General features: G+C 36.7%; 1 protein-coding gene and 3 long non-coding RNA genes across 5 annotated transcripts in view; 3 read left to right on the top strand and 1 right to left on the bottom strand.

Annotated features, from left to right (window-relative positions):
* The window catches only part of LOC121065462, a 53,621-nt gene extending 942 nt beyond the window's left edge, over positions 1-52,679 (top strand). Inside the window, exons 2-5 of one of the 2 annotated variants that reach the window (XR_005817078.1) lie at positions 28,163-28,222; positions 32,630-32,865; positions 33,073-33,183; positions 51,819-52,679. This is a non-coding gene — a long non-coding RNA (uncharacterized LOC121065462). Of the gene's footprint in view, positions 1-28,162; positions 28,223-32,629; positions 32,866-33,072; positions 33,184-36,041; positions 36,623-51,818 lie in introns of those variants that run through there. The other variant, XR_005817079.1, reaches the window with a different exon arrangement.
* Positions 52,680-55,654: 2,975 nt separating this feature from the next.
* Positions 55,655-86,984, bottom strand: LOC121065465. The gene is made up of 4 exons (XR_005817083.1): positions 86,959-86,984; positions 85,064-85,181; positions 58,604-58,721; positions 55,655-56,489 (listed from the first exon to the last, which is right to left on the bottom strand). It is a non-coding gene; the product is annotated as an uncharacterized LOC121065465 (long non-coding RNA).
* LOC121065464 lies at positions 73,013-79,430 on the top strand. The gene is made up of 2 exons (XR_005817082.1): positions 73,013-73,174; positions 76,886-79,430. It is a non-coding gene; the product is annotated as an uncharacterized LOC121065464 (long non-coding RNA).
* Positions 86,985-88,254: 1,270 nt separating the features above from the next.
* On the top strand, positions 88,255-143,352 carry MEOX2 (mesenchyme homeobox 2). Its single transcript, XM_040548304.1, is given in 4 exon segments — positions 88,255-89,121; positions 129,487-129,528; positions 129,531-129,658; positions 142,041-143,352. Coding segments are annotated over 4 exon segments (906 nt in total). The 5' UTR covers positions 88,255-88,610; the 3' UTR covers positions 142,266-143,352.
* Positions 143,353-144,179: the final 827 nt, after the last annotated feature.

Below are 144,179 nucleotides of genomic sequence, written 5' to 3'. Positions count from 1 at the left end.
CTACTGTAACTCTATCTGATGTTATTGTAGACATTGCTTCTGCAGGAGTGGGGTTCAGCTGCTGTGGCTACTGTTGAGGGAAATGTGTGCGTGGCTCATTCCCACACCTGTTTCCTCCCTGTGTTTCACTTCTAGGGAGGTTCTCAGGGAGTCTGTGTCATGTAGGAACCTGGGTCAAATGATTTTTCTGTAAAACACACCTCTTTATCTTCCTTTTTATACACACAAGAGAAATATAGAGAGAAGATTGTTAGGAAGTCATTACTGGAGTAAAATAGAATTAAGAAAGCTATTTCTCTGCTGGGAAGAGAGCTAGTCCTCAGATATCCCCTTGTCATGACAACTTTTTTGTTCGTTTTTTTGTTTGTTGTTTTCATTGAGATTGGAATATTGTACAATTTCTAGTGTATTGTTAGGTAAAAGTTAAAGCTGCATATGATGCAGAGAATTCCTCTCGAGATCAGGAAATGTTACCTTCTTGGCTACTGCAATGAAACCTGAAACTTTTGTTTTGGAGTTACATTTTGCAGACTCCAATCCTGTTTGATACTTGGAAAATATATCAATTTCTCAACCAAATGCTGGGCTTTTGCAGCATTTTCTCTTAATGGTCTCCTATTAAAACTAATAAGGGGAGAATAAATTCCTGCTCATCATGAATAAGTGTACCACAGTTTGGTTCTTAATGAACATGTAGCTACGCACTTGCAATGCTTCCCAGTTGCTGACAAAGACCTGACTGAGCTGGCTAAGCCAGGCAAAGAAGCAAAGAACTTAAATTCTCAAGAGCCTGAATCATGGAACATAACTTTAAAGGAAAACATTGATTGGGGATTTTGAAGCAGGCAGAGAGGTTTTAACCACTGTTGCTTAAAAAATATGCTGTTGTCTGTTCTCTTTTTGCTCTTATAAAGTTTGACATTCTAAATAAGTTAAAATAAATCCTTAATACAAATCTAGTTTTAGAATTCCCATCAGTGCTGCAGAGTAATGATAATATTCAATCTACCTTCACTCAGATTTCATAACTGTCTTGTTTGTTGTTGTTGGCAGTTAAACATTTGGGACAAAACTAACATGATTAATTAGGTACAGCCTTAAGTTCTCATCCTGAGAACATCTGAAACTGTCTATTCAGTAGAAAGCAGTCTAAAATGGAAGTTGCTCTAAGCTGCACAGAGCAAAGTAGCAAAGCATCTGACAGGGTTGTGATAGCTTCAGAGGGTTTTCTTCTCGAGTTTATCTAGCTGGAAATCTGCATTGTACCTCCTGCAGAACACAACAAAGTAATGAATGCCCCTCACTCCATTTTGCGCCAAATAAGAATCCATCGGTTTGAAGAGATAATATTCATGTAAGGTGTAAATTTTAGAATTTCAGGTCAAAGAATTTGATAACTGAGGAGAGATCTGTTAAGAGATTCAGGAGTTGTACTAAAGGAGAAGAAGGTGTCTCATTAAAAATGATAAGAAACTGCCTTGATTCTATGAGATATAATCTTGGTGGTTTGAACTGGTTCTAAATGATGTTCCTGTTTTCTTATTTGTGGGAAGCAAACAGTTATTTATGTGCTGAGCAGGCTCACACTTTTCAATCTTACAATGAAGAATGGGTATTTTTGAAAATCTAGGGTAAAAGGCTCCAAAGTATCTCAGTGACTTTGCTGGGCCATCAGACAGGCTCCCCAGGTATTTGAGGCATTTTTAAAAAATGAGAATAAATGTCTATGTTACCTAAGCACTCCTGAAAACCTTACATCAAACACACATCTGCCTATCAATAAAGCAAGTGATGTTCTGTTCTCATATACAATAGCATGATGATAAACACACCATATATGGTGCTCATATGAGTTATCAAGACAGTTCTTCAGGGGACCCAGACCATGAATATCCTTGAATAAGCAAAACTGGGTAGCAGTGAGGGACGACCCTGCAACCCAGGTCTGTTGCTATGTTCAAACCAATCCAGTCCGTTTCTATGCTTCAATAGCATACTTCTTCGTAACAACCCTGGGCCAGCTACATATGTCACAGTTAGCATCACAGAGGAGTGTGGGTTACTAAACGGATGTTACTCTCTCTGTCCCTCTTGGGCAGTTAAAAAGAAAATGAAATTTCATGTTGTTAACCCCCAAATTTTAACGTCTGCCCTTAGCAGAGATTTAGAGACAGTAACACTAAAAATATGAAATTGTGAACAGATTATTATAAATGAGCCATCCTAGGATTTCAGCTATGATACCGTTATCCACAGCATATTCTAAGGTATCATCTCCTATGCAAACTGCAGTTAATGTGCAACTTGTTTTTAGGACAAAATTGTAATATCAATGCTCTTGTCACTAAGTATGTTCTCTTTTGGACTAACTGGACAGCTCTGCCCAGTTTTCAGAACTGTATCAGAGATTTATCAGTTTAGAGGCTTTGGGATGCTTTAAATCCTTTTTGACAAGGAAACTTAGTTTTCTGAGATCATATCTCTCCGAGATCATGCAAGCTTTATCTTTTTTTTTTTTTTTTTCCTGATGATCCACTTTGTATTGTATTTATCTAACATCATTTGCAAGGCCATATTTTAAAGAAGAAAATTAAACAGTAATCTTCATTTCTCTCTTTCCTGGCCCTGAATGCCTGATTTCTCAACCTCAGTTCTGTTCCAATCTATTTTGAATCTCTTTGCATACTTTGATGATATATTACTTATGAGATAATATGAAAATGGACAGTTTAATCATATCCACTGTTGTGGATCATAGGGTTTTTCTCTCTCTCTCTCTTTCTTCTTCCTCTTCTTCTCTCTCTTTTCTCTCTCTTTTCTTCTCTCTCTTCTCTTTCTCATCTCTCTTTGCTCTCTTCTCTTTCTCTGCTCTCTCTCTCTCTTTCTCTCTCCATCTTCTCATCTCCTCTCTCATCCCTTTCTCTCTCTCTTACTCTTTCTTTCTCTCTCTTTCTCTCTTTATGTCTCTTTCTCTTAATATCTCTTTCTTTCTCTCTCCTCTTTCCTCTCTCGTCTTCTTTCTTCTCTCTCTTTTCTCATCTTTTTGCTTTTGAGGGGGTTTTGGGTGTGTTTTTGAACAGCAATTACTTGAGTTGCTGTGCTTCTGCCACATATTGGACTTTACATCTCTAGGCAGACACCTGTTATTTTCACAATAGCCACTTTTACGTTCTTTGAAGTTGTGACAGGTGTTGCAATACATAGGGCTTTTTTATATCATGTTGGCTTACTTCTTATTAAAGCCAGAAAATAACTTTTTTCAATTACTTGTTCTGCTTTAAAAGACCTCCTCTTCCCATGGTACAAAGGAAATGGATATTTTTTTTCGGGGTTCATATGTTAAAATTAAGGAGAAACCAGGTCTAATACAAACACAGAAGCAATGACCCCCTACCTTCCCGTGGTTTATTTTTTAACTGAGTTGTTATCCCATTGGAACATGAGAAGGGTGTCATTGCCTCTTGGTTGAGAACACTAGTGGGCAACAGCTTTTGGGTTAGTAAATATTTTCAGTTCCTTTTGCACTGTACAGTTCCTTCAAATGTCACGGCTCTTACAGTCTCCTTGGTTAGTTTGCTGAGCCCAAGAGAAGCTCAGAAAAATTTTGCTGGCTTTTCCCTTAGCTTATTTCACTTTCTATTGGTGTCAAATTGGAAAGCAAAGGGGAGTTGAAGAGGTTTTGACCCTATTCCTGCCTTCTCCTAATCAACACAGTTTATTATTATTCATTATTCATTATTATTATTATTATTAATATTAATATTAATATTAATATTAATACTAATATTAAAATTATGACTACCAATATACAGATATGACTAGACATAACAGAATATTGGTTAATGAAGAGGAGTGATATCTGTGATGGGGAAGAGAATAATGAAAAGTTTCTTTCTGACAAATCTGAAGCAAAGGTGATGTGGAGGTTCACCTCCCTGGTTGTAAACTCATAGGGAGATCCTTGGGGACTGAAAGGTATCTGATTTTCTTTTTTTGATTTCCACTGGGTTCTACTCTTAAACTCAGAAGCATGGCCTAGTGCTCCCTGGGCATATTCCCTGGTGTATTTCTCTTGCTTGTAAGTTTTTGAAAAATCATGCAAGATCATGTTGCTATAACATTTTAAGCCTGCTTCACTTGGGAATCAATATCTTGTTCCAAACACAAGTTGACAGATGTTGGTCTGCCTGTTGACTTTCCAGTATTATGAATTAATTAGATTTCTGTGATAAGCGTTTGGAATAATTTCAGAATAATTTGTAGTGTAATTGCTTGCTTTGCAACTGCAGTTTATGTGGAGTAAAGTTCTAATTTAGCAAAGTAATTCAGCATACGCTTTAATCTAAGCTTTTGCTCTACTTTACACACTCAGAAAATGCTTGAAAACATATTTAGGTACTTTACTGAACTGGGGGTCATTGGTCAGTATTTCAGCTGGTGAATTGCTAGTATTAAAAGTAAAAAAAACAGTGTAGTTTGTTTTGGTACTACAAAAACTGTCAGTAAAGCTATTAGGTGTTCATTGCTCCATTTACCTCTTCCACTTCATTCTATGGCACATATTATACATGAGGAAGGATATCAGGATTTAAAAGAAAAACTGGCCTCTTGACCTTATTTCTTTTACCGTGAAGACTGGGTGTGACTGTGTATCTTTAAAAATAAGCTCACTGGATTTTTTTTTCAAAACTGTAATGTGCTCACTGATACTCAATTTTGAACAATTTTGGTACATTTTTAAGGCTATTTGTATTGCTATATATGTTTTCTTTTTTAAATTTGTATGACAAACTTAGAAAGACATCATTACTTTCTGCAATTTGATTTCTAAGCATCATTCTGTGTACAAAAGATCCATTTCATGAACTAGTTGGTAGATTCTTAGCTAGTATGTTTGAAGTGTGACTGTGCTCAAGCCAATACACCCTACCTCTCATCTAAACGTGTTTGTGTAGCCTCTGCAATGGAGTTGGATTGCAGCAGACTGGGATCAGAGACACAGAGGAACTGAGGGAACTGCCTGCACCTGTCTGCACAGGCATATCTACAGTCTCACTGGATATAACTCACCTCACAGGGTTGGAAAAGAGCCCATGCATTTTTCAAATCCCACTGGAGCCTTACGTCGAGGACTGAGTGATAGAGAGGTCTCTTGATAACTATATATTCAGTGTTGAATTTTACTCATTTTGTGAATGCATATACTGTACCCACATGTTGTTCCGAGGTGCTACTCATAGGTAGACCATTCCTCTGATAGTGAAAGCTATTACAATATTAACCAATTGAAAAAAACTAGATGCTATTCAAACAGATGTATCTTTCATCAGTAATGCCTGCTATGTTTCAATGTATTCAAGCACAAAGTGTTTTCTGCACTAAGTGATACAGAACAATCATAGAAGAAGTTGGTATAAACATACATAAAGAAACAATCCACATTGTGTATTAGTCCAATCCACACTGTGGACATTAAATATCTAGAAATTCTGTGAGAGTGTCTGGCGTTTTTCCAGAAGGGAAACATGTCAGGACTAGCGTCTCTGTGGAAGCTGCTGTGGGGCTTAGAAGTGGGCACAGGTAGGAAAATCATATTGCCTCAGAATAATCACTTTGGCCTCCTGAACTTTTAAACTGTAAAGTTATTAAGGCAAAGTTGTAGTTTTCTTTTTTTTAATTATTTTTTTTTAATTTTTTTTTTCTCCATAAAATGGTACAACAGCTATGTTGCTGAAGCACTTTGATTTCAGCATTGGGATTTACAGCCTCATATGATATGAGGAAAACAATATTTTATGATGTAAAGATAGAAGAAGGTTCTCTTATTCTTCTTAACACTCTACAAACATTGTGGTCTCGGTGGTATTTGAGGCAGATTATTTTATTTATTTATTTATTTACTTTAAAATTTGATTTATGTGGTTTTGGGCCCCAAAGTTTCTTTAGAAAAATTAGCATTTCCTTCATGACCCTAAAATACTATTTGTAGAGGTAACTTTGAGCTTAATCCTGTGAGGCACTGAGCAATTGTAAAATCTGTTAAAATACTAGGCTGGCATTCATTATGTCAGCTTTCCTGTTGCACTAAGCTTTTAACAGGTATCATTTTTAAATGTAGCTTCTTGTGACTCTCTGAATTTCACCCATGTTGCAACATGTCATTTCACAGCCTGGCCAGGATATTCAGCTTGTAGAGCACACGGAGTTTTTTCACCCATGCCTGGAGTCACTCTTATGTACCTAGGAAGTGAACCTTCTCAGAAAATCCCCCAGGTATACCTTTAGCCTTGTTAGCATGGAAAGCCAATCTATTCAAATGCAGGGGTGTGTTACTGACCTGGGGCACGTATTATTTGTACTGGGAACTGAAAGCACAACTATTTTAGGTGTGTAATGACTCCTGCTTTTGCTGTCATAAGAAATGGTCCTGCCATTAGGACCATCTGTTATTAACTACCATTTATCTACTTCTCATTACTGGCAGGAGAAACAGTTTTACTTACCTGTAGTCTTCATATGAGTAAAACTGCAAAAAACAACCATTTGCAACTGCAAACAGAGTCTTCCTTTTGGAGAGTTAAATGGATAAAAAATAAAAAATAAAAAATCTTCAGCAGTATTATGTACTGTTTTCTTTAAAAGAAAATATTAAATGAAAGCAGAAATCTTGTGCATACACCAAAACAGTAGCTAGCAATTATCAGCTGCTGCTATACACATCCTGTAATGTTTGTGAAACAAAGATAGGCCTTCTGGATTACAGAGTATGGTAAGTATAAGTTACCTTTCCATTGAAAAATGTATTTTTTTTTCTCTCTCTCTCTTTAATTGATGCCAAGGTTATGCTTATTAATAGGAGAAAAGGAGAGGGTGTGAAGGAATAGGGAAGTATTTTCATACTGTTTTCATTTTCTAATACAATGCCCTTGGAAAAAAAAAGGCAGAGGATGACATCATAAATTTGGAATTCCAAGGTCACAAACAGGAATTCAGACAACAAATGGGAGGGTTTAGGAATGCACATTGTAAAAATAAATCTATCAAATTTAAAAAGAAAAAAACAGTGGTATTGAATTGTGGTATTTCCAAATAGATATTTGTATAGTAAATACATCTCTTTCCTTAAAATATTTCTTGATATATTTTCTATTTTGTTATATTCAATCATGTGAATACAAATATTAAGAGGTTTTATATTTGTCTCTCTCTCTCTCTTTTTTTTTTTTTCCTTAGAAAACTACCACCGCTGTTTTAATCTTGTTATTTATCACTCCACAGGAATACTTAATTCAGTTTTGAAGTTTCATATGATACAGTAGAATTTTCTGCATCTCTGTAGGTAGCAGCCAGGGACATATATGTTGCAGTGATAAAACTTAATTGAAAACTACATAACAGGAAGCTTTTGGGATGGAATTTTGAAACCCTTTTCTGGAAGGGATATTAGTACCTTTATATACTTATGCATTTTTTTTCCCTGTGTACCTGGGGTTTTGGCATTAGGATGACCTAAACAAGAACTGGAACTGCTGCTTCTTTAATGAGATTTTTCAACCTTATTTTTTGTATTAGATTGCCCAGACTAAAATAATAAAAATCTACAGTGCTGTATAAACTATGCCCTGTTGTTAAAAATTGGACTTTTGCTTTGTAGGCTACCGTACCTATTTGTTCCTGTTTCCTTAATATTGTTTTCTCCAGATGTTGGAAGTTAAAACACCCTTGTTATTTTTTCCAGTGTCACTCTTTGTTACTTTCCATAGGCAATGTTCACCAAAGCCAGGCAGTGGAGGAAATAACAGATGTGTTAGTCTCAAATTATGGGCATAAAAATAGCCTTAATAAAATAGGTATTAAGTGACAGCACTTTACAAAAATCCAGGTCTAATTTACTCTAGCCTAGAAAGCAATAACTTAAGGGGACCTCAGACATGCATCCATGGACTCCAGATAGTTTGCAGCAGAGCGACAGTAGCTTGGATGATGACAATCCCAGCTTGCTGTTGGCGGCGCATTCCAGGAGAGGCTGTCAGGGTGTGTTTGCGCTAGCCACTTTTCTGCCTGCAACGCTATTGTTCACTCATAATTAATATTCCATTATAGTCCCGCTAATTCTGCCAGAGAAGCCCTCCCTCCTCCTTAATAATAATAGTAATAGTAATAATACCACTAATAAAAAAAATCAGCCACATTTTGCCTTTGAATGCAGACAAAATTGTCACCCTGGGTTTACTCTCCTTTTACCAGGCCTTTGGTTCCTGCTGTTCACAGAAAGCTGCAGATGGCTGCCTCAGCAGGAAGCCCTTCCCCCTTCCTTAATGGAACTCGTGGGAATGCGGGGATCCTGGAACTGAAGCCCTCCTTCCCTTCCAAACCTCCTCTCCAAACCCCTACTGAGTAAAAGGAAAAAAAATCCCCACATCCCTGGAAACATTTTTGCCAGCCTGTTTTTCAGTAAAAACTTAAATTAACCACTTCACTCCTGATTATAATAAAGATTTGTTATTGAAGCAGCTTCTCTTTAATGTACTGAATCATTTCCACCCGCTTATTGAAGTCGTCCATTTGGGTTGAATTATAGCGTCCCACTTCCATTATGTAATAATTTCAAATAAACGAAAACAGGTTTGAATTCTCCAACAATTAGCAAAGTTTTAGCACGTTCCCCTTCCCCCCATTACTTCCCAGCTCCCCATTACACCCCTCTGAAAAAATGAGATTAAAAAAACTCAAAACTTTGGCTAGGTCACATCCTAAGTTTTTGTCTCTTGTTAAAATCTTCTCCCAGATTTGCTCAAACACATCATATGGGTTAAGTTATGGCTTCCCTTTATATTTATTTTCAAGTGCAAAATAAAAACAGCTTAAGCATTGTGATTTGATATTAGGAATGAAAGAGTTAAATGCCTGAACAAAGCACTCCATTTATAATTTTTGCTAGGAGTTCCACACTGAGCATTAGAGTGAGGTGTGTCTTATAAAGAGGGTGTTTATATTGGATTTGATATAGTTAAGAGATTCAGCTTACATATAATAGTCTCCTCTAAGAAGAAGCATAAAATAGAATGAGTTCAGTGGGATTTGCCGATGTATAAAATATAGTATAAAAGTTTAATCTTATAGACTAGTATCAAGCACAGAGGCATTCATCTCTTGCAAAATATCCACTGCATAAAAGGAAAGAAGAAAATTGGGCCAAATGTGTAGCCGTTATTTTCAGCAATAACCCTAAGGCCTCCAGCATGTCCTACATTTGCTATTCTGACTAAAGGTTACTCGTCTGAATCAAGGCAGTGGGATAGAGTCCATAGCTCAAATGAATTGGAATATGTTCCTCATCAGAAAAAAAATGCCCACTGTATTTGTGGTGCTTTCACTAATTCAAACAGCATTTGGATCAGGCCTGAAGTAAATTTTGAAATATTACAATGCGGAAAGATTAATAATAGAAATTTCAGATACATCCTTCTGCTATATGGAAGGTGGCTAGTGCCTATCACAAAGCCTTAAGTAATAACCTTGGGTTCAGAATTTAGATGTCTTCAGTAACTATGCTGTATAAATAAACAATAGCTGGATTACAAGAAGGATCTTTGGCTTAGAACTGTGAGCAGCCCAATTTAAAAATGTCCAACAAGTCTGTTATTAAAGGAAGGCTGTCCTGGATGGTCAGCTAATTGAGAGAATTCCAGGCAAGTGGGAAAGGGTGGGGAATGAGCTTTTCTGTGTCTGATATAGACAGATTTCTCTTCAGTTGCACCTTCAGTGTGGTACTGAGGTTTTAGTTTCCCCGATGCCCATAGAAAAAATAAAACCCCTTGAACTGGGACATTATAAATACTGCAGAAATAAGGAAAAAGAAAGCACACTAAAAAGAATTCTGAAGTAGTAAGGACCATATGATGTACCCTGAAGGCCAGTGGGGATTAAAGCAATGGTTTCATTAGCTTTGGAGTAAGAACAGTTCAGGGAGGACTGTAGAGTGGAAAAATAAATATACATCTGCACTTAAACTCTAGTCTAAAAAGAGGAACATATGGTAACCTCTGGGTGCCAGCTTTTCTTAATGAAGGTTGCAAAGCCTGTTACATTTGATATAAAGTCTGAATGAAGACATATAAATATTACACAGCTTCTTAGAACTGATGGTATCACACTCCAGGGTTGTTACTTTGAGTTCATTTGCTGCCAATAGGGCCATGATTCAAAATACCATCAAAGGTTGAAAGTTTCCAAAACTCCATCTGTATATGTAATTGTTAAGGAATCTTTAGAAGTACATATTAGGAATGAAAGGGCTTAATGGGAGGAATAGGCAACTTTTGAAAGCAGTTGACACTGCTGCTGTCAGCTTGAAAAAAAAAAATACAGTCCTGCAAAGCAAATGAGTGCTGTTTAGTGGCAGATATGAGGGCATTACTAGTAGGAAAACAGGAATTAATAGAATATCACTAAAAACAGAAGCACTGAAAGGGCAAACAGTAGTAGTATTTTTTTTTCTTTTTTTTTTTTTTTCCTGAGTATGAAGGCAATAATCTACTCAATAATAAGAAATAAGTGGCAAGTGATGTCGTCATACAGTATTCTTGTCAAATGGTCAGCATTTGGGGTTCGTGGTTTTAGAGACAGATTTATTGCCCAAGATGAGGGGAAAGTTCTGCAAAATACAGTCCATAAAAAAATGTTTTTGTGCATGATCTCACTCATTATGACTTTTACTATACAGCAGAATGAGAAGTGATCATACTAGAGATACTTGAAACATGAAATGTGACCAAATGTTGCTTAAATATAATAGATAAAACATGAATTGCATTTCAGGAAAGAAAAGTAGTTACCCTGGAAATACTTTAAATGTTTGCATGTGTAATGGTTCTCCAAGACCCAGCACACTAATGATGGGCCATTGCGCTGAGCTGAAAAGGAAATCCATTCCCATACACTACCCCTATCCAAGTCCATTAAGAAATAATGGTTGTAAGATGAAAGTCTTGTTAGGGTTTCAGTGAAAATGTTTGGCACACCAGGATGAAAAGTCAACAATCTGCTTTTAACGAGAGACACTGGAAAAACTTTGGTTAACATACCACTGAAAATATTAATTCTCCTTAATGGCAGGATGCAACACAGCTTTTTATAGTTTTTGATCCATGTCATAAATTTGGCCATGACAAAGGGATACTCCAGCTTTAGCTCCCTGGCAGGAACATTAGCTGTTTCCCAACACTAAAAGGTTAGTCCCTTGGATTCTCTGTAATGCACCAAAGGGCCAAATTCTTTGCGTGGAAATAAAATGACATAGGCCAAAAAGTGAGAGAAAAAAAGAAGCATAGTCAGTGTGCAAATGTGTAGACAATGTAATTTAACAAATCAATACAAAAAAAAAAATTTTTCATCTGTCTCATTGCTATGGGGTCTAAATACAACAGCATCAGAAACATTTATTTTAAGATGAAATGTGGAAAGATTATGATGGTATAAATATAGATGTTCCATTTCTATCTCTTTCAGGTGGGAATGTCTAGTTGTGTGTGCTTTTTCTATGTGTAATTGTATATTATCATGTAGTACAGAAGAGAAAGTGATTCTTTTATCACTTCAGTGCAATGAAATTTAGAATCCCTTCTGAATCAGAATCTCTTCTCTGAAACAATGCTTCATTTGTTCAGTGTATGAACACAGTTACCTCTTTAGTAAAGCTGATATAAAAACTTGGTAATTTATTACTTCAATAGCAAAGGCACCTACTAGCTAATACCACCTTTGCGCCTGGTACAATATGATCTATTTCCTTTACAATAAATAGAAGTGAACAATAGAAATTACACACCAGAAAAAGAATTCTTGTTCAGACCAGCTTGCAAATAGAGCCTTTTTCCATATACGGTAAATCTTAAAATCTTACAGGTTTGGCAAACCGTGACTGATTTATGCAGAAAATAAATTTCTCCTCTAATGGCTTTGTCTATAGTAAAAATAACTCACCTTTATGTATAATATTGACTTTGAAATCTCAAAACACTTTATAAAAATATCCTATCCTGAGCCCTATTTTGTAGATAAAGAAACGTAGGCAATCTAAGTTATCTAGCAGCTAAGTGGTTAGAATTAAACTGGAGATTCCATGGATCCCTGTACAGTGCTGTAATAACTTCTCCATAGGTTTAAGTGTGAGCTAAAATGTGCTGCTTAATATATTTTTTTTTTACTCATTTCCATATCCTTCCATATCCTTTTACTCAATTCCATATCCTTCAGTCATTCCTCATCATCAAACGAAATGATCACCTTCATTGATAAAAGTCTTCAATCTGCTGAAAGGCAACACACATATTTCAGAAACTAAAACTTGACAGAAACTTTTTAGTAGTCAGTAGATTCTGTCCACCACAGGTGTTCAAGGCCAGGACGGATGGGGCCCTGAGCAACCTGATCTAGTGGGTGGCATCCCTGGCTATGGTAGGGGGGTTGGAATTAGATGATCTTTAAGGTCCCTTCCAAACCGAGCCATTCTATGATTCTGTGATTCCCGTAACTGTCAGTGGAAACCATAGGAACAATCCATGGAAAAGATTATACAGTCCTGGTATTTTCAAATCTGTGAGTAACTGCCATGAAACCAAAGGGCATGAATATTACTGTCATTGATTTACCCATTCTTTCTTTTTTTTTTTTTTTTCTAATTCTGACCTGGGGCTTGGAGCACCATCTAAGTGAGACATTTGTGAAGAGACTGTCATCTCCATGCATTAAAACTGCAGGGAATAAAACAAGCTATTGTTTTGTACTTGGTCCTGGAGTCTAATCTTTATTCTACCCACTACTTTTTAAAAAAGGCTAATTAATCATACTATGCTGGGAGGCTTCTCTGTGATTCTATCCTTAGGGTCAAAATACTCCCTTAATTCTTAAAGGAGCATTGGCTGTTAAAGAGAAAAACTCTGTAATGTACTTAAGTGAGATTAATTACATCTTAGGTCACAGAACTTGTCTGTCACTGTAGTCTTTCCTCTCCCTATTTGAACTAAGACACAAAATTGTTTGGCATTTTCTGTTCATGTTCATTTTTTTACAATTATTTTACTTACTTTCTTCTCCAGAACTAGTATAATGTTGAAAAGATGAGTGTGGAGAAAAAAAAAATCAAGATTTTTCTATTAAATAAAAGAAAAAAAAAAGAAAGGACTTTGGTACTATTTTAATGACTTGGTTTTATTGGATACTGTATTTTATCTTTTTTTTCTTTCAAATCCTACTTTTTGATTCAAAGATGATTTTTTAAAGCAATAAATTTGGTTTGTATGGCATTCTTTAAACTTTTCTCTGTGCTTTTAAAAAAGGGGTATGGATGGGAGAGAAAGAAAGAGGGAGGAAAAATTTGAAAGACCGAGATGGAAGTGGGATCATTAAGCTACTCAGTAGCTAAGGCTATAATTTATTCATGAAAATGTTACCCTGTCCTTTGAACAGAGTGGGGAACTTAGACTTGGTAGTCTAGTGGACTCCTTCCTGACTTCCAGTTGATATTTTCTGAGAGGTCTATACTGCTGATACTAATAAGAGGAAGGGAAGTGTTCCAAGGATTGGGAACATCATGCAATAATTACTAAAAGAGGTTGAAAAATGAATAGAAACCTAAAGAGATACCTTTTGGCACGTGCTGTTATTTATATGCATCTTTCCAGGTATCAGCACTTCCAATCTTCTGTCTTCCTGTGACTCCCTGTGATTGCTGTCAAAAAGTTATAAATTATGAGTCCCTCTCACTTAAATTGTGACAATTTTTTTCCTTTGGCTTTTTAAACTGTTAAAGAAACAAAGGAAATTAGATGACAAAAAATGAATTAAAATAACTTCAGTATTTCCACTGTGAAATCTGTCTGTTTTTGCCAAGTAATTCACTTCATTTTGAAGAGTATTCGATTCTGCACAGGGATTACAAACCTGTATGATGCCTAACAGTAGCCTGGAAAAAAAAAAAAAGTTCCAGTGGACAGAAAAAGATTTAAAGCTGGTTTATTTTATTAGTTAATCCTTACTTTCTAATAAGTCTCTAGAACAAAGATAGCTAAGGAAGCACAAGTATTTTCAGCACCCGTTTTTGTCTCAGTGTACTGTCAGGCTCATTGGTCGGTATCCTTGGGATAGAAAGAAAGGGATACAACTGAGATTTCAGGTACTCTTTGAAGAATGAAAGCAGGTCCTGGAAAATTACAGCTGTCTAAAGGGATTTGGAAATTAGCCTCACTGGATGGAGCCTGGATGGAATTTACCTTGGCAGCTTCAGCTCCCCAAGTCTGAAGCTAATGCAGAGGTTTCACAAAGTGGCAGCTTTTTATTTTATTTTTATTTTCATTTACTTTTAGCTTAAGCAGCTAAATGGTCTCCAACTGGGGACTGAGATCAGCTTGCATACTTTGGACCTGTCTGGGCGTTGTAAACAAGGACAGAGTTGGTCGAAGAACTGGCAGGCCATCACTGGTTTCACAATCAAAGAATTTAGACCCTACTGTTTCAATTTCCTTTCAATAACTGTTGAAATATTGCCTCCTGTTCGTGGACATAGACTAGCTGATTTGGTTAACCTTTGCCATGTCCAGTTTCTCCAGCTGATAAGAAGAAAAATGGGGTCTGCTCCCTGGCTGACTTGAAGCTGGAGATGAGGTTGCACATCAGTGTGTTCAGAAGCTTTCTGGTTGATTGTACAGGGACTCTGTCAGAGTGTGTTTTAGAGCAAGGATGTTGTATCACCCATCCAATGGAGGGAAGCAACTTCTTTTCCCAGTCAGAATCTGTTCTTTTGGCTACTACAGGAGGGGCTTAGTACTCTGTTTCTTTTCTTGGATCTCCATAAGCATCTGGGAGGGATGCCTACCTTTTCAATCCTTTCAGTAAATTTTTTATTTACATAGGGCACCAAGCTGGGTCCACCCACCCACAGGCTGATGGTCCATCCTGGCCTTGGCTCATCTATGTCTTCAAGGAGATGTCTGATTCCCAGAGATAGGACTGCCGTGCTCCTCCCAGCCTGATTTCACCCAGCCCTAGTCCTGCCACAAACCCTCAGGTGTGCTCTGTCTCTGTCCTAACCACCAGCCCCAGCCCTGATCATCCTTGGGGAGCCCCTGTGGGAGCTCCCAGCCTCTAGAGCCCACAAGTGTGATCTGAAAGAGGATGTTAGTGAGATGAACTGGCCAGGGTCCAGAAAGATCTTTCTCTTCTGTCATAACAACCCATCCCCTGCTGTGGTCTTTTTCTGATGTGTAAGAGTAAGACAACAATAAAAAAAGAAAATGAAAAAAGAAGGAAATTATGCTGTATAAAGCAGAGAAGAAATAATTCTTCCTGACTATTATGTGAGAGACTGAAACCTTGCAGTGTTAAATGTGTAACATAACATGGAGGTGCAATATCTATGGGTGTATCTAAGGTGAGGGGACGTAGGATATATAGATCCATCCGTTCTGACATCTGAAAGAACTGCAGTTCCATTTGGCTCAGCGTCCCCTCACTACTCCTTCATCCTTGTTCCAACATATTTATCTGTGGAAGAAGAGGCCAAGAGAAATTTTCCTTAAGGCTCAATGAAAGTGAAATTTTATTACAGAGATTCAGTTTCACCTTAGAAAGTTTATGTCACAGTCCTTGGCTTTGCATATGTTTAGTCACTTTCCCTGACAAACATGTTCGGGGATTGAATTTCACTAAATTAGTGTCCAGAAAATATCTTGCAAAGTCCTTGTCAACAGGGTTGAAAAGCTTCTTATCAGAATTTCTCTGTGTGTGTGCCTGTAATTTGTGCTCGAGCTTCTGTCTGCTAAACTGCTCTTCTAAAGCCCTAATTGAAAAATCTTGTTTTCCAGGCCCCATAACATTTCTGTGACCCTCCTTTGAACTGCAATATTTGATATCCTCCCTAAAGCACAGACACGAGTAAAGTCGAGTACTTGTCTTATGAATACTGTGCATAACAGCAGCTGGAGATAACTTCCTTGTCATTGCTTAATATTCCCAGTTTTACACATCCAAAGAAACTTTTTTTGTTTGTTTGTCATTGTGTTGACATTAATCTCTTCAGAATCATATACCAGAAAATATGTTTTGTGGTAACAAAAATTCCCAACAATATCAATAAAGTACAAACTTCATCCTTAGTATATAAACATCAGGCAAGTCTGCAGTTTTCCAGGTTTATAGTCCCATGTTCCACCTGGGGAATGTTAGAGCTTCTGTTGCTACAGCCAATCTCATTATCTATACTTTGAAATCTATTCAAAATAGATTGAAGTGAGAAGTTCCAGAAAAGCTATTCCAGACCTTCCAAAGGTGCAGTCTGCTCATAGGAGTACATTGTGTTTCAATCACTGCCCCAGGGCTGGGAGGAAAGTGGGTCCTTCACATGCAGGGCTTCAGCAAAATGATAACACATTGGGTGATGTAAACCAGAAAGGTAACTTGATATGTTTAGAGTTGCCTTGACTTTTTTTTTTTTAATTATTATTATTAATTAGTTGCTTGCTTGCTTTTCTCCCTCTCCAAGGGGAAAGGAGGGATGCAACCCAGTAGATGCAAGAAAAACATAAGACTAAAAGCTAGAAAAATAATCAATATCAAGACCTGATAGTGCAAGTTTGGATGAGATGCCAGGTCAACCACTCTCATGCTTAAGCACAGAGAAAGTAGAAATGGGTATTGGTTCCATTGTTGCCAAAAATCTGTTATGAGCCTGAGGAAATAGGCAATATACTCCTTACATTCTCTGTATGTAAAAGGCAGGTGATACATTGTCTGATAAATACCTGGAGAACCACCAATAGGACATTTAAAGGAACCATTTTACACAATTTGGTTATTATATTCCAAACAGCCAAATTGTAATCCTTTATTTTCAGGACACCTTTCCAATTTATTGCAGAAAAGAATATATTTGTAATCTGGGCCTCAAGCAAGCCTTAAAAGCCCTCCAGCAATTTTATAACCTTTTAGAGCAAGACTCCTTTATGGTATCACAGCACCTGTTTTGCCTTTGTTTTGCTATATTACGTTGTTGTTTTTTTTTATTATTATTATTTTTTTTTATTCTCACCTAATGCATTATATAGTCCATATTGTGAGACTGAAAAGCACATTTTTGAATGGTGTGCTGTAGGACATAAGTGTGGAATTATTCTTCATATTCACGTAGAACTGGGCAGCTCTGCAGCTTCAGGACTCCAAATGTCCAGGGATGAATAACAGCTCTTAGGAAAACTGTGCATTCACTACATTGCTTCATGTTCAGTAATAAGATGATGCAAACATATGTACTGATACATACTGTGCATTTCAAAAAAGTGGTCTGAATCAGTCCTTGCAGTTCTAGAATTTTCTCAAAACTGTTGCATAAATCAGTTCCCTTTACTGAATATCTTGTTACTTTGCAAGACAAACTATGCTGTATAACATACATACATTTTGCACAATTTGCTGAAGTTAGAGTTCCCAGATCTTCCAATATGGGGCAGCAGTTGCCAAATCCTGGCAGAAGAGAGTTACTTATTTCCATCTGTGAAAATGTAGTCGTCTTTTTCTATGTAGGCAGAGAGAAGTTACTAAAACAAGCAAACAAGCCACTGGGAATGTGGAGGAGATGGACTTTGTTTTTTTTTTTTTTTATTTTTTTATTTTTTATTTTCAATTTGCTGACAGAGCAGAAGTAGTGTGGTCTAGGAATGTTTCCATTTCTTACATTCTTTATTATGATGCAACCTACACGTTGATCTTTCATGTGATGTAGTTTCTGGTCAGAACTGTGATTCGTCCCTTAATTACTGGAGGTGTTTTTAACTCCTATGTGTTGTTTTTTTCTATCTAATTCAATGTTCAATACCACTTTTGAATTTCTTCCCAATAGAAATTGATGCTTTGCTCACTAGATGCCAGTACTATGTTTTAAAAGACTTGTGGAATGTATAATTTTTCTTTACTCACTCGTTGTAGAACTATGTTACACCCTTGGATCATATTTTGTCCCACACTTGGAGGTACAACAGATATATGTGAGGCTTCTGTGTCTGAAAATATTTTTATTCTTCAGTATAGAAGTTCAGCAGCATTTGCTCATACTTACTGACAAAGAAAACCTAATAAAATAAACAAAAATGATGATGATTTTGGCTGTTTTTCATGCTTTTGACTAGATTCTCTCACTAAGCAAATAGACTGTTAGCTCCAAATTTCTCCTGCTTCCTCCCATCCTTTGAGAGTTTTTTCACATATGCCCTTGTCTTTTTTGATTTGTTCCTTCTCTGATTTGTTTTCTGTGATCAGTTCTATCCCCCAACACTGAGTTCTGCTCTATTCTGAGATACCTTGCCTCCTTTGATTTCAGGAAAAGGACTCTCTTATGCTTAATATTCATACATTGTCTATCAGAATAAAACATAACCATAATGATAATGATGACTGAATATCTGCTTTTGAACAAATCATTTTAAATTTTGTTGTTGTTGTTGCTTTGTTTCATTTTGTTTAAATCTGCAAAACACATTGCCACTTTTTCCACATACTCATCTTCTGCACCTATCAAGCTGCAGCAGTTATGTAATCACTGTCCATTTGGTCAGCCAACAGTAGAAATGTTTTTATTGAGACCTACACTGAACTCAGCATAATAGCAAACAGGTGGTCAAATTAGAAGAAAAACAATTTTTTTTAAATCATTGAGTGAAACAAAGGCATACATTTTTATAAAGCTAGTCAGGTGCTTAAATGTTGATCGAAGGATGATCAAGAATCAGCTTATATGGGCATGTACTTTAGGAAGAGAACTGTTGAAGTGGTCCAAATCTGGTGGGAAAAGGCTCAGTTGCTGATGAGAGTTGAAGGGAAAACTCAACGGATAATTCAGTAAATATTGTTTGGTCATTTTCTGCTTTCAATATACCAGTGGAAACAATGTGATTTTTTTTTTTTAATGTATGCAAATGCATTTAGCTGATAAAATAAAATCCAAGCTGTGGTGAGCTGTCTGAATTTGAACACTCATATTGCATAATAATATTGCTTATTGTTGACTGGCAGAATAGCATGGTTTTGCTCCTATCTTCTGACTGGATGAGTGTCATTACTAAATCAGAATATGAGCATGAATGATCTCACTTTCACTGGAGAATTTTAAAATAACTTTTTCATCTAGTTGAGCAAGTTTTAAACTTTCTTTTCCCTGAGTGTTCACTGTGAATGAAATAATCATTAGAAAAGAAAACAAATGTGCAAAATAAGCATCATTATCATAAATATTATTTAAATATCACAGATAAGCACATTGAAGAAGCACATTGATGCCCATAGCATATCCAAGATCAAACATAAAGATAAAAAAGCAAAACTGAAAAGAAAATGCCAGCTCACTAATAATTTCTAATGACCATAAATAATCAAAATATATCACTATAAATGTAGAAATAATAATCAGAGATGATCATTTTGGCATACATATAAAATTATTACCATGATGATTTATTTAAATCTACTAAAATGAAAAATACTGCATCATCCTAGGGAGACAAACTGGAAGAACCCACATTTATTTAGGTATGACACAATATAAAGAAGCTGCCATAAAACCAATCCTTCACAAAGTTTCAGTAATGTTTGTTTACACAAGAAACATCATGAAAAGTGCTTAAACCCAGTGCCTTGGCTGCAGCAAATGAACCTACCCTATAGTAAGGCTGCAAAATTGAGTTATTACTAACAGTTATAAATACAGTAACTATTCAAATGTTAACATTAAACATGTTTAACAAAGGCAGAGGAACCAGGAAGCTCAGTTAAAGTTGCAGATCTGTTCTGAAATCTCAGCGTGGTTCCTTTTATTTTTCTCAACAGCATGGGTTCAGGATGGAGTTGTTAGGCTTACGTTAGAATTTCCTGGCTCTTTTTGGTTTGTGTTAAACCTCAGTATATTTAAACATACTTTCACAAGGAATTCCACTGGTCAATTCTTCTCCCTTTTTCCTATTTCCCCAAGGTTTTTTTATGTATATGCAGTGATTTTGCAGATGACATACAACAATTTGAAACAAACTCTTTCCAAGTTATCAATTGAAAACTGAAATAACCCAGTTTAACTAGCACTTTTTATATTGCTGTTCTGTTGCTTAATCCTTAAATCATACCACTTTTTGGGAAAAAATACATATATTTCTTTGTTTATTTGTTTTTTAATGTTCCTAGGGAAATCCAGCTCCAGGCTCACTATCGCAGATAAGAAATGATAGCTGGCTTCCTCTCTTTTTTGCTATCTGCTTATTATTGTACCACAGTATACCTCACCTTCAGCAGCAGCATACAGCTGCTGTTTCTTTTTCCTCTTAGATCCACTATGATGAATGGAACTAGCTGAAAAAATGTAAACAAACCTTACTATCATAGAAATTGCTTTTTAAAATTCAACTAAAATGTCTTCTTAAATATAAGGGTGAATATGAGAAGTCAATATTAAAATGTTAAGGTAGTAATGTTGAACTCAAACCAAAAATTTCACCCTCCTGTTTGCCAGATAAGGCAATATATTTGATTTATTTTTTTCTTTATTTGATTTGATTCTCTTATTTATTTATTTTTGTTTTCCCCACTCAGCAGGATGAGCTGTAATGATGTTCACTGGAAGCTAGAGTTCTACACTCTCTTTGTGCCAGTCCAGACCATCCTCCCATGATGTGCTAGGGTCTTTGCTTAGGGCTGAGCTGCCTTGGAGAATTCTTGGAGTAGTTTATGAAATGAAATGCCAAAGTACAGGAGGTTGACTCTGAAGTGAGAAGTCTCAAACTTCCTATTTCCTGAATAATGTTTCTGTTTTCATTCTGATTCAGAATTAATGTCAAAATACTAGAATTGAGTTTTCCCACATATTCTCACTGAAATGAGAGCACGCTGTCCTTATACGTGTATTTTCCAGGCCCTACTTTAAATTACATGCATGAAATTCTTTGCATGAAGTAGCCAACAGGTGTTGCTCTCTCCATCCTGGTGAAATACTCCTTAGGACTCCCTGTTGCTGTGAGAATAGTTGCCTTTCAAATATTTTATTTCAGGAGACCATATTTCTCTGTCTTTGCATTCTGGTTCCAGCATTTGTGCAGTTTGTTCCTATGTTTTCAGACATCTCTCCTAACTCTAAGAAAGAAAAACTTACTAAAAGAGAGAAGGCAGCTGTAGCTTTCAGGAAGATGATGACTATTTTTGAAACTACTGATAAAGTTGTAAGATTTTAAAGTGATTCCATTCCAAGGCTCTGGGAAGTCATGTTACATCTTTTACAGTGCATTGTAGACTGGAGAGACAAGAAGACTCACATAGGCAGATGACTTAGAATGTCACATGGAGCTGTATTTTGAACACCTATGGAAACATTCAATGAAAAAACAAACAAACAAACAAAAAAAAAACCAGAACAAAACAAAAAAAAAAAAACTCACAGGACTGTCGAACAGGTATACATTGCCTGAACTTCCTCATCCATGTCAGATTGTCATTTGCGTTCTCTTGATGTTCAGAGTTATTGTGGGAAAATGAATTATTTTCAGTGGTGAATTTAGTGACAATCTCTCTGCTTCAGTCAATGGTACAGGCTTGTAGCCACTTCCTATAAGTGGTTTTGAAAAAGGTAATCTTAATTTTCTTTTCATAAACAACAGGAAAAATGAAAATTGACCTATATTTAACTGCTTCTTCACTCTTAGGTTGTTCTATTAATCCTATTTTACTATTATATTAACCATGAAATCTAAATCTATGAATTATTTAATGTGCCAACATTGTTTAACTTGTTCTCAAGAGAAATTTAATAGTATACAATTTTAAAATTAGAAATGAGTTCACTATTTCAAGTTTCAGCACCAATTGCTATTTGAGAAGTGTAATCAAATTTGATGTTTACAGTTACTTGATAAAAGATCATATTTAAAAAAGCATTCCTTTGTGGAGTTCTGTCTTCTGCCATCTGTCATTCTAGTGAGTGTGTACAACATGGGGATATGTGCTTTACAAATAGAAATTGCCCATCAGATAGATGGATAAGATTATGCCCAATTCCTGTTAAAGGGAGCTAAAAATGCAGATCATTTAGATGTTTTCAGATATTTCAGCTGAAGTGGGTATGTGGTCTAACTTTATTGCTGTGGGAAAGCCACAGGCAACATTCTCAGTTGTGTAAACTGATCCAATAACTTCAGCTTTGCTGCTTTATGTTAACTGATGATCTGACCCAATGTTTAAGGGTTATTAAACATATATGACATACAAAAAAAGAAAAAAAGAAAAAAAAAGAAACGTTGATTGACTGTTTCTTACAAAGCTCAAAGAGAGACAGGGCATTTAAGACTTGTTTACTTATTCAATATTTTAAATGATATTTGAATGCAATAGAGCTACTCTAATCTACAGCAGCAAAACATCTGACACTATCATTCTAAATGCTGTTAAGATCATTTGGCTGCTTCTGTTTGCTATAAGCTATTACAAGAGCAGTTGGACAGTTGGAAAATTTAAATGGCAACAAGCTTACTATAGATAAAAATAAATATTTTTCAGGGCACATAATTAACCACTGGGGGCTATCCAGCCCCCCAGTATTTTGAAGTGTGGAGATTAGGGTTACAAAATCACTTTGTCCACCCTAAAAATATAAAGCAGTCCTGAATTCTGTTTCATTTCCTGAGCTGACCACAAGTTGCTGCATGCTAGGTAGATGGTTTCTTTTAGGCATAGTGTTGCTTTGTTTTCATTATGGATGAGCATGAAGGTGGCTGGAGGAAGAAGATTCTGTTTTTCTTTGAAGCATTTGACACTTTTCCCTGTTGGAGGAAATGATCCTGGCTCAAAGGACTCATCAATCTGACCAGAATTAACAATTTCCAAACTATTAAGTCAATGAAGGGATTTGCTAGGTATCAATTCCTCAGCATTTTAGGCAGTTTAAAAAGAACTCTGTTCTGGCTTCTTTCCAAATTTTATATTGTGCCTGGAATTTCAGCCTCCAGCCTTTCACTCCAGTTCACTGGAGTTTACCCAGTGATCATTTGATGTTGATGTTTTGCTTTGACACGGTGCTAACATGATGTGCTGAGGATGGAGAAAATATCAAAGAGCACAAAAAACTCTTTTGCTGTTTAAAAATATTTGAAACCAAATCTAAACTTTGCTGATAGCTGAATCCTTTCTTTTTGTGATTTTTGGATCAGATAGGCTTTTTATCCAAACTATTTATCCTAATCAGCAGTTGGAGGAGAGGAATGTTAAATAAACTATTTTATTCTGATTCTTTCTCTGGATGTTTACCAGGCTGTTGACAAAGGCCAGAGAATGTTTAATGACTTGGTGGGGAGACTTGAAACAGAAGTGGGGATCACACTAGATGCTCCTTATTTGCTTTCTTTCACAGTGCAACAAAAGGGAAATGATGACAGACCACCTCTTGATACCCAGTTTGATTAAGAAAATTTATCATGTTCCTTGTCATGAGTTCAAGTCTCCCACATTGAATAATATAAACATTCTCAAACAAAGCCAGAAATAGGCAGATAAGACTCAGATGTCTCTACCAGAGATTCTTATGCAGTCTAGAAACGTGAACATGACCTCAAAATAACTCTCATGTAGAACTGGAGACAATTTAAAACTACTTGAAACCCTTCTCTCTGTGCCTTCAACTCAGGGCTCCCTGTTTGGTGAAAGGAAAAGTGGTGTCCTCCATTTCTGAACTCCACACATTCCTTGAGCTGACAGTAATCAGACACATAATCAGGAACTCATTATTTCCTGGAACTTTGAATTTATTTTCATTCTGTCAGTTCTCATATAGAAAATTATCCCCCAAATTAGAACAGCATTCTGGCAGTCACATTAGAGAATATTACAAAGGAGATAAAAGTGGCATACAGCAAAAATATATTTCAAGAGTGTGTCATCAGATTTATCTCACCAAAACAAGAAAATTATTTCTTGTCATACAGAACTACATATAAACAAAAAATGTACACATTTGTTATTTAAATAATTTGTTCTGTTTGTTGTTTTGCACACTTCTGAACTGTGCTGCAGTATGGCAGAAAAAAACAACAACATTTCTTTAGAAGCTTACTCCTGGAAATAACGCATTTTAGTAATGTATTCTGAATACGTTATGATGAGCAAGAGAAACCTTTAAGAAACAAAGCTCAGAACTTATACTTTCACACTGAATATTGAATGCCATGTTTGTAAGAATGTTTCAAGGAAGGAGATCTGAGATGATGGATAGTGTTGTTTTTTTGTGCCATCCAAACTTAGATTGCTGTAGGAACACTGTAGAATGAAGATACTTTCTATCTTAAATAATAGCAATCTCTGCAAGTGTGACACATCCACTAAGTGGAATCCTTCCAGCTGAACCTAAAGCTATTTAGAACTTCAGTACTGCCAAAGTGTTCTTTGAATTTTGGACAACCAGGAAGCAGAGAAAGGATTAAATTCAGTAAACAATGTGCCGAGTCAAATAGTTTTCCCAGGCCTAGAATCAGGGCTTAGTGCCCTAGTCCTTCATCTCTGGAGACCTGATTCTCATTCCAGGGTAGGTAATAAATAACATGTTTGTTTGGTCAAGTGGTCATCTTCTGTTTGCCAACTTTTAAGATTCTTATTTTATATTGTAGACTGGCTTTTCACAGGTTGATTATCTTCTGTTTAGAGTAAACTCCCAAGCAGAATTTTCAGCACTCTCTGGTAGCTAAATAGTCTTTATAGGTGGGTGGTAGAAAAATAACCTTTATTTTTATGCAATACATATGGTAGACATGTGGCTGAAAACAGAAAATGACAGGGGATTTAAAACACCATCAGAGAAAATCAAAGGGATAAAATCAAATGAAGCAGATGGGTTTATAATGTTAGTAAGAGTTGATATGAATCTTAAGATATAAATTATATAAAAACTTTACTTACTAGATAGATCTCTTCTAGTCTAGATGTAGGGTTTTTTTTACAATAAATATCTAGTCCCTGAAAATTCCAGATGCATTGAAAAAATAAAAAAAAAGAAAGCAATGCTTGTGTGCATAAATAAACTCTGAAGAATGTAGCATAGCTTAAATCTAGGTGATATGATTTTCCCAGTAAAATGACTGGGAAAAATGTACCTTCATGCAAAAGTATGTAAGAATATTTGCAAGGGTATTTCTCTAAATAATATTGGATAGCTTTGTTTGGAAACTTAAATCTGTAACTATTCAGAACTTTGACCTAGAGGTGAGAGGTCAAACAATAAATATGGTTAAATGGGGAGTATTTCTGGTCTGTAGATATTTCACCTTGAGATACTCTTCTTGTATGGGTACCTTTGTATGTATATACTTTCAGTCCTAGTTCTTTTATTGCCTTCCTTAATTCAGTATCTGAGCACTCTCAGTAAGATGCTGAGCTATATCATGGAGTATTTGTTTTTCAAATGTTATTCCCATAGGGAAAAGTATGTTCAGATTATTTTAGTAGAACTTTTTCTGACTTGTTATTCTCTTTTGGTACATAAAGTTATACAAGGGCAGCTCAAAGAAGTGTGCTTTGATCTTGGAATAAAAGGTGATGAGATTTCTAAAGCTTGTTACTTGGCAAGTGGATCCATTCCATAGTTTTGAAAGGTCTGTGAGAAAATCTTATTGTTTGCTAAGAAAAACACCTTGTCTTTACTGTAGAGAGATTCACTGTTCCAGAGGAAGGCAGTTATTAAGTATATTCTTCTTCCCAGGCTTGAAGCAGTTTTATAGTTGGTCTGAGACAATGGTATTTGAGAAGAGAAGTGCTGCAGTGACCAGTGATTATGAGTTTCATCATGGTGACTTCACTTTCTGTGCCTGAAACTTATCATAAGCTGATGCTCCAAACAAGACAGCATTTTCATTGTGCATTTAAATTGAAGACCTATTGGTAAAAGATTGGGATATAATAGGATGTGGGATGGAATTCAACTGGATAAGTGTCATGAAAATACTAGTGAGGACAGCAAAAAGATTACTTACAGCACTTTTCAATTTTAGCCCTCCCATTTTATATTGTAATCTCCCAATATGACCTGGCTGAAGTCACCAATACCTGTACCAGGGAATTTCTTTAGCAATTCTCAGATAATTGTTAAAGGAGCGTAAAATTCAACTCTCAGATTGAACAGTATTCTCTTCTTTGAAGCGTTGTTAGGATGTTTGAAAATGAATGAATTTTTGCCTTTCTTCTGGGCCTGTCTTAGTCGTCCATATTCCACTTTTTCAATCTAGGTTATCTGGGCTCTTACCACGTTACCAAGCATCAGTAAATAGACTATATTGGAAAATCTCATTCCTGAAGAAGTAGGTTGTTTTCTGGTAATAGATCTTGCATGAGACAGCAGTGGCTTCAGCTTTTATCTCTTTGCCCTGAGTAGGACAGAATATAAATGTTTGGAGTCTGTTTTCTTATTTCTGTGTTTACATCTGTTGACAGCTCTTTGCAGTTTTAACTATATTATATGGGAGAGAGTACATTATCATGATGAATTCAGTGGGAAGAGTATCCATCTTGTTTATTCAACATCATTGGAAGTGAAAACCTATTTGGCATTGCAAAAACGGGTCCAAGGAATGTGTTAAGGCGGAATTTGTATTTTTGCAAGAAGTGGAAATATAATGATACAGCAGAAGTGGAGGTAACTTTATGGTTGTCTCAGCAAATTCTCATCAAATCAAAGATAGATTTGAGGTCCTTATATACTAATAATGTAATGTTAGCTCTTGTTCCAAGAAGAATTTAGGAAGGTTTCCTTTAAATAAATATTACATACAGTTTGGAAAAAAAAAAAAAGATCATTGAAAAGTGTTGATCTTATTGCAATGTCACAGTAATTAGGCCAGAACCTGTGGAAAATCTGCAGTTATGAAAATGAGCTAGGTCTAAACTGATCAGTATGGTTAGATATAAGACATAAATTTGTATATGTTATATGAAAAATTTGGAAACATGGCAAGTGAATTGGGGGTGTGCATTGGAAATACAATACAAGGGGAACAGAAAACCAACAGGAAATTACATTGTAGAAGATTTTTCCAATTAAAAAATCATCAGTCCAGTGTACTGTATAGCAGTAAACAAGTATGCAAGATTTTTCACTAGGTAGCAATGCTGAATAAGAGAGAAATTACTTGTGCTGAGAAAAACATTTAAGGTTATTTCATTTAGTTATTTCACTGGAGGTATGAATTTCTGATAGCATTGATAGCATTACGATGACAGTTTGAATAAGTGTATGCTCCCAGATCCTGTTGACATGCACTGTAAAGACATAAGGCAAACATTTAAATCAGAGATGGAAGTTGTATGGGAACAATTTTCAATTGTATGACTCCTTGCAAATTTGATAGTAATGTTGCTTATTTTCCATCTGTGCATACTGCTAGAAGATCTGATACACAATTGTGGCATCAATGTGGCCTGGCACAACCAATTACTTTTGGAACTTAAGAAATGTGTGTTTATGCTGTCATTTCATCTTAATTTTGGGGGATGTATTAATGAATCTAAGAAGCATAAACATGGAGTGAAGCAAAATGGTTTTGATCAGTAACAAAAAGTCTACCTCCGTCACTGAAAACGTGTGGTAGCAATCATCAGAAAACTTTGGGAACTGGGAAGTCCACTGTGGTTCTCAGTAACTGTCACACTCCTGCCAAAGTTAACAGGATTTGAATATACTTAACTTTGTACCTTGGAAAGTTTTTTGCACTGCTGTTTGCTCATAGGATGCTTTATATATATATTTGTAATTGGGGACATTAGGTTCAAAGGGCATTACAGTGATATTGGCAATCACTATAAATCTCATCAGATGTTCACTGCTTATAAACACAATACACTCTTTCTATCCCTCTCTTTGATCTTATAACTAGCATAAAAAAAAAAGGGGGGGGGGGGAAGGAAATGACACTTAAAAACTTTTGTTTAAGCTTTTTAATTTAGCTTTTTAATGCCCTCAGATTGCATACTGCTGTATCTATTTAGCAGATCAAGAAATTGTGGGACAGAGAGGTTAAATGACTTATCCAAGTTGCAATAAAGACTCAGTGACAGAACTGGAAATAGAAGCCAAATGTCTTATTTCTCATATCTCTGTTCCAAGTCACCAGATTCAAGATTTAAAATTGGACAAAACTCAGGAGGTTGGCTGCTGAGGAAACCGGTAAGTTGAGTTGAGAGATTGTTATGCTTGCAAGTAAATTTGTTTGTAATTCAGGTGCCAAGATAAAAAATGAGATAAAAATTATAATGCAATTCATACTTTTGCGTGATTATTTTCAGTGGAAAGTGCAAAAACGAAATCAAACTTGTCAGGGAAGAATGCAAGTTTCAATGAAATTTTTCTCAGGAGAGGCTTTGCAGGTTAAACATGGAATTTCTAGTAAGGGAAACCTTAGTCAGAGACCCTGGATGTGATGGTGGCCAAATGGCTGGGGTTCTGAGGGTAACCCCAGTGTGGGCAGATGCTCAGGCTGTGATGCATCAGATTCAGGATGGTGATTTGAGCCTAGTTGCTTTGCATAGTCCTGGGACACTGTTATTCTGGTGCCACTCTCTTGCTGTTTGCTTGGAAAATTATTTAAAGATTGTCTTTTCATCTGAACAATGCACAGGGAAAGAATTATTATTATTATTTATTATTATTATTATTATTTTTTCTATGAATGTATCCTTTCTCACCCAACTTCTAATATAGATCCTGTAATAGTCTGTTAGTAAAATGTTTGAAGTTCAAAGCCAGCCGTGATCAAAATCATCATTATATAGCCTATGCAAAATATCTGATCCATCAAGACCAGGTGTTTACAACATAAAAATCATTACAGTAAATACAACATGTTTCTATCAGTTTTTGACAGTTTTTCTAAAGCAGCCAAAGCTTCAATGGACTTTAAGCCAGAATATCCTGCTTGATTGCAGACATTATTTTTTCTGTTGAGGCCAGAAGTACATTGCAGCAGAAGGCAGGGGCTAAGCACAGTTGTGATGTGTAGAGGAGAAAAGGAGTGGAGTTCTGCAAACCATATGACTGTATGTGACCCAGAGTTTGTGGTGTGCTAAATGATGCTAACTGGAGGGGAAAAGGAAAAAGGCACTATAGCCCTCCTGAATTTACACTGCAGTCCACCTCTATGAAGAAGCTTGCTTTGTGAGTTTGACAAGGACTTTTAGCCTTCAATACTCTTTATTATGTTTATTTAAAGAAATGAAATGATGAAAAAATGAAATTGATTGGATACTGCATCCATTAAACCAACTTCGCAGTTAACATATTGGGATGCTTGGACTGGAGCCAACTCTGTATTTTACTTTCTGATTTTTGGAGCATTATGTCATGATGAAACCAGAGAAAGTGTGTAATAGATCCATCCCCCTGTTATCTGTGATCTTACTAGTTCCACAGCTTGCAAATCCTCCAAATTAGGTTCACATATCAGCACTTCGGTAGTCTTCAGCAACATCAGCTTGACACAACATAACAAGTTTCTGATACTGAAATGAACAGTTGCCCTCTTAGCAGCAGTGGTATAAATTGCATTTCACTTTCTTTAATGGCTGAGTAACTTTTGTTCAAGTATTGTAGGAATTTATTTCAAACCCTCCTCCACTCCTTTTTCCTTCTTGTGTGTGAATTAAAGTTTCTCGGTGAATGGTCTCTTTCTCTGCAGAAAGCTTGAGCCAGATGAAGTCTGATATCAAGTGCAGAAGTCCTACTGATCTGTGTATAAATGAACATTGCAAATTTAGCTCTTCAAAAGTTAGAAAACAATCATTTGTTTTTATAGATAACATCAGCTTGGGCTAGTTGTGCATGAGAACTGCAATTAGTATGTTTAATGTCGTAATTGTAGACGCAATTTTAGTAGGCACACTGAGCACAGGATGAACAATCCGCTTCCTGCAGCCCTTTGCCTCATTTACTGGACACCTTCTAAGCTGTGCAGTGAGTGAGGCAAGGGACTGACAGACAATGGGCTCATTCACTGCAGAACACTGATTCATTTCTGCATCACCTTCACTCCATGCACTGAATGAGACAGGGGGGTCTGTGGAAAAAATACTAAACATTTGTGTAATTAAAGATTGTATCTTAATGTACAAGAATAAGAGAACTGTAATACAATTGAAAAGACATACTTGATTTGCAGATTTAACTGTTGCATACTTGATTTTGAAATTGCCAGCATTGTTTTTTTATTGTATTTTTTTGATGTTGTTAGATATGTGTACACGTTTTAAAACATCTGTTATTTACATTTGTATAGAATTGACAGTAATTTTAACTTGTGAGGTGATTAAATTTGGACAGGATTTTCCACATCAGTAAATGTGGATTTATCAAAATACAGAATTTTAACAGGAAAGCTTTTTTTTTTTTTTTTTTTTTTTTTTGGGTGTGTGAAAATTCCATAGAAGATGGAAATATTTCAGGTAAATTGGTGTTTAATTTCTGTCTCAGCCTAAGCTTAACAAAGACATATAGAAATTGTATGGATCTTTCATGCTCTCTTCTTCCCAATAGAAAAGATGCTTTGCATCTGGACTATGTTTTCCATGCAGCCTGGCAGTCAGTCCCTCGGGATCCCTGTTAGCAGAGAGAATAGATCCTTTTATTTCAGTTTGGATTTGACAGATCAGATAAAATACATTGATTCAGGGATATTGAAATAATTCAGCTGAAAAAGATGAAAAAGAATAAAGAGAAATTTTAAACTTCTGCCACAGTTAATTATAAAAGTAAGTATCAGAATTTCCCCTGGGATGGAAAGTTCATATTTGATCAGCTCTGTCACTTCCAGATTAGGCAAAGCAGATGGTTATATTGCAAATTCTGATTAAGACAAACCATCTTATTTTTATCATTTTCAAAAAAATATTATTATTTATTATTTATATTCTATTTCAGGCTCTGTGTGTGGTCTGGACTGGGCCTCAGTAGAGCAGAGACTTAAAGGCTTGTGCCAAGCTGTGCAATGTTATGGTGGTCTGATGATATGAGTTGCTGTTATTTTCTATTTTAATAACAACTGTTCACTTTTAACATTATAAAGCTGGCAGTTTTTGGTGTTTTTAATTGAACGACCCATGAAGTGTGAATGATAGGTGGAGCCAGCACAAAGGATGATCCAGAATTAATTACTAATATTAATAACAGGACTGGCATTTATTTTGCCTCCAGAAAATCTCTTCTCTGTGCTAGCCAATAGACTCAGAATTTGCACATGTATGTCTCCATCACCACCACAAGCCTTAATACTTTGTATAGTCTGTTTCCCTTTAAATGCTGCTTCAGGCTTGATTTCACATGTCTTTCCTTAGCTCATACTATTTTTGTAGCAGAGCCAACAGCCTGACAGCACTTTTGAAAAAGAATGAATGGGGTTAAAGTACCCAAGTACTGATATGCTGTTTTTATGGTTGTTCCCCATAGTTTTGACTGCTGAGCAGTCAACTATTGGCAATTCGTAGAGAACAAATGATTGAAATTTAGATTGTAATTTTCTTGTGAACTGTAACACAATTCTCTTAGTCTAACAGTGAAATGCTTCTTTTAAGAAAGTCCCTCCCTGTCATGGAAGTCCTCTCCATCAGGAAGGTTAGTCCAGTCTTTGCTATAGCATTCATACCTGCCCTTGATGGTGTAATTTACAGAGGTTGCACTTGTTTCAGACATATATATATAGCCCATACTGTTGTGTGCCTACTGGCACAGCAGCTGCAGCTCCTTACGTTAACGTGTGTGAGAAGAGACTTGGGAGCCTTGGCAAGGACAGGCCAGTAGGCTCTCATTATCCAGCCATCTGGAGCCCAGACCATTGCAGAAATAATATGTGCAGTAAAGACTGCCACCCAAATAAGTGTTATGAATTCAGCTCATTTTATTTTGAATTATAGAGCTTTGAATTCACTCTGTTCCTTCATCTACAGTAAACAAACGTGTATGTGTGCACATACATTACTCCCTTTGTATTCTGTACCAACCTGATGACCCACTTGCATCCTGCTGGGTGTCTATGAACTTGCTCCTGTGAATGTCCATCATTCAGCTTCCATGTGCTTCACCTTTGTGAGGTTATAATTTACACTCTAATCTCATACCAGCTCTTCTGTCTCGCTGACTGGCTTCAGTGACATTTACAATGTTCCAGGAAGATGATTTTTCTCTTTATCTCTTTGTTAAATGAGTGCCATGACTGTGTGTGGGAGAAGAAACCTGCCAGCTCAAGTATGGGAAGTAATTATACATCATACACCCTGTAGCTTTTATATTTATATTTTATATTAACAATTGCTGTGAAATGAGAAGCCAAGCCTTTGAACAAAGAAATAAATAACAAGCTGGGACAAGTATGGCGAGGCAAATGTTCATGTGGAACAAATATTTCTATAAACTGATTCAAGAGCACAGGAGAATTTTTAAGGGACTCATTTGCAGGACATAAATGCTGACCTTATGTAGTCTCTATGTATAGGAATCTTCCTCATAGTTATAGTATAAAATAAAGACAAAAGTCTGGGAAATAAAGGTATATAGAAAGTTGACTCCTGAAACCTTGTCCTACCTTAGTCTCTGAACCACTAGGATGAGGGATCATCTGGGAATAGTCATGCTGTCTGACAGTGGACACTCAGCTGAAGCACCCACCCTGGAAGACCTGCCCTTCCAAACTCCTTATATGTACTCAGTGGAGGATGCAGACTCGTCTAGTGATCACTAGTGATTTGCCTGAGGATTGCCTGCCCTTCTCTACTTAATGTGGAAATATCAGGGAGGAAGACAGGATCCTAAGTCAGTAGGCTAAGGTATGTAGTGTGAAACGCCTGTATGCTCCCACGCTGTCTTCTGTCAGTTCTAATTTTTTCTTTCACAAGTTTAAATTATGTGAGAAGACAAAAAACACAAAAGTGTTTTGTGCGTATTTTGTTGTTGTTGTTGTTTTGTTTGTTTTGTTTTCTGTTTGTTTGCCTGTGTTTCTTTTTTTCTTATTTCTTTATTTTTTTTTTTTTCAGCTTGGAAAGCACAGGCATATATGGCATTGCAAGTATTTTGGATGAGTCCTTCTAGTATAATACCTGTCTGAAATTGAAGGAGTGGATGACATGAACCTATACGTTACTCTGGTCAGAATTTGTTACATGTACTTCTATGTGTCTGGGTCACCATATGAAAGCAATCCATTGCTCCAAGAACGTTGAGTTTATATAATTATATTAATTATTTACAAGTTCATACATCATGGGACTCTGCATCTTAAAACAGTAACTGGATTTGTTACTGGATTTCTGTGCCCTGGCTTCTTGCTTTTTCTCTAAAATAAACACCTTCTGGCTTCTTGCAACAACATTTTTTTTCCTTTGCAGGCTTTTTACTCACTTTTAACTCCTGTTCTTTCTTAAACTGGCTCTCATACTTTCTTTTGACTTCAGCATAGTGCTTTCCCAGTTAACCACATTTCCTCAGTAGCTCTTTGGCCCCCTTTTCCACTTAGGTTGAATATAAATAGGTACAGATTTCCATTCCAATCTTTTCTCTCTACAGTCATTGCTTCTGGTGTCACATTATATTAAGGTCAGATGCTCTTTGAACTGGTATTGTCTCCTCACTTGTTAGGTACCTGGCATGTTTTCTGACGCTAGAAAAATAATAAGGTCAGTTTGCAGAAATTCCTTTCAAACATTACTGGGTATCCTGTCTAGTAGGAGAGTTGAACCTCATTCTCTGTGTTTAGATAGCCATCCAAATCCTTTTCAGCTCGGCCCTCTTGTGCATTGCTCTGGGAATTTTCTTCCTGTGGACAGCTCAGCAGATTCACGTGGACCATCTCCAGGTCAGTCCCTAGGTCTTGCTGCTTTACAGCTCCTAGTTAACAAAGATTATGAAAAAAAGGGTCATTGTTGCCTCTGTTCCCTCTTGCTCAATTTGGAGGATGTTCTGGCAGGCAGAAAGCTTCAGTGAATCCCGGTGATCTGGCACTGGGTCTGGGCTCTGCTTACTTCCTCACTAAGGCTTATAGGCCAGGAAAATGTTGTAATGTAGTTTCTTCTCTCCAGTTAGTCCTTGGAGATTCCTCCTCTTCAGATTCAACTGCAGACATTCATATATTATTTTCTCTGCTGTTTTTTAGCTCAGCAGATTTCTTGTAACTTCCTGCCTGACGGGTCCATCTCCTCCTCTTCACTCCTTATATGAGCACGAGGTCATGGTGAGGTTGTTTACTCATAAGTCTGCTTTCAGAAACCCTTGTCCTTTCAACTTGTAACCTTTTAAACCCTTGCAGGACTTTAAACATTTTCAGCTCAGTTGATTCTTTTCTTCTGAGTTTTCAGTTTATGTGATTAATCTTTATTTTTCAATGTGTGTACTTGAGTGCTACAGGATTCTTATGCAAACATGAAAGACAAGAAATAAATATATTGTACAAGAGGCAACTGGATATGAATGGGAAAAGAATAACTTCTGGTTTAGTCTAACAAAGAAAGGAAAGGAAAAAGGAGATGTGGTCAGGACAGGATTGCTTGAAGAACAAGCAGGTATAAACCTGTTCTTCAGGAGTCTAGTTTCACAGCTAGGATTGATCGATATATCCCAAAGGACAGTGTTGTAATGTGTGTAGTGTCACACTAAATTGTGTGACACACTAAACTAATTGTGTGTAGTGTCACACTAAAATTTGACTCTTGATCTTTCTTCTCACATCTGTACATTTGTGGTCACAGTTGACTGTATAAAAAACAAACAAACAAAATAAGCCCTCCTATATTCACAAATTAGATCTTGAGCTTAAAAAATTTGTTTCTCTCTCTTCTGTGTTCAAGAAGGTCTGGATTCTTAGTGTGAAATACAAAAGAAAATTGTTTTGTGACAGTAATTTAGAAAATTAATTCTGGGCATTGTTACATCAGTAGGAAAATATTCTTTTATTTTAATTGGAAAAGAATATTATCTAAAAGCTTTACCAAAGGCTGAAGAGCAGAAAGATAGTACATGCAGTGACTGTCAAAATTATGGCTATTTACCTTTGGGTATTTAAGAAGTAAGTGCATGTGGATGGCTGACCCCTTTGGTACCAGGAGAGGGGAACCAGAACACTGCAATCTAGTCTATCAAGTTATGTTCCCAGATCAAAGGTAGCTAACAGCTGCTGGAAGGAAATAGGATAAGGAAAAATGCAGACCTTTGGAGTGATATAAATCAAAGCAATAAAATTAAAAAAAAAAAATCTTCATAGGAATCCTGAAACAGCTGATATTGGAAAACCTGGTAAGTTTTCAGTTTGTGTGAATTTAAAACCTAATTACCCTAGAAGGCAATACAGATAGGCATCTGGGGGCTTGCATTCAGTGTGAACCGTAGGTGTGTTCAAAAAACATTTGAAAGTTAGGAATCAATTAATAAGGCATCCTGTCCAGGATAGAAGAAAGTTGATTTTATTATTCACACAGGAGGCTCACTGAGAGGGAGTTAGAATGATTTAAGTGAGAGATGTATGTTCTTCCTGAAATTGAGACATTATCTGAGAGTCAAGCTAATACAAATGTGTTTAGAAAAGGAAAATTGGAAGGAAATTGGCTTTGCAAAATTATTCTCAGCTACTTGTGCAAAATTAGGTGGAGAAGTTAATTTTGAGCAATAAAAGAGTAACTATCTCCACCCTTTCAGTCTGCTACAGGCTTGGAGAATAGGATGCTAGGCTGATAATTAAGTTGTTTTCAAAGCTGAAGTCTGTTTGAATGGAAATGTGTATCAAATAGTTTCCTACACACAGAAAATGTCTCTTATTTTTAAAAATATTGAATTTTTTCAGCAAATAGTTTGAGCTTTATAGTTCCACCATCTTACTGACAAACCCATAACTAGAAAAAAAAAAAAAAGTTCCACTAAGCATCAACAATGCTTAGGCACCATTTCAGTAATATCTTGTTAGCATTGCTATATTCCATAAAGCAGATCCTCACTGGAATAGTTCTTTTCTTTTCAGATATATACTGGAGAGTGATACAGAGAAACCTCTTTTTTTCACCTGCACTCTTTTCATGAACAACATAGTAGGATCTGTGCTGTAACCCTTCCCAGCCAGAAAGTCTACTGTGTAGACTGCTCAGAAATGTAACGGTCTGTTTGGAGTGTGTGTGCATAGTCCTCTTCCTTCACTTTACTTGATCTAGTCACACTACTTAATCCCTTTGCACGCTTTGGCTTGTGCAAAACAAAACAAACAAACAAAAAAGCAGAAATTATCTTGTACATTATCGGCACCTGACAGTATAGATAAGACTGAGTTCTGGAAATTTAAGCCAAAGCTCCAGTTTATGGCACTGGGGCTCCAAACCACAGCCAGCACTGAACAACGCCCTCCCATCTGGTGCAATGTAAGGAAGAAAAAAGATTTTGAGTGATAGGGGTGATAATTCTTAAGAGATATAATTCTTAAATGATATGGTGTTGCAGGTAAGATTTTAGTAATGAGAGTTTTGCCAAGAGGGAGCTCCCTGTTTATCATCTGTTGGAGAAGATATCTCACTGTTGGAGATGATAAACTCCCTTCTGAACTTAAAGAGATAGTGACTACGGAGAATTTCTCCACCTTTCCTTTGATGATAGTGGTTGGTGAATGTGATTTCTGAAACTTGAGAAGTCTTTTGGGGACTTATGTGGTGGAGAGGAAAAAATGAATGTTTTGTCACTGGAGGACTTTCTAAAGTTCTAGGGCTTGATCTACCTACTAATAAGAAACTAATAAGAACTTCGTATGAAGCTAACAGTATTAGTTTTTATTCTCATATATAGTCAGTTCATATGTTTTTTTTCCTTCTTTTTATGACTTCATTGGACCACTCTTAGTTCCTGTATCCTTTTTGTTTTGAAAGTTCTGAATCCTTTTAGTTTTCATCATGTATTGCAAGTATGAAATGAATATCAATTAATTACGTTGCACCCACACTCTATGAACCGTCATTTTTTTCTTGAGTTTTCTAAATTATATAGTTTAACACAGAACTACTGTGAAACTGCTTTTCTATTTATAGGTGAAATTAGCAGAGGCCTGTCTACTATAATCACTGCATTTGCATTTATAGATCATGTAGATGTGAACTAGAAAAATCTACTTTACAACAAAACTGTGGCTATTGGTATAAAAGAGATAACTATATACTGCAAGCATACTGACCACACACACAATGGTTAAAGCAGAAGAGGTTCATCTCTTCCAGAGCCTTAAACATAACTCTGCGTAGGAATTCTGACATGATATGAATTCCCTAATGTTTTACTTAACTATTATCAAATTGTGGCCTAGAATAAATGTACAAATTAAAAAATAGGAAAGGACTCTCAATTCCCATGTTTTCAGCTCTTACTTTAATCAACGAGTTTCAGGATATCAGGTCTTTCAGATTTGTTATATAGCATTCATTCTTTCCCACAGGACTCTGAATAAATACTAATTAAAATTAAGCTAAAATGTTCAGCTTTTTAAGTATGTTTTTTTTTTTTTTTTTTTTTTTTTCCAAAGATACTTTTCTTCTGGAAAACAAATGTGAATACAGACTTATTTCCTGCCTAACTTACTTTCCCATGCCTGTGTGTTTTCTTCTTTTTTGTCCATTTTTGTATGAAGGAAAGAAATAGTTTTGTAGAAAGCTGAACCCACAAAATCCACTGGGTATTGTTCTATGCTAGAGATTGCTAAGCACAGTATTCTAACAATGGGCCAAATACTACACTAATTTCTCTGGAATAACTTTTGGAATTTGGGAATGGTGCTCATTGAAGGAGGACATCAGAATGCCCAGCATGCTTTCTTGAGCTGATTTGTCTATCTTGATACACAAGGTTTCTCTATACCACTGGTCTTTCAACAAGCAAGATAACGTGGTAGGATCTGATGTCTTGACACTACACAAACAAGCTAATTCCTTAGCCCCTTGTGCTAGTAACCAAATAGCTGGCCAAAATACAAAATTGTTATCCTGAAAACAAAAAATGATTTTTTTCTGATTATGCTCTATTTTGGCTCACACTTAAATCTTTAAAATGATTGCTAACATATCTCAAACACACACTTCAGACTTTCTGCTTCTTGTGTGATGTGTATTAACAGGAATTAAAGATTACTTGTAGTGAACCAAGTGCCAGAGAGTCAAAGATGGAAATATAATGGGAGGAGAAAATTTGGGGCTAGTATGAGTATTTATATGACAGCAGTGTCTACAGAGCTTGTCAGTTCAGGGACTTCATTAAATGGAAAGAAGACCGAAGGGACTAGTTTCAACTGAAAGACAGAGACAAAACAAATGATATGATACCATATTGTACTGTAGGGGGTAGGTCTAATTTTAAGAATGGGCTTAAACTTCTGGCTGACACTGTAACCACACCTTTGTTAAAATATAGATTCTTCTCTGCATGGCTGTGGACACAGAGGGTAATAGGGACTATGGAAAGCACTTAACAAGTTTCTCACAGAATACTTTTGTGTATCTCAGCATAACTTTTCCTTGAAGCCCATGCCAGAGTTCTCACTTTGCAATTTCTTGGAAAGTACTACATGGAGTCAGTTAGGGGTTATAGCATTTATAACTCTGAATGTATTTATTAGTAACAATTTCCAGTTGCTGACAAAGGCAAAGCACCACACAGTTGCTCCATAAACAAATATTTATGTATAATACATGGAAAGTGTAAACAGCTTTTACAGTGTTTCTTAAATAATTTCTCAATACGATCAAGAAGTTAACCTACAAGTGTTTCTTCCTGAACAGACTAGTACAATCTGTTGTTATTACCATGCACACTCACAGAATTACTTTTTCTTGTAACATTGACTTATAATGTAAAGAATCAGTATCGCATTTGGATTTCAGTGCTTTAACAAATGTATATGAGGACATTCTTTCCTGAGTAACCTCCATCTCAGAAATGATTTCAGTCTGTGTGGCCTGGAATACAGAGGTGCAACTTGGATTTTTTTAAAGCTGGCAAAGAAATTTGCAGGGCGTCTCAGGTCTTTCCAAAACGCTTCTCTTGTCAGCAAACAAAGGTTTGGCAGACCCTTAGAACAAGATGTATTCAGCCCTTTTTCATGGCTTGCTTGCATCAGCTTGTGTGGGGGCAAATTAAAAGTCATGTATTGCCAAACCTGAGCACTCAAAGATTGTGAATTGGGCTCCAGAATTTCGGGGAACTGCCTTAAAATTCATGAACTTTTAAAAAATATACTGAAGAGAAAAGTATTTTCATGTTCTCTCTGATGGTTGAGCATTTTGAGTCAAAATTTAAAACTTTTCTCTGCAGCCAATACAAACCTATTTTAAAGAGGAAAGTTGCATTTAAATTCATGTGTCTCTGCAAGATTCCAGAAGCTGGGCTTTTATGAACACCCTCAAATAGCATTGGACTTGTAGTAAAATTATAATAACTGCTGACATCGAAAGTGTGCAATCTGCCTCAACAGCGTTACTGATTTTGGGATGAGAGCTGACAGCAACATCATTCTTTCTCTATCATTCATTTTATCCTCTAGCCAAGACCTCTGAACTTCCAGTAACATGTGTGTTTATGACCAAAATTGAGCAGAAAGCAGCAATCCCATTTCACAGAGTATTTTGAGATTTCTGAATTTATTTTTATTCACACAAAACTAAATTTAGACATCCCCTTTGAACTAGATGTGCTGGTCTTCAATTTTACTTGAAGTCTATACTCAGAGGAAGCACTCTGAAAAATGGTGCTGGTATCATGGTGTTATTCAAACACTTAGAATAGCTTTGGGCAGAATAGTCAAAAAAGCTTCACTGCACTCAAGTTTCCAAAAAATACAGTGTTTTCTCAAAATGGAAGCCTTCAGAAATGAATAAGATTTGCTTAGTTGTCTTTTGGTAGAACAGAAGAGAGAAAAACATTTGTGGTCTGGGTTGGGAAGGAGAGATGGTTCCAACTCAGGTTGGTTTTCTTTATTTGTTTGTTTGTTTGGTTTTCCATATGGAAGAAGAACTATTTATGTCAGAACAAGAATTGGAACCTCTGATGCCCAAGGCTTTGTAACAACCACCAAGTGAGAGATAGTTGGATTCCCCCAGCATAAATCTGCCACACTCGCACAATTTTTACAAGTATTGTTTTCATTCCAGTATGGAAAAGGCTTTCATGTTTAGTTAAAAATAAAATAAAATAAATAAAATAAAATAAAATTAAATTAAAATAAAATAAAATAAATAAAATAAAACAAAATAAAATGTAATGAAGTTGGTCTGAAATCATTAGGAGTCTGGAAGGTCTGGAAGACTTAGGAAGCCCCATCTCCTAGGTAATTCTGACTGCCCTGAACACTAGGGGAGAGGGAGTGAGGACCTTCCAGCTCTGTTTTTTGGCTCCCTGATTTGGCTGGCGATGCATCTGCTGGGTTGTATGTAAAAACAGTTGAACAGGAGACCAGGGCCTACTCCAGAATCTGCATGGTATCTGGCACGATATTGACAGATGGGGAATTATAACTACATTGATATAGAGCTCTCTGTCTGTATGCATACATACATACATGTGTGTATATATATATATATATATATATATAAACTTTAACTGTTCAATTTTGACAAATCCCAACTAAAGAAAAAAAAAATCCTTCTGAAGTTCTCTCACTTTGTGGCTGACCAGTCTTCTGCCTAACTTAGTTTGAATCACAGAGTGTAAGAAATGCTAAATAGCCTGCTTGCATTGGTAACTTATTCCAGAAAGACTGTAGAATGTGTATGTTTTACTAGTCTACACTCTTCTAGATGAACTATTCACTTCTGCTCTCTGCAAGCATGCAGTCACATGGTTCAAACAAAACAAGTTTTTTCCCTCCTTTTTTAGTAATAACAAAATGTTGACATTTGACACATAAGTTGTACTAGTAACAAGGAAGCTGAATGTGTGTGTTTTTGAAAAGCACCAGTTTTGCTTTTCCCTCTCTTTGGGAACCTCCCTGAAAATTTGACTTAGTTCCAATTTCTTCAACAATTGGCCAACACATAATTCCCAAATTTCCCCTTCTATTTCTCCTCACTGAGCCATATTCTACTCTCCCTGACATGTCTTCTATCTTTTCTGGGAATCTTTATACAGACCATAATAATCTTAGTATTTTCAAGTTGAAGATCAATAGTAGCCTTTCATCTGCCAGTCTGTGATCCTCAGCTCTTTTTTTTCTTTTTTTTTTCTGCTTAACACCAATGTTAGTCAACCTTCTTCTTTCTCAGTCTGCAGCTGAGTTTTTATTTACATGCATCCCACACATCCAGATCCCTGTGTATTGTTTCTCTCTGCTCAGTCTTCAGCCTGCATCCCTTTTCCTTCAGGCCCCACTGCCAAGATTCAGGTTCATACTGTGCTTATCTTATATCCTAACTGTTTACCCCTCCACACTATGCCATGAAATCATTACATATAGTCCTGAGAAATCCTTCCTATACTTTTCCTGACCACTCAAGAGGAGCAGAAATCAGTATGAAGATGTGAAATTCAAGCTCTTCTTTTCCATACTCTGCATTTTTCTCATTCAGCTATCTTTTTACCGTATCCCAAAATCCCTTCTAAGCAATTTTACAGAGGTTGCCCTTTTAGATATTTCATTCACATTTTAAAGTCTTTTCATCACAAAATATCCAATTATACTGCTGTAAAGTATTTAGTGATTTTTCTGCTTATCTTATATCATTGGTCTGTTTAAACAGTGCTGCTAAATTCTTGCAGAGATAAGATTTTTATTATATTTTGGCACAGCCAATAATATGCATAGAGAGCTCTGTTTATATAGAACTCCAGTGTTTAATTCTCAGTTATCAAGCTGTATCCCTCTCTGCATCCAACAGAGACTCCCTGTAGCAAACACTTTTACCAATAGCCAAAAACCTTTCTCTGTTCTTTCTTTTTGAATACCCTGAAAGGAATATGTGAATTAGCTATATCACACACACTTTTAAAAACTGGAATGACATTGTTCTTTAGCAATTACACCATCCGGTAAAATGACATATGAGACCATGTCATTTCAACTCCCCAAAGCAATAATGGTTTACGCCTGCTCAACTGTTATGCTTCGTGGCCTTAATTCCTAGGCAGAACTTCTGGAATCTGCTTTCTGAGATTAGCAGTGCCCTCTCCCCTGATTTAAAAAAAATAAAATAATAATTGCAAAGGCACATGTACCAGCTTCCAGTTTATAAGAGTTCATTATTTGAAATCCCCTGAGCACCTCCAATTAGAAAACAACTTTTTGACTTAATATCCTTCAATTGTTAAAAACTTGCGTCACTCAGAGATCACAGTGAAACGTAAAGGTCCCAGCACATTGGCACTTGATTGTGAGGGGATGTGATTGTTCCACATTTAGACTGGAAAGGGTTAGGAACTCCGCTTCCCAATGTGCTTAATGAATGAAAGGAAAATTGGACCCTTGAGCCAGAGGCAATGACCTAACTGAGTGAAAAATGTTTGCAGGTTAACAAGGGCAACTGTTCCTTGCAATAATTCCCACTGGAGGTGAATGACAAAAAAGGCCAATAAACCTCAGAATTTGGATTATTTATTAACCTGTTTTCTTCCTAGAAGAAAAGACCTTACTGTAGATCTTGGGAGACAGAAGTGAAAAAACTGTCCTTTTACCGAGCACAAATTAATGACCAGTGTGCATGTGCACTGCTTAAAAAGACTAAGATGTCCAATATTTTGAATTGTGCTGTCTGTGATCAGCCAGATCTTAAAAAAGCATCTTCACTGGGACTGAAACAAGTACAGGATAAATAAAATTCTAATTAAATTACTCTAATTTAAGCCATATTAAAACAAAATGTAACTGGAAATGACATATAAGTATTGTTGACACTGAATCAGAGAAACATATTTTATATCTTGGCTTTACAAGTATCGTTGTCTAACATGTTGACACAGTAAATCTATAGCTTTCCTACAAATACGCAGAAAGTAGGTGGGACAGTCAACTGTGCTAGTGCAGACTGTAGCGTTTCTTGTTGGAAGTCACGGAATTCACTTCTCCTCCCAAAGAGCAGACTTGGTTTCCAGTCTAAATCATTTGTCATAAAGTAATGGAAAGAATCCTGTTGTCTTCACTGAGATCAGGTCTGGAGACTAACAAAGAGGCAATGGAAAAAAAAAAAAAAAAAGGAGGGTAAACACAGAACAATTCAAGAAAGGCCTTAAGGCTAGCGATGACCAGTAGAGCAGCTGTCAAACTACCTTTACAAAAACTCTAAGTGATTACTTTTCAGGAAACAATGTAGACTAGTCAGGAGAGACTTGAAGGGTATGATCCAAAGTTGAGCTGTTTCACTGGGCTTTGTATTGTATTAGTCCCTAACAGAATATACAAATAACGTATTGCTTCCTGTATTTGAAGTGCCAAAAATGAGACAGTTGCAAGCATTCTGCAAACCATATGTCTGAGTCAGTCTGAGACTCAGCAAAAGGAAGGAATATGCATTTGCATACTGCAACTGTCTCTGCAACTTAGATATAATACACATAATACACAGATATATTTTCAGTAGTGGGAACAGGGATTTTCACGTTAATGCAACCATGTGTTCTTCAAAATGTTCTTTCCTTACCTGACTGTGTACCTGCAAATGAAAAGGTGAATACCGTATTTATCTCTTGCTTTTCTCTCTGAATAACAGAACATCCTTCCTGTTCAGACCCGTTCCTGAAAATGTATAATTAAATCTGTATGATCTGTATGATTGCAAATCTCATTGACTTCAAATGTCTAGACATTTCATTTTTGATTATTAATTGTTAGCAAAAGAAAGTATTTGAGAGAAGCAGAGCTCTGCTTTCTATCCCAGTGACTCTTAAATAACACAGGTCATGGTACTTTTGTAAGAAGACAGTTGAGTTCTTATCTGCTTTCTTGTATGGATACAGAAAGAAAATATATTTTAAGTATGAATTTTATTTCTATTAAATCCAATTAGTTTAAAATACATTGTGTTCCAGCACTAACAGTGCTTAAATTATTTATTTTACATATTATTTGGCCTACTTAATTATCCTTAACTTGATTTTTAAGTTGAACTTGCCTTTTGTGCAGCAGCTATGAGTGAGGAACTAGTAGTGTGTACACTGACTTTTGCTTGATTGGTATTCTGTATGCACTTTTTTGCCCCCTTAACTAAAACACTAAGCACCTAAATTCTTAATAGCCTCTTAAGAATTAAAAAAGGTTGCAGAGTATTTGTTATAGACTGTAGGATTTAAAAGTAGACAATTCAAACAATTGAAAATGGTTTTGTAAATAACTGAGCATGTAATAGGAGAGGTAAGTATGGTAGTAATAGGGAACAATGGGTGATTTAGACCTGGGCAGAAATTCATGTGTGAAAGCTCAAATTTAAGCATGTCTGTAAGACTAAACTATAGACACAGTGCAGTCCCTGCAAAATGTCAGATATGTTGAGTGGGTATCTGTGGCTGAGTTGAACCCACCATGACTGATGAGTCCACGGCTCATGTTGACATCTTCTTGTAGACATCTGTTCTGTTCTGCAGGGTTTCATCTATAGGGAATGAATTGCTTGCAGGAAGGCATCATTAGTTTTGCTGTGTTTTTCTTGTCACAGAGAAGAGAAGACAACAGTTATCGATAATCTTTGATGGCTATTCCCAAGTACTGTACAAGCGTAGTATAGAAATTGTTGTTTATATTTCAGTCATCAGAAATGTCTCTGTATACTTTAGGCAGATAAGACTCGAGCTTTCACTGCTGAGTTCAACACCTGAGCTAAATTGAGAGTCTCTTCAACAGTGTAATAAGATCTGCTGACTTCAGGAGTCAGGGGCCAGCTCGAAATATAAAGAAGACTTATTTGAGAGTAGCTACCTAAGAGCACCTGGCAGTGTGGCTCATGGTGATTCATGTTTCTCAGGTCCAGTCTTCACCTTAATCTCTAGCCCTACTGAACTAGTAGGGATTAAACCCTTTTCTCACAGCTTGAGGTCTGGTTCAACTATAGGAAAGTCTTCCCACCATGGAATTGTAGATACTGAATTTCTTCTTTTAAGATCTGTAGAGACATATTTCTAATTTAGATGGCCTGAATATTGCAGTTGAGGAACCCTTATTGTATCCTCTTTGTGCAGAGCTGGTGCTCCTAAGTTGTGTACCTAAAGCTTTTATCTTGTGTATGTCTGGACAAGCCAGATGCACTTCTAATTGCAAGAGGAAATTAAGTGAAAACTTGTGCATTGTTGCTGAACATTAGCTGTTTTTGGATAATGCCCTCAATAATATGCTTTAACTTTTGGCTTTTGGTTGGTCCTGAAGATGTCAGGTGGTTGGGCTAGATGATCTTTGAATGTTTCTTCCAACTGATCTACTCTACTCTACTCTACTCTGTTCTGTTCTGTTCTGTTCTAGTTTTCTCTTTTATCTCTTTATTGAATATTATAGGAAACTACCAAAGTCTGCATGCTGAATACATATATCTATGTATATATATTTAAAAGAGGGAAAAATCAAAATAATTATGAGAAAATAAAAAATAATAAAAAGAGAGGAGGGAAACTGGTGGGTAATATTTAGATTAATGGAAAAATACTTCTTTGGGAAAGTAGCCAAATTACTAACTATAAAAGGGTGGGAAGAAAAACTTTTGGTACCATGAAAAAGTCATGAGTGAGTAGGAGGTCAGAACTACAGTGACTTGTAATTCTGCCCAGTTTGTATTAAACCTAGATATGAACTCTTGAACTTGATTTTCCTCTACCTTTCTAGTTTTGGATATTAGTAAGGCAGTATTCGTCATGAAATATCACTTTCCTTCTGAGTTATATGGGATATTGGTGACTCAGCTTTATTGTTCAGAGACTTGAAAAGCTTGCTGTTCTCAGTTATCATTCATAGTTCTTTATACTTATAGATTTCTGTTTGTAATTTAGGTTCCTCTAAGACATACACATATTGTTTTGGGGTTTTAAAAATATAATTTTCTTATTAAAATTCTTTAATAGGATTAGACATTTTTCTCAAATTCTAAACAGGATAAAAGTAAGCTGCAGTTAAAAAGTCAAACAATTTAATAAAGATTTTGGACACGAACTATTTGTTTAATTTCAGAGTATAAGCTCTGTTTTAGTCTTTAGCTCAGTTTCTGTAGGTAACTATGCTACTGCTTTTGGATGTTCTGCAGAAGAAAAAAATATGGGCACATATTGTAGTTTCAAAACATAATCCATGCATAGTAATGTGTTTTGTTTTGTTTTGTTTTGTTTTCCAACAAAAAAGAAATATTATTTCTTTACTGGATACTTTTCCTAGGCAAAGAGTTTGTAACCTGAATAGTTCATGAAAGTTCACTAACACAAAATTCCATAAAGGTGTTATAATGTCTTTAAAAGCGTACTTATACACCAGTTGTTTCATACAATATTTGTAAACCTAAAAAATGTTACTTTATGTTCTTGCATTCATTTCATCATTGGCTATGATCTTGTCTCATAAATAAGCAAGGTTGGGTCTTGTCAGTTCTTGGATAGGAGGTCTCCAAGGAAAACCCAGATGGTGCAGGCACTGATAATGATTCAGCAGAAGGACGACCACCTACTGTGCTAGTACTCATTTTTCTTTTGGATTGAGAGAATTGTGTTTGGAAGAATGTTGCTGGCTTTTTTTCTTTTTTTTTTTTTTCTGAGGTTAAAAATTAAGAACCTTACCAAGAAAAAGTATTTCAAGTACTAATACAATCACACCTTATATAAAAGTACAGAATTGTTTCAAATATTGCCATCTGAAATCAGAAAACTATTGAGTTCACTGAAAATGTCTTTTTCCTTTTTTTTTTCTTCCACTATTTTCTCATTCTGTGCCTAATCATCCCTTGTCCCCATGAACTATTCACTGATAGCTAAAAAAAAAAAAAAAAAAAAAAAAAAAAAGGAGAGAGATTTTTTATCCGGTATTTTCTCTAAACTTTTGTAAAAAATCTCTACACTAAAAAAGCACATGGTTACAACAAACACTGGGAATTCCCTCAGCTGGGAATTTGTAAATTGGTTCTTATCTAATTATTCCCTTTTACAGCATAGTATGGATAAAATGTTAAAATAAATTCTGTTATGTATTATTTCATTGAAAAATGTCATCCTGTCTTGTGCCTCTCTTCCTCTCTGCGGGGTAGAATACCTGGTTACACATACTTCTTTGGCGGATCACAGATAGGTGCAGTCACCATGCGGTGCTACCTGAAAACCTTGGGCCAGGTGCACTGTGGCAAGTGAAGCATTATTTGCTGTCTGACATCTCAGTAGTGTGTATATTCTCTTTACTGCCTCTTGAGGTGGTAAATTACTATTACAATGAAGCATGACATTTTTTTTTCCCCTTTAAAAATTCTTTGTAAAAACAAATCATTTGCTGATGGCCTGGTTTCAGCTGGGATAATTTTCTTCACTGTAGCTGATATGGTGACATGTTTAGGATGAAAATAATGTTGATAACACACTATTTTAGTTTTTACTGAGCAGTGCGTGCACTGAGTCAAGGACGTTTCGGCTTCTCATACTGCCCCGCCAGCATGTAGGGTGGGGATGCACAAGAAGCTGGGAGGGGACACAGCCAGGACAACTGACCCAAACTGACTAAAGGGATGTCCCACACCATATGGTGTAATGCTGAACAATAAAACCAGGGGTACTTTTCCATGGGGACTACTGTTTCCTGGGGACAGGATGGGCATTGTTTGGCTGGTGGTAAACAATTACAATGTGCATCAGAATGTGTATGCACATTTTTCTTTCTTTCATGAATTCATTCATTCATTCATTTACTTACTTACTTTTCTTTCCTATTAGACCATTCTGATCTCAACCCACTAGTTTTACTTATTTTCCGATTCCCTCCCAATTCCCAGTATCAGTGAATGGCTGTGTGGTGCTTAGCTGCATGCCAGGCTAAACCACTAGAACAGAACAAAGACATTTTTCAAAAATCAAGAATTCATGAAAATCGAGAAGAATTTGAGCCCAAAGATTGGATAAAAAGCAGTTAAAGTAGAAATAAAGTGCAAACAGTTCTGATACTGTTCTGTCCACATGAAACTTCTCATTAGACAAGTTCAGGGCAGAAAATACAGATAATTTTGTACAGCATGTTTGTTGAATGTTGCCTTTCACCCTAGACAGGACTGTAATTTAAGACTGAGCAAAGAGATGCGTATGCAAATAAAAATCTAGACTTCCTCGCAGCTAAATTCTGAATGATATAATTGTGAAGTTTGTATGAAGATTAGAACTACTTTCAATACCTAGAAGCTTTCAGTTTTAGAAACAAATCTCTTTGGCATTAACAACTGACCAATTTACTCATTTTGTGACAGCATGCTCCCCCCTTTGGTCTGGCCATTGTCTTGCTCAAATACTGCCTGCTGTGCCTGAAGCCTTGGTCCTGAAGATAGAGCCAGTGTCCTGGCTACACTCAAAGCCTTCTTCACACAGATAGTGACCACAATATCAGCTCAAACTGGATGCTGGAGAAACTGAGACAAACATCTTAGAAGCTGAGGACCAATGAAGCAAGCACCAAAAAAAACCAACAGTATGAGTATTAGCCCATCATCTTACCCCATAAACAGTGAGCAGGCCAAGAGCTCTTTCAGCTCCTCTGCATAGCAGTTGGCTGCATGACAGTATATTCCCTTGAGCAGGGATGCCTCTCAAGGTCAAGCCTGCTGCAGAGATCCCTTACTCCTTGTGACAGATTTCTTGCCACAACAGATCTTCACTAAGATCCTCAGCTTGCTAAACTTTGTAAGCTTCACTAAGATTATATATTACATTGATTGTGCACATATGATCCTCAAACCTTTAGACCTAAACCATTGACCAAGTCTGGGACTAGGACTCAGCCATACCTAGTCTTCTTACCTCTTTGGTTCAAGGAGTTTAGAAAGCAAGGGGGTCCACTCCAAACCTCATGACTCAATGGGAAGGTCTCCCCAACACATCTGACTTACGCTGTCCTCTATGCAGTAAATAATCAAGTGTACCATGCCATCTTGAACCTTGTTAAGTTGTTGTCTTATTTACAAATAAGCTTTGTTCGATCACTACAATATATCAATACATATATCGCTCATATGAGTGAATTATATAATTTCATGCATGGCATCTATAAATAAAGTTTTTTGCCTTTTTTTTTTTGTTTTTGTTGGTTGGTTGGTTGTTTTTTGTATTTTTTTTCGCTGGGACAGGGTTTGCCTTTTAGTCATGGACACCAGTTGCTGCCAATGTTCTGTGTCAGAGACTGTACACTGGAGTAAAATCTCACATGCTATCTCAAATATACAATCTATAGTGGGTTCATTGAACTTGGTCTTAATTCATAAAATCATAGAATGGTTTAGGTTAGAAGGGACCTTGAAGATTTTCTATGTTCAATCTGCCTGCCATAGGCAGGCACACCTTCCACAAGTCCAGGTTTCTTAAAGCCCCATCTAACCTGGTGTTGAATACTTACAGAGATGGGGCAGCCACAACTTCTCTGGGCAACCTGTTCCTGTGCCTCTCCACCTTCATAGTAAAGATTTTTTTCCTAACATCTAATCTAATCTACCCTCTTTCAGATTAAAGCCATTACTCCTTTTCCTATTATTACATGCCCTTGTAAAAAGTCCCTCTTCATCTTTCTTGTAGCCCCCCTTTAGGTACTGGAAGGCTGCAATGAGGTCTCCCTGAAGCCTTCTCTCCAGGCTGGACAACCTCAGCTCTCTCAGCCTGTCTTCATAGGAGAGGTGCTACAGGCCTCTGATCATCCTTGTGGCACTCCTATGGACTTGCTCCAACAGGTTCATGCCTTCTTATGCTGGAGTCCTCAGAGCTGAATGCAGTACTCAAGGTGGGGTCTCATGAGAGTGGAGTAGAGGGAGACAATTGCCTCCCTGATCTGTCTGGCCACGCTTCCTTTGATGCAGCCCAGGGTACAGTTGGCTGTAAACATGCACTGCTGGCTTATGTTGAGTCTCTTATCAACCAACACCCCCAAGTCCTTCTCCTCAGGGCTATTCTCAATCCATTCTCTGACCAGCCTCTATTATGTAGGGATTGCCCTGACCTAGGTGTAAGACTTAACCTTGTTGAACCTCATGAGGTTATCTTCATAAACACAAAACAGCTTTTAATTAAAATAATATTTTAAGGAAAGTCACAAACAAATTACATGGCCTGAAGGTACAAACAAGAAATCAGGACGAAGTATGGGATAACTATGAAAAATAGTAATGTGAAAGTCTCTACTCACCTTAGGATTTCTCATAGACTGGGGGAGAGGAAAGAGGAGGAAAAGGGGAATAATTACTTTAATGACTTTTGCTCATAGTTTCTAAAAGTTAGAGGTAGAAATTCAGAAAATATATTTTCATCTTCGTGCAGGTGTTATGAAAACTTTGCTGTTTGATCTGAAGGATGGTATCATCTTTAGGTTTCCAAGAATTCATGTTCAAAACTAATGTGGGTTCACAGAAAGCAAAATCAGAAATCTTATTTATATTTCTAATGCTTCACTTTTAGTAGCAATGTTTACACGGATGTTAGGAATATTCTTGTTACACTGTTGAATAGTGTAAACAATATTTACAGCATTAGACTTGAGTAAATGTACCTCTGTTTTCATTGTATGCCCTCTGAAAATGTATCAGGGAAAGTACTGGCTTAGACTTGACACAAGGTCTATTTTTGGTGGAGACAATACAGTAGAGTGTATTTAGGAATAATACTGGGTTTCTGCTCACCATCAATAACAGTGGTCACAGCCATTGTTAAGACTATAGCAAATAAGACTACTGTTTATCTTCCACAACAACTTTATAGGATGCCAGAGATACCTCAGAGTCAGGCAGGGAAAGGGCTAAGATGAAGGAATGGAGCATTAAGGGAAGAGGTGTTTGTTTTTCAGAGGATGTTTTCTTCCAGGGTCTTGAATTCCTGGTTGTCATAATTTCTTCTTCGACAGCAAATGAAACCCTAACACAAAAACTCCTCTGGCTGTTAGCTCCTCCAATAACTACCGATGTCTGGAGTCTACGAAGGATCTCAGTGTTCCAACCCTGGTGTTAATTATGTGCATATTAATCTAATACCTACTGATAGAATTTCATTTTTCTTCTGATTTTCTAGCTTGCATTTTAAAGAGAAAATCGTATATGCACAAGCAATTTAGGAGAATATTAACGTGGTCTTGAAATTTTTAAAATGTTGGTTATGCCAGAACTGTGTCTGCAGACAATTTATGGTAATACCTAGCAATTTCAAAGATTTCCTTTGGTAGCAGGGGAGGAAAAGGTCCTTTGATGATGATGTCTATTTTTTTTCCTTCCTTTTCAGAATACAATGCTTTGATATTTCTTGTAATCTTGTTTCTTATTTTGAAATAAATAAAATAATAAATAAAAATAATAAATAATAATAATAAATAATATTAAGTACTACATTAAAAACTACAAACAGTTGAAATCACAAAACCAGATTAGCTTCAGAAAGCTTATTTTTTAACAGATTAGTGGGGTTTGTTCAACATTTCTTAACTGCAGAATTTCCTGTGGAGTGCACAGAGATAACCTGAATCCTTTTGGCATCTCTATGAAATGTTTTGCTTGCATTTTTATCTCCTATTTTAGCAGAAAAAAAAAAATCAGCATCCAGGGTGAACTCATTAAGTGTTGAATCAGAATTTTGTAGCAATGGGAATTCTTCTTGCTTCTTGCAGAGCCTGGAGGGTGTGCTCAGGGACTGCAGAAAGTGGAAAGATGATCTTGCATGTACAGCAGCTCCATGATGCTCTGATGATCTGGGTTCTCTCTGTACCTCTGCTTCCTGCAGGTGGTGCCAGGTGACTCTATTAAAACTGGCTTCTCAGAGGCAGTCAGAAATTTTGCATCATTTGCTTTCTGTGTGTCTGGTGGCAGAGGACCAAGTTGCAGAACTACTCGACACCCAAAATTGTACCTAAACGGAATGGGGAACAGTCACTTTACATGCAATAGCGTAGTTGCTGTGATAAAATTAAAAATAATAAAAAATTATGCTGACATGACTGAAATTTGTCTGCCAGTTCTAGCTGATGTTTACAATTGTTACTTCTGAATAGGAATGTGGATTATGATTTCCCCTTAACTTATAGGGATATTATTGTAATTTGTGCCTGACTGAAATATTAACAAATTACTGTTATTATGAATTCTGAGAGAATCAACATAGATTCCTTGTTCAGAATAAACCTAAGTTGTGTTCCAAAAATGTGACATGAAGTCACACCATGAATTACATAGATAAAACCCTAAGAAAATACAGCACGGGACCACCTAGTGAAAGAGAGTATTTGTCATGTATAGAATTAAGGGGACTGAATTAATATTGCTCAGGCAGCAATATTAGAAGTATGTATTTTCAATACTGTGAGACTTCAGTGTGTTTTAACTGTAAGGATGTATTCAAGTGCATGATTGCATGTGTACAGTATGTTGAATAGGATGTTTCATTAAAATATTTTTGGTTCATACAATGCTTTATTTATATCTCTTTGAAGCTGAATGCAACTGGAATAAACTTTGTGTCTTGTGCACATTTTCCCCTTTTCAATGCTAGTTTTTCTTTTTATATTTATCATCAAACTATGAGGGTATTTAAGGACTGTTAAAGGCAGTCTCCAAGTGAATAGTTCTTATTCCACAATCCTAATAAACTGGGAGTAATCCACACTTGCAGTCTCCTAAACTGGAATTCACTGTGCAAATTTATTACTTTAAGACGTATCTAGCTCAAATACAAGCTTTTCTAAAATGCTCGGTTTTGATTCCACATTTGTCAAGGCTAATGACACTTGCGATTTTTTTTGAAATGAGACTGTCATTGTAGAGTCAGCAGAGGGGCTGGCTTATTCCAAAAACACATTGATGTAAAAGGAAATTGGGATGGATTGAAAGCTCTGAATGGAGGGAGTAAGCAGACATACTGTATATTGTGGCTCTCAGATTCTCTCTTCCTTTGTTTTGTTTTCTTGGTAATACGTCCTCACATCTCTCACCAGAAACAGGTCTATAAGATGGCAAGAATTTTCAAAATCAATTAAAGACTCTGAATATGTCAGGTTCCGAGTGTTGAGCAGGAAACCTTAAAGTTGTCTAGTATGCAGAAAGTGCTCAACAACTCTCTTATGAAACCCTGTTTCCTTTGAGCAAGGCCCATAATATTATTGATCAACTTGGAACATACAGATCAGTCTCCTTCCCCAACAGGGAAAATAAATAAATAAATAAATAAATAAATAAATAAATAAATAAGCTGGGTGAAATTGCTATTTCTTATCATGAACATCAGTGCTTGGTGAGTTTTTCCTGCCTTCAGTGTCTTCCACCAGTGATGCATGAGTGTGATTAAATAAGTTCTGAACTCCTTTGGAATATGGCCATGGTTTAAACTGTTCAGTGTCTACTGAGTAGGATCAGACTGCGTGCTACCTCCAGTTCAGCCCCCTTTCTCGACCCAGTGTTCCCTCCTGGACTCTGTGGTTTCCTTTCTGCAGAGAGCACCTCTCCATATTGCATTGCTTAGTTGCTTCTGAATTTGTATGCAATATGATGCGAGGTAGCAGATTCCCTGGCCCTCACTTCTCTTGTGGGTAATGTAATTTTATAACCTTAAAAGGTAAACAATAGATTTCTGTTGCTCCAAAAATAAGTATGTGGAATATTTACAGAGCAAGATCTGGACATGATCTTTGCTTGAGTTTATTATTCTGCCTGTTGCTTCCCCATGCTTCCCATACCTCTAGACAGACTCAATTTAATATCCATCCCAGATATACTGCCATCTCCAAGCTTCTGGCAATCACTGTTATCTGTCACACTAATGTACTATACAGGAAATATTTTTTCTGGATTTTTTTGGTGAAGAAATAATAAATTATTGGCATAGGTAGTTCAGAAGACAGACCAGATTTCTTACGCAGTGAGATATTATTGTGTTCCAGAGGCATCTGAAGGGAGTCAAACCTAGTCCATGCATATGTTCAATTTCACATGATGTGTTGAGGCCAAAATTTGGGGCCAGCTGCTCCTAAGTCTTTGTCATGTGCTTTTCTTTAACTGCATTGAACATTGCCTGTGTGTATGTGATTTCACTGCTGTGGCCTCAGCTTCAGAGCCATATATATGGTTCTTAGCCTCTCAGTAACTTCTTTAAAAAATAAAAAAGAAAAAGAAAATAGAAAAAATGTTGTTTAGAGTTAAGTCTAGAACAGCAGTTTTCTGACTTCTGGCTTATTAAAATGTGGTAGTACCAGAAAATATAATGTGACAACAACTGCCTGACTTTTGCGCTTATATGGGATAGACTTTAACGTTGTTTAAAAACTTAGACGATATAGGAAATGAAGCCTCCAAACGCATGTATTCTCATTGCATGTAAACTGGTACTTTTTTGTCACACATAAGGACAGACATTAAAAACAACTATATAAAGTATTTATGAGGTTTTGATTTACCACAATTATTTTCTCTGGCTTTTAGAGTCTCTGAGTAGTATCTTAATGCTAGATCATATTTTCTGACAACAGAACACCAGATACACTGTAATGATTTGGCATTCAGCCTTTTGGAATGAAGGCCAAAACTGGCTAAATAAATCATTTCCAATAGCAAGGAGCAATGATTGCATTGTAAACTCTGGATAAATCTGTGATATTACAGAAAGCAACTGTTTTGCAATAAATGGACTTGAAAAAAAAAAATCTGTGGAAAAAATTTCCCGCACTGGAAAGATGCCAGTGTGGCATTATGCTACCAAAGTCTTCTATACTGTAGCAATTGAACATTTAATAATGTGACAAAAAGGTTTTTTTCTTGATTATTATGCTTAAGGTTGGGTGAGAATCCCAGAAGAGAGCAGTATTTAATAGAAATGTTAACTTTATTAATAACATATAAAACACATCAAGATTCCTGGTAGGCAATTCTACACATGGTTAAGAAAAGGCAGGTGGTCTGTGAAATAGCTTGGGCTCCTGCTATGCAGGGTTTCTATCATGAGAGGCAAAGCTACAAGCTGCTTTGTATTCAGCAGGAGACAGTGGAGTGAAATATTCACTGATGGGCATTTATTGCTTGTGAGACTGCAATTCTCAGAGGCAATGCAAGAGATCAGGGCAGTGGTGCTAAACACCCTGCAAGCATGTAGTGTTGGACAGGAGAAACAATGGGGCCCCATGGTGCTCCTCAGGTCAGGGCTGGGAGCGGAGGGGCAAGTGCCCTCTGTGACCCTCTGCTGTATCTCTTCTTGAGAAATTTCCCTGCGTTTTGCTTTAAAAAAGGCCAGAACCAGCTGAACAAATGTATGGCTATTTGGCGTAGCATGTCCATGAATTTCAGGTTAATAGTTCAGTTGCAGTGCAAAGTCTAAACCCATGTTCTCCTGATAGTATAGCCTCTACCTCAGAAGAAATACTACTAATGATTGTTTTTTAATGTAATTGCATTGAATTTAAAAAAAAACCTTTTAGGTAAATATTATCAGTCAAAATGGAAGGACAAATCAGGATGTAGAAGGCCATACTGGAGTGGAACAAAACCTTTCAACTAACTGCTTGTAAAGCAAGGGCAAATTTTAACTCTGAGTGATTTATTACACCTCTGTTCATTATAGTCTGGAGTTTAGTAGCCACAATTAAAATTAGAAGGAAATAACTCCTCGCTTTGTGCCCTTCCATTGCCACTATCTCCTACAGCCAATGCCGTTGGGAGTTGCAGCACCGCAGGGCCAGCCTGGCATGCAGTCAGCAGAGGGCTGAGTGCCAAGCCCACTTGGCCTGGGCCCAGGCCCAGGCCCTGGCCTACCAGATTGCCTTGTTGCAAGGGGCAAGTCACCAACCCCAGGAACGGGAGGTGGAAGGGAATCTCTCCAGGAAGGGCCACAGTCTGTAAAGACATTCAGGAGAGTATCCAGAACAACAATCTCAGTGTCTTAATGGCTGAAGAATGACTAATGGTTGCCTTAGGCTGTGAAACGTCTGAAACGCCACTGGGGAGTGTATCAGGACAGGACTGGTGCTGTGGCACTCCAGAGACTGTGCGTAAAAACTTACAATTACAGCTTTAACTTGGCTGCTTCCTGAGTTATCGCCTTAGGTTTCAAACCTCACAACCCATCTGAAATGTAGTGATATCCCAGCATGATACACTTAGCACATCTGATTGTTTAATTACTATCCTCCCTTCCACACATGTAGGATCACAGTTTCACCTGCTCATGTGGCACCCACATGTGCTGTCCTGAACATCAGCGTGTGAGGAGCTTGGGATCACTGCCAGTCTGGTATCTTCTTCTCCTGCCTTCATTCGTGCTCTTTGTGCAAACTGAGGCTTCTGCATGCTGCTCTGCATACCTAAATAGAAATGCAGTAACAAAATAATCATGCAATTTGTGTAATACTTAGCTGAATCTTTGTTAATTGTGTTGAAAGTGAAAAGCATCTTCTAAATAAAAACAAGATAGCAAAATTCCTTGTGCAATAGTTGAATAATTATATGGAAAGTAAATATAGTTTTTGAAATCTGTTTTTAAAGCTTCCCATCAAGTAAAGGCAAATGGACTTTAAATAAATGCTATCATGATGGCTGTTGAATGAATGTATATCAAGTATTGCTCAATAAAAAAAAAATAGTATAGGTGTTTTCTCAGAACTATTTTAAAAATACATTTTCTTTCTGAAAAATACCCCAGAAATACTGAGTGCAGGTGAGAGAAGAAAGGGAAAATTCCTAGTGGGAAACACAGACAGACTTCCAGGAATCAGGTACATACAATATGTATTAATTAGAATAATTTGTTCTTGGTCAAAACCTACATACAATGAGCAATACAGAGAGAGGAATTGGGGTTACACTTTTGGTTCCTGTAAAGGTTTTCTATTGTTCAGGGACTTTGTGAAGTGTTTTTGTAGCAGGTTTCCTCCTCCAGCCTTGTTCTCTAGCAGGCTGGCAGCATGGATAGCAGCATTGCTTGCATTCTGGCAGCAAGGTGGGATTTGGCCTTTGTTTCTGATGCTGTGGCTCTGGTTTCATGTTATAATTCAGAGATTCAAGGTAAGGGGGCCAGAGAGTAGTTTAGCCTCTTTCCTAGGAGATGACAACAGAGTTTGCAATGAGTACTCAAGACTACACCTGAGCAGAGGTAGAGTGATTTAATAAAGTATGAGCTGTCTTGGGAGTTTGCATCCTTCCCTGTCTGTGCTGTTGCTCTCTTGCTGAATAATCTTTTCAGCCCAATGTCTCAGTTTCTTCAACTGTAAAATGGTCACATTAATAAAGCAGTGCTTTGCTTTCTCAAGTGCTTTGCTTTCTCAAGAGAAAATCTGATGTATAATAACTGGGCACCATTTATTTTTGTCTGGAATATTTTAGAAGAGAGTTCTGGTTTCTTGTGGTCCCATTGTCTCCTCTGTCATCCTTGAAATACTGTGAGGATGGTGTTTGTGTGTTTTTTATAATTTCTGCTTGGCTGTGTCAATCGCTAAAGGATAAATGAATACCCATGGTACTTTCAGGCCAATTTTGAATACTTCTCTCAAGGTATTTAAACATGTATGTGCAGTGACATCCCTATCATGGCAGAGGAAGATGTTTATATTAACATTTCAATATATTCATGTTGAATATATTAACGTATTCAACATTTCCAAGTGATGGCATGGCAAGAGCATCGCAAACATCCAACCACTAATTGTGCTGACTAGTTTATTGCTCATCTGATTATAAGCAGTGAATTGGTTAACAGTGTTGGTACTTAAATGTGCATGTTTATGCTTCAAGGCTGACACTCCAGTAAGATGAATGGGGGAAGTTAACTTTGCTTGATGCTATTGTTTTAGCTGGTAAGGATGAGGACTCAACAAGATGAAAGTATGTTGGTTTACATTGTCAAGGCTATCTTCACAACCAGAAGCTAGAAACTTCCTTTATTATGAGAAAACAAACACATAAATTCTGGGAAATAGAAGAAACCCCTCCATTAATCTGCATGAAAGCCTTAAATCATTCAGATTCATAGATTTGATACTTATGGTAATTTTTGTTTCTTCTGCATTTGGACTAAGTGTCATTATCAGGCAGCATCATTCCTTGCATCCATTGATAGGCTAAGAAATGACAGTAATAAAAACAGACACAGTGGGCCTCTATTTTCTTTGAAATGTAGCTTTTGGGAAATGGCAAAGAAGAAAAAAAAAAAAAGTTAATAGACTGTTACCTTGTTCTATTCTAATCTGTTCAGAAAAAGAAATGAGGTTCTTGGCTCCCTTTGTCTTGTTGAACAATATAGGATATCTCATTTGATCTAATTTTACATGAGCTCCCCAACTGAGAAGCAGGAGCGAACGAGTTATGCATGCTAAACAGGTTGAGAAATGCAGATGAAAAATTATTATGTAATCCCAAAGCACCAAATTATATGACCTTTATTCATATTGAAATAATGAGAAGTATTTACAGAGTAACTTACTGTTCACCATCAGTAACGATGACAGAATCCAGGCTGGTTTTGTCTTGGCCCAGAGAACACTCCCAAACTGCTGCTTTTGTTAGGTTTTACAGTTCCATTTTCATAGGATTAAAGGAACCTAAAAATGAATGAAATTGTAGGATAGTGAATGATGCTGTGTGTTTGAAGATATCCACACTCCAACTTAATCACTGAATATATCTCAGTATATCAGTATCTCATCTGTACTATTACTGCTGGGATTTTCAGAGAAATAGCATGTAATGTCAGCTCTGTACTTAAACTGTAACCAACAAACCCTGGGGAGCTATCAAGTTATCAGTCTTTAGTACTGAAAACATAACACCGGTTTAAGTATAGCTACTCAAAATGGGTCAAGTTACAGCTGGGTTATGTTTTAGTGAACTAGAATTAATAGGGTATTTTCAGCCAAACAGGCAAATTCATAGATGTAGATATTTTTAACCAAGTTCCTGATTATATAAGCTCATTTTAACACTGTGAAAATTGGTTAGGTGTACACACATGCAAAAACACCTGTGAACTCTGAAGTTCCCAATTTTTTATTGCATGGAACCTCAAGCCAGAACTGAAATGCCAGCACTTCAGCATTCAAAGTCTGGATCAAATGTTAAGGTTTAAGATGCCTGGATTTGGAGTTTGAACCTTGTGTGTGTACTTTAGATGTAGATGTTACACACCCTCATCTAAGACAAAATTGGTCCTGTCAAAACTGAAATGATTGTGTGTCAGATATATGTTCTCAATTTCTAAAGGAAAGAGAGAGAGAGAGAGAGAGAGAGAGAGATCTTGACATAAGAGCTAAATCTGAGTAAGTTACTTTTGAAGCTATGGAACCATAAGCATCTTTGGTGGCCTGGGTAAAACAGTTAATGCTTGTCTCATGTACACTTTAATTAAATGTGTAAAGATAAATTTGCATGTCAGATCTGCTAACATAAATTGAGAATTTGAAGATTTATGTCAGACAGTATTTCACATTCACATTCAACATTTTTCTGTGATTCTGTAAAGATTATATCTCTATTTTCTCACCTGTTCCACTGGTGAATCTCCGAGAGACAGTGTGGTTTTGGCCCCAGGTGATTAGGGATTAGGTCTTTTTTTTTTTTTTTTTTTTTTTTTTTTCCAAAGCACATAAATTCTGGACCATTAATTGGAAAAAAAAAGAGAAACTAATGCCAGTTTACTGTTGATTCTGGAAGGAATAATGGTCTTCAGCCTCTTAAGTAAGTTTGTCACATGTCTAGCTACATAAACTTTTAATACAACTCAGTCAAAGTTAAGATCCAGAAAATTAGGTCTAAACTTGCTTTTTGTGACACTCTCTGAAAAATCAAAGAATACACAGATTCATAAGTGAATTACAGTGTTAATAATACAATTCTTAAAAAGTCAGTAGAATATATTAATACAGTTTTTCATAATGTTTTCAACTCTTTGTACATAAGGAAAAGAAATAAAAATTCCTTTTTTTTTTTTTGTATTATTGGCTTTATACATGTGTATGAAATATTAATTTTGAAATTAAGAAGCTTAGAACTTCAAAGGTTGAATAGAAACGTTTCTGTGTTCTCCTTTCCAAATTGTACTTTCCAAAATGCAAGTAATGAAACGACCACTAGAGCCAGTTTTAGGCTGTTTCTGCACTTAGTCTTGTGATGGATACAGATCAATTTGGTAATTATTATTATTATTATTTTTTAAATCAGAGATACTTACATACTTTTCTCAGCATATTTTCCTGGTAATCTCATAATTTTGGGCATAAGCTCATAATATCTCTCCACATCAGAAAACAGCTATTTCCATTTAGTTGGTGGGAAACTGAGGCACAAAGAGTGAGTGACCTTTTCCAGATTATGGTGGAGATCAGTCAGAGCAAGCTAAATGCTTTTGCACTGAGGATTAACTTCTCAATTACTATTTATCTATCTTTATGATAGTTCAAGATGATGAATTAAACTGCTAAATGCTTAGAAAACAAAATATTACTAATATAATTTGGTGCGTAAAACCAAACCAAACAAATTAAAAGACAAATGCAGGGTATTTCCATAGTTATCCTTATTTTGATGTGTGTTTTGGGGAAAGGAAGAGGGAAATTGTTATTTTTTTCCCATCAGAAATATCTATGTAGTTTGCCAATATCTGCCTTGGCAACACTTTACTAGCAATGTATATATTGGACCTTTTATGAAAATGGTCTCCCAGGATTGAGAAAAACTGTGAGCAATACTATGTGGCAGGAAACATTTAAACAGGAAAATATGAAATACAATTCAGATTTGATAAATTCAGTGTCAAAAGACACTCTACTTTGCAGTACTTAAAAGATATCTCCAGCCTAAAAATATGCTATTGATTGAGAAGAAAAATGAAGGCAGTGGTAGAAAATCACAAATGTAAAAACAAGAGTAATAGCAGTGAGTTTAAAACGGACTCTAGGGAAATATGAACAATTGATACAGGAAGCTGAAAGTATCTTTGAAAAACTCTGTAGAGGACTGAGGAAAATAAGAAACAATACGTTAAGTATATAAGGAAAAAGTGATATCCCAGTAATGGTGTAAATCCAGTATTCAGCAAGGATAGTAAAAACATGGATCATGGTGTGCAAAAGGCATTTGTACTCATACACATCTGTAGAATAAGACAAGAAGATCTATTTCTATCTTGAAGCCAGTGGTAAGTATTTTCTATCCCATCAGTAGCTAGAAGCAATACTGAACAAATATTATTGTCTTTTGTTTAGATTGGAATGATCAGATAATAGCATTGATGCAAACTAAGATAGTTTATTTTAGTGTACTAATCCCTTTTTTTTTTTTAATTTACAGAATGCTAGAAAAATGGCAAAAGACTTGAAAATATTAATGCTGGTATTTGCAATTAAAATTGTATTCAAAAAGTTAAAAGACTGACTAAAATGCAGGTACTAAAGAAATAAGTATAGGTGTGGAACAGTCAAGCAAGGAAATATTTCTAGTGTAGTCCTGTAAGGATCTATTCTTTGTCCAATACTATGCAGTATCTTCAGCAAAGTCTGAAAAATGTGAAAATGTTAATAGCTAAACTTATGGGTGACATAATCATTTGACAAAAAATTAGTGATGATGAAAGGGGAATGAGCTAATCTGAGTGCTCATTAGGATGGATTCATTAAAACAAGATATATTTGCATATGGTTAGACCTGAGGCCAAAAGACAAAGAATTTATGTAATACTGAATCCTCTAGAGCAGGTACTCTGGAAAAGACTTGATAATTTGAAACTGAGCTACCAGAACAATGCTATGATTAAAATGTCAGATGCAGTATTTTCATGTCTGAGCAGGGGAATATGGATGGAAAGGGTGATACTCCCACTGTGTATGTCATTAGAGAGAGCATTCCTGGAATACTCTGTCCAGTTCTGGCAGTTATACTTTGAGAAGGACATTGACAAACTGGAATGAGCACAGAAGAAAGTTGCAAGAAAAAAACAAGGCCTGGGAAATGTGCCTTATACTAAGCCACCTAAGAAATTCAATTCATTTACTCAAGGTTGTAAGAAGACTTTATAGACTTTATCACTGTCTGTAAGAACTTTCATGCAAAGATGTTCTTGACCAGTTCCCTTTAGTTTAATAAAATATTTAAAATTAACTGCTAATTATCAATTATTTTTGTTACTTGATCACTAGCTAATTAATAATAAAGATGGAACTACCAGAAATTTGAGTTTGACAATTTTGAGCTGGAAACAGAGCACAAATATCAAGTGATAGTAATTAATGTTTGGAATAAATTCTGACATACCAATGTGCTGGATTTTGCATCTGCTGCAATTCTTAAATTGAGCTGTGACATATTTTTCAGAAAGACACCCAGTCTAGAACAGATATGGCTGATTTAGAAATCGTTGGATCCTGTTCTCTAATTTATACAGCAGGATGAAAAGGTATCTTTGGGCTATAATATCACTAAGGAAAAAGTAACCAAGGTACACTGGAGTAAAAAAGACAGCAAATATGTACTCCAAATGCCACTATCACAATAAAAATACAGTGGAAAGGAAAATGATGTTAAATGACAGAAGAAGGGAGGACTGTCTTTAATGCATAGCCTACAAAATATCATGTTTCTGCTACTGAGTCTGCCTCTGACTTCCTTATTTTGTCCAATTCAAGTCATTTTTACTCAGTATAGTTGTGTCTAGTTTGCTTTGAAACTTTGACTGGTGGGTCTGAATTAAGTTTAAAGCATGAAAATCAAACACAGTGATGACTGCAAAAAATACTGCATTTGATGTACAGTGGTTGTATATGCCAAGGAGGTGCAGAGTTTTTCTTTAGCTATTCTAAAAAGAGCTGGAGTGCAGATGGGTCTGACTGAAAAAAGTATACAAATACATCACATGTGTGTTTATGATCTTCTGTCCTTCTTAAATCAGGCCCTCCTTTGGCACTTCATTCTACTTCATTGTTCAATGGGAGTTTGCGAGTATTAGCGGCTACAATATTTTGCAAGGGCAAAAGAGGCTAAAAGCATTGAGAGTTTGGGGCTTGTTTGTTTGTTTGTTTTTCCTAAATGAAAGCATTAAGGTCTGTGATGAAAAAACTGCTATAGAACTGCGATGGCACATGCTCGCATTTACAAAACATAAATCATCTACTGCTATATAGCAGTCCTTGGGAAGGCCCACAGATTCAAATGTGAATTGTATTTTGTATAGGTATGAGGTAAAATGCAATTCCATTGGCTCACAACCACACATAATGTTATCTAATGCACTATTTTTTTCTTTTTTCTTTTTTCTTTTTTTTCACTGTAATAGGCAGATGTCTTTTTAGTCATAAATATATATATATATATATAAATATGGCACTGCTTCCTTTTGGGAATTTGCCCTAGTTTATATTCCAAACCCTCTTACTAAAACACCTTCTAGGACTGGTTACCAAAATGACTTCTTAAAAATCTTGCTTACAGACGTTTTATGACTTCAGAAAAAAAGGATAGTGTTAAAATTGAATGTTTCTTCAAGTAGGCAGACACTTCAACATTCTTTTACAGAAAGCTTTTATCATTTACATCACTTGGTCTTTTCTCTGCTTCCTCGTACCTTCTTCTGCCAATGTTTGGCATTTGTTAAGCTTCCTCCTCTATTTAGAATATTTCTTGGGCTTGGAAACTTTCCAGGAAAACAAAACAAAAACAAAAACAAACAAACAAACAAAAAGCTTAAGAGCCTTCTGCAATATTCGATGAACTATTTTATTAACAATGAAAATTCAGTTCTAAATGTGATTGTTTTTGTTTGTTCTGATTTTACATCCTAGTACATTATTTTACATCCTAGCACAGTTTTTGACCATTTCTGAACAGATTTGGCCTCATACAGAAAGTCTTGAAGGATTTAGTCTGTATCAGTTAAAAAACACTCCGAGGGTGGGAACATCTGGAAATAAACTGCATGACCCACTTTAGCATACTTTGCACCATGAAAGCTTGTATATTATTTCAGTGGCCCCTGGAGCTGCTGTTTTGGACAGTTTTGCTCAGCCTGGACCTTGAAATGACTCATCTCTCCCCCCCAAAAAAATTCATAACATTCAAGACATGTGAGGGCGGATTGTCAGCACATTAATGTGTAGGTCATTTTTGATTAAAGAATACTTTGCCCAGTATGGCCTGTATTCTTCCATTTTAGGCCACTGCCTCACAACGTAGCCATGAAGAAATTGCTTCCCTGTCTCACCAGGAGAGTCATGATGGCAAGTACCTTGCTCTTTACTTACTGCTGTGTGCTGTGTTAAAGGCATCTGTATTGAATCATTCATTTGTGTAGCAGCTTGTGCAAAGCTTAGTGAATGAAGCAGTGAGCTAATGAATGAACATTCCTACTTAAAACAGACGTATATATCTTTCAAGTTGTATTCCTTCATCGTGATGGCATACCTCAGCCCATTGGCTCAGTCCAAAGTAAATCCATAACATGTCATAGCTGGATATACCTCTGATGAGATTCTTTTCAACAAGTTCGCATACTGTTAAGTCATTATTTTCAAGGTCTCTAACACAGAAGTCCCTTGTTGAACAACTTTGCTTTATTTGGCCCACTGTGTGAAGGCACGTTTGAGTGAGATTTTTAATTCCCAGTTCATGAATATTATTCCAACACAAATGTAAATCTTTGCAAGCATTGGGCTACTACTCTGTATTCTAACAACATACGGAAGATAATACTGTGCCCTTCTTAATTACTTAATTAAAATAATCGTTGGAACAACTTTATATAGCTATATAATATCTTTTTTTTTCCTTTTTTTTTTTTTTTTCTGATAGACTTGTTTGGTTAGAATAAGTCATAGGGACGGAATTTTACTGACTTGTCAATGGTGGTGAGTCTTAAAGCAATAACTTTAGTAACAAAACACTATATTCATTCCCAGTTGGACAGAGTCTTGAGGATGACAGAGACTGCTTGAGTGGAGCAGTGGTGCAAGCTGCTGGCAGGGCTTGTCCAGGGATCTTCTGGCTCCACACTGGGGAGGAAACCAAGGGGAGAGTGTTGATTGGCTCCCTGAGCCTCCTGGTTGAATCTAACCTGTCATATTTTTTAAACACCCAAGTGACTCCTGGTGCCTTTTAGGGGAGGTAATTGCTTCTAACATTTTTTTCCTATTGCTTTCTGACCATCTCAGTCCTTTTTTAAGGGGTTGCCCTTTGTAACACGGATGTGAATTGTACATAGGCTTAAAGAAAATTAACAGTGACTCAGAAAATGAGAATTATCTGGAAAAAAATGCATTCCTCTGGAATACAATATCATGAAGACTTGATTATTTCTTCTCATGGAAGGGGCCAAGGTGTTTTATGATACCATACAGTTGTAGCTGAGATTGGCCTGTAGCCCAATCAACTAGTCATTCCTTTCTGGTGTATTTCTGTATTGGACTCATGCTGAAATGCTCACAGGAGATTTAGGTAACTCTCTACAAATGCTTTTGCAGGTAGTGAGTGTTAATATAATTTAAAAAATCTGTTGTTTTCCCACCCCTCTCCTACTCTTCACCTCTCTTTGTGAGAAAGGTAAATCATTCAGAGGTTGCTTTCAGCAAATACTGTTTTGTTGAATTTACAGGAAGGGCTGCAGTTCCTCTGTGCACATGATGCTTTCTAACACATCACAGGCATCTTAAATGAAAACCATAAAAAATGCACACAAAAACAAACAATTCTGTTTTCTTCCCAAAATATCCACACAGGAAAATGTTATGAAGCTAAGTATGCTAACTACAACTCCACTAGTAGTTTGTGTACAAAATTATGCCCACTTTATTATGGATATCCTTTTTGAAAGTGAGAGCATAAGACTTCTTCTTTCTTCTGCTATCACAAGATGAAAAACAAACAAACAAAAAAGCATATTTAGTCTTCAGCTGCCTACAGAAATGTCACTGATGTTCAGGATGATAAATTACATCCTTTAGATGTGCCATTCTCCTTTCCAAGGATCCATTCTCATTTTTTTGCCTTTAAAACCTTAAAGTCATAGCAAAGGCTTCTCACTTCATTCATCACTTCCACTTCCTCCATTTTGTGAGCATTTACGTAGCATAAAATGCAGTGCTGATGGCACTCTGCTCTTTGTCCACATCTGAGTTTAGGATCAACTATGCTATCTATCAATTAGAACTGCTATTAAAAAAATAAAATTCTTTCTCTACCGTTCTTATAATTAGCTATATGGAAATGATTTTTTCCCTCTCTTCTATATATAAAATTGCCTTGGAGGCGTTGTAACATTTCTGGATTATCAGCAATCAGATGTAAAAGGAGACTGGAAAGATGAGAAGTCTAAATCAACAGCTTCCTATAATCTGGAATTAAAATGGGTGGAATATTCATAATTATTTACAAACCTGCACAATTAGGCATTGGGAATCATGTTACAGACAAGATCAAGTGGATAGCTGTGAAGATAGCCCAAGCCCAGCTTGACCAGCTCCCAGATAGAGTAATAAAGCTTGTGAATGAGGTGCCTCCAACAGAGTAGCTCTGTGCACACACTGTGCTCTGCAGCTCACTGCATTGCAGCAGGGCTCATGGCATTGGGGTGCACCACCAGCCCCACTCTATTATTTACTCTGTGCATTGTAAGGGTACACAGAAGGTGAGCCTTTAGGGGCCTTCAGTCTTACAACACTGTCATCTCCACTTCAGTGTCAGCTATACTGGATGTGAGCTAGACTCAGTAAACAATTTTTTGCTATGGCTAAAAAACACTCTCCATAACAGAATTATGGCTCTGAGACATCTCGTTTGGTTCTGAGTTGCTCTGAGGATTCAGCATTACAGCTTCTGGATTTGAAGTGGCCACACAAGTAATATATCAGTGTTCACCTGTGATATGCCTAAGCTAATCACTCCTCTGGATCCAAATGTGCCTAACCTGTTCTGCGTCCATGATAAAGACAATTATAGCTGGCAGATAACGCTGTACTCTTATGACAGTGAACGGACACTTTGGACACATATGAGAAGTCAACTCAGGAACCTTTCACTCATCATTTTACACAGAGAAGAGGAAAAACAAACCCATCTTAACTCTATTACTCTCACTTTCAACCTTGGTGTTACATCCTCAGTTAAGCTTCCTGCACATTTTGTGTTCTGTACCACGTGCAGCAGAGTCAGCCAGGGAGAGTAAGAAAACTCCTGATGCACTGCCCTAGAAGCAAAGGTACTTGCTCCTGTCAGACGTTCTCCAGGCCAGTAACATATCACTGAAAATGGACAATAGCAGACAGATGTTAATGGAAGAGTGAAGGAAAACAAACAAATGAACAAGCAAGTACATATTTGGTATTTCCCCAAACACTCAGGCTCCAGCAGTTGTTGGCTCAGGAACTTTTTCATCCAAAATGTTATCTCAGGTCTCACTCATCGATTCTGTGAGTTTAGTTGGTGACTTTTTGAATCCCTGCAAACTTTTAGTATCCACAACTTCTGTTCCATGTATATGAAAAACTACCTCCCTCTAATCAGTTCAGAGCTGCTACCTACTGCATTCATTTAATTCCCACTAGTTCCTAAGTTAGAGGAACTTTGTTTAAGGAACCACCTAAGTAATTTCAATTTATTTCTCCACCACTTTTTCTGGTTGTTATAGCTTTCATTCATTTTCCTGCTACTGAATCAGTTTATTGACCTGTGCTTCCACAGATCTCTTACTCCTGGATATCTAATATCATATTTGCTACCTTCTTGTCCTCCAGTACAAAGGCATTTTTAAGAGGATACACTGCACAGGGCTAATACACATTCAACTCCTGCTTACATGATGAAAAGGGAACCAAACATACTTCTTCCTAGGCATGAATGTCAGCCCTGATTCTGAGTAAAAATAAGAGTATGAATCCTCCTTCAGTTTTGTGAATCATACACATTGTTTCTTCTTTTTTTTTTTTTTTTTTTTCACATGTTCATGACAATCATCTATTTTTCACCAATGGAATGCTGTGTATATTGTGTCATTTTGGGCAAGAGAAAATAATATGTTTTGGATTGACTAGAATCCAACACATTTTCAGGTTTCTTTTTTTCTTTATTTTTTCTCCTGGTTTAACTTGAAAAAAAAAAAAAAAAAAAAAACCTGTTATTTGTACATTGTAACTATTATTCAGGAAACAAATTATATCATTTCATTCTACTCTATGTATATACTGAGTTTTGACTTTTTTTTTTTCTTTAAACTAAATATGATGTCTCAGTTCATCCATCTCTAAGATCAAAAATGCATAGTTCCAAAGCACTGCTTAGGAAATCTGTCTCAAAAAAGCCCAGGTGTCTGAGGAACAGTTTGAAAAGCAGAGAGACAGAAGAAACACAGGGAAAGGAACAATGTCAAAAAAGTGTGAAGACAAAGGTCTGGAGGCAAGGTTCATGCTCAGTGTCATAGAGGGAATAGAAACTCCACTGGTGTCAGCTTTCTCTCTGTAATGCCTCTCTGTCTCAATTCATGCTAAATAGATTGGCACATACTGCTGACAGGCTATTATTTTACAATCCATGTGCTTTCTTACATATTTAGATAATTGTTCAGTTCAACCCCTTAGCTTGGTTATTGACAGGACATAATGACAATCCACATATTTATAGATTTGTTTCCTGGAAGTGTAACAGTGAGAGAGTCTTTTCTGGAGACTCTGGGGACAGCAGTATTGTCACAGTGGAGTGGGGAGAGCTGGCCTCTTCACGGGCTTCTCCTGCTACCAAGAGCTCTTTGGAGATTTAGTCAGCATGGGCTAGGGAACGGCTCAATCTTCTATAAAGTAGGTATTTGCAATAGGTCAGTTGAGCTGTGCTTCGAAATGCCTGTTTCTTCCAACTACAAGTTTGCTTATTGTCATCTATGCCACAAATGGCTTAAATTACATGAGGTGAATCTCAGTTCAGGATGCCTAATCTTTTTACCACTTACCCTGTTTTTAACCTCTGTATTATTTAACCAGTGCAAGAGTATGCAAGAGTGTCTAGTTTTACTTCTGAGAACAAAAGTACTTCAAAAAAAAAATCCCAAATGGGCTTTATTTACAGTTTGTCTACTTTCTGTAATAATGCTTTGGCCGATTTTTAGACAGAGAAAGATAGCAAACTTTGTATCTATCCCCCATAACAACAGTTATCATGAGAAGAGGACAGCAAAAGCTATCCAACTTGTCATTTGCAACACCTGACTTTCCAACACCACTTCATATGTCAATCCCAGAAGCATATGAGGAATATCTGTGTATGAGGACAAGAGTAGATGCGGGGGCTTGATTGAGCTGCGGATCGTTTATTTTGTTATATGAAGGAGATGTTACTAATAGCTTGCTTATGCATAAATATGCCATCAGAAAGGGCATTTTGCGATCTCTAGGGCTTGCTTAGTACAATATCATGCTGTCCTACACTACCTTTTTCTCTAAGTAAACGGCTTGTACTTCTACATAACTACTGCCCAACTAATGGTAGTTGCCCAGCTAAGTCTAGTGGGCAAGAACAGAGTTCTCACAGGACTGAGAACTGGATAGAACCAGGATAGAACAGGACTGAGAACTGGATAGAACTGGGTGATAGAACCTAACTGTATAGATCAGCATAAATTTCCTTGTTTATTAAACAGATTTATTTTAAACAAATAAAAATCCTGTTATACAATACATTGCTGCAGTTTCAGTAGCTTGTTTCATTTTAACTAATCAATGAGGGATATACTGAAATAAATTCAGTTTTAGCAAAACTCAAAGTCTATCCAAGAAACCATCTTCTATTTCTTTTTAAATCAGTTAAATAGATATACATTTATACTTGGTGCAGATGAGCCATACCTTTTCAGTTTAGTAAAAAGATGGTAAGTTTCAGGTATTAAGGCTGTGGCAATAATCTTGAAAATACGATTTATGAGCAAAGTTTTACTAATGTATCTATACCCATCTGGTGAAAAATGCTGAAAACTTTTCCAGCTGAGGTGTTATGGATACCTTCATTCCATGGCTGCTTTTTTGTCCACACTTTTTTTCCAAGATGCAATATAATTCCACATTTTAGCCAAAGACTGCAGTCTTTTGCTATATAGACTGTCAGTTGATTCTTCGTCTTCCTGCCATTCTGCAGCATGCCAACAGTACCTCTTGCTCTCCAGCATTTTTTTTTATTTTTTTTTGGAGAGCAGCTTAATTGCATTTGAATTCCCTGGACTGTTCTGTGGAGCCAGGTAGCTGATGATTAGGAAGCCAATCATCAGACTCCAAGATTTCAGCTGGAAGCTGCTGGAACAGGTTAAACAAGTAGGATCTGTTGAAAAATAGAGCAGCAACAGAGGCAGATAAAGATGAGCTGTAAGACATTGCCTTCAAATCAGCTGGAAATCACTGTTTATCTGGGTGGAAACAGAATCTATACAAAGTTCAACTGGCTTTTCAGCTGAAACCTCACAAGGATTTTATCACCGGTCGGAGTCCTTTCTGTCTTATGCAGAACTTTCTATTAACTGTATAAGCTATATTTTTCCACACTAGCATATGTTCACAGAAATATTAGAACTGCCATATCTAATCAGACCAGTGGTCCATCTAGACTAGTATCCTGGTTCCAGATGCCTCAGAGGAAGGTGCAAGAAAATCCATAATATCATATCCCAGGGGAAGTATCTTCCTAATATCTGGCAGTTTTTGGCTAGCTATTGCCCTGAGCATGAGTGTTTATATTCTTTATACATTTTTATCCTATCTAGGTGTCATCTATCATGTATGTTCTATTGTTTGAACTATTCTCTACAGGTTTAGGCATAAAGGTCACAATAGGAGAGAGGTCATAAGTCACAGTAGATCAAAAGCCACAGCATGTCAAATGTTGTAATATAATTCATGCTCATGTATACAGCACATATATAAAGTGATAGCTCATGGTAAGGCATTGCCTCACATTGGTCTTATGGCTACAGCTCCCCTAAGAGTGTTATAATATCCTATTGACTTTCTTGTGGATTCATCGTGCTGTGAATTATTTCTGGCCAGTGGAATGCATGGACTTACCTTTTGGGTATTACTTAAGCAGGCGTCTTGTGATTTTGCCAAAGATCTTTTTTGCAGGAGTCAAGGTGTGTATTGTTTCCCTAGTCCCAGCGACCCTCCAACCCCTATCAAAAAAAAAAAAAAAAAAAAAAAAAAAAAAAGGAAGAAAAGAAAAAGAAGAAGAAAAAAAAAGAAGAAAGGGAAAGAAATTGAAGATTTACACTTTGGCTTAAAGAAATATTGGGTATATGAAAACAGCTCTTTCTTTTTCCTCCCATAAAAGAACTGATCCCATGGTCTCAGCAGGCATATGCACATGAAGCCATATTCAATAAACCTTAGGTGCCACAATTTTTCTATATTTCCTGTTAAAGCAAGCACAGACAACTGCCACATATCCTTTTGTCCCCAGCATTCAAATCTCTTTAATTTCCTACCTGGAGTTGTCGAGTTATTCACCTTTTTTTTTTTTTTTCTTCCTCATTGTTATGTTCCTCTTGGAACAAAAAAGAGATAAGGAATAAAACAAAAAGCTCTGTAAATGATCCTTTTCCTAAGGACGCTTTACTCCTAACTGTTTGACTTTTCACCCTTTGGGTGCTTAGTGGAAAAGCCATTACTTGCTTGCTGAGGAAAATGCATTTAACGAATCACAAAATCATTCAATTATTCTTAAAAACACTTCACATCACACATCCTTTTCCAAGTAAAGTGTGCATTTTTCACATTTAAATGGTGCATAACTGCCTTATACAATGTGTCCCTAGAGTTAGAGACATTTTAACAGAAAGGTTCCAGGAGTACACAGGGCATTTTGATATATCTTAGCATTAGAGACCTTGCATTAAAGATGCAGAATTTCCTCCTCTCTCTTCACTGTCTTTCAAGAATATTTATTCAAAGTTGCCTTACTGCTGTTGTGAAACGTCTAGCTTTACAGTATGCTGTGATCTGTACGCTCTGCTTTGCTTGGAGTGCTGCAGTACCACCCAGTACAAGCGAAGTATAATGCAAAGCTTTTAGCTGATGTGAAGCTGCAAAGTGTTTAAAGTATGTTTTTCTCTTTTTTCTTTCTTTTTTTTTTTCTTTCTTTTTTTCTTTTTCCTTCTTTAAAAGAAAATGACAATTAATTTCGGAAGGGAAGTAAGAAACTTCCTCACAAAAATAGATTATTTTCAAATGTTATTGAGCTTGATGCTGATCTCTCACCACTTTTTCTCTGCTTTTACAAGAGAAGTGCTTTCTGCAGACTGTTGTAGCTGTCATTTATGACATAATTTTTTACTTTCTTCTTTCCTCTTCTTTCTTTCTTTCTTTCTTTCTTTCTTTCTTTCTTTCTTTCTTTCTTTCTTTCTTTCTTTCTTTTTCTTCTCCCTCCTTTCTTTCTTTTCTTTTTCTTTCTTTTCTTTCTTTTTTTCTCCTCTGAGGTTTTTCTTAATGGACTTACGTTGCAAGATGTCCTTTTCTGTATTTTATGAAAATGTATTTGCTTTACCCAACAGAATCAGGTGGCTGACTTGGTTTGTAAAACCAACTCAAAGGCTGCACTTCTGCTGGGGCAAATGAGAATTGGTCTGTTTATTTGAATACCAATATATGAACTGTACCAGCTAGGACCTGGCCTTGAATTTGTAAACTTTCCTGCACTTTTATATCCTTGTAATTGAAACAATTATTTTTTTTTCCATAGCAATAATAATTGAAAAAAAAGAAAAAAAAAAAAAGAAAGAAAATAGGAGAGAGTAATATTTATACAACAGCTTCAGGCTAATCTAGATATCTAACTTAGGCATAGTTTTAAAGACTAAACCTAGGTGTTTTTCCTTCCCTGCATAGCTGGCAGAGAGACAGACGTTCTGGGGGCTGAGCTGGGGGATGAGGGGCAGCTGCAAGCCAAAGCACCTACATCAGATGTCTGAAGTAGACAGTGCAAATAACCCTCCAAACGACTGGACTTATTGGACCACATAAGAGAGAGAGGAAAAAAGTGAGGCTGGCACATGGTGAGTGTCCTACATATGGTATATTGTTTAAATGTCTTTTTTTATTTGTCTTTTTTTTTTTTCCCCATTAGCGTTTCTCTTTCCTTTGTTGTTCCAGCTCTCTCCTATCTAGAACAGTAATTCAGAAATGACTGTGGTTGAAGAAAAGATTTTGGACCTATGCTATTCTCAAGAGCACAAAAAATAGGCAAAAGGAGTTTGCTCTCTCTCCTGTACTCTACCTCACTTAAACAGAACTGTGTGTGTTTGTGCATAATTTTCCATTTCCTTTTATTTCTCTGGAGCCGATAAGGTGTGTGTGTATGTAGGGGGGTTTAAATCCACTTTGCTATTAAATTTACCACCTTTCACCCCTCAAGACAGTGTTTTATATTCACTGAAATATCAATAAATTTTGCAATAATTAGAAATGATGTGTGTCAATATGATAGACACAAGCTTTTCATACTGTATGAATTCTTTCATGCCGGTCAAATCTTGGTCTTATCCAATGTAGCTTCAGGGGAAGCTCCCTTGTGTGGCAAAAACAGGCTCCACCTGGTTCCGATTAACATCGCACTGGTTAGATCTGCCCAGTGGTGGCGTCAGAAAATACGGAGCAGAGAAGCCTGCAATTGAAGCTGTTGATTCATGGCCTATAAAGCTAAGAGGCTATTATGGTCATCTGTTCAGTCTGCTCCTCTGTGTGAGGGGCACCACAACTTTCCTCAATTACTATTATTATTATTATTATTATTATTATTATTATTATTATTATTATTATTATTTAGAACTATAGCATAGATTTTAATGGAAGAAAAAGCATTTGATCTTGATTTAAAAACCTTCCAGTGTGTTTCTCCAAGTATATCTTCTGTTATACCTTTGTCACCGGACTGTAAAGTCTAGTGTTATCAAATTTCTCACATAGTTATTTATAAGCTGTGATCAAGTAGCCTTTTAAACTTCTCTCTGATAACCTAAATAGATCAAGCTCCTTGAGTCTTTCATTACAAGGAATGTTTTCCAATCCTTTCATCAGTCCTATTGCTTTTCTCTGAACCTTTTCCAATTTTTCAACAATCTTTTTTCTTGAGTTGTGGATGCGCTATTCCAGAACTGGTTGCATCCGTGCCAAGGACAGAGGTAACACAACCATACGGTATGTTTCTCTAGTTCTGTGCCCATGGGTTGTATCAGACCCGTGTCTACCTTCCTGCGTTCAGAACTCTTCCCAGCTGACTATCTGTTCTGCCGTCTTTTTCAGACTGGCTTCAGGTTGTGGGCAGAGTCCCTACCTTGTAGCAGTGACATGCAGACTTTCTTATTAGAGCAGTACCTTGTGTTTGTCTGGTCTGAAATTTGCAGCTTGTTTAACTGCTACTGGCTACAGCCAGTTTCCTGAGCAATCCAGGTTCCACAGTGACTTGGCTCTCTATTTACTGATCTTCCAATCACTTAACTGAAAACTTCCTAAATATTTTCTCTTATTATTCATACAAGACTCACAGATAGATAAAAAAATTTCACAGGGACACACACTTGTTTGTCACCACTAAAGTAAGCACCGCTGATTATTATTCCCTACTTACTATATGAATGAGACTCAGATTTGAGTCAATTTAGTAGATACGATATTGACTTTAATGTGTTTTTTTTTTTCAAGAAAATATTATGATTAACAACTAAAAGACTTTCCAATATTCCTCTGCATATTTAATACTACTGAAATTATGTTTATCCTACCAAACATATGCTTTTATTAAATGATATCGAGTTAGCTTTGGCATGATAACTTTCCATAAATTTCTGTTCTCACTGCTTTGATTAAAATGAGCTGATATTCCTAGAAATCCTTCCTTATTTTGCTTGGGATCAATGTGAAGTTGAAATGCGTATAGACATTTAAGTCATCACATTTATTCTTTTTAAATATTGACAATAATTTGTGCATAGTTCTCTGAAACCTCCCTAGTTCTCCAAGAGGTACTAAAAATCCTCACTAACTGTGCAGACAGGTTCTCTGCCAAATGTATTAAAATACCTCCATGCAAATTATTCAGGTCTACTGATTTTAAAAATGTCTAGTTTTATTAGCTGTTATTTAATGTTCTCCTGCACTACTACTGAAACACAAATTCATCGCAATCATCTGATATGAATACATCATTTGACATTTTTCCAAAATACAGAAAAAAAGTATTTGAGAATGCTTTTTTTTTTAAAAAAAAAAAAAAGTTATTACAAAAATCCTAGTAATTTCCATTTAATAAGGGAGCAAGGCAATTGTTAGGATTTTCTTTTTATAACATAATTTCAAAATGTATTCATATTGTACTTATCCTGTTTTCTCTTTGTGAACTTTGGCTTTCTTTATCAATGCTTTTTAATTCCCAGCTTCTAATTTACATTAATGGCTACATTTTCCCTTGCTTCTACATATTTTTTCTTTAGAAGCTGCCTTCACATACTTTTTAAGTCATTTAATTATTTTCAACAAAAAAATTAGGAGGTTACTCCTTGCTTGTTACTTTTTTTTTTTTTTTTTTTGAGATGGCCATTTCTATTCTTTAGGAGCCTGAAGTTGTCATTCACATTTTACCTTTGATACTTTCTCTAAATAACTGGTGTACACTCATCATCCATTTTGTAAAAGCTGACTGCCTTATATCACCGAATACAAACATTGGATTTTAATTCATTTGCTCATACCAAATTTAATCAAGTTCTAGTAATTAATGTATAATTCTCTGATTCTTCTTTGTCACACTGAAATCTGGTAGAAAATTTCTCTGTGTAGGATGCACTTGGGAAAATTGTCATTTTTTATTTATTTAATGTAGCTGATGTTTTATTATGGACACTCTGAAGTTTCCAGCTAATGTTAAGATTATTCCATAGTGCATAAGCATTTTTTCAATGTTAAGATATTTCATGACATGAAATACAGACTTTTAAAATTATTATTTAAACATTACAGCAATGAGAATCTTTTAAATGAGACATAAAATGTAAGATATAAAATGTCAGTCTGATATAACTACATTTTGAATTGTTACTTCATAACAGAGTGTAGTTTTAAAATTATTGACACAGTTACTGAGAGGTGTGAAAGATTTAGAGTACAGAAGCAGGTTTTTGTTGCCTTTTTTTTTTTTTTTCATGTAAGAGTGAAGTCTGAACCTAGATTCACAGTGTCCTGTCATAGACTATTTATAACATCATATGCAGATTGCTCACTGTAATGCTTTGAGCAGAAATACATTACAGACCAAAAATGCAGCTACAATTATAACGAATTATAGAATTCTGGAAATGGGGGCTGAAATTCTAGCCTCTTTGAAGTCAGTAGCACTCAAACTATTAGACTTCCAGCAGTTTTCTTCACAAAGCGCTGTTCCATATTATAACAATTTAACTTGCCACTAGCTTCATGGTGAAGTTCGCTAACTAGACCATAACTCCCAATTAACTCACTCTGATATAATTCTATTCTTTAAGAGAGTGAAACCTATTCAAAAGTGTTATTAAATAAGAATGCTTTCAGGGAATGCATCTCCTAATTCTTGCTACATAATTTACTAGAAACATTTTTAAAGAGGAATACGGCATTTCTGTTTGTGTAGCAAGCAAACTATTCTTAATGACAGACCTGAACTGAATGCTTATGATATATGTTTCTAATTTTAGGTATAGTTGCCTTACATTTATTCGGTTTCATTTCTTTTACAGTTTATCTTGCCTATTTAGACAATCAGTTCTCCTGTTCCGTGCACAGCACCTGACATACAAGGGCAAAGATCTCAACAGAGATCCTATTAAATTGTTACTAATGATTCAACTGGTCACCATGGAAAATTAATTATTAAGGTTGTAGGTATTTTATCAGCAAGAACACAATGTATTACCTGTTTCTAGCAATTCTATGCCAGTACCTTATTAAGGTGTAATACTGACATGTATATGACAGTTCTGAAAGGAAACACGAAACATATTTGAGGAATACAATCAGTGTTAAATGGATTAACAATAGATTTGGCTTTAATACAATAAATCCAGAGAGACTCTGAAAGCACAGGAACTAGCTACATTTTCTAAGCAGATGTATTTCCTACTATTTAATGTATATAAAACACATGAATTGAATTTGTTATTGGTATTCTGTACCATGAAGAGAGTAAGGAAAAAAATCCATACTACCATTCATAAGCGTAATGTTAAATAAAAGAAAATAGTGTCTCGTACTTGTCGGACAAGTATTCACAATAAAATCATTATTAGAGGACATTCATTCAAGCAGGAACACTTGTTTGATTTGTGAGAGGCCAAGGCTGACTAGGCCCAATGACTAATATGCCCCGTCACCAGTACAAAATAGTCTTCCAGGCAATATGTTTGGGAAACTGGACTTTTTCTGCTCATGCTCTTTCTGATCAGACTTGTCTTTTTCTGGCAGCTTTTGCCAGCAATCAGATTCACTGGAAACATAAAAGAGAAAATGATTGCTGGAGCTATGCTGAACAAGCGGAGCGTTATCTTTCTTCTTGCTCTGTTTGCCCATGTGCACAATGAAAGGAAGCTGGCAGAGGTCCTGATCCAGGAAAAGGATTATGGCCTTTATCATCAGACAATAAGTTGAGCAAATTGCAGACCACAAACTACTTCTCTTCGGCATACTGCTGAAGGACTCATGGCTGAACTCGGTGCCTTAGAGGTACTAGGAGGAAGTACAGGGAGGTCGTAAAGATGAGTAGCCAGAAAATGAGGGATGCTTATGAAAGGTCTGCTGTTGAGCAGTGGGCAGAGGACAATATAGAAAAAATCTAAAATTCTAAAGCTTTAATGTCTTTATTATTTTAATTAGCTTCAAAATGTGTAATAATCCATCATACTGTTACTCCAAAGTCTTTGTTGTTCACCTAATAATCTTCCAAAGGGGAGTATTTGACACACATGTGACTAAAGATTGAGATATGTGGATTTTCAAATACATACAGTGCAGCCAGTAACTAAGAACAGGACTATTTGTTTAATAGTGGCTCCATTCATTATAAATAAATGAAAGAGGATTTTAAAAGCAGGGAGTTAGAAATAAAGACTTCCACAGCCAGGGAAATAAAATCTTTCTGCTCTTAGTCATCTTTGTTATCAACCCTACCTTAAAACTGCTTCAAGGGGTACAGAAGAGAGGTTTTAGTGTTATACCCTGTAAAATTAAAGATTGTAAAGCAGAACACTGACATGGTGACTGAACCCCTTTGAGCTTTTGAGCTGGTCTTTGGAACTTTGGAAGGAGTCCAGATTTTTGCTAACTCTTTGTTTCCAATCCAAAATAATCTGGAAATAATAGCTGTAACAGGAATGATAATAATGTATACCTGTAATAAGGATCCAAACTGGCTGAAATATGTCAGTTTAGTCTCTGGTACTAGTGGTATGAACTTTGCTTTAACGTGATTATTTCATATGATTTTTTTTTTTTTCAAATGCAAAATGGTTTGAGGGCTGTTTAAAGTATTTTTTTTCCAGTGTAAATCAGCAGACACACACAACAAAAGGACTGAAAGAGACTGAGCAGAAATCTAACCCTCCAAAAATCTTTATGGGTAAACTGTTTCCCTAATAATCCCTCATTATATAAACACCTAAATAAGATATCTAGAGAAAATTGTCTGAAATTCTGACAGACTCAGTACCTTTGAAGATTCTGCAAAGCTGGTCTACTAACAATGGTTAACTGATTGAATGAGGCAACAGGGAATTATGAAGACTGCTTATTTTTCTGAATCCAGAGGTTTTATTCTTTTCCCTACCCCTAGCTTCAGAATCACTTTTTCCATACAAATTGGCATGGTGTGGTCGACTTTCCCTCTGATATTCCAAATTCCTGATACTCTCTGTGTGGGGAACTGCCGCTCATGCCAAAGGGATGCTTGGCTTGTTGTGCTCTCTTGATAGATACTTCAGCAATGCTGTTAGATTAAATAGCAAGGGACAGCAGAATTTTAGTCACGATCCATCAGGCGGATCTGAGAGGAGCCGTTTGCCCTGAGAGAGGATAGACTTTCGAGACATATGGTCCTATAATGGGGGGGGGGTGGGGATTTTTCAATTCCAATCCACCCATTCCGGATGAGAGAGACTGAGCTAATACCCTCGTGTATGGTGCAGTGCATGTAGCTACGGAAGTAGCGTTAGGATGGAATTTATGGACTCTCTAAATTGTTTGCCAGGAAATGTTTACTAGCTATGCACAATAAACGACTGTGAAAGCGTATTCCTGTGTTTAATATGATATGGTTATTTCCTTATATTTGGGCCATACTATTATGATACCAATAAAGGAAACTTAAAAAAATAAGAAAACAAACAAGCAATGTATGTTCATATTTATGGGACTTAATTTGGGAAAATCTGATGGACTACAAATTGTACAGGGTAATCTTACTGCGTGCACCCCTGGATACACGCCATGCCTGCCATATTAGAATTTAAATGTATGACTTATTTTTAGAGTGAAATATTCTCATCATCAAGCCAAGGTATATTTTAAAAAAGACTTGTTACCACAGCTGCAGGGGTTCACATGTATTATGTACTTCATACATAATGAAATTAATGAACATGTATACAGAAAGACAACCTATCTACTTTCCAAAATGGGCACACAGCTTCACAATTTGGAAATTCATTAGGCAGTATTGGATTGCAGGCTGAAATCTTGGAATTTTGCTATGGGATGTGACCTTTACATCCACACAGCTCCCTGTTATACCAGGGACTACTGTACTGTTTTATAGGGCGTGTTAGATTAGATACATTCCCAAACATTTTTCTCAGCTAGGAAGTGAAATCAGAACTTTGGTAATCTGTGCAAAGAGATTTTTCTGTTCCTTCATTTACTTTAATGTGAGGCATTCTGGTTTTGTGTAATGCATCTAAGAACTATCCCCATTATTAAAAACAAAACAGTCACTAACCTAATTTGTTTTAATCATACATTAAAGATTTGAGCCTGGAGGTATGTTCGCATTTTTGCATGGTTGAACACCCTCTTACAGTATATGCATGTGCGTATATATACATCCACTATGCTGTTCAGCAGAGGATTTTTCAAAGCTTAATAAACAAATCTTTGTAGCAAAGCAGTTTCTCAGTTTCTACTTGTATTTTCTGAAAATAAGAATAGCTGCAATAGACAGGCATACTTTCTCCTTTGATTGCTCTGAATATAACAAAGAAGATTAATTGATAGAAATGAATGAAAGAAAAGTTAAAGTTAGAGGTCTCAACTTCTATTACAGATTATCTAAAGGTTTTAGTGCAATAAAAATTTGAAAATGCATTAAGAAAACAATATTTTATCCACCAGATCTCTTTCACACTTTTGTTTTAAAATGCAATTTTCATTTTTTTTGTTGTTTGTTTGTTTATTTTTTCCACAAGAAAGAATATTTATGTGTAGCTGCACTTTTTAAAATTGCTATTGCAGTCTAACAATGAAGCTGATCCTGTAAAGTATCTCCCGTGAGGATGATGGGGAAAAAATAAGACTCAAGGTCAAGCCTGAAGACAATTCATGTTATAAGACACTTAAAGGATGAATTGTTTCTTTATGATGCTTTCAGAGACTCTACCAAGATGATCACAATATTGCAAGCATATAAAGAATACATTATTCCATGATGGTGCTAGAGGTAAAAAGTAGTAATGAGAAAGAGGCACAAGAAAAACCTTGGTGACAGCAAAACTTGTTTCTACAAATGGGGATCAGTACATTTGGATGCACTATGAATAAATGATTCATACCGTGGGACATTAGGTTCCATTCAAACTTCATTTCTTCAAATGAAAGAGCTTCAGTTGAGATTTTTATTTTATTTTATTTTTTAATATTGTAAATACGTTTCTCAGCATAATCCTACTGCCTACAACTAATGAAATGAAAAATCCAAAAATGCTTCCAAGGCAGTTTACCTGGACGTTGTCTGATTTATCAGTTTTAATTGGCGTTGTATTGGGTATCATGAATGAAAAGGCACGGCTTTCAATGTAACATATCCAAGAAGCTGACATGTCTCATACTTTTCTCTTCCATTAGAGACATGCTATGTCTCCAGATGCTGGAGTCCGGATTTAGGGGCATATACTGCTCTTGCACAAATAAGAGTTGCATATGTTACGAGTTAATTCCATTTTGTTGTGTTCTCTTGCACATGGCGTTTTGAAACAGTTAAATGGAAATATATTTTTAGTTTGCCATCTTGTATTGAAATATGCTTGCATTATTAAATAAAATCTAAATCCCTAAGTGATATGGTCTATGGCTGAAATGCACAAATATGTAACGTGGACAAAATGCCTCTAAGGGAACTGTAGAAATCCAGAGAGTGTCCCCACATGCTGTATTTTGCATGTGTGTCTCAGTCAGCTGTAATGTATGTCAAATAATATACCTCTAACTTGCTATACAGCTGAGCTTTGCCAAGCCCACAGTGCTAGGCACTAGACACAGTTTTGGAAAATGGGATAAGGAATAAAGATGTTTCACACTTTTATTATGGGCATCTATTTTAGATGAAATGCATGAGACAGGCACCAATGAAGAGAGAAAGGTGGCTCCTGAGAGTGATTCAGTGTGCCAAAGTCCGATACATACACTTAGATGGTGCAAAAGCACCTCAAAGACAGTGGAATAGTTTATTGTACCCACCCTGAGACCTATCTGTATTGCATCAAAGGCCACATAAGTGTGATGCATAATAAAGCATAAAGAATACAAATATCTTGGAAAGGTTAATTGCAAGAAATAATATATTCACAACATATTAAGTTATTTTTTTAATTATATATATATATATATACACATATATATATATATATATGTGTGTCAGTCTCCTGAAGGTATTCTGCTTGGACCTTCTTTAAAGATACTGAAGATGCTGTCTAATTTTTTAAACATCAGTAATGTCATTGGCTCCATCAAACTTAAAATAATTTCCTGAATGTCTTCATATCTTTGAAACAAATATGATTTCATCTTTCGGTGATCCCTCTGCAAATTAAGCTCATCTTGGCATGTATTTTTAAGGGAAAGGGAAATCTATCTTTTTTTTTTTTTTTTTTGGGGGGGGGGGGGGAATTGGGCAGTGGAGGTGTCAGATCTTTTTTAAAAATTTTTTTCCCCTACAATCTGTAATACTAGCATCTAAAAGAATCAGCATAAACTAAAATGGTCATTTCAAACAATTTTTACTTCATATTTGATTTCTCCTATTCAGTATTTATTATTAGCGTGATCTGGCATTAGACATTGAAGAGTACATTGCAGCTATGACTAAAAAAGTACATGCAATTTTTAGCTGTTTCCTACAACTAATATTAATTAAGATTCCAATCCTGCAAATGCATCTAGTCAAGCAAATCACCATGAATACAAGCAGGACTCTGTGAAAACACAGGAGTACTCCTATGTGAAGCTAGTGGAATGAATAAAGCCTGAACTCTCCGGGGCAGTGAATATCTTTCTCTTCTCATTACTCGCTAGTTCTATGTTTCTTCTCCAAGTCTAGAGCTCATCACACTATAAATCATAAGGAAATATACCTGCAGAGTAGGTGACATCATCCCAGCAGCTATTAAAATCTAGATATTTTGTAGTTATTTATTTTTGGTGCATTCATCTATGCATATGTGTCTTTTTCTCATTCCAGAGTGGAGAAAATTAGAAATGACTAGGAATACACACACTGAGTAATATTTTCCTCATTAATGTGCAAAAGAGGTGATGAAGATTAGTGACTTATCACTCTGTTAACATCCCCTGATGGAAGCAGAATTATGAAATATGCCCCCTGCTGCTGGTCTTGTAAGGGCCTGGAAATGTCAGTCAGGGTATGATAAGTATTTCAGGTAATGGTAGGATTTTCTTTTTCTCTGTTTTGGTCTTGGTAAAGTAATCATGCTGTATATCTACCCAGTAAACAGCTATAACTCTTGGTGTGAAAGATTTGATACACATTTGAGTGAGCTAATTTTTTTTTATTCTGGATGATCAAATATAATCAGCAAAATATTAACTGTACAGTGAGAAGTAAGCATTAGTAAAAATACAAAGTGCTCAAAATATACTTAGCCATTCTTCCATCTGTATCTATATTTTTGATGAGGGCTCTAGTAAAATATCTTCTGAATAGTTATCAAAATCCACAATGCAAATTGTATCAAATAATATAATGAATAATATGCAAAAATACAAGCCCTTTTTCCTCTACGATTAGTAATTTTAATAGGAGAATTGACTGAGTATTGTGTCCAATTGTCAAGATCTGAAGAAAACAAAATGGAAAACATATTTTTTCAGGCATCATTGACTTGCCTGCACATGCACTTTGAATACATTTTTAAATACAAATGAAAGATATGTATAATTAAAGTACCCTGCACCCTACAAGGATTTTGATAACTTTTTTTTTTTTTTTTTTTTTTTTTTAAGTTTGGAGTTCTTAAGTGGAGATAATACTAGAAAGAATGAAACAATTGGTAAATTGCAATATAACATGCAGATTGGGAAACAAATGGTATTATGCAAGAGAGTTCAGTTTGCAAATAAATTATCTATTTAAAACATTGAAACACACACCAAGGTTTTGAAGATAACTTGTTCTGGGGCTTTTGAGTATCTAATGTGGAATGCAAGTTTCCTGTAGTTTAAACTCTAAAAGCATTCCTGAAACATCATAGTTCAGGTGTGAAGCCTCAAGTACATTAACCATTTTAATATTTCATCGGTTTATTTAAACTAAATAGAAAGCATAAGATATTTTACTGGTTCGAGTGGGTTGGCAACTGAAATAACTTTTAATGATGTAATGCAAACTTGTAAATCATTTTCAGTGAGGGCCTAGTTCAGCACAACTTTTATGTAATATACTAAATTGCTGGCATAGCTTTAAACTTTGTAATACTTGGAGATCATGAAAATTAGAACAGAATCCATATGTACACAGGAGAAGTAGCTGAAAATATGGATTCAGGCTTAAAGTTTTTATAGATATGTTGTAGTCTTTAAACCAAAAATTGTGTCTGATAAGTGTTAAACCAATGCACATGTAAACGTTAAAAAGAATGAAATGGAAGTACACCACAGAAATGCAATGTTAAAGTTATGTGGTACACTTTGTGGTAGTGTAATTTCTCACAAAAACTGTTTTTATGGTGAAGTATAGGGAAGATACTGCCATACCATAGGTATATGAGAAGTAAATGTGATTATTGACTATTTTAACTAGGCAGGGATATCGTGTTCTTGACGAGCCAGTCAAAAAATTATTCATTTTCTGTGCAAGGACTTTCAGTTAAGGCATCCAAGCATCTTTGAAATGATGCTTAATCCCCTGGTTTTATTATTGCTTATATATGTAGATTTCCATCATAGCATAGGTATCAAAAGAAATGAATCATACTGCTTCCATGGGAGTAAAACAGGGAAATTTTAGGGAGAAAAAAGAAAAGAAAAGGTGGAAAATAAACATACATCTGTTGTGAATCTGGATTGACTCAGGTTAAATAATGATGCCTGCCTTCATCAAATTGTCATAGAAAAATATGAACTGATCATAATTGCAGTACAATAAAATTTTGTCCTCTTGCTTTGGTATGCTCTTGAGTACAATAAAATCTTTGGCTAAAATAAACTGAATTCATATTTTTAAGCTTTCTCTTTGACAGTAAGGAGAATATTCTCAAATGGTGCAAACTGGCATCTCTTTGCTGACTTTAACAAAGTTAGGATAGTTTACACCACCATAACAGTGGTCCTCAAATATGACTGTCTGATTTTATTGTACTATGCATATTGCAAATATGCGAACTGCACACTAGAAAGAAATGTTCAAGAATCTTACTTACATTCTGATAAATAGTCAGGAAGATGGTGCTTTTAGCCTCCAAAGTGAAATACCGACTACAAAAGTCCTGAAGCGGAGAAATTGTGCGCTGGTTCATTCGGGTCAATTTTATATGATCTCTTTTGCCATAAATCGTAAGTTAAAAAAAAAAAAAAAAAAAAGAAGAAAAAAAAAACAACAAAAAACACAAAGCAAATGCAAATATTAGCCCATATATGAAAATATAAATGATGTTCCAAACTGTGTTGGCTCCAGATGTTTTTATGAGTTAAACAGTTTACTGTTTTCATATTTAAAACATTCTATTTTTTCACTTGATGTTGTAAGCTTTGGGCAAACTTGCTGGCATTGATTTAAGTTACGCTTTTGTACCATATGTAGGTCAAACACACATTCTAAAAAGATACAATATGAGCAAGAATCTGATCATTTATATTGGGAGGTGATAGCTGCTTACACTTTATTCAGTAATTATTGCACTGAGAAGCTTCACACAGAAGCTTTCTTTGACTGAAAAATCATACATTTTTACAAAGGATGATATCATGTAACCATAATTATTCGATAGGTCCATACAGAAACTTTTTGGATTATTCCAGTTAACGTCTGAAGTTGTTTACTTGCCTCAACATTAGTTGCCTATATTGTTTAAAATGAAAGCATAAAGCTCTGTCGAGATTTGTATTTCCAGTTCTTGCGTGCTTAAAAGCGCTTATTGAAGAAGTACTAAGAACACTTGATGCGGAACTTGTCTACTTATTAAGGGACTCAATAGCCAAAGGAAATACAGTTCCGAATATTCAGATCTAATTATGAAGCTGATGGCAAAGACTTAGTCATGCCATTGTAACTTCGTTATTGTGTTCTTTTTATTTTTATTTTTATTTTATTTCTTCACCTTTTGGACCCTCTCCTACCTCTCCCTAGATGTGCTATTTGGCTCTGTGTCTTATTTCTCTTGGAAACCTAATCTTTCTCCCTCCCCCTCGCACCCTCTCGCTTTCTTCATTGTGCTTCACTTATTTCACTTTTTTATCTTGCGCGAGAAATCCTGTGCGGCCATCCCCTAGAATAAAAAAAAAAATAAAATAAAAAAAAAAAAAGAGAAAAAGGAAAAAAAAAAAAGGCACTTTTATTCTGCCTTGGGTCTGGGACTTCCCCGGCCCCTTCGCAGCTGTGGCGGTGTCAGGGCTTCAGCGACGGCTGCCCTTGCAGGAGGAGTCCTTGCATTCCTGCCCCCCCGGCCCCGGCCGGGCCCCGGCCCCGGCCCCGGCCCCCCCGACGGCGCCTGGCCCCCGTGTCCGGGGCGGGCGGGCCGAGAGCAGCAGGTTGGAGAGCCGCGCCGGGGCGCGCCGCGGACGCCGGTCCCCGCGGAGGGGAGCGGACAGGAGCGCAGCGGCCGCCGAGGGGGCCGCGCCCGCCGCTCCCGCGCCCACCTGGGGCCGCCCCCGCCGGCGGCTGCCCCTATGCCGCCACCGGCGCGGAGACGGGCCAGGGCCAGCGGAGCGGCTGCGGGCGGTGTGCCGGTGGCCGTGCGCCGGTCGTCGCTTCGAGGCACTGCCGGCTGGCCGGGGGCACCGCCGCCCCTGCGCTCGCAGCCCGGCGGGTTCGCAAAAGCAAGGGTAGTTCAGCCATTGAGTTTTCTTTGTACTCCTTGCTTTTAATATTAGAGCACATATTGAAACGATAAACACAATGAAAAGCACAAAATATTTCATCAGTGTTGTAACTGTATATTTCCTTTATTCTGAAGAAATATCAAGTTTTGAACAGTACACAGAGGCAGCAACTTCTGCTTTGGACGCAACTCTCTTTTTAAAGACCGCGTTGTTACAGTTAAAACTAAAGACAATTCTTAAAAAGCATTAGATGTCAGAAAAGGGGGGAAAATCTTACCGTCGAAAGATTGCTGCAGGTTCCAGCTCAGTCTGAAACTGCAGGGAAAAGTGGAGCAGCTGCTGAACAAAAGTTTTAGATTTTTTTTTTTAGAAAGTCTGCAAAACTAATTTCCCACAAAATAGGACTCAATTTCCGTTTAAGAAACTAGCTCTTGCAAATCTCATACAATTCCTGATTTTTTCCAATAGCAATTCAAATTCATTTTATCTTTCGCACATGGACCCAAGAATTTAGACTTAAATTGCATGAGCGCAATGGCCTTTTTCTTTCTTTCTTTTTATTTCTTTTTTCTTTCTTTCTTTCTTTTTTTCCTCCTTAGTTTGGTTTTCAGGGAGGAGAAGGAAGGTAGAGCGAGGAGGAAGGGCCAAAGACCACAGCGTTACAGCAGTGGGCACCTCTTTGGTCAGCGATCAAGAAACGCGTTATCCTAATTTAAACCAGTTTACAGCCTTCTTCGTGGCTACTGTTAATTCCAATACAGACATATTAAGAAAAGAAAGATAAACCAAACCCAGGCTCTCTAGGTTGTCCCTCTTGAGACACTAAAGTCCGCAACGAAGCAAATGAAGACACAGCGACGGGAAGTTAGGCGGGCTGCTTTTTTGGACGGGCAGGGGGCAAGAAAGGAGCCTTGTCTTTCTCCGACCACATTTGGCGGCTCGTTGAGCGCCGGCGATTTTCTTGCGGCCCCAGCCGCAGGGGGTCGGCGGCCTGCGGCCCCCATGGCCGGGTGCGGGGGGCGTGCGTGCGGCCGGGTCCGCGCTGCAGGGCCCGGGGGCAGCGCGGGGGCAGCACGGGGGCAGCGCACGGAGCCGGCCGCGCAGCGCCCAGGTGCGCCGGGCGCGCAGGTGAGACTGCAGCCAGGCGCCCTGCCTGCACCCCCGAGGAGAAGGGGCCGTGCGAGCCCCGCACTTCGCCCCGCGGGAGGTGCCTCAATTCTTTGTCGCTCCCCACTTCCTGGGGTGGGGGGGGGGACACACGCGGTGGCACCCCGGGCGGTGGCCCGGTGGCCCCTCCATCCCTCCTCGCCTTCTCCCCGCCCGTGGGGGGGCGCGGGCGGCCCCGGGACGGCCCGTGGGGGCGGCGGACGGGGGGCGTGCTCCCCGCGGGCAGGGAGGGAGAGGCGGGCTGTGCCCCCGCGGAGCCCCCATGGAACCGGCCCCCGCCCCCCCGCCGCTGCCGCGGGCGCCCCGGGCGCGGGTGCGCAGCGCTGCCGCCCGCTGACGGAGCGGCTCGGCGCGGGGACGGCGCTGGCGTTTTGGAGGGAGTTTGCATGTGGTCAGTGCTGTGTTGCTAAGCCAGCCCCCAGCTCACATTACACACTACTGTATTTATAACCTCTCGGAGCCGTTTCCCCCTTCGAGCAGTTCTCTGGGACCACCTTCTATTGGCTTCAACCTCTCCCACTTCTTGACATCTGAGCAGCTCTGAGAAAGGCTCATCTAGGTCCGAGTGTTTATGCAGCGGAGACTGGCCGCTAGGGCTAAAGACCTGGATTATCTGAGCTCAGCTGCCTGCTGCAAAGTCTGTCGTTGCCGTTTTGGAAAAAAAAATCCCAACCCCGACCTGTTTACAGTGAAAGTTGACAAAGGGTGGTGAAGTTGGATCCTTCCTAAACTCTCCTGCCTGGAACCTGAGACTTGCATGCCATGGATCACACACTCTTTGGCTGCCTGCGCAGCCCCCATGCCACTGCGCAGAGCTTGCACCCTTTCTCCCAGTCTTCTCTTGCCCTGCATGGAAGATCTGACCACATGTCCTACCCTGATCTGTCTTCTTCTTCTTCCTCTTGCATAATAGCGGGATACCCCAATGAGGAGGGCATGTTTGCCAGCCAGCATCATAGGGGGCACCACCACCACCACCATCACCACCACCACCACCACCAGCAACAGCAGCACCAGGCTTTGCAGACGAACTGGCACATTCCTCAGATGTCGTCTCCTCCCGCCGCGGCCAGGCACAGCCTCTGCCTTCAGCCCGACTCAGGAGGACCCCCGGAGCTGGGCAGCAGCCCCCCCGTCCTGTGTTCAAACTCTTCCAGCCTGGGCACTACCACCCCCACGGGGGCAGCGTGTGCGCCAGGGGACTATGGCAGGCAGGCTCTGTCCCCGGTGGAAACAGAGAAGAGGGCCGGCAAAAGGAAAAGCGACAGCTCAGGTAACGGCTCACGCTTTCCCCTGCGGGGTGGGCGGCCGGTGTCGGGGGGAGCTGCGCTGCCGGGCCCCGGGTGTCCCGGCTCCGCTCGGCCCGGCTCGGCTCGGCACAGTCCCGGCCGTGCTCTCGCCGCCCGGTGCCACCGGACTGCTAGCTCGCTCCTTCCCTCAACCGCGCTCTCGGGATGTCCATCATGAAAGCGAGCTTTCTTAGGGCTGGGGAGGTGCGTGGGGGGGAATAAAAAGGAAAAATCCAGCACGTGATAGAGCATGAAAAGAAGGTGGCGGTGGTGGTGGTGGTGGGGAGAGTTTCCTACAGTCAAGGAGAGAAGCGGTTGTAGTTTTGGTGAGGATTTGAGCATCTGGTCCCGCGCCCCCCTCCCCCTGCCCGGTACGCCACTTCTGCTGCAAACTTCGGAGCCCAGCGCTCTCCTTCCCCTCCGCCCCTTCCCCGCCGAGCTGCCGGCAGCTCCGAGGCGATTGCACAACGGTTGGGAACTCTCTGGGAAGCGGGGCTCCGTGACAAGAGTTCGTGCCTCGCTGTCCTGTAGGAGTTGGCTGTGCGCGCAATAAAGTGCTCGGCGTGGAATGGGCAAACGCTGGGGTCTGTAAAGCAAACGGGGGAGTTGGAGTTGCAGAAAGCTGCTTCACTTCAAATTGCTGGTGCCGGGGGCGGAGGGAACTAAGGAGCTGTTTGACTTTTAAATAAAACACTGCTATTCTTACTTAAAGACGAGCTGAAGCCCTGTAGACCCTTAATAATTCCGGGGGGGGTGGTGGTGGTGGTGGAGGGTGTCTGCATCTCTAAGCGTGCAAAAACCTTTCTAAGCATGCAAAAACCTTGATATAATCCCTGCTTCTAAAACAGCGAAGCCTGTCAAAGTCCCGCTCTGACAAAAGACACTCGGCGAAGGCGATGCGATTGATGGCACTTCCGTCAGAGCACACATAAACTGAAGGGTCATCAAAAATATACCGAGACAGGCAGTAGGCACTTGAAAAAGAGAGGACTCAACATTTTGAAAACTCAAGAGCGGGCGTAGAAAACCATTTGTTATCAAGGAAGAGAAAGTGAAAAGCTGCTCCAGACAGTTACAAAGTTCACAATAGAAACTGTGACCTTTTTCACTTGAAATGTTGTGAGTTTGGTAAAGTGGTAAGCAATAAAAATTATTTTAAAAATTAACCCTGGAGGATGCTATTGCTTTGATCACTGTCCATTACATTAATAAATATTTACAGTAATTCAGGATGGGCTTAACTGGGTTTTATCTTATGTAGCTGGGCTGAAAACTTCCAAGATTAAAAGCCGTATTTTGTCAAACACTGGTGGCGAGCTCTATCATTTCATCTTCATTACATTGTATGAAATAAAATGAACTCTTGGATTTTGTGAGGCATATAAGGAATACTAAAACTTGCATCCCCAATGCTTCTGAAAAGAACTGGATGCCAGTTAGTGTAAGGATTTATTGTATTTGTCAGTGTATTTAAAGCTGAAGGAAAAAGAAGGAAATGGGTCCCTTTCACCGTCAGGGAAGTATCTGTATGGGTTTCTGTTTATTTAGTTTTGCAATGCAAACCAAAAAACCAGTGGGGAACGTCACAGACCTTACCCTGAAGTGACTGGAGCCTTCCATTGGATTTAGTGGACAAGAGCTGGAGCCTCTAGTCATGATTATGCTTACGTTGCACTGTACTACAAACCTCACTTTCTAAGACTTTCTGAAGATCAAGGCAGGTAACTATTGTTTCCTCCCTTCCAATAAGAAAAAGTATATTATGTCTATTCACACAATTAGGAATCCCTTGAACTGAAAATAGGCATCTTTTGACAACAACGGGGTAGCTGTAGTATCTTTGTTTTTTCTTCAGGAAAAGACTGAATTTTGGACTGAATATTTAACCCCACCCCTTTATTAATCCTGAACTCTCATGCTAGATATTTAATGTCCTCTTAATGCATGGCAGCAAGAACTAATTTTATGTCACTGCAGTTCTGTATTTGTAGTCAATAATTGCCCCTCATTTGTCATAAAATCAAACCCTTTATTTCTCACTAATCTGCTTTTTAAACAAACTGCCATATTTTAAAGAATTTCATCCACTCCCTCCTCACATTTTGGAGACAGATTCATCCCACTTGCAACTACTTCAATAGGCATTTGTATAAAATCCTTACAGTAAATAACTAAGAAGCAAAGAGAGACTGTTTAAGTTTCAGTGCTAGCATTCTGAGACAATTATTAATGCTTCTGCTTATTTACAGATATATTTCCTCTTCTCAAGCATAATCACATAGAGCCACAGAATGTCCAGTGACTTCTTGAGCACTGAATCTCTTCCATATTTCAGAAATGAATTAACCTTAGGCTGCCCCTTTCTTGCAGTACTTTGCTTTCACTCCTGAATGTTGATCAGGAATGTTGATTCATAAAACTGAGTTTATGGGTAGTTTAAAAAAAGAGTGAAACGCGAATAATACTCATATCATTTATATCCCAAATTAATAATTGTTGCTTAGCCATATAGATACTGTGAATATTTATGGTAAGAGGTGCCCATTTTTGCTTTTTTGTTAGGATGGCGGAAATGTAATTTTTTTAACAATGAAAAAGATTTTGGATGATGGGCTGTGTGTTCCCGTGCTTGCTCTTTTTCCCTGAAATTCACGTATTGCAGGGAATGGGAAGATAGAGACAATGTTTGTGCTGCACTTTGTTATACTTTTTGTTTGGGATCAAGGAAGCAAGGTGAAATGTGCTTTTGTAGTAGCTCTATATAAGCTGTCTGACTTAGTTTTCTTTTGCTCTAACCCAGGTTTTAAGCAGTTTGGGAAGTACCCGTTGAAGATACTGAGTAGGCTGCTACAGAACAGGGTGAAATTGCTAGCTGTTCTTGTTACAAAGGACTGGGAAATGCTGCTTACTTAGCCATCAACTCCTGTAAACTACAGCTGTCAGTGTATCCGTGTTTTGTAGTCACTCTCTCATTATCTTGAGGACATTCCTTTCAACCTGTGTAGGCCCAGCAGTGGGTTAGTAAACATGCAGGCGAGCTGGGGAGGGATGCACTCAGATATGTAGACGTTTGCATTTTGCAGTGAATAATGTCGTCTGCAACCTTGCCTTCCTAATTCAGCTCTCATTATGGCAAGGATGTAGGAGGAAAGAGACGATAGCAAATCTGAGGATAGGTTGCAAATAAATACGCTTATTTTAAAATGCACTAATAGTCAGGATTATCTGTGTGCTAATGAGGTGTGGATGAAAGCTATGTTGAGTGCATAAAAAACATACTTGGAGCGCATTGTTACTTTGTGGTATGCGTTGTTTTTTATGGAATATTTTGGAGTTTTTTAATTTCTCCCCTTCGTATTAGTTGCCCATGACTTTTGAGGCCATTCTATTTTATTTATTTTATTATTTTATTTTATTTTGAGTAGGTTTTGATTCTCAGAAGATACAGAAAACATCAGATGCAAAATTAATACTACAATGGTCTCAGTTGGCTTATTTCAGTCCAAGTTTTAAGAAAACTCCACTCAGGAGAAAAGCCCATATAGAAATGTAATATAAGTTTATGGAGAAATATGAAAAGAAAGTGAATGTGGTAGTCTTAAGGAAGCCTAAAATGCTATGGAAATAAAAAAAATAGTACTAAGCTGAAAAGATTAGGGAGTGGGTGAATACCATTAAAAGAGTTCTTTTAAGAACTACAACTATCCAAACATGTATATCGTGACAGATAAATATATGTTAAAAATAAATTTGACTCCAGTAAGTTAAAGTATAATGTAATTAAACACACCCCCACACACGATTTTATTTATTTATTTATTTAGTCAGTTTGACATAGAAAAATATTTCTATATGGCATAGTTTTCCAATGAAAGGCTAGTAGGTAATAACATCTATTCATATTTTTGACTGTATTTACAATAATATCATGTAGAAACACTGCTGTTAAACATACAAAAACATTTCAGGATTCCAGTGTTTCAATAGCTGTTCTGCTGTTTTTTTTTTTTTTTTTTTTTTCCATTGACAAATCACATGAAAAGTAAACAATACTCTTTTCTCCAGTGTTTTAACATCTTTTATAACCTTCCTATTTTCAGCAAGCAAGCAGTAAAAGTTACATCTCCAGAGAATTTATTTTAAACACATCTAAATATCATAAATCATATATAGTTGTTTGAAAGGGTCTCTGAAAAACGGGTCATTTTGATAAATGATTATAAATACTGTGAAATCATTGGTTTTGAGGACTTTTGATTGGTTTCTGAAACACATCAATAAGAAAAATGAGCTGCACACTTGTAGTCAAAAAGAACTGTGTAGCTGATTCATCAATGTGTCTGTACTTTTCAGCATGGTTGTAAACGGAAGCAGGAAAAAATACATAATAAAGCACAGTTTTTCTGGAAAGAGTTAATTTGTTTGGTATCCAGTATCAAAGCATCACTTGCCATTATAAAACAAAACAAAACAAAACACAAAAACAACAAACCCCAAACTATAGATTTCATAAATGAAGCAAATTCCAATTTGGTGAATAGTAATCAACTATCCTAGTGATTTTTCTAGGAGAAAATTAATAAGGCTGATTGCTTAGCAAACATTGGGCTATAGTAGTGGTGGTACTTGCTGGATCATGTAACTGGTGAAAATTTGCAATATATTCATGTTGCTCTCAAGAAATACAATCAATAATTTTTCTAGAACTGTAAAAATTTAAATCCCTATTTTACTGACATATTCACAGAAATTCTTGCCCATAGCCAAAGAGTAATTTTGTGTGGACAGAAATAAGTATGGCCTCTAATTATATATTTCTGTCTGTTTGTATATATTATTCAGTAGGATTTACACTCCCCCCTCACCTTTAGAAGCATCAGGGTCTCAATCTAGCAGTTCACTGGAGCACAAATATTTTTTTGTGAGATGTTCTATTGACTCTAGTGCAACTACTTAAGTGCTGAAGGTTTTTTAAGCCATTGGAGCTTAAGGCTGCTACTCTGGTTTGAATCTTTGGCACAAAAATATAACTTCACGTTATTCTTTTATTATTTGGTATTAAGCAATGTCAAGCATCCCAGTCGTCAAAGCAAAGTCACTGAGGGCTCTGGATGAGTAAGAAATGTGGTACTAGAACCAAATGCAGAAAGAGATATGCACGCGTGTATTAATGGTCCAATTGGTATGGCAATATTTGGAGAACTGAAAATTTCACTAAATCTTATTCAAGAAATCATGAACTTACATGTACTTACTTTTTAACACTTTTATTCTATTGTTTTATGGTAGGGAAAGTACAATGTTTTATAATTCTTGCAAATATTTACTGATAAAATATTAGGATTTTCTGATAATATGATCATTGCCAATTCAGCATTATATATATACATAAAATGAATTTTAATTTCATTAATTTTAGCACCCTAGGGCAAAATTTAACCTAACATGTTTAGCGTACCTTCTCTAGTATTTTGCATAGTAAGTAATCAAATTCTGGATTTTTTTTTGGTTGTCATTTGTTTGTTCTCAGACTTTTTTCCCTTTTCAGATGTACTAATTATTTAATAAATTGTTTTTAATTGAGACTGTTAATCTGCATATAGTTTGCCATTTGTAAACATTCATTCTTTAGTGATGTGATGACTCAACATGCTGTAGCTTTGAAGTTCTCAAGAGTAGGACTGGTTTCTGTGTCTAGAAATTTAAGGGAAGGTGGCAACATTATCTTTGCTGCTGTCCGGTAATGAACTAATATTGCTCACAGGATTATTGCTTTCTGCAAATGCGATGCTACGTGACAGCATGAATGGTCACTGTAGCATGTTTCTTTCAGTAGTGAAATGTATTCTACCCAGGAAGTTTTGCTGGTCTATGAAAAGGAAGCAAAATATATCTGGTTTCATCCACTAAATGAATGAAGTTTAAATCCATCAGTTAAATGCAGTATTGGTGGAGTTGGGTTCAATCCTTTTCTTCTTAGTATTTTTTTCCTATTCTGTCCTTGTTCTAATACACTTAAGAATGCCACTTGAAAGGGCGTGAAAGGAAAGTCATATTTTAAAAATATAAATGCTTACACATGTCGCTAATATGGTTTCTAACTAAAATAGTGTGGTGTTAAAGAAGTTTGATAAATGGTGCTTGAAACTACTTCATTACATCAGTCCACAGCTGGGCACTGAACCTAGCCTTTGGACCTGTCTCGATCCTGTGCCCTATCCTTTTATGTCTATTTCCCCAGTCTATACAAAGTAAATGCCAGTGCTTTCCTTCCATTTGTTAAGTACTGCAAGCTTTTATTAACAAAAATACTTCTGAGTGTGTGTGCGTGCTTTTTTTAGGAGGCTTTAAAGACTTACAGGTCTGCATCATCATTTCTAAAGTGCTGCTGGTGGCAGGGTACAGCTACGAGCAACACGGGGGATAGCCACCTCACAGAAAAAGCTTTCTTTCCTTTACTCAGCAGTCACTGACATCACCTTTACCAGCACAAGTTTGCCGTGGCTGCATAGGTGTGCGTAGCAAGACGTCATTTTACTTCTGGGGTCTGTATCTGGGGTCTCTGATGGCTAGATGGCTACTTTTCTGCTGTATTCTATGAATTCAAAAAGAGCCTGATGGGATTATGGTGGATGTACACAGTCCATTCCTGTATGTATCTGAAGTATATGAATCAAAAAAAAAATGTTACTGAAATAATTTATTTATGCTAAGTGAAATTTCCCCTTGGAAGAAACTGATGACAAAACTCCCGCTGATTTTTGTAGGGCCACACTTTAAGATGTGTGTGATAAATGTAATTTAGCTTGGGTGGAGGAGGTAGACCAGTTAGTTGTGCTTGTGCTTATGCTTTTTGTGATCAACTATGTGGTATGTGCTTCCAAGGACAGAGGCAAACAGAACAAAGGAATGTTAATTTAAAAACAAACAAACAAACAAAAAAGACTGTTGCCATGGGTCTTAGGTTTCTAGTGAGGTGGAAATACATTTGCTGTTCTTATTAACATATGACAAAATATGTGTTCTTTGAGAAGTTTACTCAGTCTATATCCACTTAAAATAACACTTTTATAGATAAAAAATTAAATTTAAATCAAGGTGATGTTCGATCTTTGCTATTAAATATATGTATTAGTAACATCACTTGTACAGAGTTACGTTGTTATATCCTAGCATTCACTGAGTGATGTAGAGAAGAAAAAAAATCATTTATGTAATGAGACAAAATAGTAGACAATGTTGCCATACATGACGAGCTGCTTCTAAATGTTCAAATAAACATCTTGGGCTGTCAAAAATCTACTAATGTTAACATAAGTGATATTAAAGGTGCAACATACATTGTTGATTAGGGAGGATGTCCTTCATTTTGAGATCTTGTACCTATAGAAGACAGTAACATACCTCCTATTTGGAACATGGGCTTACTTTTCATACAGAATCCTGAATTTTACAAATAATTTTAGGGGACAGTTACTTGACTGGAATTCATGCATATTACCATGCATATTAAATAAGAATGTGATTGTACATCACAAGAAAAATCAGAAATCACATTTGGAAACTGGCTACTTAGTATTTTGTTGTTTAATGGTGAATGAAATAATCCAGTACTACACTATCTGAAATCACTGGACCCATTTGCTAATCACCTAGAAAAAACCAACAGTCTAAACTGTGCATTGAAAATTACCCGTGTTTGAACAAGCCTTGCAATAATAGAAATATGGGCCCTTAAAATGCATGAACAGAAGAAAACATACATGAAAACATAATACTTGCTTGAAAGAGAAGTTATTTTGTATTTGAACTTATGTTTTCTTTTATCTTTCTTTTCAACAAATGAAATATAATAATTGACTAAACAGCAGAAGCAACAAGTCTGAAAGGAATGAGGCAAATCTTTCATTTATAATGGAAGAGCACAGTTTTACTAAACCAATAAAATCCAGTGGATTATGAAACCTTAACTGGAAGCCAAGTAATCCTTCCTTCCTTCCTTCCTTCCTTCCTTCCTTCCTTCCTTCCTTCCTTCCTTCTTCCTTTTCTTCCTTTTCTTTCCCTTTCCTCTTTTTTATAAGGCTGTTTCTTGTACTAGAGAAAAATTGGTTGATTGAACATTATTTTATAGCAAATAGGATATGAAAAACTAAAACAGATTACGGCAAGCTTTTAAAGGTCCTTCTTCCTTCTGCATTCTCTTAGATCTATAATAACTTTATATATTTTTTTGTTTTTAACAAGTGAGCCCAAACAAATGCTGCTGTACATAAATTGTGTTAGATGCATTTCAGAGTCCTTTGCCACTATTATGAATTTTAATTCTTTGACTGCAATGCCAGTATGCGTTTAATTTTGGATGTTGGGAGATGAATAAAAATCTGTGTGTACTGACATTGAAACTAACTCCTGATAGGAGCCAGGGCTTCATATCAGGTGTACTTGCATTACATTGATACAAACACACTTGAAGTTAGGTGGATGTTTACATGTTTCATTGAACTGGGGGCATTAGTCACTCAAATTTACCAAGCAGGATAAAAAAAAAAAAAAGGTTTCCTACTTTGGCCCTTCTAAATATAGATGCTAAAAATCTGTTGGACATATGTGGACTGACAGTATAGCTGTGAAGCGAGTGGAGTGAACAGTGGGGTTTTCTACCTGCCAAACAAAAAATGGCATATCCTAGAGGAGTGCAGTGTATGGGAAATGTGCACAGGGGCTTCTTTGGAAGGAAGGGGGTTCTGCAGGGTGAGTGAAGCTTGTCTGGCATGTGGGTCTCAGTTGCTTTTCAAGCCTTTAATTTTCTTCCAGCTGGTGTAGAATACTGGAATGCTGTAGGCCCCATTCCTTTGCTTTTGAATAAGTGAAACCTACTTGTTAAAATGTGCTTTTTACTGTAAAAAGAATGATAGGGACAGTGACTAAATATCTCCCAAATTCACAAAAATATCAACTTGTTTAGTGAAGAAAAAAGAACTGAAGTCAGATGCTTTGGTAAACTATACAATGACATATTTTTTGAGTCTTTGGTATGCTGAGCTGGTAAAAATGGTGTGAATGGAAGACTATGTGGCTGTGGATATGTTGACCGCTTGAAGACAGGATATAAAGCCTTGTGCTTACAATGCCAAACAACATTTTCTGTCAGAAGAAAACAGCAGTCTAATGTGGGTTAAGGCATATTCACTCCTTTCAAACTGATATTTTTTGAACTAGACTTTAAAATCTAATAGCAGTCCGTGAAGTGATTAGCATGCTCGCCTTGCATAGGACTTAGGGAGCACTGAGAATGTTGCAAGCCGTTTGCGCTTTGGGGTTACTAACTGCGTGCAATTCACTTAAGTGACATAGTAGTATAAGTTTATTTTTATTTTTTTTCCTTTTTATTTTTTCCCCTATATTCTTGTTTTGGGAGTACCACAATGACCTCAAGCACCAGCTGTGTACTAAGTTCTCTGCGTTCCTGAGGACATTAGAACAATACATACTGATGGTCTCACCCCCAGCTCTCTCCACCCCCCCCCCACCTCCCTGTCTCTCTCTGTCCCTCTCTCTCCTTTTTTTTTTTTTTTTAAAAGATGTATGTTTCTGAAATAGTGTGCCTGCATATCCTTTCAATCTCCATTTATGCTTGCAGAAAGAATGCTCACTTTATTGCAAAACAAAAAATGTCACCTTTTTCCGGATTTCCATTAGAAGTAATTTACAGTACATCTAATAAAATGTACTGTAAGATGCACTAATAAGATGTACTTACATCTAGTAAGATACAGTAATTTACAAACCACAGTGATCTGCTAAATAAAACTGTACTGTTAGGTAATGTTAGTTTGTTAGGCAAGGCAAGATAAGCCAGTTATGGATCAGTGGAGCAGAGTCAGATGAAAATAAGAGGCTTCGTTAGCAGCTGTCCATAAGGCAATGCAAATCTGCAGCATTATATTTTCTCGTATTATTACCACTTTTATTTACATGATTTTCTAATCAGTCCTATTATTGGGCCAATAAAGAGAGTGACTATTCTGTCCATAGTGTTTGCTTTTATGAAATAATGCATTATTATTAAAAGTAGTAAATGGAACTATTTCAATTATAAATTAAAAGAAAAAAATGATGTGAACAAACACAGGAGAAAAAGAGTGCAAATATTTTAGGTTGGTTTAAATTCTGAAGAAATATGCAGCCAAACTTTCCTGTAGGTTTGACTTAGCTTTGTGTTTTAATTTTTTTCTTTCACTTGTTCTGACCCCTTCTCTTTTTACACTTCAATACATTGCTACAACTTCATGAGGCAAACAGCTTTATTGCTTTAATACAGAAATCTAGCAGTATTTGAACCTTGTAAAGTTATCTTTATTTCACTGTTTCCAAACTGAAATTTAGATGTGCGGAGAAGGCACCAATTGAGTTTGTAGCCTGCTGGCATGAGAAATATCATGGATTTAACATTTTTGTATTTGCAAACATATCAGGAAAGCTTTGCCAGACATGACACCCAAACAAACACTTTTTTTTTTTTTCTTTTTGGATAGAGATTGTGTGTTTTAAGTACAGAGGCTAAACGGGTCCAGCCATTTTGAAGTATGTTTTATGAACTATAACTTACAGATAGATCCAGTCCTTCAAAGTTCTTAGGAATGCCGTTTCCTTCCTCCTGCACAAGTCCCTCACTGTTTACCAGACGGAGTCCTTTATAATATATGTATGTAAATGTGTAGTGATACTCTAACCCTGTCAAAGCTTATGTTACTTAGCTTACTTAACTAAGTTAATTCTGTTGGAATTAACAGTATAATATTGAAAACCTTAAGCACAAGGCATGTCGGTTGCTACTCTGTCATTGATTCTTTTGGCTTGATGGTGTGCAGCCAAGACATGTTTGTAGTTACACAACATATGGGTAGATACCATAAAAATATTATTTATGGAGGCTCTGGCTTGCTTTGTGTTTTTCAAGCATGTTTCCACAACTAATTGGTAGTCTTAATTCACACACATACAAACTAAAAGCTGAATCCATGTTAACCTTGAAACACATGGTTGACTTGATTATGTAGATAAGTGGAAAGCTTGATACTGCCCGTATAGTGTAGTCTGGCTGCATGTTATTGCTGGTTTATTATTATTACTTCAAAAGGCAGAGGTGAAATCCACACTGAACTAGAAATGTAAGAAACACTGCTCTTATGTGAGGTGTCCATGTGTATGGAACCTTATTTGTTCAGAAGTTACCAGGGGCGCGCGCGCGCACGCACACACATACACACACACACACACAGAGTCTCTAAATACTTCTGGAGTAACATTTCTGCAAGTTTAAGAAAGGCTGGGATGAAGCAGTTTCAGGGAACATATAGTGTATTGCACAACAAGCAGATAAAGGAGGTTTCATGAATTTGCCTTTTTACCTTCACTGTCATTTCATTTAATGTCTCCTATTTCCCTCGTCTCCTTAAAGCATAAAAATTAGCTTTATGAAGTTAAAGCTGGTTTCTTTGTAAAAGAGTACAGTGTTTCCTTTCCCTCCAGGGCAAGAATGTACACACATAGGGAAAAAATGCTCACAGCCCAGACCTGGGGGCAGTCACAAAGTACTTTTTTACAGGGACAAGACAACATTGTCCTTGGCTTCCTCAAAATGGGGTGGGGAGCCATGTGCTACTTCTTGTTCAGAACTGAGTGAGGGCTATGGTTTTGGAGATCATTTTGCCACTTGAGCTTGCAATTTGTTTTTATAAATCTCTCTCTCCAATGTGTTTTCATATTGTTTTGCAGATGACTCTTACACCATAAAGCAGAAATTGAATCCTGTTCTTCTGCCCTGGTGTTCTGGACTCCTCCTTTATCCCTGCCAAAACCAAAACTGATCAAATGATCCTACATTTTAATCATGCCCTTCTGAAATTCTCTTCCTAGAATCATTCTTCTGGTGCCAGCTTGTACTTTCAGTATAAGCAATTTCTCTGCAATGCTTTGCCTAACTCCTGCTCACACGATACTTCTGTTCTCTAATGCTTCTGTTCTCTTATCCCATTCAAGATTGTCTTCTTAAATGTTTTCTTTGCAGTACCCTAAGTGTGTTCATCCTCTGCCCATTTACACTCTTTCTGTGGTACAGCTCACATTAATGAAAGAAACGTTCAGAAGCAATGTTGTGCCATTAACTCATTGGCCCCAAACCATCAGTTGTTTTACTGGGAACATACTTTGGTTAACTGTTGGTCAATCATAGTTTTTCTGTGCATTTATGGTGTATAAGAAAACTTTAAAAGGCTGAAATTTAAAAATAATTAAATACATAAAAAGATGCTTCATGTGCTCTCTTCTCTTCTTGAGGTTTTTACTTCATCAGTTTGCACACCATAGAGCAGATTCTGCAAATGGTGGTAGCAGAAATCAAGCATGACCCAGGCACGATGATGCCAATGGTTAATATTTTATACTAGTGATGTAGTCAGTGTCAGCAGAACCTTATATAAAAAGGGAATACTAAGACAACTGGGTGAAAAAAATGAGCTTAACCATTTTAAAATGTCATTTTTAATTCTAAGATTGTAGTTAATAACAGATTGTGCCAGAAGGAAAGTGCTTCAAAGAACGTGAAGTCATTTTTTTGAAGTGGCCTGTAAACTCTTTAAATATAGTTGGCGATTTGTCTTTTCACTCTAGTTTCCTGTAAGACGAATTTTGAAAGTAGTAAAATGTATTTTTTAATTCAATTTAATTGGTATAGTAGACATATATACATTTCTAGTGTGTGTATGCACATGTGTGCGTATCAAATCTAAAATAACAGCAGATGTGGATGAGTCCTCTTGATTTGGCTGGACTAACAGTTGGTTATAGTGTACTAGTTTGTTCCTAAATGTGTTTTTAAAACACTTTGAGGAGGGTGAGAGATCTACAGGCAGGGAGAGAAAAGAGAAGGGACAGGAGTCTTGCTGATACCTTTCGAATGTTTGGGCTTGGCAATTTGCAGTTATTTTCAATATCTACACGATATATATATATATTATATATACATATATATTTTCAGTGTAATATCAGTGAATAGAGTGCATGGCAAAATTACAGAAGATATTAAATCTGAACTCTGGAGGCATAAATTCACATGAGGATCAGATCACAAGATTGGCTGCTTTCCTGCTAGTATCCAGTGGGCTTTTTTTCCCAAAAATATCGCAAAAATCACCATATAGTTTGGCGTAACCATTCAGCTCAGTGAAGAGGATTCAGTTCCAGGACTGAAGTAGCCAAAAGAACTAAATGCCAGAATTGAGGTGCGTTTACAGTTTAGTACAGAGACGGTTTTACAGCTTTTGTCTCAACTTTTCTTTCCCCTTACTAGGGATAAATCTCTTTGATTTTTTGTAAGAATTCTATCTACTATATTGAGGGGGGAGGAATAAAACAGTAACCTTAGTATTTGTGACTTTCATACAATCCTAGAAGGCTGTTGTGTCAGCAACTCACATTTCTGCAGCACACATTAGAATCTAATAGACAGTATGTATGAATATTTCCAAAACTGGTAAACAGGTACTTGTCTGATCAAAATTAGAAAAATATTAAACAAAAAAGTTGCAGACTTCTGAAAGTGATGGAGTCCTGCTCCCTTCCCCCACCTCCCATCAGCAAGCTGATGTTTCCAGCAACTTCAAAAACAGAAGACTTCTCTGTAATCCTAAATGTACATAAGGAACAGATTAAAGTCCTGATTTGAGAAAAAATTTGAGCATATGCTCAGGAACCATTGACTTCAATGGAAGTTAAACATGTCCTCACACACGCTTCTTGAACTGGAGACTAATAAGGATATTAAAAAGGATCAAGAGGCTGCCCCCCTTCAGGAAATGCTGCAAAACTGTCATAGCTGAAAGCTTTTTTTTTTTTTTTTTTGTCATAATCATACTGACTTTCATCACTACCTTCCTCATCTCACTTCCAGCCTTCACAGAGGGCAGAAAACAACCCTTCTCTCCCTGTCTTTCTCTCCCTTTGCCTTTGGTTCTCTATGCCAGCCTAAGCTTTCTCTGGTCCAAAAAGGAAAGGAACTTCGGATTCTGCAGTGTCTATTAAGGATGCCCTTATTTCCAGTATAAAGAAAGTGGCAGATGGTCAGATGGTACAGTGGATGGTTGCTGAACAACCCCCCAGATAATTAATTTAAAGAACTTATATGTCTAGCTATGTGGACCTAAGGATGGTTGGAAGGACAGAAACCACAGTATGGGTATAAAAAGTAGAAAAAGAAGGAAATAATATCTTGCAAAAAAATTTTACATAATTTACCCAGAGCAATCCTATTTGTAGGGAAAAGTGTACTCCCAGTCCCTCAAACAGAAATACATATTTATATTCCTTTATTGATGAGTGACAGATGGAGTGAGGTAGTAGAGACTAAAAGGGTTGAGTGTGGGTTGATTTCTTTCAGTTCAGTATGACAAAGTGGGTCATGTATATGGTTCGTGAGTGTGGTACTAATTTATTAAATGTTCGTTTGGACTTTAAAAAATAGCTTGCCTTCATTAGCAGTCTCAGGAAACAGACTCCATTGTGTAATAAATCTCACTTGCAGGAATTTTGGCCTGATAGTCATCTTAAAATGCTCCAAATTTTCTTTTCCTGAGCCCTGTCTCCTGCTCTACTACAATCCTAAATATTACTCCTTGCTCTTCATCCTCCAGAACTAAGAGGCAATTCTCACACATCCTTATTCACAAGATAAGTTAGTTTTGGGGGGGGCGAGTCTTCATTCCTCAGGTCATTAATTCTCATCTATTTGGTTTCTTTTCTTAATGAACAGTCTTTCTACAAACAGGGGTAAGAGGGAACTTTGGCATAATGGCTGTTTGGCACAGTATCACTTATAGAAAATAACTTATGTAGGAATCAGAAAGCAGTAGAAGCATTAAACCTAAATATAGCTTGGAAAAGAGCAAGTGATGAGGAAAATGTTCATTAGGTATAGGAAAAGCTGAAAACTGACTTTATGCTTCTTTCTTTCCTCCATATTTTATTAAATTAGTTCATGTAAATTAGTCAAGACGCTTTCTGCCAATTCTGTTTATGTGCTTCTTGAAGCAGCTTTCTTTCATTCTAGTCAGAAAAAAAAGACAAATTTCCATCCATGGTTTGGTGTTTTCACTGGTTGTTGTTTACATGCTTCTATGTGTGTTGTAAAACTGAAATGAGATATCCAGTTGCTCTTTACTTTTGTCCAGTTGACTCTGTCTGTTCATGAAGCTCTTTGAAAGCACTGAAGGTTTCAGTATTCAATGTGATGAGCCTGCAAAATTTGATTAGTTGGTTTTTAAATAGTCTTTTCCTAAAATGTTTGAATTTGCTCATGTTTGCAGAACACATTTACTCATGGTGGGAAGGGGACTGGGAATGGTACATTCCCCTCCCAGGTTTAGTATTATCAGGTAATACTGTGCATTTCCTATATAATTTGTTTTGGCTGCAGACCTAAGTCACAGCCACTTAGTTGTATTTGCCTGTCTATCTGTTAGAGTTGCCCTCTAACATTTAAATACAAAGTTTTATGACTGCCTAGCACATCTTTCATCCACCTAGGATGTATCCAGGCACAATGATGTATCCTAAACTCTTGCAGAGAATTGCAGGTCCAGGATTAGCCACTGCACCACTATAGGATGGACACTGTTGTCCTGAGCAGTAGGAATTGTGTCACCTTAAAACTTCACTTAGTGTTGTGTGGCACATCACCTTATGTTCTACTGCCACATGATGAAGTGATCTCCCTTTTGTTTTCTAATAATTAGCTGGTAATATTCTGACCATTTCTGCTACTGTATTTTGTTTTATGCTGATTTTCAGTCTGTTCTATTTTAAAATCTGTGAGCTAAACTATGACCACTTTTTGATAGCCAAATAAGATGGATTCATATTTTTAAAACATATTAAACCAAAAATCTTGATCCAAAAGATATTGTTTTGAAAGATATACTTTTACAATGACTTTATAAAAACTTTATGTCTGCTACTAATAAAAAAGAAAATATTGCAAATAGTCCCTAACTGGGCATTTTGCTAAGTTAGTGTTTTATTCATTTTATTATACTAAGGAATTTAAAAGCTAGAAAAGCTGGCATTAAACTGAAAGGGCAATGGAAAGTTGGTAGCCTAAACATTTGTTTTGATTCATATGGAAGGAAAGAATTTGGACCAGATGCTTGAAAGAGCTCAGAACCCAGCAGCCCCCATTGTTCTTCATTTAGGTGCCTAAATGGTAACAGTCGGGTGTGCAGCTTTCTTGAAAACTGATCCTTTTGTGTTGTGGCAGCTTTTAGGCTTTAGCCTATCTCTTCCTGGCTGCAGAATTTAACTGTAAACATTTTATTTCAGAATTGTCCCTCATCTGTATCCTTCAAGCATTTGCTTATAGTTAAGAGATCTATTGTTAATATCGCAGGACTATGACCCCTTTAGCTAGTCCCTAGTTTTAAAAATATGTCTTCACATTGTTTTTGAGCTGGGGACCTACTGCTCTGCACCTAATGCTTTGGTAATACATTTTCAAGGAGTTAAGGCAGGGTGTGTACTCTTAAAAATGCAGCACGGTCACATATTCTTGTTTGCTTTAGCATTAAAATATAACTTTTCAAAGAAATAAGGACAATGCACTTTCTTCTTATAATAAGCTCCCATTCATGGAAAGTTTCTTGAGTGAGGCTAGTATATGGGATGCTTGTAAGTCATTATGCTTACACTTTAAAATTCATAATGTACAGTTTATCATAATATACTTAATTGCAAGAGTGGGTTAAATCAATATCAAACAAAGCATCTAGCATATCTTCTTATAGTTCAAAAAAGTAATAATTTGGTCTTAATTTTACATGAATTCTGTATGCACACATGCACACAGGCTTCAAAGACAACTTTTTAATAAACAGTCAATCATGTGACCTTGTACCCCAAATACAGAGAAGAAAGGTTGCTTTGAAATAAGACATTGGAAAGAAATGGGGGAGCTTGAGCTTGACATTGAGCTCGAAACTCTGCCATAGACTTTGTGTATGAATTTGTCATAGGCAACATTGTGTAGAAGCATCAAAGCAGTCCCCATAGCTGGAAGATAGCACATATGGGTCAGCACGGTGTTCTCGTCAGGCAAACTGTCCCTAGTGAGAAGCAAATATATTATTTTGGGCAAATCACCTTGACTATACTCCTTAAAGGTGTCCCTGTGTAGCTCCACTTATTTCATTCCCTTCAGAGTAATTTCATTAGTCTTTACCCACTGCTGTAGTTACTCCACACTACAGATCTGTGGTCTGTAAAATGGGTGTAACTGCCTTAAGGTTTCTTATGTATAAGCAGAGGAAAACCATTTAGGATGCTAAGCCAGACTGAGAATCTGGCTGGTGGAATTAAAATGCAATCATTATTCCAAATACTAATTGTTGGGTGAAATACTAATCATGGTATTTTGAGCAGGTAGGGAGCTCCGAAGAAAAGATAAGACTTTTTATTTTATCTTCTTAAGTAGGGGCACTTTTATCATTTTGTTGAGTTTTTGAGCCATTTATTGGCAAATGTGCTTTATCCACCCATATGTATAGAGGTGATGTACAGATATATTTCTCTGCCTCAACAAATATTCCAGCTTCTTTCCAAATGGTGTGTTTGTTTGGCTGATGCACGACCTCAGCCAGACATTTTCCTGAAATTGAATCCAGATCAAATGGAATTGCTTGCTGACTGATTAGATCTCAGTGCTTGCCTTGATTGGTATTCCTCACCCTTATGGAAAATGGGTAGTTGTCAGGTTATCTAGGATTTTCAACATAGGTTCATATACACTATACATACATCTGTTTTACCCTTGACAGATGCAAATACCACATCCAGTTAACATTTAAAGACTATAGCAACATAATTTTAGCAGCATCTTGCTCTAGGACATTTTATTTATTTATTTTTCATGTTAAGACTGTGCAGTTCCCTGAGTAGGTCTTCATGACTTGCAAATCTACCATCTGCTGAAAACCCTCTGCCTTCTCTTCTTGTTGGACTGAGTTTGATTAGACATATTGTACAATTTGTCTTGGCTCCCACTACAGTTTCATATCAGTTTTCATAGTATATTGCTCCAGTATAAAATCCTCCATTGTCTCATTCCATAGCACTAGGAGCTATTATGAATTGCCATATTGTGAATTGTCTCTTCAAGAACTAGGAACTTGTCTTCTACCCTGAGACTGACCTGGAAGAGATTGGACACCCAAGTTTTTTCTTGCCTGTTGCTGACTGACTCATTGCCAAGAGGTATTCAAGTCTGGCTTCTTTTGCTGTATTTTCAAGTCTAAATGTAATCCATTAATATACCTGGATATTTTTCTGTACAGTGGTTATTACATTTCTGCACAGAGCTCTAGGAAATTGTGTGAAGGGTGCTATATAAATGTACAGATTAGAGTGGAGTGGATTAAATAGGACTGGATTTCTGGAATGCACATCACCCCTTTACTATGAGTTCTCATAGTGTGATTAGAGCCAGCCTGTACTGCATGAAAATTTTTTTGTGATGTCCATTTAACCAATAAATCTGTCATCACTGACTGGTCTCCATTTCCTCTGAAATAAACAAATCACTATTAGGTTCTTTGAAGCAGCAGACTGCCAGGAAACACAAAAGTCACTTTTGCTTCATCCATGGAGATAAAGTAGTTAGTAAGTGGAAATGAGCTGCAACTGAAGGAGCCTCAGTGTTCTCACACCTGCTAGAAAGTACACTAGATTTCCACACAGCAGGAATTCAAACAAACCTCAGATCACTGTTCAGTGAAAGTGAGCTTGCCTAGCCAAGAAATGAATTGCAGACCCTTGGAAACTACTTAAAGAAAGCCAGTTTCACAGGGACATAGGAAATTTGAAAAAAGAAAGAGTCCAGAAAGTCCTTCTAGGTCTGTGACATCCACAGAATCATCTGTTGTATGCCTTGTACCATGTTTCTGACCTCCACACATCTCTGACTCCCATTTTAAACCAGATACTCCTCTGGTTGCTGCTCCTGGTGTTTCATGCCACGGACTACTTCTCCGGGTATTAACTTCGTTTAACACCAAGAGTTTTCACATGTAACTTGCATTTGCTTTTTCTTTATTCTTGAGCTGGGATATATTTCATTGCAATCTTCTCTTTTACCTCTTCTTCAATGTGAAAAATTAGTCTTGATGAGCTAGAAAGTTCTTAACTCAATCTGGTTGTTCTCTGCTGAACTACTTCCACTGCTGAAAAGGTTTTTGGATATTACGCTTCTGACAGGCTAGCTTAGTGTCATGAAGGGAGAAAAAAAACTCCTTGCTAGGTTATGAGTTATTAACTAGGATAGTTTAGTTCTTCATTAAAGTGAAGGAAAATATTCATGTTAAAAATTACAGTTATTTTCAGAAAAATAACGTTAAGCTTTCTTCCTAATAAAATCTGACTTTTTACTTATACAAATATCTGTGCATATGAAAAATACTAGCACCTGCTAATGACATCTGAACTCATGACAGGAACAATCAATAACAGAAGAATTTTTTTTTTTTTTTTTTATAGGAAAATCTAATGATTCTTCATTGGAGGTGGAACCCTGGCCCAGCCAAAACTAATAAGAATTTTTTAATGGGACAGTTTTACAATATCATTTATAAATAGTGTTGAAAAACCTTTCATGGTTCTTTATCCATTCTATTCCTTATGTGTGTCCCTAACTCATCTGAAGCTTGTTAGGAGTTTTAATATTGGTAGTTTTTTCTTTGTCAGAAAACAGTGTTATTACAATTTCAGTAAAAGTTCTATCTTGGATTTGCATCCTTAGCAAGTAATATTTTTGTCTTTAGTCCTATAAATAAATTTTTTAATTTGTTCCTATCCACATCCTTTTAAGTGACTTATTTTCAGACTTGTGCTGACATTCTGCTGTATTTGTATTGGTAGCAAATTCAATACTTCACATTTTGAACTCATGATAAGGTAGAAACTATTCTTGTAATTACTGCAAACATAAACATAGGCTTTGGTTGTATCCCTTCCAAATGGTTATTCTAACCCCTGTGTTCAGATTGCTGTCTGATGTTTTGTGTACGTAATGTTTTGTAAGTTAATACGGACTTAAAAAAAAAAAAAAAAAAAGCCAACATGTTTTTACCAGTAGTAACTTAAAGGGACATTCCTATATCTGTCTCTTCCCTGCTGTGGACTTGGCATTTGTACACTCCCAGCACAGTGCCATAGTGTCTCTCTCTTCCTTAGTGGGAAGGAAGGAGGGCTGGAGGGAACGACAGATTGACATTGACAGAACGACAATGCTATTTGGAGCCAGAGCAATGTGCTCCACTACATCCAGTCCTGAGCCAGAAGCTTACCAGAATATGATTTCATGTGAGGGTGAAATAGGAATGCCCTTTATTTCTTATTCTCTGCATTTATAACTTATTGTGCTAGTGATGGTGAGGTATAAATGCTCCCATGGTGAGATGGTATAAAACTAAACCAGAAGGAGTATGGCACTTGCTGTGGTACCAGATGCCAGATCTAATTTGGAAAACTTCTGGAATAACTTGGGACTCCAGTTTACAGTATATATTTCCTGGCTTGCACTGAATCCCACATAAGTGGTGTTTCTGTCAATAACAGAATGAGGGAAAAAAAAATCTGCCTGCCATACATATGACAGTTCAATTCCTACAAAATACACTACTTGTTTATAAAACTGGGATTAGTTTCCAAATTACATTTGCCAAAATATCCTGAAATGAATCCATACACACTCTCAAAAAGTGCTTAGAGATGATTTTTCAAATACGATTTTGGTAGCTTCAAGCCCTTAAAAGGAACATTTGCTGAAACTACACAACTGTTTAGATCCTGATGTATCACAGATATAATCTCTCTCCTATCATTAGGAATAAATAATGAAATGGTGGGAAGAATCAGAGACTTCAGAAGAGATTATAAAGGCTGAAAACACAATATTCCAGGTCTAGCTGGTGGGAATATAAGAACTATGACGTAGAAGATAGAAAATCTGGTCATGCCTTATCATTTTTTTTTCCCAGTTGTCATCTATTTTTCTTGTTTCCCAGAGACTTATCACACATTAACAGTAAAGGATGATGGTTGTTCAGTTACATCCACATGAAAAAACATCTGTACATCTGTATTAGGTCTTATGCGGCCTTCTGCATAGATGGAAATCCTGGTTTTGCCACTTTCAGGCTGATCTGTAAAAAAAAAAAAAAAAAAGAAGAGGGAAAAAAGAGAAGATTAAATAAGCACAGGTACACCTCAAAGGATGTGTGAAAAAAAATCCTAAAAGTTTCTCGGGTTTTGTCCTTAGATGATTTATTTATGTAACTGCTAAAGCACCTTGTTACAGGAAGAAGGAAAATTTGAGGGCTACTAAACACTTAGCTCTGCATTACATGAACTTCAAGGAATTTCAGTTACCTGACAACTGTAAAGGACGTTTTTATGTTTTACTGAGTATATATGGGATTGCTTTCCCTGTTGATTCATTTAGATGAAGATTCTGAAGTTGTAAAGAATGCAGTGAAGAATTTCTTCAAGATCAAAATTAATAGGATAATTTAGTGTTAAAATTAAATATTCAAGCTGATTTACTTAATCTTGGAACTCAAAACATTGACACTTCTGACTTGGTAGCTAGTCTTGTAAAAGTCAAATGCTTGGGGGCTTTCTGTTTTGTTTGCTTTGTTTTCCAACAAAAAAATTGACCCCAAAAGAACTATCATGCAGACATTATAAATCCAATCAGCAAGGTACTTCTTTTCTGAGAAGTAATCCAGTCACATGAACCCAAGTTTAGAATGATTGGACAAATTCCAGGTCAGCGTCATAAAATTTCAGGGGTTGTTCAGAGCAAAGGCTACAACCGATTTTTCAAGGCTGCTTCACTATTTTCACTTACTCTGGCTGAGTACTTTTAGTGTGTGCTGAACTAAAATAGTAAACAAAATTTGTTATAATTTTTTAGTTGCCTTACAAGACCCTGAAGATGTCTTGTTCACAAATTTTCTATTATATATGTATATACATAAAAGAATTAATTTCTTTCTGTATGCACTGCACAGCTTTTTTATGTTGTGTTTATCTGAAAAAATTATTTAATCATAGTTAAGAGTGCTTAATATCGGCCACTGTAAACCATGAATGCTGGAGCCACACATTTCTTATGAGAATGGATATTCAGCCTTAGTGGGAAAAAAAGATTCTGGCTCTGCATTTGTCAACCTCTCACACTCTTAAATTTTGTAATTGTTTCAGTGGAACACGGTTGTGTTAGAAAAGTAGTATTTTGGAAAGAAAAAGCTGCCAGGTTGCTAAAGCTATTTCTGTGGAGGGCTGGAAACAGCTGCAGAGACCTTGAGGTGGACTCTTTCCTTCAAGGGGAAGCCAGTGCACGAAGCAGAGAAGGAAAGTAGTATGTCATGTGAATCTTCATGCTAAGCAGACTCCTCGTGTGTTTATGTATGAGTTCAAACTTTCTTCAGTATGCGTGACTTAATATGTGCATATGCATTACATCAGTTAGCAAATTTTGCTCATTGATGCCTGCTTTGTTTCGGGTAGGACAGGGCATAATCTTCATCATCTGGAGTGGGAGTTAAACACAGTGAGAATCAAGCCAAGCAAATACATAGAGGCTAGTCAGTGACAAGGGCATCTGCCTTCACGTCTTAACATCGGGAGTCAGCAGGGTGGGGGGTGGGGGGGTGTAGCGGAAGGCATTTAGAAAGAAGGAAGCATTTCAGACAAGTACTTTGGTCCTGTCTACAGTCAGCTATGCTTTGTCCAAGTGATGATTTGTACCGGATATAGCATTGCCATCTCCTACATTTTTCTTAATATTGATTTAGAGTAAATGAGGAGCTGAACATCATTTTTGGCATCTCAACATTATTGCCTTACTGGTTCTTAAACTACTTTTTTAGAAATATGGAATGCTTTGAGAAAAGAGTGGTATAGATATTCCAGGACATCATATTCATAATGATTCACAAGGTTCTGGATCTGAGAGGAAAGTCTGTGTGTAATGACTGCTTCAAATAGTATAGATAAATTTGATGATCAATAGCTGTACAAGCTATAGAGAAATGACTAACCCAGAACAGCATTGTAGGTCATTGAAGATCATTTTCCTTAGAAAAATGGGTACAAAAGACAGTGGCTCTTTCTACCAATTCTTTCTTTTCACACACACACACTTCTTAGAGTTGTGAAACAACTTATTGTTCATATCCTGTATGCGTACTTGGTGGGATTGTTATTTGTAAACAGGTTTTCAGAACTGGATTTGAGCTAATGACTTTTCTGCACTCTGTGTGTTCTTTTACTAGGTTTAAAGAACTGTTTTGGTTCCCCTAAATCTCATGTGTGCCGAGGGAGTTTCAAAACAGCTGCTTTATAATGTGCTTAGGAAAATGAAAGTCTAAATGCTGATAAGTGATTTTACCCCTAGGAAACTTGACGTATGAGTTGCCTAAAAATGAATGTCTATTTCTTATAGTTCTCTTACTGATAAATTGTTATGTTACATTTACAATGATGCTTCTTTAATTTCAGAAATTGCTTCCACTCTGAAACCATTTTTGTGTAATTGTTGTTTGTATGCATGCTTCCCAAATATATTTCTGGGTTTTCAGGTCAGATGTCTATGTATAAGGATGTCTTAATGTGTTTAATATTTCAGTTATAAATTGAATAGCTCATAGCCACATTGCAATTCATCATGTAGAAGATATGCTCATTTATACCCACAGAGACTCATGTTTTCAGATATTAAAGCATATGAAAATTATTCATTTGGTATCTAAAGTATTTACTGTGTAAATACTGTTAACAGGTCTCAGTGGACCTGAGTATCTCTTGACAACTCTCATGAGGGTTTTGCTCACCTTCTCATGAAGGTCTACAATGCTTTTCTGAGAACTGTATATACATTTTCATGTTGCAATTGTTCTTTCCTTCTTGCTTTAGACCCTGGCATGTTTCTTATCCTTAGCCTTTTGCTGCAAAGAAGTCTGAGGACACTGTATATTTTGACCTTTTACTATGATTATTTCAATTACTTCAACCTTTGAGATAAATCATATTTTTTTTATTTTTATTACTTTTTGTAAGCATACTCTAAGGAATTTCAGAATAGCACCACTTAAGAAGACAATTTTGACTCAGAAAAACAGTCTGCATTTTCATTTCTTCTACAGTTGTATCTCAGTGAGAAGAGACCTGAACATTGTCCTAATACCATGTCTGCATAGCATTGACTATGGAGGATGCACAGGAGTATGACTCCTCCATATCTTCATTTTTGCCCAGATCTGTTCTTTAAAAAGTGAAATTCCATAGTATTTGTATGTAAAACAATAAGCAATCTGTGTAAATTTGGTCAGTTCCTATCACACATTACTTAAATAAGGATTGAAGTCTTGTTCAAGGTAAGAACTGCTGTTTACAGTTAGATGAATTGGGAGATTAAGTTGAAGGATGTAGCAACAATGAGGTTTTCCCACAGGTTTCCTTAAAACCTGCTCTGGTTATAGTACTCATGGTGGTGATAGCTGGCATGCAGTGAGCAGCATGTACACTTGTTTATTAATCTCACAAAGAAGGGAACCGCAGCATATTTGATATATTGTCAGCCCTTGGGAGCATGGACTTTCATTTGTTAGTATGCCATGTCTCATACGCTGAGAAGGGCCCTTTAAGCAGCACTGTTACACCAATCCTGGAGAATAATGTGCTTGGAAGCTTCTCTGTCATATTCTATTTATGTATACGTCTTTATTCAAGGAAAGAGCTTCTGGTCTCTCTACATTTTATGAACCAAATAAATGTCCTTTTAGCTAGCAAATTAGCCTACTTAGACAAGTCAGTTATTCTTCAGTAGTTGATTAAAGTTTAGCCTTTTCCAAGTAGTATTATTTAAAATTATTTATTTGTTTATCTCCTTTGAAGATTTAATAAAGTCATGCATTAGGGTCCTGATAGTGTCTCTCCTCTCAGAATTAATGATGAATAATTTAAATCAGTAGTAAACAATCAGAAATAGGCTCCTATTAACTCTCAGTGTAAGTTAAAACAAAGTAAATAAAAACAGATCAGAATTAGTTCTTATCCGATTAAAAGATATTTTTAACTTATTCAGATACACAAAAGCAAGTGTGGCTTTCTTCAGTGGCTTTTGGAGGCAGGTCCTGTTTAGGAACAGGGCACCATCCACACAAGTAATCCCATTTGTCTTGCATGTGAAGACAAACATAGAGGTGAATTAATGCTTATTAATATGTTGAAGGATGATGCATAGTCTCAGCTTCTTTGTGATCACCATTGGAGCAGTCCAAGAAGGAATGACCAGTGATTTTTTGATATTCTCAGCTTTGTCTTATCAGCATCTCATCTTGTCCACAAAACTGAAGGTTGGTTTGCATGAGAGTTATTGCAAGACAATTTTTATTCTTTGATGGACTTGAAGGGCTTATGTAATGAAAGTGAAGGGAGAGGGAAGGGGCTGATACTGAGATTTTTAACAGGGACTAGGTCAACTTGGAAGAGGTGATATTTGTGGAACCAGAAGTGGAAACCCTCAGTCAAAAACTGGTTTGTGTATACATTTTTATTGATGTGACTTAAAATCTAAGGGAACTAAAATGAGAACTTTCTGTTATAATTACATGACTTTGAGATTTTTTCTTCAGCTTTAGGTCTGGATAAGCAGCTCAGTGACAGAACACCCAATAAGCAAATTGTCTAATCCCAAAGTAGAATAATTAGGTGATGTAACCAATGAGGTCTTCTAGGATGGTGGTAGAATGGTAGACCAAAGTCTCTTTTGGAAAGAAGGTTAAAAAAAAAAAAAGAAAAGACAGACTTTAGAGGGAAACCACAACACTGGAAGCAATGTACTGGGATTCTCTGTTGGGTTAGGTAAAGCACATGATACAAAAATCATTAATTTTTTTTTTTGTTGTTGTTGTTTTACATTTTGAGGCATGAGAAGACACAGATTTCCTGCTTTCAAAAAGAAAGTGAAAATATATGAGAATAGGAAGGCACCAAATTGTGTTTAGATAAATCTTAGTGTTCAGCTAAATGCACAGATGCATAAACTAAACACTTTTTATGCCTAAACCACTGTTTATATAGTAATGAGGATTTTCCATCAGTTTCTTCAGTTAAACAGTAGCTGTCTTTTTGCTCTTTAGTGGAAACATGGCAGTCTTGAATAAAAACATCAGATATATCATAATGTTATGTTTTTTAATCTTTTATATTAGTGCAGCATAGTCATAACCCTAAAAGACCAACATTTTAACCTCTTTCCTTTTGAGTTTTGTCTCAGATTTGTGAAATGAACTGTGTCCTATTTTGCTTAAGAAGAAAGCAGAGGTTTTGGATGATAGAGAAAGTCAATATCCAGTTTTTGTTTTTGTTTGGAAAGATAGAGAAAGCTTGTTTATGACCAGGAACACCAGCCAAATTCTGTAACAGCAGTATAAATTAACTATTTACTCAAACCCATGTTTACATCCGCAAAAGAAGCTGTTGCTCCATGTTTTCAGTGCCCTAGAGGCCTATAAATCCCCTGGAAAACATTGCAACATGTAAAACAACCCAGGGCAGTTATTCAACAAGTAGCATTTTGATAGGACTGTGCTGTAGCAGAGCATGCTCAGTCTAACATCTAAAATTCAAGCCCTAGTGACATTTATTCTACTTACTGGAGTCACTAGGGACAGGAGTAAGGAAGGGAGATGCAATACATGCTAGTTGCATATTTTAAATAACCAGGCAGCAAGCAGACAAATCCTAAAAGTAACGTGTTGCTGAAGAGTGGGTAGGGGAGGGAGTAAGATTGTTCAACACTTACCTTTCCATCCTCCTGATGACACCTTTGTCACAGTATGGATGGCTGTGCTAAGCAAACAGTCCCTCAGCCACAGGCTTCCCCTTTGCCTCAAGATCCTGAGCAGGAGCGTGAGAGGCCTACATTCTGTTGGTTATCAATGGATAAAAAAGGCTGGAAAAGCTTCTTTCTTGGCACTGAAGATTGTCAAAGCTGTGCAATTTTAAAATAAGATAACCTAGATTTATATATATATGTGTATATGTGTATATATATATATATATATATATATAATATGCAATTATATTAATTGGGCTGAAACTTAGTGACTGGAATAGTTTAAAATTAGATTGGATGAAGGTTTATGTTGAGTAGAGTATCATCCCAGATCTCATGCTGAACTGCTATAACTCATTTTGTTGGAAAGCTACAGGCCTTTATTCCACTTCTTAATATTCCCATTGAATTTTTGCCATTTCAGAGCTTCTACATACTCTTTGCCCAAGCTGCCAAACCGGAGTTCAGGAGGCATTTTTTTGAGGCTCAAAGAGGTGATTTTTCTCTCTCTCCTACCTCACCCCATTAGCAGTGGCAAATAAAATGTTCAGTGTTGCACAAAGGCCACACATTGGTTTAGTGGTATGGTATATATGCTGGGCTGTCAAAACCTCAGAATGTGGGGACTGATGTGGGTTATTTTACAGAAGAATTAAATAACCTTTGTATTTGTTTCCAGTTTTGCAACTTTTAGGACAAAGAAAAAAGTTATAGCTACCCAACCTGTATCTTCAATTGCAATAAATGTTTCTTAGCTTTCATATCCCAGTAGAGATAGGTATTTCGAATGAACTCTGTTTAAAAGAGTAAAACAAACACTGTCCAGAATTGTAAAACATATACAGGATTTACTATGCTTTGACATGCACTGTCAGACTCTTTCATTAGCACATTGCCAGGAAGGCCTTTCTTCTCCAGCTTAGATGTAGTAAGTTGTATGAGATGAATGATGGAAGAGTCAGGACATACTATTTAACATTTGCGTGCCAAATGGCCTCTCTTATTTGGGAAAATAAAAGTTTCTACTTTTGTATTAGCATAGTGACCACAGAAAGACTTTCCATTACTGAAAAGTAGTTGGAAATGAAACTGGGGACAAAATGACCTTTTGATTTGACTAATGTACTGTAGACTTGTGGTCTAATTATTGGACACCCTTGGGTTTTGGGGGATTCTTTTCTTTTCTTTTTCCTTTTTTTTTCCCCCCCCCTATATATAGCTGTTCTCAAAGTACTCACTTGAGACCTGATTCTGCAGAAACTTCATGTACACACTGAAAATCAGACCCTTATTACTGTGCTTTCTCTTTCCAAATGAAAAATTAAGACTATATAAGGAATATCAACTACTTTGGAAATGACCGTCCATTTCAGATGTTTAACGGAATTGTAGACCTCATAGTTACTTTAACTATGGCCTATGAGTATCACACCTTTAAAAGGGGACAGTACAAGTACGTCCTAAAATTTGCAATCTCAAAAGTTATACTTGAACCCTTAGTCACTCTTAGATATATAGCAAATATATTCTTGCACTGTAACCTGAAAATCATAGGAAGTACTCCAGACAATTATATTGCATCTCTTGCTCACATCAAAGTTAAAGGTGTTTTTTTGTTGTTTTGTTTGCACCCTGCCAAAGCTTTCCATTGTGAGTCATAAACTTTAACTGTACATCCAGTTTGATTCTTAGTAATTAAGAACATTTATTCATCAAAACAAACAAACAAACAAACAACAAGAACAACAACAACAAAAGCACCTCCCCTAGGCTGTAAAATTAATAGTAAAATAGATTTAGCAGAACCTGCTCTATTGTTAATTTTATTTCTTTTACAGTTTTATTTCATTTACCCAATATATTCTTTAGAGAAGTTTTGTTATTGTTGTTTAGTTATGTGATTGTTTTTTCCATTTTTTAACAATTATGCTATAGTTTTAAAAAGGAAGTTGTATTAGCTTCAAACATGACAAATCCTTTTTTATTATTATTATTTTTTTTAATGGATCCTGCTGTTTACGATAATCATTTGAGAAGACATAAAGAAAGGAAAACATGGCCTGCAGCTAACTAGGAGATCTTTTAAGTCAAAAACAGCTGATAGTAAGGACTTCTAAAGTAGTCATTAGGAGATTTTCTATCTAACATTAACAGATAGTAATACTTTTAAGTAAAAACCGAAAACTTTCATGGCTGTTCTGAAAGCCAATAGTATAATTAGTTTGAACATCTGAAAAAATTTATTTTATAACCCCTCTTATTTTGGTTTCCCCTGAAAGATAGGTAATTCCATTTAATTGCATGTGTAAAAGTACTTTCCACTGTTTTTCCATTTTTATAGTTACAGTTATACCTCAGCACAATGTTGTAAAGTAAACCTTGAATGGAATAGTAGAATACAGCCATAACAGTCAACCTTTGTTGGTATAAGAGTACATGTGTTTTTCTGTTTAAAAAAAAAAAAAAAGAAAAAAAAAAGAAAAAAAGAAAGTCTGAATATCTACTAAGGTATGTTATGAGCACAATTGGGGCTGTTGGCTTCATTTTAATGCTTTCTCAGGGATAACAAGATTTACAAAACATGTCACTAAAACATATGCAGGCATATGTGTTTGCACAGAAATCTCTGGTATTTCTTAAAGAACCAGGCGGGGATTACATTTGTGCCTTACACTAGATGCAGTTATGCCACATGAGTTGATCCATGTCCATCAACAGCAGCCAGTAAGGCAGAGAAGAACCACATGCTATTCCTTGTGAGGACTGGGACACACGTTAAGACTGAGACGGATAATGATTTATGATCCTGCGATTCTGTAAGGTGCTGCAGACTTTGCAGAGGCCAGATATGTTTTTTTCAAAAGGACAGTTTTTAAAAAGAGATAAAACACTTCAGGCAGACTGATTGAAAAATAAAAAGAAAAGAGAAAGGACATTCTAACATAGGATTAAGTAGAAATATTGGATGTTAGATTTTCTCCAGACACTGTTTCTTTCTGTCACATGCTCAACATATATAAAATTTTCACTGCATCATTAAGGAGTCCCAGAGAAATCTGTTCCATGATGAAAAAAAAAAAAAAAAAAAAGCAAGCAAGTGTAGCACACGTGGAAGAACTGCACTCAAAAATACCACTGTGAAATGGCTTCTCGTTTCCTGTAGCATAGGAATAACTCTTATTAGCATAGGAATAAAATAATACTTAGAAAGTGTTAAAGTAGAATTGTTGGTACCCATTTTCCTTTGTGTAACTGTATCCTGAAGACCTGCTTTGGAAAGATGGGTAAGTAAGGTAATACAGAGCTCTAAAGAAACTCCAACTGTATTAAAGTTTTGTAAGTGTTTCAACTTTTATTGCTAAGTATGGAAAACTAAAAGCCTGGATTCTCTGGCTTAGGTACAAACTTCCCCCCCCCCCCCCCCCCCCCCCCCAGAAACTTATGCATTTGCAATATTTTTTTATTTTTTATTTTTTTAAAAAGCAAACTTAGAAGTCAGCAAGATTTCAACTCTGAGTTCTACATATATATTTTGAGAATATATATCCATAGGAGCCTAAGAAAATACCTTTCTTTAATCAGCTCAAAACCTATCATGATCACACACAAAGTGAACTGGGATGTATAATGGGATCAAAATCAGCTCTGACACTCTGGTAATGGAGAAGTGATTCCACTGGTATTTTTGAGTTTGCACCAGTCTTGACCCATTGCAATTTGGGGAAGAACTTGGCCTAGACTTAGAAATTGGCCCAGATGGCACGCTCATTTCTAGGCCATTTGCTCCATTTTGCCACAACTTGTAACATGGTCTGTTACGAGACCTACCAATATTACTATAGATATTGCCTTTACTTTTCTTTAATGTCTTGTATGTGAGGAGTGTGGGCAATGGTGTTATCTATATATAACACCTATATAGCTAAGGAGGAAAGAGCAACAGACTTTACACTCGGTGAAGTCTGGAAAATGCAACTTGATTTCAGCAAATCTTGGATAAGGTTACTATAGTCACTGCATGTTAAAAAAAAAATAAATGTCTAATTGCCTATGGATGAAATGCAACAATGAATTTTTAATTAGAATGATACTTGGAAATTCACAGTGAATGGCTGACTGCCATTCGGGAAGCAGACATTCCTAGTCTTGCAGTGGAATGTAGTGCTGTTTTAAATGCAAGGGACTTTCAAGTTAGATTTGAAAATATATAAAACTAATGGACATTTATATAATGAAGATAATTTAGAATCAAGGTCTCTAAAATGCATTGCTCAACATATGTTCTCTTCCAAACTGCACTTTGGATTCTTAATAATATGACTGTCAGTCTAACTTTGCAGAGAAAACAAACACACACACAAACACACAAAACAAACAAACAAACAAAAAAGAAAACAAACAAAAAAACCACACCTATTTTCATGATATTTAAATTCCAGATAGCACATACAAGATACATACTACTATAATATTTGTGTATATTTCTTAGCAGCAGATCACTGCAACATAATTTTCCACTCTCTAGCCTCACCTAGACTGTTGCTGCTGACAATATCTTAAGCTAAATATTTGGTATTTTATGACAATGAAATTCATTCTATGTGGAGCAACCTCAGCTATATTTTGACTGTGACAAAGAGACAGATGTACACCTACTTGTTAGAAAGAATCTGTGTCAAAAGCTTACTGGTCAAAATGATTAAAACATTCAGAGTGCATTATTTATTTATTTTATTTTATTTTATTTTATTTTATTTTATTATTTTATTTCATACAGGAATTAAAAATGGCCTTTTTTAAACCTGAGTTTCAAAATTCTGGTAGCTGCTCCAGGATTTTTGGCAACATAGTGTTTTCCCTGCTTCACAAAGCTAAAATGAAAACAGCAACTCAGTGTTTTAGGGAGATAAGACTTGTTGAGAGGTGATTATATGAATAAGTTCTGTGTGTTATATGCTCTTTTCTTAAGCAGACACTTCTCTAAAGTTTGTAGTGCTTTAGATCTTTCATGTACCATTTTCACAGGAAAAATCTGTTTTCCTAAGTATTTTTTATACAATAAAGTAGGGCCCAGAGGAGTATTTTAATGCCTCCTTTAGAAAAGGTACAGCTGCTGCCAAGGGAGGGGCTTTCAACAGACCAGTGCTGATGACTGAGGCACACACAGTGTTTGGGGGATGGGGAGGAGGGGTGATTGCTCTTCACTTTTATTTTTCTTCCTTTAGATAGGAAAGAGCCTCTTTGGGAGATGTCTAGTAGGTGAGACACAAGGGAAAGAAGATTACATGAGCTCCTATCTCAAATACCATTTTCTCCACTTAGTCGTCTTTCTTAGAGGATTCTCGGTGGAAAATTTCTTGTTTTATATCTGTAAGCTACTCTTTCTCAGGAGGACTCACTGCTCGGTGGGTAAATGTTGGTGGTAGCTTCCACCTTCATTTAATGAAACTCTTCAGCATGGAAGCTAATTAAAAAAAATGATCCTGAAAATAGGCAAACAATCTTCTTGTGTATCCAACGCTGCATGTAAGAGATGTGTCTCCAGAACTCCAAATGGGAGGTGGAAGTCCCACTGGAAAAAGTCCTTTTGAAATATATCCTGTAAGGTTTCTGTAAGGGAAATGCTGTATTGACTTTTTAGACAAATTTTTAGGTTTTATTTTTTCTTAAAATATCTTTCAAGTCTCTTTTACTAATCTAAGTAAATCTAAGCTGTAATTATACAAACATTTGGTATTGAGCATTTTCCTCATGAAGATCTACTAAGGTGTAGCAGTATGGGAGAACTCATATTTTGGCTTCCATATTTGCAAGGTTTAAATAATAAATGACATGTATATAGTTAGATAGATCATATGACCTGTCATAAGTACATCATTTCCACCATAGGTATCTTCAAGAATCTATAGCATTAGCTATCATAGTGTCGTGAATCAGTGTTTCCAGTACTGTAGCATAATTCCTGGAATTGTGGTTTCTGGAAGCAGTAACAAGAAAGGTTGGCAGCAACAATTCGTAGGTAATGTTTTAGAATGGTATATAGAGTGTTTTAGAATACCGACAGGTTTTGCTATGCCGGTTTGTATTTTTTGGGGGAGTGAATATAAGGCTGTTTTAATTTGTAAATTGTCACAGACTGGGTTAAGAAAGCATTAATTCAATAAGCAAACAAAAGTTTGCTTTCATTAGAATGGAAAGAAAGCTTCATGTAATTTTGACATCATACTTGTGCTACTGTGCCATTTGCACATGCAGGGTTGTGAATTATGGAAATGAAGATGGTGTTCATACCAGTTTTCAGAAGAGATTCTCTAAATATGTTTAGTGAGTTTCACCTCCAGAAATTCTCAAGAGACACTCTAATTGACTATGTTCAGCAATTTGGAACTGCACTTTTAACTGCGTAAAACCTTCCAAGGATGCTGGAAAGCAGTGGGCAGTGTTTTAAACACAGAGTAAGATTACGTATTAAGTCTGAGCAACTTTGAACAGAAAATTTAGAAAAAAAATGTAATGGAAAAACTGCTTAGCATTATCTATTAAATGTCAAAAATGGCTGAAACTGACCACTTCTGGGTAAATCTTGTTCTCACATGTAGTTGTGGGCAAAATAATAAGAACTATATGGGGACCTTTATGCCAACTCCTTGCTTGTATCTCACTGAACTATTTCATTTTGTCAGAAAGTATAGTTGACTATAAAGTATCAGAAACAATCAGATCAGGTAATTCAGCTGTATATAAGTACTTCCTACCATTAAAAAAGTAATTTTTTCCTCTCTTTAATATCCCTTTGCAAATGTAGCAACACAAAGTTGCTTATTTTGTTCATAAGTGTATTTCAAATTAATGATATTTTGCTAGATTATTGCCCAGATACTAAAGTAGTTTTTCCCTAAGTTCATATTGCAAATATGTTGAAGGAAAAAAAAAAAAAGTCTTTGGCATTTAGTCACATACCACTGTTGTGTCTTATTGATGTTTAGAAGCTCTTTGTTCACATGTTAGTGATTTAAACAAATGTAGAGGAATTAAGTTTGAAAGAAATGCACTCAGAAGTACTAAGATACTCAGAAGCAGAAGCTTTTCACCTTGATTTCTTTGAATAAATTCTTTCATTTTAAAGTAAAGAAATAAAAAAAAATAAAGTAAATTAAATTTTGCAGCAGTTGTTTACGCAAACAGTTGAGCATTGTTTATAGGAAGGTACGCATTTAAGAACATCTAATTTATCCATTTTTGCTATAACTTTATAGTGATATAAATGTAGAAATAGGTAGTTCATGTTATTGACTTTCTGAGAATAAGTGTTGGAAAATGTGAATGAAAGTTGGGAGACTGGATATTGAATAACAGTTCTAGGGGTGAAATTCTGATGGCCTTTTTGTCACAAATTATTAGTGTTTGCTGTCACCGCTCACTCTCAGTACAAATATCAGGATCTGGAAACCGTCAGCAACAGCTAATGGAACCCTAGCAATCTTATTCTTTGATTTTTTTTTTTTTTTTTTTGTCTGGAATCTTACATTATAGGTATTAACTGAGAGAATTTCTGTCTGAGAAATGAAGGTATGTCAACTGTTGAACTGATAAAGGAAAAAAATAGCAGGTGCTTCTTGCAAATTCTACACCTGATTCTGACCCTACTCAGCAGCGGTTCTTTGTATCACTGATGTTCTAATCAGTATTTTTCCTTATTCTGTGAGCAGGCCTTTCTTCCCGTAGGCATGTATCAAAAGTGAAAATGCCAAATGGTCCGCTTTTTCTGTTCCACACTCAGATGCTATGCTTGCTTGGTATGCTTCATCTCTCAGTGATGTAGAATGAAGGAAATGGGAACTCTGATAGGACAATACAAATGTTGGGATAAACATCAATCTGTTCCTTTGAGTAAAGGAGAAGTAACTTTTGAGAGTGTGGACTAGCACAATTAGTAACGATATGCATACATATATATAGATACTTGTAATAATTTTTGAGCTGCTGCTAAGCTTAGTAAAAAATCTAAGCTTCCAAAATCATTATGTCTTTTATACAGTCATTTTAAAGTTTGAATGACTCTCTAAATGGTACCTTCTATACCAGTTATCAACAGGCATTTTTGTCCAACAGGGGATATTAAAGAGTTTTTGAAAACTAATAAGAACAGCTATGAGAAAGTGGTATGACCTGCACACCTCAAAGCCATGTTTAACTGCCTACATTACTTGACATCCAAAGAACAAAGGTTTGCAAAAAGAGACTGATAAGGTACTAATACCTGCATGTAAGCTATGTCTTGTGAGAGTGTGCCAGAATTCATCTGGGATAAAGCAGAAGACAGATAATATAGATTGCTGTATTTTTCATCAAGTGGTTTGTACCATCTGTATATATTTTATGTGTGCCTTTTGAGAGGCAAGGAGTGTAACTTAGATCCCTACAGGCTTTGTTCTCTGCCTCTACACCTACCTTTTGGCATAAGATGTAGCCAGTAGAAGAAAATAAAGGTTTCTAGGACGTTTTTCTTTCCCTAGTTGCAACAGCTGCAAAACAGATGTGAGCTGACATTAGTTCTGCCAAAAATCTCTTCCAAGTCTCCCACCCATTTTCTACCAAAGAGAAACTAGTCAGGTGATGTGAACAGAGACCCGAAGGTCAGAAAGAGATGGGAGCTCCCAGTCCTAGTTCTACAGAGACTATTAAAAAGAAGCAAGCAAAATAACTCAATTTACTGGTTTGAAAGTTAAAACAACCAACATTTAGGGCAGTAACATTTCTAGAAATTACTGGGTAGCATGTTGTCAATGGGAAATAAAAGGAAATCTGCACATGAACCACAGTAACACTGCAACAGAGAAAATCAGATGACAGCAAGAGTTCCTAACTGGCATTCACCTAACTGAAAACAATCTAAGTGTCTTTTTAGATACATTTTCAATATCTCAAGTGCATTAAGCAAAACACCATTGTCTTGCTGGCCAGGCCTTTTCTGAAACAGATTGCCAAGGATTCCATTCATTCTGTTGTGTGAACCTCAGTACTGTGAGGGAGAGTCATCCTTGCTTCAGGTTTCTGCTTACCTCTCCAATGTTGCTTTCAGCTATTTTCGAGTATAACATGTTTTTTTCAGAGTATCTTGACAATTACAAGATTTCAAGTATGTATGCTTATAGAAATGAAAATAATCACAGTTTAACATTTTTTTATTGTGCTTGCATATATTTCTTACAAAAATCTGATTCATTAAAGATATTATTAACAATGTGGTTGAAGAGACTTTGATTTGTAACTTTGTTACAGCCAAATTATAAAAATATCCTAAATTCTTAGCATTTATAGTGACTCAAAGAGAGTAAAAATGAACACTGAATAATGAAAAAAAAATCAATTCATGACTGAGCTCTTCCATATATTGTATGATGACTCAGTGTGACTACAGCAATGAGCTTTAAGAGCTAAACTTGCAGTTCCATCACCTAAAGACAATGGTGTGGGCACACTAAGTCACGAAGGCTATCAGTATCTGTAGTGGCCCTGGCACTGAATTTGTCTGAGTTCAACGCTACTGCAGACCAAACACATCTAAAGTAATATAAATATGAATATTTTGCTGTTTGGAGAGGTGAGCAAGTGTAGGCTCTTGTCAAGTTCCCCATAATATGTTGTTTAACCTGCTCTATGATGAAGGAAATGTGAAGCAGGCCTTGACAGCCCAGACAGGTATGTGTGACAAAGGGAAAAATCATTTAGGGATTTGTGTGCAGTCACAGACATTCAGCACACTGGCTGGGATCTGCCTCAGCAGGCATATGTCTGCAAACAGCAAGCAGTGTGGCAAATGCATTCAATGTCATGCACCAAAAAACAAAACAAAACAAAACAAAACAAAAAACAAACAAACAAACAAAACACCCCACGCAAAAATCCTGAAACTTTGCCACTGTGTCAGTCTGCTGATGAAATCATACTGCTGACAGAACTGTGGCTGCCAGGCATTAACAATCTGACATTTTCTTAAAGGTAGCATGCAGCAATGGCAGGAATGTCGTAATAACCAGTTGTTCAAGCGTGCTTATATTCACACAGGATCTGTGTGGGCTAACACTTCTAGCAGTGCTGAATCTCTGTGCTGGCAAACATGAAGAACAATTGCTACTCTAGCAGTTACATTTCTTTCTCCTTATATTAGTAGCCCAGGAACCCGGAATTTAGATTCTGATGGCATTTATAAGTTGGGAACTCAGAACCTTTTGGACATTAGCCCGAAAGATGACATGGCTCATTATAGCTTTACTGGCTGTACAGTCATCTGCCTTCAGAAAAAGTGATTGCATTACAAGTCTCAGACACTTACAGAAATTGAGATTCTCCTGAGAGATGTTTGGATGGGTACTCCCAAAGTTTTTGCCTTTGACTATTCACTACAACATTGGCTACCAAGCTTTTAAACACCCAACCCCACTTTCTGTTTCATTTCCTGATTTATGTCTTTATTTGTAATATTGAAATTTCGTTATGGTGTCAGTGTCATCTGTAAGCGCATTACTTTTATTTAAGGTCACAGCCTCCAGCATGGAAAACTGTCATGGATCTTTCTTGCAATTATGGATATGGGAAGACTGCTTGGCTCATGGCCTCACACGGGCCCAGGTTTATCAAGGGTGCAAAGAGGTCTTCAGCAATGACTTGCATGAAATACATTTTTGTGTTGTACTGTAGGTAAGCAACATGCACAACCACCTTCTTTCAAACATGTATGAAACACACCTCTGGTAGTATAAGGAACAGTAAATCAGAATGCTGAAAAAAATGGTTTAGGTACCTCTTTTCAGTGATTCATTGGAAAGCTGAAATAGAGGCATAAGAATTTAAGTTCGGGTCATCTATATAGTATTTGGACCTGCACAGGCATATGATGAGGTTGTAGAATGGGAAATTTTGGGGAAGAAAGGGTATGTGTATCTTCCTGCAACTGAAAAATGCAGACAGAAGTTACAGCGTCTAGTTTGCCAACTAGTATAAAAGAGCTAGGTTTAAGGTGATTTTGATCTATCAAGTTCTCTATGTCGAGTCTAGATAACAGACCTTGTCTCCACACTGCTGATGTGTGTGCTGTCTAATGGGGTTCTTCCAAGAGAAGTCTGACTGGCTGGGGCCAAATATATCCCCTACCCATACAGCCACTTTTGTGGCTGTCCTTAGTATACACACCAGCATTACATCACACGTACAAAGCAGAGTTCTATGTCATGTCAGCAGAAGTTAAGAGTCTCGGTGATTTGAATCCGTGAGCTTTAAAATGTCATAAATTAGTGACTTTAGCACTGAGTCAAGCATCAGCAATTCTCCTGACCAAAAGAAAAAAAAAAGTTCCCATCCACACTACAAAGTAACTAATAAAAAGGATAAAAAGTGAAAACATTTTTTATACTTTTATAAAATGTAGATAATTGACCGTAATTTTGAAACTAGATTCACTGGCCAGTTGGACAGTCTCAGGCATGTTGATGATTCATCTGACACAGAGTCCCAGGGAGTGATTTCTTATGGGCCTGTTCTTTTGGATGTTGATGCAGGTTTCTATTTAAGTCAGCAGCTGAAGTGTGAATTTATATGAGACATTTTAAGATGGTTCTTGAAGCCAGAGTTTGACTAATGATACTCCTACTGATCTCCTGTTAATTTTGGATTTATAGGTGTAGTATCATTCCCAAACTTATAAATGTCCGGTTCTCCTCCAATTCTCTCTCTCTCCCTCCCTCTCCCTCCCTCTTCCTCTCTCTCTCCCTCCCCCCCGCCCCTCCATTTCTCCCTCTCTTTTCCTCTCATTCTTTTCTTTTCTTTCTCTTTCTTTCTCTTTCTTTTTCTTTTTTCTTTCTTCTTTCTTCTTTCTTTCTTTCTTTCTTTCTTTCTTTCTTTCTTTCTTTCTTTTTTTCTTTCTTCTTCTTCCTTCTTTCCTTCCTTCTTCCTTTCTTCCTTTCTCCTTCCTTCCTTCTTTTGTTCTTTCTTTCTTTCTTTCTTTCTTCTTCTTTTCTTCCTTCTCTTCCTTTCCTTCCTTCCTTCCTTCCTCCTTCTTCTTCCTTTCTTTCTTCTTTCTTTCTTTCTTTCTTTCTTTCTTTCTTCTTTCTTTCCTTTTCTCTTCCTCTCCTTCCTCTTCCTCCCCTTCTTCCTTCCTCCTCCCTTCTTCCTTTCTTTTTCCTTTCTTTCTTTTCCTTCCTTCCTTCCTTTCCTTTCTTTTCCTTCCTGCCTTCCTTCCTGTCTTCCTCCCCCTCCTCCCTCCCTCCCTTTCTTTCCTTCTTTCCTTCTTTCCTTCTTTCTTTCTCTTTCTCTCTTTCTTTCTCTTTCTCTTTCTCTTTCTCTTTCTCTTTCTCTTTCTCTTTCTCTTTCTCTTTCTCTTTCTCTTTCTTTCTATCTTTCTTTCTCTCTTCTTTCTCTTCTTTCTCTTCTTTCTCTTCTTTCTCTTCTTTCTCTTCTTTCTCTCCCTCCCTCTCTTTCTTTACAGTTTGATCTGTTTTTATTTTTAGTGATATGGTTTCGTGGAGGACTTGTTAGTGTTAGGTCAGAGGTTAGACTGGGTGATCTTGGAGGTCTCTTCCAACCTAGACGATTCTGTGATTCTGTGATTCTGTGTTTTAAATAGACTTCATTGACAGCCACTGAATGACTGTCACTGAGTTCAGTACTTTGGCTCAGGACTGGATGCACCTCTTTCTGAGGAACCAGGAGGATGGTTATGAAAATTTGAGAAAGCTCCTTTGATTGTGGCCAAAAGTATTTTTTTGGTCATCAGCTGTAACAGTAAGAAATTTCTTATACTGACATTGGCTATGGCATAACCTCCTTACCTGCACCTTGGCATGGATAAGATGGGCCCCCATTACCACATGGGTGTACTCACTGTTTCTTGTTGATGCTTGTCAAATTTCCTATGGTTTGTCTGTTTTCTTTCACTGAGGCATGATAGGACTAAACCTTAAAGGGTATTCTTTAAAATAGAGCTTTGGCTTAAGGTATCAGTGAAATGATAGAAGTTAGCAATTCTCTAAAGTCATTATCATTAAAACAATACTCAAAAGACGCACATCCTGTAATGGTTGGATGCACTGAGAGTTGCCAGAAATGGGAGAGAGTTGAAGCTTTGCAGAAACTTCTACAGAGAACCGTTACGGAAATGAAACACTGTAAGGTTTAGAGCTAATGTTGATGTGCATGAATGGAAGCAGCAGTCATGTCTGTCACAATTACTGATGCTTTCCTGATTTAAGGGAAGCATCCATAGGTATAAAGGCAAAGGTGTGTTTTGAGAAGAAAGTTTGAAGAATTTAACTTATGGGAAGGCAGGCATGTTAACTTGAGGTTGTTTCTTATTAGCTATACACTTCTCAATATTTCAATGTCATAATTTATTTTTTTTTTCCAGATTCCCAAGAAGGAAACTACAAGTCAGAGGTCAACAGTAAACCAGGAAGGAAAGGACAGCTTTCACCAAGGAACAAATCAGAGAGCTAGAAGCAGAATTTGCTCATCATAACTATTTGACCAGGCTGAGGCGGTATGAGATAGCAGTAAACCTTGACCTCACTGAAAGACAGGTACTGATGCAAAATAATGAACTTCAAATACTTACAATATTTATTATGTTTAGTGGTTAGTAGCTTTTCAAAGCAGAGCTCTTATGTTAATTATAAATATATCAATATCAGATTGAATGTTTATACCAAAAAGATACATGTCTATTATATTTTATGCAAGTGTTTTTTATTTTTACATTTACCTGCTACAGACTCGATTCATCTTGGAGAAAGAGTTGGAAGACAAAGGCACAAATAATATATCTGTTAAACTGGTGCACATCTTTCTAGTCTGTCCACACTAATGTGGCTGAAAAAGTGGTAGGACCAAGTACAGCATGTGCAAGCAGTCATTTTGCCTGCATGCAACAAATATAAGCATCTTGTTTTAGTCTATTAAATATATGCAGTTGCCATTTGTCCAGAGTTCCGAACATCCTGTTTCCAGATGGCAGCAAGAATGGGAACACCAGCAAAACTGGAATACAAGCATTTTTAACCACGTTATCTTACCCTGTGCTGTGAAAGCAGAGGAGATGATGGAATTTCTTATCACTGTATTGGTTTCCTGCTCACCAAACCCTAGTCCGGGAAACACTTCTGCACATGCTCAAGTTTCTCATGCATGTTGTCACATTGATTTCTAATGGAAATATTCATGTTAAGTATGTACTGGAGTGTTTCAGAACCTCATCCCAACACACTAAATGGGTAGTCAAGTCACATCTCAAATAGTAATTACACCAATATAAGCACTTTAAAAATGTGTTTTTTTTTTAAAAAGCATTTAGAATACTGGACCCAAGTACATCAAATCTGATGAAATGTTACGTACTGTTTTATCACTGAAGTTGAAAGACCTTTGCCCATAGATAGACGGTCCTCCTGTCTTCAAGAATCCATGATAGATTGAGGAATTGCTTAAGATAGTGAGTAAAGTTGATGATGTATTCAAGGGAAAGTGTTAAGATGACATTGAGTAGAGATGTCAATGTATATATGTGTGCATAATCATCAGATCACCCCTATTGTGATAATAATATTTGGTGAATATCTGGAGAAGAACTATATATGCAGATACTTATGCTGGACCATGTTTGATGATAACACCATAATTTGTGAACTCTAGATATAAGAAGTTTTTAAATCAATTGCCTTGAGCTTCATTAACATCTTATATAAATAGACATCTCAGTTAGAATCCATCCTTTTCTATACATGAACACTCATTCAGTCACACAAGTGAATGAAACAACAGTTTCTCTGAAGGTTCTATAGAAATCCTTTCCCTTTCCAGCTCGTCAAGCAGAAACCAGCAGTTTCTTGTTTGATGTGAAAATGTTACCAGTTCCACTGGGTCATTTACTCTACTTAGATATATTTATGTTTATAAAGCACATGATTTTTTATCAACTGATCAAATTTTGCCTTTTTCTTTTTCATTCCACCTGAGTAAGGTTAGCCTTGACAATTAGATTAACTTCCACACCTCATTTTGACAGCTAAGGGGAGGAGGAATTAATTTTAATCTCAGTGAAAAGGGTAAAGGCTTTGTAGAACTGAGAAACAACAAAATTAAAAATATCTGCTGTTGCAATTTTATGGCAATCAGTCAGCTGACGTCAGAAAACATACCCCACTTTTAACAGTGGTGAATTTGGTCTGAATTTAATTATTCTCCCTGATAAATTCTTTATTCTTTTCTTTGGTCAGGTTGAGTAGTGTAACTAAATGAAGAGACTATTTAAAGGAAGCAGATAAATTAAAAGCATCTTGAATATTGTCTCTGGAGAAGAAAAAGGCAGCCTATGCAACACAAGTGTGGAGAATTCATTTAAGTTATGGGAGCACTTGCTGTTTTCTGCTGTCACATAACGTTCAGTTCTATGCATTATGTTGATAGTTGTGATAATTTCTATGGAATTATAATTAGTATAACTAATTATCTAATCTAATTCTTCTCTCTGCTTTCCCAGATTATCTGAATGACAACTGAGCTGCCTAGAGATAACTCCCTTCCTTCCTGCTTTCTTGTCTTCCTTCCTGTCTTTCCTGCTTAAAGTCACCCTTACTTATGAAAGGCAAAATATTTATCCAGTTCAATATCTGCCACAATAAAATTTCTGAGAGGAAAAAAAAAAAAAAAAGGATAACATAAAAACTATATTGTTAATCCAAACAAAAGAAAATTGAGAGAAAAATCTGGGCATGTTTTCGTTTCTGAATCACACTGAGCCAAGTCATGTTGTCACTTCCAATGTTGTCAGTTTGAAATGTCTCTTTTTGAAATCAAATACTTTGCTTTGATGGGAAAATAGTGTGAATAGGCATGGAACTGGCATGGGTTTGCAGGTATATGGCAGTCTTCAAAAGCTTAATGCAGTAAATCAAAAGGCTTTGAATCTTTTTTTTGCATACTTGTTTTATAGAAATGCTTCAGAGGACTTATAAATAACCAAACCAAAACACCCCTCCAGTATAAACCAGCTGTGAGACTAATATTTCTTTCTTTTTCAGCGAACCTGAACTCATATGCAGGACCTGTCTTTTTCATCATTAGCAGAATGAATGATTATTCCTTGAATGGGATAACTGTACCTATTTGTTTACATACTACTGGTATTACTTTCTTTTACTAGCTGTTCCAGCTGAGGAGATCATATTTGATACCAATCTTATATATATACAAGGAAACAGTCTGTTCTCTAAAAATAATTATGACTAAATTAAAATATGTTGATGGGGTTTCCCAAATCACTCTCTTCAGTGACATAGCCTTTTAAGAGAATTACTATTTCTGAAATAGTTTCCCTAGCCTATTTTTACTTCAAAGGCTGCATTGCAAAAAAATGGTAAACTGGTAGGCAGTAGTTCTTTTCTTCAAAATTTTGAACTTGTGAGTAGTTATAATATCTGTCTCATCACAGACTGTTATACCTATTTATGCTGCAAGCTTTCTTGATTTCTCATGAAACACCGAGTTTGCACAAAGAGAACTGAAACTTGTGGCAGATCATACAATGATATAAAATAGCAGTGATCATCATCAAACTAGTATATCCCCTCAGAAATTAGGTTTGAGACCAAAATGCATATTCTAGCATATTCAGGAGTTGGACTCAATGATCCTTATGGGTCCCTTCCAACTCAGGATATTCTATGATTCTATGATTTTTTTTTTAACTGTTTTCATTATTGTTTTATTCTTATTCTTATTTTAATTCTTATTTTAATGGACAATCATCATATTATTAAGAGGGCAGAGGCGCAAAAATGAATCAAAGGAAAGTATTGTTGGGTATCCTAAAGTTACAACTTTCAGTTATTTCCCAAGATGAGGAGAGAAATCACGGAGCCTATTATCTCAAAAAAGCTCTATCTTCTTCTCGACTATAGTGCTAATTTCAACCATATGTTGCAGTTAAAAGATGGCACCGACCAACTAACACTTCATAATTACCTTTCTGGCATTTAAACAAGCTGTAGAAAAAACATATGTTTGACCATATTAAAAGCTATATAAGGGTATTAAAGTTTTCTACAGTCATCAAAGTAAGGCTCCATTTGACTCTTGAAACAACTTACAAGATCAATTCAAACATAAATGACTCATGGAAGGCCATCTCACAAAAATAATAATGAAAAACAAAACAAAACAAAAACACACACACACAGCATATGGATCAAGAAAAGGAATTAATCCTATCACTCCCTAAAAAGGAAACCTGAGTTACAAGACAGGAGAATGAAATGAAGTAAGTGCCTCAAATGCCTAGATATAGAGTGCACTTTGAGAGCATTGTAAGCACATCTGGTGGTAGGATGGCTCTATTAAGGTACTGTAAGAATTCCAGCAGTACAGGTACTTATAATTCCTGCTCCATCTCCTACAGAGTGCACTCACAATCCCTGCTCAACCGGCAGTTAATAATTTTCAGCTGGCAGACCTCTATTATATTTTAAAAAGCCAGTTAGACTAAAAACTACACTAGCTCCCTAGATATTTGTAACCTTGACAAGTGCATTCTTGGCTTTTTTGTACATCCAGATAAACTTGGAGAAGGTTCCATCCAAACTTTTTAATGTCTCACTGTGGGATGAAGAGAGGAAGCAGCTGCAGTGGGGTATCAGAGGCGTGGCAAAATGGACATTTTTATGGAGTTGATCCTGCCAAATATAGAAAGAGTAGGAGATCTTTCCACCTCACAAGATCTTTTTGCATGGAGCTAATCAAAAGAGCTATGGTGCAGTTCTGCAGGCTAGCTCAGGTTACCGGAATAAACAGTCCAAATACGTAATGCTTCTGTTTGCCAACATAAACGGAAAATCCCACCTAGTCAGATTAAATTTTGCTGATGGGCAATGAGAAGGTTTGTTTCTTCTTAACTTTAACTTCCAGTATCCACCCAAGAAGCCACCAATAATTTATAAAATGCCTGAAACCCTTGATTTTGCATTGACAAGGAACACATTTGGTCAAAATGAAGAGTGCTTTTGCATCTGTTTTTGGTTTCCACATATGTCATACCAACATGGATAGAGTGACAAAGGAAGAATCTTTTTAATGTCCCTTTCTATGAGAACAAGAAGCAGGTATCATTATTATTTAAATGCTTTTGGACAATGTTGATAGACTACCCAGGGCAGTGGAGCCATATGACACATTGGAACACTAAATAGTTACAATTATAAACATAAGAGAAATTTTCCATTAGAAAGATTTTTCCCATACAAAGGTTATCTTGGATCACAAGTGACTTGATTAAAATCCATTTCAGCATTGCAGAGCTCAGATGAGGTCAGTCAAAGCATTTTTTAGGCACTGAACTTGAGTGATAAAATAATAGTTACTGGGGTGAGAAAGGCTCCACCAGAGAGTTCAATGGCTCTCAATTGGCCATTTGTTCTGAACCACCTCTGGAGGAGTCCATGTCTCTCCATGACATCTCTCCATGGCATGCCTAACTTCCCAGTTTAGGAAGTTGGATTTCTAAGGTTAGGTGGTGAAATTATTCCCTGTGTGTTTTCAAACAAAATGAAAGTGTAGGTTGATATAACATAGTTGACCATATCTGTCTGATTGATTGTGCTGTCAAATCCTCTCTGAAAGGCAGCTGCTCATTCCAAGCTTCCACTTGTTTAGCACTCTCTATATACATTATACTAATGAGCCTGAGTAGCTTGAAATCCTTTGGATTGTTTGTTTAAACAAAGAGTAACACTCTTTGTTAAGAGTAACACTTAATAAAATAAAACTCAGTAATACCTTTGTATTTGTCTTGAGCAATATAAAAACCAGCAGTAAAAGTTACTGTGCTAACTCTGTTCTTTCTTAGGAAAGAATGCTACTAGCAAACATAATTATATCTTGTGCATAATTTTGATTTGTATGGTAATTCTTAAAAAAAAAAAAAAGTACATGGCAAAACTTCAAACAGCATACTTACTGTTGCAGTATTGATTGAATTCAAACAAGCAATTCCATGTGCAAAGATCCAAGTGCCTCAAGCTGTTACTTGTGAATGGACCCTACACCTGCAGAGAAACCCCATGAGGTTCTGGGTGGGGAGAAACCTCTGTTTCTGCCAAGCAATGTATGTGATATAGACAGAAATATCAGCAGCTCATATGGCTACTTTTACAAAGTAAGACTGCTGTCCCCTAACCCAACCCTTTCTTAAACACAAGTCTAAGGAAGATGTGGCTTGTTTTTTCACCCATTCAAGATGGAGATAGGTTTGTCATTTATGGTCACTTTAAAAAAAAAAAAAAAAGAAAAAGAAAAAGAAGTCAGGAGGTTTTTTTGTTTCTTTTTGGTTTTGTTTTGGTTTTGTTGCTTTTATTTTTTTTTTTTGTTTGTTTGTTTGTCTGTTTTTGCTTATTTTTTATTTTTTATGCAGGAAATTGAAAAACTGTAGAATCTCTTTCTAGTTTCACTAGTTCCTTTCCCTCAGGGATGCCCTGCCGAAAATAGCTGCAGCTTCTTGAGGTTTAATAGCTTTAAAACTGGATGTTGACTTTGGTCTAGTTTATCATCAAAAGACTCAGGATTGGGTTGTTTTGGAAAGCAAAACAAACAAACAAACAAGCAAACAAAAAAAACAACCTCCAGAATTCAAGTAATGAACTGTGTTTAAATGAATACAAGTGAGGCTGCTTCTCTCTTGGGCAGGGAGATGGTTTCCAAAGTCAGAGAGTCACGAAGAACTGTCATGGGCTAGTAGATTGTTTTCTGCTGAGTCAGCTTCTTAACTTTCCCTTTCATTTAACTTTCTTCATCCTAAAGTGGTAGCAGAGAAAAACATCAGCTTACCCAGCTAAAAACCAGTCTTGATTACACACTACCTTGTAACTTTTACACTCTGTTTACTTGTGCAAAATGGGTGCAGAATAATGCGTTAGATTTTTTTATCTCACGAAATAAAATGCTCTGCATGTGGGTAATTCATGCAAGTGGGTGTCTATGCAAAGAAAAGGCAAACTTTAGCTCAAGATTATGTTCCCCACAAATTAGATTTCTACCATGTGTTTCTTTTGTAGATTTAAATATATATTCAAAGAATTGGATGAAGGTAGACCCCCAAAAGATGTGTTATAGGAGAATAAGGCACAGAGAGTTCTAGCAGTAGCCCCACAGATTGCCTCCTTGCCTCTGGACAAAGCAGAGAGACTAATTTTGTCAAAAATACTCCCTTAGATTATGTACAACAAGTCAGTAGAACAAAGCAACCTTAAAAGTGTCTTAACCCTGAAACCTAGTGCAGAGAGGTTTTGAATAAGGAAGGTTAGCTATTAGCTCTGATCATGAAATGAATTTTGAAGATCAGTGGTAGAGAAGCCAATACTTCTTTGAATGGAGTTGAGGGAAACAACTGTGCTGTCAAAGACTTCTGAAAATGGAATGAAATACTTTTATCACTGCTGTCCTCTGAAATATAATGTCTATTCCATCCCTGTCTAAACGTGGGAGGTAAAAAGGAGAATGTATCACCTAAGCAGTACCCAAACCTCAACTGACTTCTATGTAACAAAAAACCAGAACTCCCTCCTACACCTTCCTGGGTGCCAAAAGTTCCAGCTGTCCTTTGTGCACCTGCCAAAACTCCCCTTTTTCTCAGCAGCTGCTGCAAAGCACTTGTGTGCATTCAGTGCAAAGTCCTGTAACGTAACACGGAGAAGTGAGAAGGTGACTAAATCAATTTTAATCAGAAGGTTCTGGTGCCACTCAGTAATTTAGAAAGGTTAATTTTCTCCAGTTTATATATTTTGTACTATTTTATAATAGCTAATTTTATAATTAACTATTTTGTACTATTTTATAATAACTAAGAAGACATTTAATACTCAGACATATATTTAAACTGGTTTGAAATTTAAAATATATTTAAGATTTTTAAGACTAACTACCTTAACTTACTCTCCCATGTATCAAACTATTTAAAATCTCTTGTTATCTTTAGTCATTAAACTGATAACTCATGCTACTGTTTCTATAAATATTTTAAATGAATAACTTAAATTTTAAAAATAATTTTAAATTAATAGATTTGGTAATTGCAACTGATCTAGTGGAAGGTATCCCTTCAAACACAAACCATTCTGTCATTCTGTGATGCTCTTATTTTTATTCATAGACTAAATAGGGAAAGAAACTTGCTCTTTTTTCTATTCCTACTTGCTTTTATAAGTGTTTTGAATAAATTGTTATGAAAATGCTGTCTCTCTATATATGAAGATGGTAAGTTTCAGCTGTATAACACCAGTGATTTCTGTAAAGTTCAGGAATTTCACTTTCTTTAAAACTTGGCAGCGTAAATGTACTATCTAAAAATAACAGGAACATTTTCAAAGCCAAAGAAAGTCCAGAAGTAAACTTTTCATTTATTAAAAATCAGAATTATTTGTGTTATGTTTACCTGTATTAGAGGAAAGTCAATTGGTAGATTAAAAAAATAACAATAAAAGAAAAAGGACAATGGCTGACATGGGGTAGGAAACTTAAAAGACTTAGTGATTTGGTCTTCTTGACACATCATTTAGTTGTAATAAAACACATGGAATTTGGAATACTGACTTCAAAGGCTCATGCTTAGAAATATGTATCCCTTATAGCAAAATAACAGTCTTGAGTGGTACAGCCCTCTTGTTTCTAATTTTTCACGTTTGTGAGGTATCAATGCCTTATACCTTGTTTGGGACTAATACCACTAAAATCTGGAATAGAAAACTTAATTTTAGATAAGATTTTAGAAAAGAGCATTTTGAAAGAGAAATTTATATTTATTGAAAGAAAAAAGAAAACATTGCAACTGCAGTAGTTATGTTGTTTGAATTCAGTCATTCTTTCATTTGTCAGACAAGAATGTCTTTATTAAGAAATAACTATTAATGGTAGAAAATAGCTTTTTTTTTAGCTTTTCTCTTTAAGTGTAGAATGCTAAAATCCCACATCAAGAGGAAATATTCTACAGAGCACGGCAACTATTCTTAATTTTAATGTGACTGAAGGGCTCCACTAAAGAAGGAGTATTAAATCAGAAGTTGAGGTGATATGCTCATTTGGAACCAAAAATGATACACTGATGTCCATCCACGTCATGAATTTATATTGAAGATACACGGGCAAGACAGCATATATTGTGGCTCTTAAGCCTACTAAAGACCTGTATATCCTAAGTATATATTGATAACTTAGTAATGTAGACATCAACAATGTCAGCCCTCATCTTTTGAATCTTGCCCCATGATTCCTTCAGACTACTCCTTAAAAAAATTGTTCACAGCAAAAACATTTCTTTTGTAAATCAGGAGACCTGTAACGTGAAATCTTACTTGTATCTTAAGTAACAGTCTAATCATCAGATGTGGAGATGCAGATGCTAAACAAGTTGTTGACTAAGGGAAAAGATGCTATGCTTTCGTGCCAGTAAGCAGATGTGCTCAATAGACTGGCTCATAAGTGCTGATTTAGAAACAGCTGTTAATGCTACCATCATCTTTAATATTATTCATTTCCCTTCACTTCCTTTGTTTTCCATCTATACATATGCTTGCTCTATACAGTTAAGCTGTGCTAGTCAGAGGGTGGAGAAGAGGGAGTGCATTTTAATAAATAATAGGCACTCAGATCCTGATTCTGGGAGGTGGTGAGCACCCTTGGCTCCTGCTGGAGCTAACTAAAACAGAATAAAAGAGCTCCTACAGTGTCAAGTTTGTCACTGTAGATATATAAATTGCTTTAAAAGGCCTTTTTTTTTTTTTTCAAAAGTTGTACATGGAAAAAAATATTTTTTTCAATGGAAAAATGTTCAAGAGTTTTTGAAGTTCACTTCATTATCCACTCTTTCCCTCTCTCGTTCATATATGAATTTCATTATTTTTCTTTCATTCACATTCTCCACACACACACACCTCTCTTTCTCTCTCTCCCTTCCTTCCCCTCCCCCTCCCCTCCCCCCCCCCCCCCCCCCCCCCCCGCAACCTTTCTTTCTGAGTTTTTTTTGTTCTGATGCATGTTTTGTGCAACACCTGTAAGTTTCAAACGATCTGGGCAATTGAAAAACACAGTTTTCCATTACTTCAAATAAATTATCACTTCATTCACACAGTTTGCTTCACTTCCTTTCCATTACAAAAATATAGATGGATCACATATCAGTAACTACTCTACCCACCATAATTGACTCTTCAGCTCCAAAGGAAGTTCAGAATTCCTATATCTGAATTTGATCTTCAGAGGAAATAACAAGTGAAGGACTTGTCTCATATTATTAGGACTTGGGCATTAAGGGCCTCATCTAGAGTTCATTGAACTCAATGGGAAAACTCCCAGTAACATTAATGTACTTTGGATCTGGTCAAAAGTGGATTTCAGTATTTTAAAATGGAGGACATAAGGAATATATATATATAAAGAATACCTAAAGTATTCCCTTAAATTACATAAAAATAAACTCACAACATTTCTAATAATAAACAACTATAATTAATTTCTATCCTTTGAAAATAATCTTTGGCATACCAAATAATGATTTTTTTTGTTTGTTTGATATTCTTTAAGTAAATCAGTTGCAAATTATTTGAAGTCATTAACAACAAAAAAGAAATAAAGCTTTCTTCCTTCCTTCCTTCCTTCCTTCCTTCCTTCCTTCCTTCCTTCCTTCCTTCCTTTCTTTCTTTCTTTCTTTCTTTCTTTCTTTCTTTCTTTCTTTCTTTCTTTCTTTCTTTCTTTCTCTTTTCTTCTTTTCTTTTTTAATTTTTCACCAGTGATAAGAGGTATTCCCCTGCCTGTCTCATTGCCTGGAAGCTCATTGCCTGGAAGCTGGTGCCACTCAGTTCTCCTGATTTTAATGTTGAAGGAGACAGACTTGTCTGTGCTGCAATTTTGTAAAGTGGTCCACATTATATATATATATATATATATATAAAAGGGGAGAAAAAAAAAAAAGAATAATTTATTAAAATTATAAGCTTCAGTTTCTTAAGTAGCCAAAAAAGAAATGGATGCATATGGGTGGTGGCATGCCCAGGCCTCTCTTATTTAGAGTGGATATTGCAGTTAAAATTGAAATGGGTGGAATTCACGTTATGCATTGAAACATTTCTTTTTTTTTTTTTTTTATATGATACATTGCTGGTATGTATCATCATTTTGTTTTTGTTTAAGGGCATAAAAACATTCTGAGAATTGCTTAGATCTTTAAAACATCTCTCCAATCCTGTAATTTCTTTTTATTGAATACAAGTTTATAGGCCCTTTTGTCAGAAGAAGAGTGATAATATTCTGTGGTACCAGGCTGAATTCAAAGTCTATTGATTTTTGATGTTTGGATTGTGCCTGCAGTTGCATTTACTACATTTTCTGGCAACAGTGTAGTTTTGGCTTTTACAAGGGAAACTTCATTGTCTTAGTAAATAAATAAACAAATTGTCATCTTAAGTTCCCCCAGAGAGCTGCCAATTCTGTACCAATGTTGCACCCTTTTGAAAACAGTTTCAACGGACATCTCTGATATGTGACCCGAGTGTGATAATTCCCAACATCACAGCAGCCAGTACCAAATACCTTCCCCTTTACACTCATTTCACTGTACAAACCAGATGCTTTGGTTCTATTGAGATGACTAAAGGAAAAGATGTGCTAGGCTTTAAGGCTTTTAACTAACCTGGAATCATTTTGCTCTGTTCCCAAGTGTTGGCTTTAACAGCTCACATTGGCTTTAACAGGAACATAGACTATAAAAAAAAAAAAAAAAAACAACACCACAAATACACCTTTCTTCCTTCCCACATGTGTACATATAAATAGTGAAGTCAACTATCAATTCAATTGTAATAAAGTTTTAATGTAAAATTCAAAGTGATGTTAAAGGTTAAATACTGGGATGTTTCCTGGATGTATAAGACAGATTCAGAAAAACAGCATTTTTGTGGCTCTATTACTCATGTTGTACAATGTGTCCTGCTGTGACTGATCCTTGCTGTTTCTTTTAAAACTCTGAAACACATTCTGCTATACACAGCAGAGGATACACCGACATTGCAAGCTTACATGCTTTCTTTCCAAGGGAAAAGTTGAAGATAATATTTTTTTTTTCCTGTGGAACCTTCCTATTAAGAGCTGCAGACATACATGCATGATTTTTTTAACAACATTAACTCTAAATGGATCAACCCCCAAAATCTTCTCCTCATTCACAAATAGTGCTTTCAGTGACAGCATTTTAAGCTGATTTGAAATCAGCGTCTAGTCTGATCTAATATGGTCTAATATATTTGACAGATGCTATGCACATCCTTTTTTTTTTTTTTTTTCTTTTGACTATTGAAAGAAGTCTTTGTGGTTTGCAGTGCTGTTACTTTTGGTACTTTGGAACTGTGCAAATAATTTAGGTTTACTTTTTTTTTTTTTTTTTTCCCCATATATTTCTATACAGAGAAGGAAAGGAGGGGAAATGAGTTTCATCTGGAGTAAAATCTCAGGGTTAAATATGACTTCAAATGTGCAGATATATTTTTAATCTTTCATGCCCTGAATTTCTTTTCCATTCTCATCTGAATTTATTCCACATCTCTACCTGCAGAATTAATGCATTCTCCAAGAGCATGTTAACTCTCCAATGTTTTCTAAAGGGTTCTGAGGTTTTTCTGTGGAGTGCACAACAGCAGTGATGCATACTGCAGCTGGTCCTGCAGCCTTATTGATGTAACCCTTTTTCATCCTCTGCGGTCATTACCCTCACATCCCTAGCACTCACATCACATCCCAAACTTGATCCCTCACTCCTCAGAGAGCTCTTGCTGTGCTTTTTACCAAACAGACAGTGTTGTACTATGTCTAGGAAGATCATTACCAACCAGTGACCCCATTTTTATTTTCTTGTTTTGTTTTTCTTCCACAAAGGTAAAAGTTTGGTTCCAGAACAGACGGATGAAGTGGAAGCGGGTAAAAGGGGGCCAGCAAGGGGCAGCAGCCCGGGAAAAGGAACTGGTGAATGTGAAAAAGGGCACACTGCTCCCCTCCGAGCTCTCTGGCATTGGGGCAGCTGGTCTCCAGCACACAGGGGACTCACTAGCGAACGACGACAGCCATGACAGTGATCACAGCTCTGAGCATGCACACTTATGATATACAGAGAGTGTCCCAGCTCCGTTCTCAGGAAAGATGCTTTGCTGGCAAGCCTTACACAGGCATCGTTTACGTATGCAAGTGACTCTGGCAGTGATTTTTAGAGTTGTTATGGAAGATTCAGGCTTATTGTGTCTGCTTTTCTTGATTTTTAGATGGTTTACAGTAAGTGCCATGTCTTAAAGGTGCCTCAAGTGTGGAGAAGTGGAAGAAGAACTTACTTTGAACATTCCAGATTTGTTTGTCATGTTCATGACAGCGGGCAGGTATTTTTGCTTTAGCTTGCACTGAAAATTACATTGCTCTCAACAGACGTTATATTCTGAAAACCACAGTGCCACAAAATCACTATCTAGTGGATAAGAAATGTATTTTAACTCTGTATATATTTACCTTACAGCATTTTCCTGTCTTCACTAATTTTAGCAATGCATTCGTATTAGCTGATGGCAATAGTCACTCATGACAATAAATGGCTTTTTGTCTCTTTATTTTTGTTTTGTTTCTCCAAAGACATACAATACATGCAGATACTTTTGTTCAAGTAGAGAACAATACAATAGTGTCTGCTAGGACACGTCCTTGTATGACAGACAAAACAAATGTTATGTTGCATTTACTATCAACTGCTGCTAATAGGGTATTATTAAACTTACCTAGCTCCTCAATTCTTCTTATCTTATAACTGCAAAAATGACTTTTAGGATCATAAGGATAGTCCAGTAACCTGCCAGAAAATTTTCAAGTTCCACTCATGCTCAGTGGAACCACCCCTAAAAGATTATTCATTTCTACTTTGTCATCACTGAGTACGTTGATAAATACCGACACTCTGCAGAAATGTTGTTGCTTCATCTTCAGTTTAAAAAACAGCAAATAAACTGAAAGTTGTTATCAACTGCTTATGTTGGTAGGAATCAAAATATGAAAGTAACTCAGTATTGTGTCCCACATGTTAAATCAAGACATATTTTCTGTTATAAGCTTTTGTGTACATACAGGCAAACACCAAAACCCAAAATTTAATGCAAACCATTGATTGTACTTTGTAAAGAAAAATGTTTAATAAATAATCCTTTTTAAATAATTCTTGTCTCTCTACAATGATTTCATAGGAAACTTAAAACATTTTTTGCAAAAGTCCTATGGAGTTCTGCCTTTCTTGGGTCTTTTGGAGCTTCATCTGTCGACAACACAAAGTTACATTTTCAAATTTAAATTTTTAATCTTGTATAAACCTTCTACCTTGACCCATTTGCAAAACTCTTTCCTTTAGCAGGAAAAAGGCATCTAGCAGCTAATGATATCTTCAGCCAAAACCAACAAGACTCTGTTCAAACATTTTTCCAGATCTAAAACAAATATAGAGGGTTAACTTGTTGGATCTTGTTGAAATTGATTAAAAATGAATAAATATAAGGAAACTCACACACTTACATGATCACACCTTTGTTTAATAAAGTTGTTCAGAAGAAAAAAACAAAAATACCTCTAAAAATTTAGGAGATGAATTGGACTGGGTTCTGTGGTAGAAGGAGCAGGGTGAAAAAAAGAGCAAGAAAGAAATGTGTATGTCCTTGTGAGCATTCACTGGAGATCTGCTATGAGGAGCAGTAGGACATCATAAAAGTTAAACACGATCAAGAGCTCTGAGTCTGTTCTCCAAATCCTTTCCACTGTAGGCTTGATCTTTCTTGCACATTAACTGTTGTCATGATCATTTTAGTTTAAAATATCCAAGCAATGGGTAATTCATTTCTTTAAAGACTTCAGAGCATTTTATTGATTCCAGCAGTTACGGAGTTGTGCTTTTGTTTTTCAGTTCTTTTTCAAATGCCTTTCCCATACAAAATTGCTTAGAATGTGAGCAGGATAGAGAAGTAAGCCAACAGCTTGTGAATATTTAGTATTTTT

Source organism: Cygnus olor, chromosome 2, assembly GCF_009769625.2.
Source record: "Cygnus olor isolate bCygOlo1 chromosome 2, bCygOlo1.pri.v2, whole genome shotgun sequence".
In the NCBI taxonomy this organism is placed as follows: domain Eukaryota; kingdom Metazoa; phylum Chordata; class Aves; order Anseriformes; family Anatidae; genus Cygnus; species Cygnus olor.
The sequence above is the reverse complement of the archived record's forward strand: the minus strand, read 5'-3'. Positions and strand labels throughout refer to the sequence as shown.